Source organism: Epinephelus lanceolatus, chromosome 22 (genome assembly GCF_041903045.1).
Source record: "Epinephelus lanceolatus isolate andai-2023 chromosome 22, ASM4190304v1, whole genome shotgun sequence".
Lineage (NCBI taxonomy): Eukaryota > Metazoa > Chordata > Actinopteri > Perciformes > Serranidae > Epinephelus > Epinephelus lanceolatus.
Window position 1 is genome coordinate 34,373,395 of NC_135755.1, and position 108,613 is coordinate 34,482,007.

The 108,613-nt window shown below is 39.9% G+C and overlaps 3 protein-coding genes across 5 annotated transcripts; all 3 read right to left on the reverse strand.

Annotated features, from left to right (window-relative positions):
• Nucleotides 1-17,562: 17,562 nt before the first annotated feature.
• Nucleotides 17,563-57,535, reverse strand: sstr1b (somatostatin receptor 1b). Its single transcript, XM_033651841.2, has 2 exons — nucleotides 57,297-57,535; nucleotides 17,563-20,485 (listed from the first exon to the last, which is right to left on the reverse strand). The coding sequence occupies exon 2, from the start codon at nucleotides 19,388-19,390 to the stop codon at nucleotides 18,284-18,286; it is 1,107 nt and encodes a 368-aa protein (XP_033507732.1). The 5' UTR covers nucleotides 19,391-20,485; nucleotides 57,297-57,535; the 3' UTR covers nucleotides 17,563-18,283.
• Nucleotides 57,536-77,777: 20,242 nt separating this feature from the next.
• Nucleotides 77,778-90,380, reverse strand: znf16l (zinc finger protein 16 like). Of its 2 annotated transcripts, none has more exons than XM_033652059.2 (3): nucleotides 88,508-90,380; nucleotides 86,179-86,388; nucleotides 77,778-84,727 (listed from the first exon to the last, which is right to left on the reverse strand). In XM_033652059.2, exons 1-3 carry the CDS (start codon nucleotides 89,256-89,258, stop codon nucleotides 84,027-84,029), a joined length of 1,662 nt encoding a protein of 553 aa, XP_033507950.1. In that variant the 5' UTR covers nucleotides 89,259-90,380; the 3' UTR covers nucleotides 77,778-84,026. The 2 variants fall into 2 exon arrangements, with proteins under 2 accessions (XP_033507950.1, XP_078020264.1); XM_078164138.1 differs by having other exon boundaries at nucleotides 88,496-90,380.
• A 153-nt stretch (nucleotides 90,381-90,533) lies between these two features.
• On the reverse strand, nucleotides 90,534-105,504 carry LOC117272831 (uncharacterized). Of its 2 annotated transcripts, none has more exons than XM_033651914.2 (13): nucleotides 104,944-105,504; nucleotides 102,800-103,063; nucleotides 102,474-102,671; nucleotides 99,594-99,823; nucleotides 98,659-98,719; nucleotides 98,025-98,163; nucleotides 96,815-97,005; nucleotides 96,588-96,714; nucleotides 95,429-95,562; nucleotides 94,065-94,242; nucleotides 93,566-93,756; nucleotides 93,339-93,465; nucleotides 90,534-91,752 (listed from the first exon to the last, which is right to left on the reverse strand). In XM_033651914.2, the coding sequence occupies exons 1-13, from the start codon at nucleotides 105,350-105,352 to the stop codon at nucleotides 91,608-91,610; spliced, it is 2,394 nt and encodes a 797-aa protein (XP_033507805.2). In that variant the 5' UTR covers nucleotides 105,353-105,504; the 3' UTR covers nucleotides 90,534-91,607. The 2 variants fall into 2 exon arrangements, with proteins under 2 accessions (XP_033507805.2, XP_033507804.2); XM_033651913.2 differs by having other exon boundaries at nucleotides 98,025-98,166.
• Between the last annotated feature and the right edge of the window lie 3,109 nt (nucleotides 105,505-108,613).

A 108,613-nucleotide genomic window follows, 5' to 3' on the forward strand; every position in this document is an offset into this window, starting at 1 on the left:
ACTCTGTCACTGCCTGTATTTATTTGTGATGGAGTATATGCATGAAAAGTGGACAAGGAGAGAAAAAAAAAAAGGCAGCACTGTTTTTTTTTAATTTTTAACATATTTATTACATTTTGCTGATGCTTCTTGTTATGACACTATCCTCTTTGACACCTCTAATTTCCTGCTGTGGGAATAACAGAAGATTATCTTATCAGAAAAGGGGTTGTACAATAACTAACATTGTCATCGCCATCCATAGCCAGTATATCTCCTTGATGTATTGGAAGGACAAGTGTAGGTATAAAATATAATAAAAAATATATCATACGTCGTATAATATTATTAGTATTAATATATATTTTTCCTCTTTGAGCAGAGGGTCACAGCACTCACAGGAACTTCACCCATCTCAAAGCTTCATGGCCTTGCTCATGGTCCTCTCCGCCATCTTTTTCTCCTCTCTGTCCTCGTCCGCTCTTCATCTGTATACTCCAGCTCACATAAGTACAGGCAGCAGTCAAATCCAAAGGCGTCATCCACATCATTGAAATCAGGTAAATAATCATCCGTGGCACTGAATATCTTTCAGATAACACTAAACTATATTTACTGTAAAATACTCTGGTTATCATACTCTCTCCAGATCTCACACATTTCCACTGTTGTTTTCCTGCAACAAGTGACATCTCATGATATCTCCTGATATTTCAGACTGAGACTTCCGTTCAACAAGGTATTAACAAACAGACCGGATCAATTGAAAGGTGAAGAGACACTTCAGACACTTACAACAACAATCTGTGCCACTCTGTGTCAAAAATAACCACTTTTAGTGGACATACAGTGACAATGTTCAGTTGCCCCTTGTGCCTCCGTAGCAGCTCATCCTGTGGCTGCCAGCCACTGCTTGCTCCCTCAATACTGGACCAATTTCAAAAATTGTGTTCACATCGGTCTCTCAACCAATTTACACTGGGAAATAGGGTCCAGGTTGAAAAATGCCTAAGTTACTTTTTAGCATTTTGTCTGAGAGCTAGGGATTGATATCACTTGCACATATGCGAAAACAGAAATGTAAAAACAAAGATTTCTGGTTTTGGGGAGAGTTACATGCTGGAAATATTTCTTGATGTTTAAGTAAGGTTGCCAGGTTTATGTTAAAGAAGTATTTCACCTCTGGAAAGATAAAACTAAAACTAGGCTTACTATATAGTAACAACACACAAATACTTTAAAACAGACACAACATGATCAGAGAAAACAAAGGAAAAGGCCTGCTTTTGCTCAAGAGGTAGAAGACCTACTACTACCAGAATGCACTGCACCACACTGGATTGATAAATGCTCCTGCTGAAGGGTGACGTAAGCTCGTCCATTTAACACAATAGTGGCCGGCTGGCAACACACCATCTTGTATTATAGTTAAACAGGAAGCTAAAACATGTTTCTAAAAACATTTGTGGTGAGAATCAGGCAACTCAGTAACAGAATCTTGGTTTATATTTGATAAACGCTGCCTAGTTTTTCTGTTTAAAGGGGAACTAATGTTTCTTTCAACCTGGACCCTATTTTCCTATCTACTTTTGTCTAACTGAGTGATAGGATGTTCAATATTTGACATTTCTCCAGTATGAAGCTAGGGCTGACCTGCCTGCTGTCTGTGAACGCGCACTATATTAAATAATAGGGCACTGGGACAGCGTCAAAATACAAAATATGTCCACTAAAAGTGTTTTTTTCACACAGATAGGCTTGGATTGTTAGTATAATTATCCGACAACATAACAGAAAGGAGAAATGAACGTCTGTGTTTACCTTTAGCTGGATTCGGACATGTTCCTCTGCCTGTTGCTGCTCCCTCTCTCTCCTTATCCGCTCTTCAATTTCAGTGAGCTCTGCGTCCGTGTCAGTGTACTCCGTGTTCAAATAAATACGGGCGGTCATCAAATTCAAATAGCTTAGACATGTTTGTTGTGGTGTACAACTAAAACCATGCCTTTTTTGTTGCCAGCAGGCTGTAATATTCATGATGTTTACTAGAATTTCAACCTGTCTTTTTGATAACCTACTAGTGGGACAAGAGCAGATTAATTAAAGCTATGTAAAGGTTAGTGCAGATTATGTTTGCACATAGTTTAATAGGCCATCACAGTGAAATTGTAAGTCATTCACTTTTTCTGGCTCTGCTGTGACTGCAGATTTGAATCGTGAGCTTGTAATCAGTGGCAGTGTATTCTCTGTAGATACTGCATCATTTATGTGCCAGAGGAACTTCCTGTTCTGTTTGTGCTCCTCTGTCATTTAGCTCGACAGGGTGCTTCCTCGTGTGGACATGAGGCATGTTCCTGTCTGCTGTGCTGTTGCTTTAAAGAGAGTGTGCAGAACTGGATTTCAGAGTAATGAGGAACAACTGTATCCTGCTCAAAATGAAGCTAAATCAAAGTGAGAAACTTATTGTTAGTCATGACTTCTGTTGACAAGCATTCAAAACTTAAATAAAAATGTGCAAGCAGGGAAATGTGGATCCAGTCCCCCTGCAACACTGAAGAGCACTGGCAGGAACAGAAAATGGATGGATGGATTTCTACTGGACTTTATTTTCTATACAACAAAAGAGCACACATTATTGCAGAAGACAGCAGTTACTTTTGGGAGCTGCCAAATTGTTGTTTGATAATGTAATGTAATGTAATCTTTACCCGTCTGCCTGCCTGCACCCTTTTCCCTGACTCATTTCTCTAACCCATTAATCTTCTGTTACTTTTGTTTTGACTGTCTATCCATGCCAGTTAACATAGCTTCATTTTATTGATAAATCTCTGAACTGTTCCTGTCTGCCCGATTGTCTGCATTTGGGACCTATACTTAGTTGCCTCGTCCTCATCTGTCGTGTCAGTACAATCTGGCCAAAAATGGACTCAGCAGATGATTAGTTTTTTTGTGCCTGAACTACAGGAGGTGACTCATGCCATTCACTGCCTAAATACCTACTGCCAAAACGCCTCCAGCATTGAGCAGAAGGACATTCTGTCACTGGCCCTCCAGCAAGTTGTAAGCCTTGATTGGTAAAGTTGCTGCCTGGATTTTCAAAGATCTGTAATTTCTATCCAGTCAGCGCCCCAGCCTGTTAGCCTCAGGATCCTTAGCCCACTGCCTGCCTGCCTTGATCCCATATCTCCTGAACCCTATGGGCTATCAGTGACCCATTAAGGAGTCACCCTGATATCCAGCAGCCATCAGTCATCAGATGAAGGCATAATGCCCGTGGCTCCTGAGGCCATTGGCTTTCTTTGTTGCCCAGCTTGCTGGCCAGATCATCATCAATCGGCCGTATCTGCCTTCCAGAATGGTCTTGCCTATGCCACTGGCTCCTGGCCACCCTTCAGAGCGGCTCTGCACAGCTGCCAGGCCATTCATCTGAGATTTTCTGTCTCGCTGATGTCCATTGTCGAGAGAGAGAGAGAGAGAGAGAGAGAGAGCTTGGAACGTGTAGGCTGCACACTCTACAATTGTATATTTATTCTTGAGTGGTGTTATGGCTTTATGTTTTGTTTTGTGTGTAGTTCCTTCTATGTTGGAGAACTACAATTGAAATAAGTCTTTAAGGCTTGATGATTGTACCTATGGCTTTGCAGAGTAAGGCTCTGATCAAAGAGAGCACATTCTGGAGGTGCGCTGCCTTTTTTGTTGAAGCCTGTACTTCAATCAGACTACTTTTTTAAATTGTTGCTTGGCAACCACCGAATCACCTATCTTTATCTTTAACCACTATTTTGCTGTGAAGTTAACAGTGGAGCCCCAAAGGGTGTTCTGGGGGGAACATGGCCCCTCTGGTACAAGTGCTGGCCCCCTCACTGGCAAAAATTATTGGAGGCCAACACTACTGTCATAAAGAGGCTCATTTTTTAAGGTAACGTGAAGATGGGTGTATAATATGAAACTAGACAGCCTAATGCATCCATTAGCACCAACCATGTCCACAGAGCTTGTTGGGAAGGGGACCAAATAATGCTTCAAATTTAAGCCAAATTTTGGTAAGGGATCTACGAGCACGGCCATGTCTAAAGGGGTCCCCTGAACTCTAACCTCAAGATATCTGAATAAAATGTGTTCTATTGGTACCCAAAAGTCTCTTCTACCCGTGAGAAGGCTTTTTCCCATGAAAGGTTTGGCTCCTTACAATCAATGTTCTCCTTTAAATTAGTGCTGCACGATTTGATAAAAATGTGCGATTGCAATTTGAGTGGACAATATCGCGATTTGCGATTGCGATTACAATGTAACACATTAATGGTATCATGAGTCTTCTTGCTTGATTCAGTGTTTCCCCTACATTATATCAAGGGGGCACTGACCTGACCTGACATAGTTGTTATGGACAGTGTGTAAATGACCATCAACAGACTGAGCACAGTCAAACACGCTGCTCACACAGCAGCGCAGCACGGCACTGTACACACAGCGGAGCGAGCCTGTGTTGCGTTCAGGCGTTGTCACATAAATGACAAATTCCAGCACGTGAACAGGCCATTGCACAACAGCAGCATGTCAAGTGGGCCGAGCCCGAGCAAAATTTTGCTCAGTTTTTAATTTATTATTATATAGTTTGTTATGGAGTCCGTGATTTCCCGGTGACACTTACAAATATTTGTGTAACTGTGCTTGGATGTTGTTTTATGAGGCTCTGGCAGCTTTCAGTTGTCTGTTTGTCTTTAACGTTACTTGGCTTGGCCTTCTCTTGCATGTATGCTTCATACTTTTCTCTGAGCTGTCTCAAGTGTTGATATAGATTGGTCGTGTTGCCGCGGGACGTGGTGACTTTAACTTTTAAACTTTTACACAGCACGTCTTTCTGTTAAACGTCGCCGTACCTGAATCCAAAGTATCGCTCTATAATAGACGTTGCATTTTTTTCGCCACCAACTCAGCCTGTTCATGGATTTTCAGCTGAAAAGAAATGCTTTGGTGGACACACACTCTAATTGAAGTAACACAAGCGTTTGTCCGACCAATAAGAATTTGGTTATACAGGAGCATGTTGAACAATCAATCAACTAATCAGAAGATGACAGCCCTAACGGTAAGTAACATTACCTGTAAGTTATGAAGCCAAAGTATATCAGTATGCTTCTATTTAACTATCTCTGTATTGACATGGTGTAAACTATACAGACTACTACAACTGTATAATCAAATTCCTGAAATTCAGTTATAAGTGGCTCCATCAGGCCACCCGTATGAGAAATTCTGAGTTAGGGACAGTTTGACCTGTCAATCATTGGGCCTAATTACGGTTTAGATATGTCTTGTAGCTTGCCAAGGGCAACGTTCAAAGTGAGCTAACAAAACCATGTGGCTACCACTTGTAGTCAGGAGGCACACCTCTTGATTCATCTGTTTGGGCAATGGAAAAAATGGAAAAAAACAGCCTCTCCAAATATCATACAATATATTATCGCATACCATTATAAGAAAACCTTTATAGGAAACCTGGTACAGTATATGTTCTGATTTTGATGCAGAGCTATTCTGCTATAGTGCTTTTGTCATTTGATGTAGGTTACTGTTGTCTAAGTGTGCACCATGCCATTATGTAAAATGGAAAAGGGGCCTAGGCTCTCTGAAGATCCATTAAGCATTGTTAAAGGAAAACAATTTTGACCAGAAGATTGTTAAAACAAATAGTTGGAGGAACAGCAGGGACCTGAGGCCTTAATTGATTAAAGTGAATGAATCAGACTGGGACTTACATGGTCCCAGGTCTCTGTGTGTTATTAAAAACCATTACTGAGGCACCTTTTAGCAAGACATTTAGAAAATGAAGTGGCAGAAAACATGAAAGATGTGAAACCAAGACAGAACCCTGGAGGGACTTTGTTAATGTCATGGAAACATAGCTCCCAGTTCAAAAGATATGTGTAATTTCGGAGTTTCTAAAAGCTGCAGTTTGTTACTTTTTACAGCACATTAGAGGTTTGACCAGTGTAACACACGGGCTATTATCATAAGGCAGCACATGGACTGCTGCCTCTCTCAGCCTCACAGTGATGTAAGATATCTGAATATTTCAAGCTGCAATGTGCCTTTTAATGGATTTATGTCAACAACAGAATGTGAACTGGACCAAATAGTACAGTGTTTGTGTGTGTGTGTGTGTGTGTGTGTGTGTGTGTCTCCTGTGATATCTGCCTTTTGCCTGCAGGCAGATTTCATATCAAGTCATGGATTTGATTTGTCAATCTTGAACATGTCAATACTCTGCCTGTCAAACCAATGACAATACATAAACACAGACAGGTCTCCACTTCCTTCCACTGTATGAAAATGAAGCCAAAATATCCAGGATACAGGCTCTGCCATTTTGCGCTGGTGATGTCATTTGTAGCCAGAATCTGCACAGTATCTATAAGCTGGCAGACTCACGGTATCAAGTTCCTGCCCAAATACCTTGCTGACCAATTGTGAGCACACTAACTGACACACAAAGCTGTCAATCATGACATCATAGCCAATTTAACAGTGTCAAATTACTCAACATATCCTCATACAATGGCTCATGCATCTTCCCAAAATGCACATGCAGCAGCTCGACTGGCAAATTAGCACTCCATGAACAGCATCGTCATGTCACTTACTAATGTAAATCATGTACTTAATGTAATGTAACATTAGATTTAGTGAAAGAAACATGGTTGAGTGTTGTCACGCTATGGACTTAACATAGTCAGGTACTTAATGTAAGACACATAATGTAAAATTACGTAGGTTAGGTTTAGGCAAGTTAAGTTACGTAGGTTAGGTTAAGGAAAAAAACATGGTTTTGTGTTGTCACGTTATGTACTTAATGTAAAGATACATGCTTGATGTAGTGTTCCTATTGTAAAGTTACATACTTAATGTAATGTACTTACCATAAAGTTACAGATGATAGGTTAAGGAAAGGAAACATGATACATACTTAACATGAAGTTACACACTTAATGTAAATTACGTAGGTTATCAGGCGTTAAAGCAAGAAAAAATTTTGTGCCTGAAATGTGGAACAAGGAAGATTTGTGTGCCTGAAATCTGAAATCTTTTCCGGAGCAGGGGGCTTGGTGTTGCGGTCACAAAATGAAGAAATAGAATAGAATAATAAAATGCTGCTTTTATGCACTGACTTACCAATATTAATAATGTACTTTGTACTGAGTTATTTAACATATCAGTCACCACCCGATTTTCTACAAAAAAGTACTTTTTTAATACCTTAAGTAAATTTAGCTTGCAGTAGGATTTTAATTAGGGCTGCATGATTTTGAATAAATATCTAATTGTTGATTATTTTGACTGACACTTCAACTCAACACAAACTCCAACACAAATCTCACTTGAAATGCCTTTACTAAATATGTTAAATTATCTATAAACCAAAAGCATCTGATCCAGCCTGATTAAGAGATAAAGAGAGTGGCAGGAACCTTGGTCACTACATTAATAGCTTCAGTAGTTACTTTTCAGATTAAACTTTTATAGCATAATGAGTGTATAAATAAAGATTAAACTTTCAGTGGTTACCAGACTTTTTGACTTATAGCTCCTACATCTCTTTTTTGCCTTGGTGCTATTTATTTTTAGAAGCTAAATCATTTAGGCTGTTTGCAAAATTGTATCGCGCTTGATGTGAGTTAAACAGGCAGTTACGTCGAAATGTCGCCTCTGGGCAAGCATGTCATCATTGAAATGGATCATATAATGTTGTGGTGGTGACTTTAAAACTTCAGCATAGAGGACTTTTATTGCAACTTTCGTTTCTGTCTGGTTTCTGTTACCTTACCTTCAAAATTACCGCTGGCTTACCCGAGCCTCTCCTGCTCCATCTGTGCTCTGTGTCTCAATGTGACATGATGTGAAAGCATGCACAGGCCTCAGTGTTGATTGGCTATCACTTGTGCCGTGTAACCAATCAGAGGGGATTGTAGGCGGGACATTGTTACAAAGCTCAGTGCAGTAGGGACTGCATGCAGGGAGAGAGACGGCTGTATCGGAGCCAAAGGAGATAGTTTTAAAATACATTTTGTTGGAGCTATTTATTTGTTGTTAGTATTTAGTTGTTTTGCTAATAATTAATATTATTTGATTATTCTAGATATTTGATTTCGTTATGATTATGTTTGCTAGTATTTTGTTTTGTTAATTATTCATTTAGTTTAGTTGTTTCTTGTTTAGTATTTGTTCACTATTTCATTTAATTTTGGGTATACTGTGGGCACCAAAGTTTATATATGTAGGAAAGCAGGTAGGCGACCAGAATGCACCTGGGTGGGCATATGGTTTTTTACCAGAGCGGGAGAGGCACGCAGGGATTTCTTTGTTCTTTGTTTGCTTGCTTGTTTTTGGTTGAATAAACCACTGGAAACGCAGAAACTTTGCATGGACAATGACTTTCTTTTGCCTGTGTACACGACATGCCCATGGTGCGGCAGTGGTCTTTTGTTATTGTTTGACACGAGTTTGATTTGGATTACTCTTTTGAACAAATGGCCACTACACATTTATTTGATCGATTACCGATGAAAAAACGTCCGATGCCAATTATGGTAAACAGCAGGTTGTGTTTACTCGCACACTGTGCACCTAAATCATTTTCCCAGTTTGCACATATATATATATATACAGTACAGGCCAAAAGTTTGGACACACCTTCTCATTCAATGCGTTTTCTTTATTTTCATGACTATTTACATTGTAGATTCTCACTGAAGGCATCAAAACTATGAATGAACACATGTGGAGTTATGTACTTAACAAAAAAAGGTGAAATAACTGAAAACATGTTTTATATTCTAGTTTCTTCAAAATAGCCACCCTTTGCTCTGATTACTGCTTTGCACACTCTTGGCATTCTCTCCATGAGCTTCAAGAGGTAGTCACCTGAAATGGTTTTCCAACAGTCTTGAAGGAGTTCCCAGAGGTGTTTAGCACTTGTTGGCCCCTTTGCCTTCACTCTGCGGTCCAGCTCACCCCAAACCATCTCGATTGGGTTCAGGTCCGGTGACTGTGGAGGCCAGGTCATCTGCCGCAGCACTCCATCCCTCTCCTTCTTGGTCAAATAGCCCTTACACAGCCTGGAGGTGTGTTTGGGGTCATTGTCCTGTTGAAAAATAAATGATCGTCCAACTAAACGCAAACCGGATGGGATGGCATGTCGCTGCAGGATGCTGTGGTAGCCATGCTGGTTCAGTGTGCCTTCAATTTTGAATAAATCCCCAACAGTGTCACCAGCAAAACACCCCCACACCATCACACCTCCTCCTCCATGCTTCACAGTGGGAACCAGGCATGTGGAATCCATCCGTTCACCTTTTCTGCGTCTCACAAAGACACGGCGGTTGGAACCAAAGATCTCAAATTTGGACTCATCAGACCAAAGCACAGATTTCCACTGGTCTAATGTCCATTCCTTGTGTTTCTTGGCCCAAACAAATCTCTTCTGCTTGTTGCCTCTCCTTAGCAGTGGTTTCCTAGCAGCTATTTGACCATGAAGGCCTGATTGGCGCAGTCTCCTCTTAACAGTTGTTCTAGAGATGGGTCTGCTGCTAGAACTCTGTGTGGTATTCATCTGGTCTCTGATCTGAGCTGCTGTTAACTTGCGATTTCTGAGGCTGGTGACTCGGATGAACTTATCCTCAGAAGCAGAGGTGACTCTTGGTCTTCCTTTCCTGGGTCGGTCCTCATGTGTGCCAGTTTCGTTGTAGCGCTTGATGGTTTTTGCGACTCCACTTGGGGACACATTTAAAGTTTTTGCAATTTTCCGGACTGACTGACCTTCATTTCTTAAAGTAATGATGGCCACTCGTTTTTCTTTAGTTAGCTGATTGGTTCTTGCCATAATATGAATTTTAACAGTTGTCCAATAGGGCTGTCGGCTGTGTATTAACCTGACTTCTGCACAACACAACTGATGGTCCCAACCCCATTGATAAAGCAAGAAATTCCACTAATTAACCCTGATAAGGCACACCTGTGAAGTGGAAACCATTTCAGGTGACTACCTCTTGAAGCTCATGGAGAGAATGCCAAGAGTGTGCAAAGCAGTAATCAGAGCAAAGGGTGGCTATTTTGAAGAAACTAGAATATAAAACATGTTTTCAGTTATTTCACCTTTTTTTGTTAAGTACATAACTCCACATGTGTTCATTCATAGTTTTGATGCCTTCAGTGAGAATCTACAATGTAAATAGTCATGAAAATAAAGAAAACGCATTGAATGAGAAGGTGTGTCCAAACTTTTGGCCTGTACTGTATATATATATATATATGTGCATATATATATATATATATATATATATATATATATATATATTATATATATATATATATATATATATATATTATATTTTTATATATATATATATATATATATATATTTTTAGGGGCAAATGCGTGTGAAATGCTTGCACTGCAGAGCACTTCTGCCCGTGCCGGACAGAAACTTCGCCACGCCGGAAATCCAGAGAACTTTAACCCCTGGGTTATGTTAAGTTATGCAAGTTAGATCAAGGAAAAGAAGCATGGTTGGTGTTGTCACAGGCCTGGAATTTTTTAGGGGCAAGGCCACTTGGCCTTTCGTGTTGTCAATTTTTTGAGGGCACAAAGGCCAAAAGCCAGGGCAGCAAGGCCATAAAATAAAACAATGATTTTAAGTCCACGTCCATAATGAATTTAATTTAAGGACTAAGGATGTATAACTATCGGTGAAATGAATAAATAAAACGAACTCAAGTAATAATAATGAGTATAATAAATAATAATGTGATTTATTTAATAGTACTAATAAACCCAGTGTGTTGAACAACCAGGTTTATGTATTTATAAGCAAACAATCTTAAATATTAGGTCTAAATATTTTTTGAGTGTACATGATAAACTGATTCACTGAACAAGACTGGCTAAAATTATTTCTGATGTGTTGTTAGATAGCTAACAAGCAAACTACAGCAGGGCTATTCAATTACTATTTCAACTGGGCCGCATTTCAAAACCAGATCATGTCAGTGGGCCACATTTCTAGCAGCGAGCAACCGATCCACTTTTTTTTTTTGCATACATATATATATTTATATATATACAGGCATGGCCCTCCTCAAAATGATGCAGAAACAGAATAAAAGAGAGCTATCAATGCACAGAAGCATAATAAGTCACATTAACAGTATCTAACAACACACACTATCTCTCTACCAGCATCTCCCTCTCCCCTCTCCTCCACACACACACATGCACACACCTCACCTCCTGACGTTTTCCTTTTCGGTCAGTTACACAGGATATAGTTTTATATAGTCCATGGCAGCAACAGTCATGTTTACAACAACAGAGTCACTATTTAAAACCCAATAATATCTCACTGGAATATAAATATTCCTCCTGACATCACAATACTGAGTGAAAAAAGTAACGTTATCTAAGCATGAAGACAAACATCAGTATCACTCATTCATCCTGCTCTCTGTCCCCCCTCTACTGAGGACACTCACTGTCTGCAGGTTGACTGTGTCAGGTACATGTTCAGATAAAGTGCTAGCCTACATACAGACAGCTTTCATTTTAGTTTGTCTTTAACAGTTTGCTGTTAGCACCGCGAGCGCGATGTGTTTGTGTCGACCGCGATCATAAATCATAATAGCGGTGAATGAGAGACTGTGGACAGAGCAGATTGAAATATGGCTTTCTACATGCTGATCACATGTATTGATAAAGTATTGGCTTGCCTGGTAGAGGTTTTATCGCACTTACTTACAGTAACAACAAGCGTAGCTGTCGTCAACTAGAGTAATCTTGAAGTTATATTCCCTTCATCTGCACCGCGGCCTCTCTGCTGTTGCCTGTGTGTGTGTGTGTGTGTGTGTGTGTGTGTGTGTGTGTGTAGGTACCATACCTTGTAGATATCTACAACGTCATTTTCACTAGTCAAAATGACATTGTAGATATCCGCAACTGAATTATGACTAGTCAAAATGACGTTGTAGATATCTCAAACTGAAATTATAGATAGTCATAATGTAATTGTAGATATCTATAATGACAAACCCCATACACATGAATGGCAAAAATAGTTTGAATCTTACTAGTCAAAACTGAATTACAGATATCTGTAACTGTAGTTTTGACTAGTCAGAATGACATTATAGATATCTGTAATTCAGTTTTGACTAGTCAGAATGACGTCATAGATATCTGTAATTCAGTTTTGACTAGTCAAAATGACGTCATAGGTATCTGTAATTCAGTTTTGACTAGTCAGAATGACGTTATAGATATCTGTAATTCAGTTTTGACTAGTCAGAATGACGTCATAGATATCTGTAATTCAGTTTTGACTAGTCAGAATGACGTTATAGATATCTGTAATTCAGTTTTGACTAGTCAGAATGACGTCATAGATATCTGTAATTCAGTTTTGACTAGTCAGAATGACGTTATAGATATCTGTAATTCAGTTTTGACTAGTCAGAATGACGTCATAGATATCTGTAATTCAGTTTTGACTAGTCAAAATGACATTACAGATATCTGTAATTCAGTTTTGACTAGTCAGAATGACGTTACAGATATCTTAAATTAAAATTCATACTAGTCACATTGACATTACTACTAGTCAAAATGACATTATAGATATCTATAATGGTAATTCCGGATAGTTGGACTTAGTGATTAAATGTTAAAACGGCTTGCCATACGCGCTCGCTGGGAGGAGGAGGTCACCCCTGACATGCAGGCAGAAGAGAGGCTGCAGAATGACGATGAAACCGAAACTTAAAAAAGTAACGCCGATAATGGCGGAGCTTACTATTATTACGGTGTTGATTAAACTTGCCTTGGGTTGTTTAATACTGGGTCTCGGTACCGATCCCTGCCCAGGCGTTTGATGAAGGCTCCTGGTTGGCCGGTGATAGATTGGTATCAAACTGTCATTATAGCCCGTCCGTGCGATTCATGCCAGGCTCGAATCAAACCCCCCCACTGGTGGTCCGCATCGTCTCATTTGATGTTGCCCAATAAGAATCCAGACTGTCATAAAAAAGACGCATTTTTTTCTCAAAAGATGGAGGTGTCAAAGCCGTGATGACAGGAAAGAGGCCGAGGAGAAAACCGCAAAATCACCTGAGGCAGTGCGGGCGGGGCATCAGGGCCAAATTAGGAGCGCACATGGCCATGGCCCTCATGGCCCTTGTGAAATTCCTGCCCTGGCTGTCACTTTACATAGTTGAAGTAATTTAATGTTCTTAACATTACGTTACATACTTAATGTACAGTAATATACTTAACGTAAAGTTACACAGGTTATGTTTAAGCAAGTTAAGTTACGAAGGTTAGGTTAAGGAAAAGAAACACGGTTGGTGTTGTCACGTTATGTACTTGATGTAAATTATTAACATACCTAACATAAAGTTACTTACTTAACGTTAAGTTTCATACTTAATGCAACATATTTAAGTGAAGTCGCATAGGTTATGTTAAGTTACACAGGCCAGGTTAAGGAACAGAACCTGTTGTGTGTCCTCATGTTATGTACCTAATGTAAAGTTACATGCTTTATGTAGTGTACCTAATATTAAGTTACATACTTAATGTAATATATTTAACATAAAGTTGCGTAGGTTAGGTTTAGGGAAAGAAACATGGTTGAGTGCCATTACACTACTTACTTAATAAAATGTTCTTTATGTAACATACCAAATTTAAAGTTATGGTGGTTATGATTAGGCAAGTTAAGTAACAAAGGTTACATCAAGAAAAAGAAACATGGTTATGTGTTGTCACGCTATGTTCTTGATGTAAAATATCAGCCATAATGTAATGTACTTAATGTAAAGAAATGCAGGTTAGGTGCAGAAAAAGAAACATTGTTGTGCATCCTCCCCTGATGTATGTAACTACTTTACATGACAGAACCCATTTTGGGGAAAAAAATTATTTGACCTGTGCTTTGATTTTTTAGTTTGGTGAGAGCTTAAAATTGATGGATGTCTTTTCAACTCCCCCCCTCCATTTCCAAGTAGTATAATTTTTGGTGCTGCTGTCATAAAGACAAATAGCTCAATGTCCAATACCACAGTTTCTACGGTTACTTTGGCCATTTCAGCTACAGGAGATAGTTCCTGCAAAGAAATTGCATTGATACTCTTTGGTAACTGCGGATAGCTACCGGGCATAACAAATGCGCTATCCTCTTCCTGTTTTGGTTCTGCAATGGTCTATGCACTTCCTATGTGCAGTGAATGGAGCCTTCATTTTCCCAGAGATTGTACCCGGTGGTGGGCAGAACTGCACAGTGGAAGCAAATCTAAATGCTGATAGTGTCATTATTCTATCCCCATTACATTGTGCAATCAACATTAACTTCATAATGATAAGTTAAAGCAAAAATCGTGTGTATTTCCACTTAAACAGGTGTTCCATTCCAGCTGTCACTGACGCCAGATATTCCTTTGTGTGTCTATACCTGGCTCATGAGGAGGTGAACCATTCAGGGAAGTCAGATACTGTAAAATAAGCTCCTGTTATTGTTCCCATGCTGCAGTTTCTGCAGTTGCCATGGTCACATTGCCGAGCCGTGGTGGAAAGTTGATAAAGTTAAACCATCATAAACTACAAATGCAAGTGGCTGTGCACGGACATGAGAGAAGAAGCTGCCCTTTCTCTCCTCGCCACTGTGCTGACATTTAAAACATTAAGGCCGCTGCAGTAACCACTCACTGTCTGAAAGCACCATTATAAAGCTTTTAGTAGAGAGTGAGTTGTCTTACAACACCTTACAAGTACAGGTAATAATAGAAGTTATTACGATTATGTATGCACAAATATGATGTTGAAATCAATACATGATTGAAATATGATGATATCACTTATAATCCATTTGCATTAGGCTGTAAGTGAACGCTGGCAAGCCACTTGATGAATTGAACAATACATTTACATATAATTGAAGACCAAAACCTGCTAAACTAAGACTTGCTCTATATTGTAACTTTACTTTCATAGACTTTGGAGCCTCTACAAGTCACTATAGACAAGACATTTGGACTGTCACAGCAATGAAAAGCTCTTCAAGCCAACAAGGGGAGTGAGCAGATCTAAAGTCAGCTATAGAAGCCTTAAACACTTAAACCAAATATTATATATGTTAGAACTAAAAGAGTGCAGTATGGGGTTTTGTTTCTAATGTGATAAATTTAAAAAGAGCTCACTGAATTGAAATTTTATTAGTACCAGAGGTGCTGCTAAAGCTCTACAAGGTAAAATAAATTTCGCAATCCTTAGGAGAGGCTGACTTCTTTTCTTTTTTTTTTAGATATTTTTTGAGGCATTTTTAGCCTTTATTTGATAGGACAGACACGCGTGAAAGGGGGAGAGAGAGAGAGAGAGGGAGTAACATGCAGCAAGGGGCCACAGGCTTGAGTCAAACCCGGGCCGCTGCGGCAACAGCCCTGTACATGGGGCGCCTGCTCTACCATTAAGCCACTGACACCCCAGAGAGGCTCACTTCTACGGAGCTAGAACAGTGACATTAAGTTTAGACATCTAAGACAAATGTGGCTCTGATAAAGGTAGAATTGGCACTGAAGAAGGTTTCACCAAAAAAAACACAGATGTTAAAAATTATTTTGTTACACTAACAGTTTTTATGCCTCCGCCACCAGAAATGTCCGTCCCTCAATCGTTTTATCCATTCCATGCAATGTCTCAGGAACGCATAAAGGGAATTTCTTCAAATTTGGCACAAGGGTTGACTTGAACTCAAGGATCAACTGATTCATTTTATGGTGGTCAAGGATGAGGTTGAGTCAAGGATAAACTAATTAGAATTTGGTCGTCAAAGGTCAAGGGTCCCTATGGAGGACTGGCACAACATAGAGCATTTGATAAGGCTGAACATTTTTGTTAGATATGTAGAGTCTGTATTGATAACAAAACACTGCCCATGTTATGTTGAGGCCTACCCCTCCCCACAATCTGTAAAACACAAAATGACAAAGTGAAATCACAGGTGAAAATATCACTTTTGTGAGCCTTTGTAATTTAGAAACATGAACTCAACATATACATCTTTTTTTTCCAGCCATTTCTGTCATGTTGTGCAACTCAAGCAAAACAGCTGTGGCTCAATTTGCAAAGACAAATCTCAAATTTAAACAGTTCCACTAACAAATAATTAACAAATACAGATACAGCAAATACAGAAAGGCACACAGAAAGAATCAAACAACATTAAAAAACAACACTGTTACTTAACCTTTCTCTTTTGTGGGTGATATCCAGGGCCAACACAAGCCTTTTTGGGGCCCAATACAACACGCCCCCCCCCCCCCCCCAAAAAAAAAAAAAAAGTAAAACCAGCACATTAGCATATTATGACATTAAGCTTGGTGACACTTGTTGTCAGCCCCAAAAAATTTCAGTTCATCAAAAATTTTGAATCGAACTTTGTGGTGAAGAAATCTGCAGAACAACTACGTAAAAGTTAGACTAGATCAATTACATTTAAAAGTTTGACAGATCTGAACAATATGTGGTAAAATTGAATCAAAATCAGTTTTCATTTTATGGATAGTGCTATTATAATTGATATAAAGACAAATAAATATTTAGTTAAAAATATACCTCCTGATTTTCTATAATGCCCAATAGCACTCATTAATTTCCAGATGTCCTCCAGGCTCCTAGCTTATGTTTGGTCCATTACTGTTAATTCTTCACAGAATTGGTTAGGAAAGTTTTCACCAGACAGTAATTTTTTTCTTTTTTTTTTCTTTTTTGAAGGTTCATTTTGCCATGGCAAACTTTTGTGAACTGTGGGAATTAAGTGAAACTTTTTCAAATGGGATTTTAACCACAGTTGTGTAGAATTTGTTGATTTTGTGGGTGCCATGAGAAGCTTTACTGTGGTGTATCTGTTAATAAACAATTACTTTATGAGAAATGAAAATACATTTTCACATTTCTAATTACACTGTAAACCCCAATTCGCTCACTCAACTTAAATTTAAACAGCTTGCACTCAGAACCTTTAGTTTAGTACAATACAGTAACATAAAAGTTTTGAGTATACCAGGCACAAAAATAAATGCGTCACATGACCCTTATCTAACAGGAATTTTATGTCAGTTGTTGCTTGAGCATTGAATTCTATGTCATATTAACATAAAAACATTTGGTACACATTTTACAACATTTTTTTTCTAAAATAAGGCAAAGAGATGAAGGCTGAACCTGGAAGTGCTCTTTATTTTGCCTTGCCTAAACTTTTTAAAAGACACTCTTATATCCACACAGGCAGGAGGTCACTAACTGTGTATACGACATAACTCGTGGTGGAAAATGTTTTTTACCACAACATTAACTGTAACCCATTAGAAGCATTGTAAAACACATAAACATTAATCACTGTGTAATGGGTAACGTGAGTGATTTAAAACACATTTAAACACAGTTTTCTTCAGCTTATGGCCTTAAACACATTGTCTCATGGCATGCTGGAAAACTCCACCCATCTAGCCCCAACACATCACAATATGTTGTCACAATAAGAGCACAATGATAGTGTTATTTATTGACCTTCAACTTATTAGGTGAAATCAGCTTCATACATTTTAGTCAACTTAGCTCAAAACTCAAAAATTGTTGACTTACCATTAACAAAATTATGTCAAGAGAGATGAGTTTTTGTGTCGAGTGAACATAAAGTTTTTGTGTCATTTTGACAATCCTGGGCATTTATGTAGACTTTACATTAGAATTTTATGTCATGGATGGATTGGGGTTAACAGTTTAACTCATGGGCTTCCCAGGCAGCCTCTTATGCCTATCAATCAAAATGTTAAGCATTACCATTTTGTGCTTACATTCACCTGTGCTTTACATCCTTGTCCACTTGATAACAGAATTAGTGGTATCCTTACAGTTATATACATCTTTTTCATTGTCAGTTTTTATCCCAACATGTCAGCCAGCTGGGGTTGGCTGCTGAACTGTACACTTTCTTTCTTCCATTAACTGTTCTTCGGGTTTTCTCAACTTTGTGGCCGATGTCCCAAAATCCTCCTGACACCTGACATTAACAAGTTTACGTGTGGTCAATTATATTTTTGTTTGGCACACTTGTGTTTTCCACAAACTTATATTTGGAACTTCTGAGTATGAGTTTTTATAACAAACATATGACTCACAATTAAATATCAAACTCCCCTGTGTAAGCCAAAGGTTGAAAAAGTCCATCTTGGGTTGTGGCTACTTGTTTTAGGTCCTGTTCTGCTTACACTGTGGTTGTACGGGAGGTAAATGTCCCATTGCGAAACACCATATCAGAAGCCATACAGTCCTTAGGAAAATCCAGAGGGCTACATGTTGCTTGTCTCTTCAAAGCGACAGCACAGTAATCCACCTGTTCCGCGTCCAGTCCAGTCTCCAGCCACCGGAAACACACAATGCGTTGAAAGGAACGCCGGAAATTGTCGGACACAAAGCCATACAGAATAGGATTGGCGCCACTGTTGGCGTAGCTGAGGATGACAAAAAGCTGAGTGACCATTGGGTCTGGGGGCCGGTGGAAAACGCTTACCAGCTGGACAATGTAGAAGGGCATCCAGCAGAGGACAAACACCGCCACAACTAGCAGCACCATGCGTGTGATCTTCTTCTCCGAGCGCCGTCTTTGAAGCCAGCCTGCTTTTAGTCCCACTGCTCGCATCCTGGCCACCATTAAACAGTAGCATAAGCAGATGGCTCCGACCGGCAGCAGAAACCCTAACAGGAAGGTATAGACCACAAATGCTTCTGACCACGCCGATTCAGGCCACAAGAAATTACAATCCACACCACCGTCCTGTGCAGGGACAGTGTCTGCAAAGATAATGATGGGCAGGATGACTATGAGTGATAGCCCCCAAACACAGACATTGACTACTTTGGCTACAGTGGGTCTGCGGTAGCGGGCAGCCTTGATAGGATGGACCACTGCTATGTAACGATCCACACTTAGCACAGTCAGGCAAAAGATTGATGTAAACATATTGATGCCATCTACGCTCAGCACCAGTCTACACATCAGTGACCCAAAGGGCCAGTGACGGACAGCAGCTGATGTGGCCAGAAAAGGAACACTTAACATGAACAGCTCATCAGCAATTGCTAAGTTGAGGATGTAAATGTTAGTGGCTGTTTTCATTTTGGCGTATTTCAGAATGACATAGATGACCATGGCATTGCCAATAAGGCCTACACAGCAGACAAGAGCATAAATGGATGGAATGATGATTTTACTGGCGTCAGGCTCCGGGTAGTAGTCCTCATAGTCCATACTTGTGTTATAGGGCAGTCCTGTTGGATAGGACCCATAGTCCTGGCTCCCATTGAAATCCATGGTCCCTTTTGGTGGGTATGTGATGCTAACTTTAAGTTTGAATTATGTTAGCTAATAAAGAGATTAAGTTGAACATTGGGATTCTTGGAATTTGTAATACCTCAGATTACCAACCTTGATCAACAGTAGTTTGTGCACCCCCCCCCCTACATTTGCCTAGACAGGGATGGTAATACTTTATTATTTATTCAATAAAGCTGTTTTAGCAACCTTGCGGGAGCAACATTTTCCATAGGCCCATGCCTGCCAAGTGGCTGCAGCTATAGGAGTGGACAGAGACCACTGGATAGTGTAGATATCTAAAAACCTTCTACACTCGCTGACACTTTGGAAAGACCTCATAGGAGCTATGGTTTTTTGAATGAATCTTAGAGGATTCAAATTATAGTGAGTTCTGTAGTAGCAGACTATTTAGTAGAATATAGTGAGATACTGAGGGATTCCTTGAGCTGCTGGAATGACAGCCAGCCTGGAAGTAGTGTCAGGAATCCCTATTGTTCTTTTGTTTTTTATGACAATCTGCAGATGATGTTCATATAACAAAAGCATTTATATATGTAGCTTCTTTGTTAATATCGCCCAAAAAAGATGTCCTTAATTTCCTCTTCTCACAGTCAATGTGTCCTTGATTCTCCTGGGTTTCTTGTGCTTGTCAGTGAATTCTCATTGTAAGGTCCACACAACCTTTATCATTCTTTCCATTAAGCAATAGAAAAACAGGGTATGTGGCAACTGCTCTCAAGGCACTACTGTCCACTGTGGGCAATCATGTAGCATTAAATTGTCTCTTACAACTAAACACCTTATTGCCCATCTGTTCCAGTATATAGTAGGTGCAGAGTTCTGATCAGAAGCAAGGCACTTGGACACACAGTACGTGGAAAACACTCCATCTGGTGATTGAAGAGGGTGTTCCAGCAGGTCAAATCAAATTCAGAGTTCACTTAAAGGTGGTGCTGCTTGGCTCCTGCACTCAGGTTCTCTGGTTGCATCTCACAGCCATTGCAGATTGTAAAGAAATAATAAGGTTTCTGCTGAAGCTTCCCTTCAGGATACATTGTGCTCCCATTTTCTGTGACCTGAATTGTAAAAAACCTGTGAGAAAACAAAGAAGTGTCACTTAGTTTGCCTCTGACAGACACCAAGTACAACATCAAAGTACAAATGAGTCTTACCTCAGAGGACCTGACACTGCATTAGTTTCTTTTCATCATTTAGAGGAATGTAAGACATTTCTGTGTCTGTGTCAGTATGTATTGTTTCACAGGCTCCAAATCTTCTAGACTCTGTCATATTCCCATGTAGGCTGACTTCTGTCATACTGATTCCCTATCGGCCATGAGTAATAATTGAGAGGTACTGTTTAAGCGCAACCCAATCACCAGAATAGGCATTGGCATTGTGCGTCTCTGCAAACTACATATACATTTTGTACATTATTATGTGGTGGATGTGTTGAAACTATGCGTCTTTATGTTTTAACTGTACAGTGGTGATGTTAAGGAACAAAAACACACTTGAAAAGATAATGTTTTGGCCCAAAACATCCAGTTTTTGTGGCACAGTCCTCACTGGAAACACAGCGATGTCTCATAAAAAAAAAAAGTCAGTGCGGTGTGTCCCTCACCATTGGCCCTCATCGGTGCTAGTTGACTTTTTTTCTTGATGATGCAGCATGTGGAATCGTTGACGTTGATCAGTTTAGTAGAAACGTTTCCTGATGGTTTATGTTATCATTTACTGGCATACAGTAAATATGCTCTGTTCTTTCCACATTGGCTAACTGGCTAACTAGCGCCAAGATGGTCCCCTGGTTTCCCTTTCTGAATGACAAACAGACTACTGCCATCTACTGATATGGAGGGGGATTTCTTCTCATTTTGGCGCAGTACATATGTGCTTGTTGGCTAGCTTGTTGCCGTTAGTTCTCTGAAGTCAGTTTGGTGTGTGTGGACCTTAAAGTCAAGAATACACTGTGCAATTTTGGGCTGTCCCAGACAAAAGATAACCAACACTGCTCTAAAATGGTGGTCCTACATCACACAATGAGAGAGGTTCAAGGGCGGCCGTTGGCATGGTCTTGTGATCAAACGCAGAGAGTCAGAAATTTGGCATGACCATTTCACTGTGTGACTGCTGATGAGACCTACATCTACTAACCAGCCAATAGAAATGCAGCATGAAATGACACGCTGACGCTAAACCCAAACAAACAGACGGATAGCAGCTCGCCATGGAGGCAAAACACGCTAAAAGAAATATGTGGGATTCCAGCAAAGAGGAAAACCTTGTAGAGTTGTGGCAGCAGAAGCCTTACCTGTATGATGTGTCCTCCAGCTCCTACCATGATAAACCATGATTACCATGGTAAAGAAGAACAAAGCATGGACGGAAATAGTGGCAGAGTTACAGCTTCCAGGTGAGCAACCTAGCAGCTAGCAAACACACTGCAGTATATAGTGCCCACAAAACTTTAGGTTATTTAATAATGTGACCACAGTTGGAGAAGTAATAACCTGTGCAGCATCCTTGCGCACTCAGTATGGGAAGCTATTGCATCGTACATCCTACCCTGTGATTCAGTAGGTGCTGTCACTGTACTGTCTGCATACATCAAACTTGATGTTGTACCCAAGTTTATTAGATCCATGTCCAGTGTAGCTGCACTAAACTTATAAGACTGCTGAAATCTCACAGTCTGTAGGAGGCTTTAGACCACCTTCTTAGGGTCGGAAGAACTCCTGCCTTCCAGACTAGGACTAGTGTTGCTGATTTGTGGTTGTCAAAGTACAATACCAACATGGTGTCTGTGACAGGAATATGAATTATGTAACCTTTAGACATTAAACATTAGCCACATCAATTTCAAAAAGGTACAAATTATGACTTGAAACTTGAACATGTGAGCTTACCACGAGTGTCATTTTCAGTTGCTAGCAACAGTTAATGATCTTCATGATGAATATGTCAAATAAAGGGCTCTAGTTTAGTTGTGCAAGTGCAACAACAACCACAAGATAGTAGTTTTTTTTCTTGAGCGCACAGTGATGTTAAAAACAAAGAATAAAGGTGTATTTTGGCATTAATGGCTCATGCTGTGTCATTGTTTTACAGCTGTTTCTGTTGCAGTGAGTGAGTGACTTTATTGCTATTTTCTGGCCTCACTATTGATAAATGTGGCAGAATAGATATTAAATTAACTGACACAAAAAGAATATGAGTATAAGGCATGATGAATATCAGCACCATCACTCACTGTTCATGATGTCTCATCTGTGTTGTTTTGTCTTTTACCTCTTTATGGACCCATAGTGATGATTCATCTGAGTTTAATTTTTTTCTGTATTGAGTGACTGAGTAAATGTAATGGTTTCTCTAACTATAAACATTAAGTCCTCTATCAGACCCCCTATAAGATGATTTACAACATCTCTACTTCCCACAGACTAAGAAAATTAAACTTATTATTTGATTTACAAGATAAGGGGCAGCAGTTAACTTAGTCCATGGGAAGTGGAGGGTCACCGGTCCAGACAAGGACCAAGTATGGTATTGCCTCCTGGGCACTACCAAGGTATCCTTGAGCAAGGCATTGAACCCCCAACTGCTCAAGGCACCTGTCCAAAGCAGCCCCCTCACTCTGACAGCTCTCAGTTTAATGCATGTATAGGTCCTCTTCGTGCATATGTGTGTACTTTGAGCCTGTGTGTATATGACAACAGAGTGAAAAAAACTGAAATTTCCCTTTGGGGACTGATAAAGTATATCTTCTTTAATCCAAAACAAATGTGGGTCTCTTCAGTCTACATCAGATCTCTGTGTTTGCTATCTCCATCAAAATGGGTGGTGTAGGAAGCTGGTAATCCATGCTGGTTGTAATTTCTTTGCTTTTACCTAACCCTACATCCTCCTCTGTGTGGTTGCACTCTTTTGTAAAATGCATTCAACAATGATTTTAAACAGAGAAAAATCAATAATTGGGTATTAAAGTGTAACAATTCAAATCTTAACTCACTAAAGTGATCGTTTAGCCTTCACCCTATATATTTTTTTTTCACTAATATGCAATGCTAGATAGTAGGAAAGAATTGCTATTGCCAATCTTTAATATTAGTGGGAGTATGAAGGACATTTCACAGTGATGCATAATGATGGATTACAACTACAGCTTTACTGACTTCCCCTAGAAGACGTGGGCTGTGTCTTCAGGACTTCAGAGTTGCAGTGTCTGATGCTGTCTTATCATTTTGCGGTACAGATATGTTAATATGTACATATTTTAATACATGACAAGAATGATAGCAGACAAGCAGAGATAGCAGTTTAACAGTCTTGACAACTGACAGCCCAATCTCATTCTGGGGATGTCAAATACTGACATTTTGTCATGCCCCTTGGCGTGCGATATCGACATCTATGGCATCCTTTAGCATCCTTTAGCATCTTTATAAGATGCACCAGGCTTTCAGCTAACTTCAATGTAAAAACCCATCCGTAGCCATACTTGATGTTGAGAGCACCTGAAGTACTATAAAGAACAAATGTACAAACAAACAAAATACAAGTTTCACCCAGGAGACCACAGTTTGTGTCCTGTGTGAAACAAAAGTCAATCTTTTTTTTTTTTTTTAAGTAATGTAACTTACGTACCTATGCCCTGCATGACACCAAAAGTTGCTGTTGTATTAAAATCACATTGCACGATTTATTGTAGTTGCACACTTCTGTCACTCATGTGATGCCTTTAAGTCACTGTTATAGTTACTGTTACATAATAAACATACTTATTTTAACCCAAAACATGATCTCTTTTCTAATAGCCAAGAATTTTTGGTGCCTTAACCTAACGGTAACTGTTTCACAACATTAACCATGTGTTACAATGTGTTTCAGCTGTGCTCCACAGAATTACTAAAATGTGCCATTTGGTTGCTATGAGGGAGAGACAAGCTACATGTAGTGTTAATTTTTTTGACAAAAACTATGACAAAAAATGTTCATCAACAACCTTTTTTGAATGATGAAAACAAGATGATGACAAGGTAAAAACAGATCTTGATAATAAAAACTCAGACAAAATCTATGTTTCATTTTCGTTGACAAGACTAGACGTGACAAAAATGTTAATGATGGAACAGCTGTGGTTGTAATTATCCTCAGATGCTGCATGAGCAACAAACTCCAGTGAATACTCTGCACCAGGATGTTACGCTAGCCAGCAAAAACACTCTGGGGCAGTATCAGCCATTAGTACGAGTTATGAGCTGTAATTCAGAAGCATATAATCAGGTGTGTGTCTCTGACTGTGGATGGTGGAGCTGCTGAATGGCTTGTGGAGTTTGTTAGCAGTTAGCTCCACTAGTTAGCCACTGAATGGCAGTGGAGAAAGCAGCCACCAACTGCCAGATTTCACATCTGTTGATCCCCTCAGGTATAGTGTATTTACAGATTTTATGCTTACATAGAAAAAGCCTATAGTTTTGTTGTAGATAGCTTCCGACTATTAAAAAAATAAGAATAGAGAACCATAACAGACGGGTTTGCCTTGTTGAGGACATTTATAGCAAATGGCACTGTTTTTAAATAAATAATATTCTTTTTGTTATCATATATCTTTTAAGACAGGTATATTTTCAACTAGGCAATCTGAATCACTTGCAACGGCCCGCTCTCTCTACAGGCCCCTCCATCCAAGGAGCCGCAGTGCAGTTGCACTCCCACATCCAATCAACATCGGCTACATCCATATTACAGCCCACACATGGGATCCAATTAGAACCAGAGACGGTGTTACTGTTGAAACTGCTGACATCATATGAACTCTGTTTTTAGCCTCACTGTAGCCTTTAGCTCTGACTGTTTCTCTGTGCTCCGCGCTCATTGTGTGCGCGCTCAGGGTGATCGGTGATGCACAGTCTCTGAAGAGCAGCAGTCTCGTCAGTACTGATGTCCAGATTCTCAAGTGCAGGCATCACCAATTCCCAGACTGAGCAGCAAAGACTTTCCTCATCTGTTGGCATTGCTTTGCATTTGAAACAACTACACCACCAGGTTTCCAGTGCTCGACTCCAGTATTCTGCGGCTGGCTGAGGGTTAGGCTCATGAACTGCGGCGGCTGCTTCATCCAGTAGCCTGAGTTCCGTGTCCGTATACTCGGGCTCAAACAAATACGGCTCAACAAAGAAATGCTGTTCCTCCTCAGATTCAAAGTCTTCAGACATGTTGGGCTGTCCTTTGCTAAAAGACTGTAGTGCAAATTATCTTTTAGCTCTGTGGTTGCTGTTGTCTCCCCCTGCGGTGCATGTGTCACGTGATGTAAACATGGGTAAGCAAAGCTCATGCTTTCGTTGGTCTCCCGCAAGTGCGCACACGTGAGCGCGGAGCACAGAGAAGCGGTCAGAGCTACAGGCTACAGTGAGGCTAAAAACAGAGTTCAAATGACATTTTTCGAAACAACTTTTTATGTCTGGGCTTCAGGACAGTTGGATCACTACAGATGAGCATCTTGGAGATATTTTGTGGTTTCAATTTTGTGTTCTTGGACGTTAGTCTGGGGCGCCGTCAGCCATTAGGTGTGCTAGCCGCTCCCCCTGCCGATCTCCGCAAGGGATGTGAGGACTCTAAAACTTCACCAGAGCGTTTCTCAGCATGAGGGTCAGTAGATAATGGCTGAATTTTCATTTTTGGGTGCACTATCCTTTTAAGTCTACCAGTGGCAATACTCAACACTGAGAGCACCTGAGGTGGTTTAAAGAGTGAGAAAGTCCATGAAACCAGACTTTCACCCAGGAGAGCACAGTTTGTGTCCCGCATGACACTAAGAGTCAATGTTTTAGCGTAAAATTACGTGACTTACATTCCTATGTCACATGTGAAACAACAGAGGTCCCTGTTTTTTTAACATAACACAATGTAATGTACGTACCATTGACACGCACTGTCATATGTAAAAAAAAAAACTAAAAAAAAAGTACTTGTTTTAACCCAAAACACAATTTTCTTTTCAAAACCTAACCAAATAGTTTTGTTGCCTAAACCTAAAAAGAAGCATTTCACAACATTAACTGTTGTGAAATGCAAAGTCTTCTTCGGCCCCAGGGCCTAATGGAGTCCCCTACCGGGTTCCCCTACCGGGTTTATAAAAGTGCGCCTGATACCCTTAAATTTTTATGGAAACGGCTAAGAATAGTTTGGGAGAAGCAAATTATACCAAGAGCATGGCATAGGGCAGGGGATGTCCTCATTCCTAAGGAGAAGGAGTCTGTGGACCTTAGCCAGTTCCAGATGATTTCTCTCTTGAATGTAGAGGGGAAGATTTTCTTTAGTGTAGTTGCGCAGAGATTAGCTAGCTACTTAGAAAGGAATAGCTTAATAGATACCATGGTGCAGAAGGCAGGAATACCAGGTTTTTCAGGGTGTTTAGAGCATACTAGCATGATCTGGCACCAGATTCAGGCAGCGAAGATTAAGAAAAGGGACCTGCATGTAGTATTTTTAGATCTTGCAAATGCATTTGGTTCAGTACCGCATAGCCTCATTTGGAGTGCATTTGACTACTTCAGAGTGCCACAGGTAGTTGTTAACTTAGTGAAAGCATATTTTCAGGATATTAGGTTGTGTCTAAGTACGGCAGGCTTCACAACAGGTTGGCAGAGGCTAGAAATAGGCATCATGGCAGGGTGTACAATTTGTCCATTAGCATTTACTATGGCAATGGAAGTAATCATCAGGGCTTCTAAGTGGGTAGTAGGTGGAGAGAGACAGCAGGATGGGTTGCATTTTCCACCAGTTAGGGCTTACATGGATGACATGACACTGGTGACCACAACAATGCCATGTACAAAGAGGCTATTAGAGAAGGTAAATAAGAACCTCAAGTGGGCCAGCATGAAGATCAAGCCTAGTAAATCTAGAAGCATCTCGATACGTAGAGGGAAGTTAAGTGATAGGAAGTTTGTCATAGATGATGAGGAAATCCCAACAATTAGGGAAAAGTCAGTAAAGAGCTTAGGTAGGTGGTACAATGTGGAGCTGAATGATGAGGAACAGGTGGTGAAATTTAGGAAAGATGTGGCAGAAGGATTGGATAAAAGAGATAAATCCGAACTTCCAGGAAAGTTGAAGTTGTGGTGTTTGCAATTTGGGCTATATCCTAGGTTAATGTGACCATTGTCAATTTATGAAATTCCAATATCCGTAGTGGAGAGAATTGAAAGGTCGGTTAGCTCCTATATTAGGAAGTGGTTGGGTGCTCCTAGGTGCCTAAGTAGTGTTGCATTGTATGGAAAAGGGATACTTCAGCTGCCAGTATCTAGTTTAACAGAGGAATTTAAATGTACCAAGGTCAGGACAGAGCTGTTGTTATCTGGGAGTAAGGACGTGGTAGTTAGGAGTGTGGTTCCAAATCCAACCAAGGGGAGGAAGTGGAACCCAAGATCGGCAGTTTCAGGAGGCAGAGGCAGCTCTTAGGCATGCAGAGATTGTAGGTAATGTTCAGTTTGGCCGGCGAGGCCTGGGGCTTGGCTCAGGCAAACCGGTATGGAATAAAGCAGGTCTCAAAGATAAAAGAAAGCTGGTTGTAGAACAGATACGTAGACAGGAAGAGATGCTAAGGGGTGCAAAGGTAGTGGCCCAGGCTAAACAGGGACAGTGGTTGAATTGGGAAAGTGTAGAGAAGAGCAAGCTTAGTTGTAGGGACCTGTGGAGTATGGAGGAGAATCGTATTAGATTCCTGGTAGGGGCTACATACGACGTGTTACCAACCCCCCAGAACCTAAAACTGTGGGTAAATGAGGACCCATAGTGCCCATTGTGTTCATGTACCGCAACCTTAAAGCATATTTTGTCAGGCTGTAAAGTTAGCTTGTCACAAGGCCGATATACATGGCGACATTACCAGGTGTTGACATGTTTAGCTGCAGGCATTGAAGGGAAACGAAGACAGGTGAATTCAGAAGGTGTTAAGGATAGGAGTTTAGTAATTCAGTTTGTCCGTGAGGGAGAGAAACACAGAAGAGATAAGTTAGTGAAGAGGCAAGGGTGTGGCCGCCTAGAAGGTGCTTGTGATTGGGAAATGCAAGTAGATTTAGGGGGAAAGCTTGTTGTTCCCCAGGAAATAGTTTGTACCAGGCAGAGGCCTGACTTAGTGTTGTGGTCAGTGAGTCAACGGATAGTTTATTTCATTGAGCTGACAGTTCCTTGGGAAGACTCAGTGGAAGAAGCCTATGAAAGAAAAAAGCTTAGATATGCAGACTTAGGAGCAGAAGCTGAGCAGCGAGGATGGAAGACTAGGATTTGTCCAGTGGAAGTGGGGTGTAGGGGATTCATAGCAAGATCAGCTGTCTCGCTCCTGGGGGAACTCGGAGTGCGGGGACAGAGTTTGAGGAAGACAGTGAGGGAAATGTCAGATGACGCAATTAAATGTAGCCAGTTTATCTATAAGAGAAGAAGTAATGTCAGTTGGGGGCCAGCAGGGGGAACTACTAAACAGGGCACATAACTCCTTGAGATCAGGTGGAGAGATCCACTTCCTCTCAGGAGGAAATCCAGGAAGAGGAAGTATTTAAGTGTGGGAGTGGCCTATTTGAATCCATTTTGTTTGAGGCCATGCGGCAAGGTGAGTGTGTTTGCTGATCCTGTAAGTTCATTTCGCTCCTTTAACTTTAGCTTATATTAACTTTAGCTTGTATTGTAGTGTGGTGAATGTGCTAGGAAAGGTAGTATCAGCCCTGCTTCTACCTAGAGCTCGCATGTACGGAGCCTGGGTTTGTTGAAGGTGGCAGTGCTTTTTTGGGCTGAGAAAGCCATGTGTAAGTAAGGTAAAGGAGGTTATTGGGTTGGTGCAGGGAGGGGAGCAGTGAGACCTGGCATTAGGGGAGTGTCTCTGGGACGCTAGAGATCACTGTCTAGCTTCCTGGAGGTGTCGTGGGACCAACTAGACGAAACACTGGTGAAAGGAGGTTCCCACCCGATGACCCCAAAGACATGCTAGTTATCACTGCTCATTGGTTTGTATAGTTAAGCCTTGCCATATTAGCTTATCATAGGGCTTAGGTTTGTCACTGAGTGTTGATCCTTTCTCTAGAGCACAAACTTCTTGTGTTTATTTGAACTGTGTGTTACAATGTCTTTCAGCAGTGCGTCTCAAAGAGATACTTACGGATGTCTGGTGTGTAACAATGAGGCACCACAGGGCATGACAAGGCATCAGTATTTGACAACCTGGTAATGAGTTGTGTCCATATAAAGGTCCTGGCTGTGTCAATTACCACCACATCCTGTCTATATCCATCCATCCATCCATCCATCCATTTTTAACCAGTTGTCCGAAGCTGACTCCCGGGCACAGCAGGCTGAGCAAAGTATTCCAGAAGTCCCTCTCCCCAGCAACGTTTTCCAGCTCCTCCTGAGGGACCCCAAGGCGTTCCCAGGCCAGACAAGATATATAATCTCTACAGCATGATCTGGGTCTGCCCTGGGGTCTCCCACCAGTTGGACATGCCCAGAACACCTCCAATAGGAGGGGCCCAGGAGGACTCTTGATCAGATGCCTTAACCACCTCAGCTGGCCCCTTTCAACACAAAGGAGCAGTGGCTCTACTCGAAGCTTCCTCCTGATGTCCAAGGTCCGTACCCTATCTCAAAGGCTGATCCCAGCCACCCTTCAGAGGAAACTAATTTGGGTTGCTTGTATCTGCGATCTCATTCTTTCGGTCATTACCCATAGCTCTTGACCATAGGTTAGGGTTGGGACGTAGATGGACCAGTAAACTGAAAACTTTGCCTTCAGGCTCAGCTTCCTTTTCACCACGACAGTTCTGCACAGCGCCCGCATCACTGCAGACACCACGCCAAACAACAAATCCATCTCATGCTCCATTTTACCCTCACTCATGAATGTAACCCCAAGATACTTTAACTCCCTCACTTGGGGCAGTAACTCAATCCCAACTGGGAGGAGGTAATCCACCATTTTACGGCAGAGAACCTCTCTATGTCCAATGCTTTTTATGAGTGTTTGGCCAAATACTATGAGAAACAAAAGAAGTGATGGGCTGCATGTCAGAAGAGAAGTTTACAATATTGCTCAATGATGATGTTGCTATATATAGTAACCTCACTGAACTTAAAAGATATCACAGTGCTGCCTGCAGTGAAAGCAAAGTGTGCATCCGTTATAAGCAAATGACCTCCATGCAAACACAGCTATGTTCAGGGCTGTTGTATATAGATTTTCCTTAACAGTCTTTTAACAGGCAAAGGTCAGAATGGTGCTGCTGCAAATGACTGATTTCCTGTTGTCTAGACATGACAGTTGGACAGCGTGAAAGCTGCTTTGCTCATTTACATAAAAATATCTGTGTCAAACTACAGCACATTCATCTCTACATTTATCAGTGTATGCAATTTTGCACGTAATAATCTGATGATATGGGCACTAGTCATTGTCTTCAATTATCCGTTCTTGTTTCATTCCTAAATACCAAGGGTTTGTAGGCCTCTTTTGTTGTGAGCAACTGCAAAGAAGTCTTATCTATGAGAGACACAATGGGGAAACACAATGGTATACAGTACATTCAGATTGCCTAATGGGAATGATTGTTTAAGAGCTACAACAAAGACTGAAAAACATATTAGAAAGTTGTTGCCAGTCTTTGAAGTCTTTTAAGACTTAGGTAGCCTTAGATTTTAAGCTCTAACCTGGTCTTTGTTGGTTTTAACATATCTTTTGATGACCCAGTATATTCTGTGAAGTCTACACTAGTCATTAAATGGTCTAGGGTGGTGTTTGTTGATCAGTCTTGGATGGTCTACACTGGTTTTGTAAAGGTGTCAAATCTGATCTTGCTTGTTTATATTAGTTTTTGATTGTCTGGTCTTGTGACTAAATGTAGGCTACACACTGGTCCTTTACTTGTGTATCCTGCTAGGGGTTAACTGGGAGACAAATTCAGCCCTGGATTTACCCACTGGAAATGGGCAAGTCCTTTGATGAGATAGTCTTTGATGGTCTAAGATGGTCTTTGGAAGGCAACACTTGCTTTAGTTAGTCTAAGAATTCTGTATTGATAGTCTTGCTTAGTTTTGATAGGTGATCTTTTGATTGTCCAAACAATCTCTCCTGGTCTAAGTTGGTCTTTAGATTGCCCGACCAATCTCTCCTGGTCTAATTTGGCTTTTTGATTGTCTGACCAATCTCTCATGGTCTAAGATACATTTTGGATTGTTCAACATGGTCTAAGGTGGTCTTTTGATTGTCTGACCAGTCTCTCATGGTCTAAGTTGGGCTTTAGATTGTCCGACTAATCTCTCATGGTCTAATTTGGCTTTTTGATTGTCTGACCAATCTTTCAGGGTCTATGGTGCACTTTTGATTGTCCGACATGGTCTAAGGTGGTCGTTTGATTGTCCGACCAGCCTCTCCCATTGTAAGAAGGTCCTTTGATTGGTTGGACAATCAAAAGATCACCTATCAAAACTTTTCTCTCATGGTCTAAGTTGGTCTTCAGATTGTCCGACCAATCTCTCATGGTCTAATTTGGCTTTTTGATTATCTAACCAATCTTTCATGGTCTATGGTGCACTTTTGATTGTCTGACATGGTCTAAGGTGTAAGTTGGTCTTTGATTTTCCGACCAATCCCTCATGGTCTAAAGTGGTCTTTTGATGATCCAGTACGCTGAATGAAATAGCTTGGTATTCATGATGTTGTACTGAAAATGCTTTGACTTGCTCAACATAGATTTGGAGCACATTACGATTTTGCAAAGTAAAAAGTGACATAGTTGTTTCATGTGATGGTGGTAGGGGTATATGTATTTTTCTGTCTCTTCAGGCAGGAAGCAAGCTCATCTTAATGGTTTGATGTCACCAACCTCAGCCCCACAGGATATAAGTTGTCCATGAATGTCCTTCCTTCATTTATACACTGCATGTTCTGTTGAATTCATGAAGAAAACTTTTTTTTCCCCACTAGCCTCAATGGTAAACAGAGTTTACAAAAAAGAGAATATTTTTCATGAATTTAAGTTCATAGTGACCTTGTTTAACAACAGCAAAACTATATCAAAACACGCATTTACAAAGTCCAATGCAAGTGTCATTCATCCAGTCATTTGCTCAGTACTTAACAAACACATGTATTTTCCACTAAAATGTTATGACTTAAAACACTTCTGCACACGAGCATCATATGAGCTCTGCATGGATAAAGTTAAAACGCCTAGGCACTACTCAGCAAAAAGAGATTGTTTGGATTAATGCTGCACAAGTTGTGTGCATAGAGTCGTTTTCCTGTCCAGTCAACTACTGAAAAAAGGTCAGACAAAATGGAGGAAAAGTTGATCACTGTGGTCAACAGCTTCCCAGTTCTCTAAAGCTTTGACTACCATGACTTAAACTGACTGAAGACATCACTCCAGGTACAGTGACAATACCAGAAAATAACTGCCAAACTGTATGGTGTGGTGGTTGAGGCAAGATGATATGGTTATTTGGTGATAAAATTGCCAAACGATTAGTTTGAAATTACTAGATCTATTTTGATAGAGCTGGTGTGCATCAAAAAGTGCAAAAGGCCACTCCGCCTTTGTTCATGCATCCAAAAGTCATGTCAGTACAGAGACTCAGCTCTGCTCTTTGGAGGCCAACAGTAGAATTCCACTGAGCTTAGACAGCCTGTCTATGTATATAAGCAGTCCAGATGTAACAGTCGCTAAAGTTCAGTATAAACGGTACCCCTCGAGAAACATCAATGATGGATGAGGAAGAACAGAGAGTCCGAAGTCTTAATTAGTCTTCCACTCCTCGACAGGCTGTAAGTTCCACACCAACCTTCCCTTCTGCCAGCGTTAATGACAGGCAATCATCCTTTTGAAGTTGCATTAGTACTGCTTGATATACGGAATATATCAGTGTGTGTGTGTGTGTGTGTGTGTGTGTTAAAAAAGTAAAAAAAAAAAAAAAAAAAGAAATGCATACCCATTGCTTTACATTAATATACAACCAAGGCTGCTGTTGTCACTACTGCTTTAATGTCATAGCAATCCTATGTTTGACAAACATATTGCTAAGACTGAACCACGGATACAAAAGACATCCATATTGCTGAATAGATAAAAGCCTTAAAACCTTTGAATTGTTGTCAGTCCATTAGTGGAAGGGCACTCAGGATGGTCACATTGGTCTGTTATTAAGTCCGTCTGTCCACCACTTTGGTTCAGAATTAGGATGCACCAGCTATTAGTAAATCCATCAATAAATGTGTGTGTCTAGGCTGTAGCCATGGAATCAGCATTGCCCAGGACCAAATCTGCAAAATTAGAAACTACTAAACTACTGTTCTATTATGTTACACTATTTATCATAAACAAATACAGCTAGCCTGTACAGTATAGCCTATATGCAATAAATGAGAGCTACTGTCTACATAAATGTAGATATATTATATATTATAATGACTGCCTTGTTGTGTGTTAAGTCCTTTCAAAGTTGTGACTAGCTAGTTTTAAACTATTGATTAAATAAGGGCCCAGCATTTAAAATTAAAGGGTGAGTCTGATGATATAATTCTGTTATTGTCAACAAATCTCATGTGCAGACCCTAACCACCAATGAATGCATCCTACTAACAAGTTTTGTGTGCGTCTCTAGACTCTGTGCCAGTGTGTTTAATAGTTTTTGTTTTCCAAAGCTAGGGATGCATGATTATATCGGCATGTCATTGGTATCAGCCAATATCAGCTTTAAAATAACTATCAGAATCAGCCAACATGCTTTTTCTTATTTTGCACAATAAAATTAATATTACATGCATTGAAAAGTATTGTATTTCATGTCTCCATCTGCTGGTGGGCCATCAGGATAAGAGTATGCATGCATAATATGATGTTAATTCCACTACAGAAGAGATCTGATGATCACTAAAATTAGGTGGGGACATATCAGATATATCGTATATCGGTATCAGGTATCGGCCAAATTAGCATATAAAATATTGGCAAGAAGAATCCATATTGTGCATCCTTACAGTGAGCCACACTGTTGCACTGGGTGACATCTTCCTGCTTTACTATGAACACACTGTAGTTTATTTGGGTTCCTACTGCCATAAATATTCACTACAGCATCAAATGTGGATTGATGTGCCGCTGAAAGCAGTCGTAACCATACGGACCATTTCCTCCTGTTTGAGTAGGCCTAATGTTCAATAAAAACTGCAGTGTTTGGCTGTTTTAATCAATCAATCAATCAATCAATCAAGCAAGCAATCAAGCAATCAAGCAAGCAATCAATTTTATTTATAAAGCCCAATGTCACAAATCACAATTTGCCTCAGAGGGCTTTACAGCAGACGACATCCCTCTGTCCTTAGGACCCTCATGAACATGTTTTAGGAAATTATTTAGCAATGGAAACAATTGTGCTTGGAGCTGAAAGCTACAGGGTAGGGAAGTCACAAAGTATCAAGTGATGGACTAACACGTTGGTTTTAGTGTTTTCATGGGTATCAACAATAACATAATAACAAAAGCCTCATCCTGTAAGTAATGTCTTAGCTAGTAAAGACCTTAGCAATGCATGGAGCCATTGCTAGGAGACATCTGCAGTGTTGTCCAATCAAAGAAGATAATTTTTTGTCATATGGACATATACAAGGTACAGCTCCAGTGAAATGTGACCCATCAGCTTCTTTAACTTGTACACTGTAACTTAGTCCTTTTTGCATTTACTTACATTGTTGACTGTTGCTTTATAATTGTCTATGTTTCTCAATGGTTCTGGTAATCCATAGTTTCTGGTTATGGAATGATTTAACTACACACATTCTGACCCCAACAAGATGACCATATGGTCGCTTCTCCCGAACACAGCACTACACTGCAGCCGCCTCTGAACGGTGTATAGCATTGATTCACAGCAGGAACAGGACAGCACCTCATATTCCCACCAACACACCAGTCCTTATTTACTGTTAAAGTGCATGCCTCCTCTCTAACTCTCCCAGAGTCCTCTGCTCTGTCAGATTGGCATATAGAAAAAGAGTCACCTGGTTGAATGGTGCTGTCTAGTATTTTGCCGAGTTTTGGTGAAACAAAGGATATTACAGTTCCTGTTGGAAGCTGATGCGGCACACAGTCAACTATGAAAAGATTAATTCTGTAATGGTTTATAAATTGATACACTGTCTATGCAATACATACTAAACACAGCTTTGGTCTTATTTCTTTTTAATATTCTATCAAGCAAGCACTGTCACTGCACTGTGTCACCCTGCTCTGTCAATACTTTGTGTAACTTTGAGTGCCAATACAAAATCAGTGAAAATAATTGCCTTCGGATCGCTACAAAACTTTTCTGTTCTGTTCTGACTCACAGTCTGGCTGCTGTTTTATCCCACAGTTATGGTGCTGTCTCTTCATTATCTGTCATTCCTTTCTGCCTTTCTTCTCACCAGCAGAATAAACCCCCACCTCCATCCTCCTAATGCGTCTGATGATATCCTCTCTCCATAACAGTGGCATTGCTGGATGAAATTTACCAACTTAGGTAATGTGTCCATGTTAAATGTTTAACCATGTCAGATTCACAGAGTTTCTTTGATTGGATGTCACTAAAGATGTCTCCTGGCTCCACACATTACTAGGGTCTTTACTAGTTAAGACAATAGCTGTAGGATAAGGCTTGATGAAGCTTGAGTTTTTCTACATTTAACTTATAGAGAGCTGTGTGAGTCCTAAAACCCTCAACTGAGTCAGCATTTTAGCACTCTCATTTCTCCTTGTCTCAAAGTCAATGGGTTTTTGAATGGGTTTCTGGTTAGATGGCTGACATAAGGTCTGTGGTTAACACAAGCTTAAAAGACCCCATGTTTGTTAACTACGTTTGAAATCAGTAATACACAACTCGTGAATTTTGAAACCTTTACATGTTTATAAAAAAAGGTTGCGAACAAATGGCTAAAGGAGACAGGACGTCATGCTTTACAACCTTGATGTAGTGGTGATGATGAAGTCATGCAACTGTGGTGTTGTTTATTTATAGCTTAATGTCAGTTTTTTTACTTCTGGCGATTGCATTAAGCTTCAAAAACATAAAATCAACATTCATTTGTGAAGATTATCTTGCTGAGCAAAACATGTAAGTATCATAAACGTTTGTTTGCCACAGAGCTTATTTTCTGCAGTAATCCAAAACCTACAAATAAAAGCCATCCCTGCAGCACTCTATCATCAGTTAGTTGTTTGGGCCCCAAGTGCTCAAAAAAAAATCTGATCTTGCTAATAAAATGATCTCTCTAATTATTTATAACCTTCCTTTGAGTATATGGATTTTAATCTCATTTTGTTATTTGATTGTATGGTACCTCACTGATTATCACTTTTTATTAGAACAGTAACCACATTTTTGTGTCATGTGCTTCACTCCGTCTGCTAATGTTAACATGTAATTTAAAACCTTATCAAAAAACAGACATAACCTGCTCTGTGACCTTTTTTGTGTGCAGTTAAAATTTCATGTGGTTCAATTTATGCATAATGATCATTATCATTGGCACTTGGTGCCCTACACACAGCATGTGATACACATGTACATCATTAGCTGTTGCCATGTTACAAAAAAGAAGTAGTCTTTAGCTGAACATTTTTAACAGCAAAATGAGGAGAGAGAGCTGGTGGGGACAGAAAGAAGACAAGAGGTTCCCACTCAGACGTCACTGATGATAAAAGTGCAGGCAGGGAGAGACAAATTAGAAATTGTATAATAATTATTGAATTATAATAATCAAATTATATAATACAAGATGATGTATAATGTCAGCTACTACTTGTGGCAGAGAAACTGAATACTCAGATTAAAATATTTTGCAAATATCAAGTCTTGAGTAACTGTCAATCTTAACATCAATGTAGGTTGTGCAAATTAAGTCACCTTTTTGTCAGCATGCAAGGCCATTGATTAATACTATGCTGTACCAAAGAAAGGGTGCAACCATATCATGTGCTGGTGCCACCAGTGGAAAAGTTAGTCTGGAGCCCTGTGATACAGTAAAATCAGTGTTAATCAGGATTTATAATCGACACCATACCTACGGCGTAGGCTCTGTGCACCTTCCCAGAAATGTCACTACATGTCATGGCGACACAGACCCTCTGTCTATTTTTTAAGCTAAAAACCAAAGCTTTTATTTACTTTTATTTCACAGATTAGAAAATATAAATTGTGAAGACAACAAAGCCCACACAAAATAACATTTTAAGTCTTGTGTGTGATTTATTCTGGCTTCATATGAGTAGAGAAATCTCCCGTAGTTGCAAAGCTAATAACATTAGCATATTGTATTTGTTTGGAAAACGTGTTTAGTATTAGACAATTGTTTTGTCTGTGAACCTTATGAGCTGTAATGGAGCCGAATTTTGAATTCCAAATTTCCGTTCTTAAATGTTGCTGTTGTCCCTGGCTTCATATGAGTAGAGGAAGTCTCCACTAGCTGTTAGGCTGATTTATACAATGTAAAATGCCATAGGCTCATGCTAACAACATTAGCATGTTGTATTTGTGGGGAAAATGTGTCCAGATAAAGACAAGTGTTTTGTCTGTGAATTCTGCGAGTTATAGTGAAGCCGATTTGTGTACTTGTGTTTGAAATTGTCGATATTGAGTCATGTTTAATATGTGTTTTGAATCAGCTAAACTTTACAGCATAACTTGCCACAATAATCGCATTTTTCTGCAGCCAGGAGGCAAGTTTGTGTGTTTCTCATGACATGAGGCTTCAGCTCAGAGCGGCTGCCGCAGCTTTTCTTAGCCATTGCAAGGCAGCTCAGGGCAGGCTGCAGTTTACTGATGCTTGGTGTGTTTCTGGCATTAGGATGTGACTAGCTGAGCATGAAAATTGAAAAAGGGAAACAACTAGCATGGATTACATCTATTAACCACTGTATAACAAGATGGACAACATGACAGCTCCTCTAAAGTTAAGCCAAAACATCTCGATCGCCCCCTGGTGGCGGGCTGCAGTATAGGTCAAAAACCCCACCCCCTCCATGTTAAGACGTGGGTCAAAGTAAGGCCCTGATATTTTTTAACAGATATTTTTTTTCTCCATTTAAAAAAATAAAATCCATCCGCACGGCCTCATTTTATAAAATATCTTCATTAGTGTTCGCATAGACAGTGGCGCTGCTGCAGAGCTGCCTGCAGCTGTAACTAACTTACTGTATTTCAACAACTGAACGCCAGTACTCCATATATTATGGAGTCGTACAAGCCACTGCATTATCAGCAACATGGTCCTGCAAATATTTCACAATAAAAACCCTGGTGTCAACAAATGAAGAGATTCTGTTCACAGACAAGTTGTCAGGGAACTTTAATTTTGAAGCAGAAACAGGAAGTGTTCCAAAAATAAATACTTCGTATCTGGGACCGTAGTGAAAGGCGATCTGATGTCAATATGATTATAAAAAGACAATTTTCCATGCCTGTGTGTTGCTGAAAACACGTGTGCAAGCCCAAAAGTAGGCAGGCGACAAGACGTAGATGGACCCACCTGTGGTCCAGGCTTTAGCTGTCTGTCTGTGAAGTGTACAGGCTAACATTTTCTCAAAATACTAATGGAGACCTCATCACTGCTGATTCCCATTTAATATAAGGACAAAAAAGCACACTTAAACATTCGAGTGATGCTTTGGACATGCGATAGTTTTCCTTCCACTCCTCGTCAACAACAGTTCCACTCTGGAAAGTGTCCAACCATAAACACCGGACGCTAAGGCGGAGCAAAAACTTTGGGTGCAGCAGTGTCTCCATTTATCCATGAAGTGGTGAGTTTAAGTTTAAGAAGTCATTAGGCCAAGCAGTGCTAATAAAACATTAGCAAACCAGTCGTCTGCCATTGTTATTGTTATTTCCAGTGTTTGCTCATAGCACAAATCATCAATAGGAATGTGCAATTTCAGAAGATTACGTCATTGTTTTCCAAATGCTCTGTTTTACATGTGTACACAGATAGTCAACAGAGTTTTGATAAATCTTCATCTTAGAGGGCATTTTAAAAAATATCCATTTTAGATCCCTAAACTTAAACGTAGAGAAAAAAAAATGTTTACAAAAGTAATTGCAAATGCATGTAGACAGGGCCTAAAGAACCAAAGTAAAAGTCAAATACATTTTCCCAAAGATGTTTTTTTTTTAAATTTTTTTGTCAGCCCTAGTTCTTTTCACGCTGCTATATGTACAAGTGTTCGTTTTTCTGATAGGTTTGGTTTTTATCGGTTATTTGATGCTATAAAAGAGGGGTGTGATGTCATGATTGACAGCTGTGTGTGCCAATAAGTGTGCTCACAATCTGTGGCGCTGCTTGCAATCTGATGGCAGAGTACAAAGTCACCAGCTCAAGATAGCAGTGTGAGCACATCCATGATATTTTGGCTTCATTTTTGTTTTTGTTTTTTGGAGGAGGTGGAGAGGCTTGTCCGTCCTTGTGTACAGTCATTGTTCGCAACACCTAATTTGTTTGTTTAATCTGTACACAAATAGTAATGATATTTGTGGTTTAGAGAAAACTATTGGTTGAATTATTTCTTGATGTAAGATTTTTGGCAGCGTATTTAAACTACTGTGGTGCTTTTTTTTGCTCAGGTTGTTTTTATAAACTGTACATTTTCCTACAAAAAGTAATGCACCCAAAGTCATACATATCCCACACATTTTGAAAGGCTGCAATCGCATGACCGCTGAAGGGAGTAAACAAGGAAGCAGTCCCGAGCGGTCTTGGAAGGACGCAGGGTGGGGAGATGGATGGGTCACAAAAAACATGAACTTAACCCTGGGACTTTAACCCGGAGATGCGTGTTTGGTACCTTGTGAGCTTTGAGTGAACTTGAACGTGTCACTTGAGTGAAGGTGCATTCTGTTCTTGCCTAAACCATAATCAACCATAGCTTGTGTTAATTATGCAACTATATGTTGAATGTCATTCATGTGGCGCTTATTTGCAGAATATCATACGAACTGTTATATGAGGATACATTGTTTTGCTGTACTTTTCCTCTCAAAGGAGGAAATACTTTTAAGTTTGCAGGTTGCTTGTAAAAGAGCAAAGAGATGAAGGGGAGAGTTGTTCTTACAGTATCAATACTTAATGTCTCAAGGCACATTCACCTCAGTTCCATTACCTTCACATGTTATTTGATTGTCCTTTCTTTCTGAGACATCAGTTCCTCCCAGAAGGCTGCCACTGCTGCCCTAATGATGGGCTGACAAATCTAAAGGAGCATTTTGTCAGACTCAAACACTAAATTGAGCCCCAGAGCAGAGTTGAAATTGCCCCCTTCGAAAATGTTCACCCTATTTTCATAATCATGTAGCTGGTGGCACAGAGCAGGAAAAATGAACTGTGAGGGAGAGTGTGCTTTGAAAAGCTCTTTTTCTCTTTCATTTGCATTCCCATCACTCTCTGCTGTGGTGGCTACCGTTCACATGCTGGGGCCTATTTCATCTCATTTCATATGACAGATCTGCAGCTCATAGACTGGAATGCAGCCTGTGATTAAATATGGAGAAGGCTTCAGCTCTGCTTTCCAGCTACTTTGCTGTTAGCTGAGGTGAGAGAGGAGCAGCTAATAGTGAATTGAGAACACTATTGTCACGTATGTATCAGTAATATGTAATGAGTTCACTCTAACAAATATTTTGTTAGTGTATTAAAGACTGATTTCAGTATTTGTAGATTCTGCTCATGCAATAACATTTTTACAGTTCTCTTTGCTTGCACAAGTTCACTAAACTTAACTGGATAAACTTGTTAATTGCTCTTTTCAGCCCGATGAATGCCACCCGTTCATATGGAGCTTGTCTTGTTAACTTATAGTAAAACACGCTTTATTCAAACCCCACAGAAACAAAATAAAACTCACTGAAATTGTTTTTAGCAAGTCTTGTTAGTTGTATAGTTAGTAATTCATTGTTCCAGCAATCACCAACTCTGATTTAGTCGAAATAATCCCTTAATTCACCACTTTGATGTGAAAATGTGTTGTTTTTCCTCGCGGTGTCTCTCTGTTTTTGTTTTTTGGACAGCTGTTTACAGTCCTGTAACATCCCCATCACACGCAGTCAATGTCCCTCACCTCAGCTGTCTGTTCCACCAGTGGGGACTGACCTCTGGTGGCACATGATGTGCACTACATACAATACAATCATACCCTCAGAATTTCTTTATACCCTGGTATACCATAATACCGCCCAAGCCAGGGCCGGCTCTGTGGGCTGCGGCGCTGCTAAGAAAGAAACAAACTAAAAAGAATCCAGATATTGTTTTATAATTATGAGGGTAATAGTTTTAAATTCAAATATAAGATATTATAAAAATGCGTTTGGCATAAATACCTAGCCAGGCTCTTGTATTTGGAACTGAAATACATTCAGGTTTCGCCAACATGTTCATCATCATCCCTCATCTCAACTTATCAAATATCACCAATTTGCCAGTGAACTTTCATTTCTAAACATGATGCACTAGGTAACCCCCTGCATTTGCTGTTGACATTCTGGGATGGCGTGTCAATTTATGTGTGTTACATACTGTGTGTTGCCGAAATCACTAATAGATTGGCAATATTTTACGAGCTAGGACAGAGAATGAGCTGATTTTGCAGAGTGTTTGTGGTGTGATTTAGACCAGTGATCAAAATAAAAAGTGTCTTGTTTGCACCCTGGTGAGAGTAGTCACGGTGGTGCAGGGGCTAGCATTGTTGCCTCACAGCAAGAGGCTTCTTGGTTTGAATCCACCGACTGACTGGGGCCCTTCTGTATGGAGTTTGCATGTTCTCTCCGTGTTTAAATGGGTTTTCTCAGGCTTCCTCCACAAGTCAGGTTAACAGGTAACTCTAAATTGGCTGAAGGTGTGAATGTAAGCATGAATGGATATCTGTCTTTAAGTGTCAACCCTGTGATAGTCTGGCAACCTGTCCAGGGTGTACCCTGCCTTTTGCCCAGTGACAGTTGCAATAGGCTCCGGCACACCCACAACCCTTTACCAGGACAAGCAGTTACGGAAAATGATTGAATGAACAACCAGCCTTGGGACATGTTATTATGGGAAATGGACTTGCACTTGTATAGCCCCTTTCTGGTCTTCCAACCACTCAAAGCACTTTTACACTACTTGTCATATTCACCCATTCACCATTATGAATCCCACTGCATGCTGTGATTGGCCAATATTCATTACGCATCAAGGTTGGAAGCGGTTAGAATTAGGGAAAAGAGGTCATAGTTATGGCTAGTACTAGTAGTATAAAGCTGCTGAATGCAAACTGTGTACAGAAACTTTAGCAGAATGGTTGAATAGACCTGTTAGTGTTAATGTCATTTTTTGACATTTCTCGAATGCCCAGAGTTTTATACAAATCCATAAATGTATATGCATGCATTATAGTAGCATAAATACCTTGACCTTATGCTACTCCAGCATTGCCTGCAGGAGGTGAGCTTAGTCAAGATAATTAGTTTATTGTGAAATTGAGTTATTACTATTGCAAAATTACAGTTGCATACTTAGCAGTATTTATTACCAATAATGTGCTTTATATTTGAGCAGACTACACAATGGGTATGTAACTATGTGCACACACATCTATCTTTTCAGGTCTCAAATTATACCACCAGCCCCATGCTGACCCACTACAATAGCTCCCTATGGAGAGACATCCACCTCTGCATCATGTACAGCTAGAACACAGCGTGCAGCAAGTGGGTCCACTAAGGCAGCACCTACTGACCCTGCTGCCAGCCCTGTCAGATGAGAACAGAGTTAGTCTGCAGAGGTCCCTGTGAGTTTAAGGAGGGTTTTACTTTGCTCAAACAGAGGATGGATGAAGGTGCCACCACGTAATCTTTCACAGGAAATCAAAATAAAATAAATAAATGAAATAAAAAACAACCAGCCACCCTCCTCCCCTGACAAGTAAAGAACAGTCCCTTCACAAGTAAAGAACAGTCCCTTAAGTGCGGTGAGGTTTGTGGGCCGTTACCTGCCACAAAAGGAGAAATGTGAATGGCTCGTTTCTTCTCTGACACGTCACATACCTGTGTGCCGCCACGGCTCGGCTGTTCAGGTATTTCTGGGCAGTCATGACACCAACAAAGAGGAAATTATTGGACCTGGAGCCGGACTTCTCTGTCACCAGTAAGCCCTTATCTTGCGCCGTATTTGACAGGAATATGGCGTCTGTGACCCCTGTTCAACCCACAACTAGCAGGATTTGCCTTTCGCTTCTGCTGCTGGTTGAAATCTGTACTCGCACAGCGTGCTCCTGAATGATTTGTTTTGCTTGCACAAAACTATTTTTAGTCGCAAATGCGAGTAAAATGCTCGCACCGTAGAGCCCTGTGGAAAACAAATCACTGTAGCATATATAGACAAATCTAACCTACAAGTAAAAAGAAATAAATAATAACTTTCACTGCTTAAAGATACTCAATAGCTCAGCTAATACCTGAAATGTCACTGGATACAAACCACTGCAGCAGCATATTGAGTGCCAGATGGCCAGCACGCGCCGTTATTGGACGGCGCATGGACACTCACCCTCTTGCGATTGCACTTTGCACTTATCCCACAATAGTGGTACCATGAGGTACCGTAGTACTACAGTACTTCAACAATGCTAGCGCGGGTGGCAACCAATCATGCGGGACATGGTCTCAATTTGCGTGACGCGTGAAAAGAGACAGAGATGCTGTTTAGTCCCGCACAATGCGGGACATCTGGTCACCCTACTTAGCCACTTGCAAGCAGCAGCTAGTAGGGGGCCCCATTTGGGGGGATTCCAACGTGTTGTCGTTGTTGCAGTGTCTATAGGGGTTCCATCATATTGTCATTGATATGCACCAATGTCAGCTGTCTCTGGGGGCCCCCTTCCAGCTCGGGGCCAATTGCCAATTGCAATTGCCTAGTTTGCCTGTCCGGTTGCAATGGCCCTGGCGGGGACACAGATCTGCATAAAGACCCTGAGGCAGCTGTCAGAGTTGGACTGCAGCTTATAAATTGTCAAAATTAACCAAATAAAATGGAAAAAAAAGGAGGGAAAAGTAATTACGTTCTGTATTGTTTTGTGTTTTTGGTTCTCTGGATTTCCCCCCAGAACTGTATTCCTGGCAGTGCAGAGAGGGATTTGAATCAACATTTGTTAATACCCTGTTGAGTTTAAATGTGACTTTAAAATTTTAAAATGACGGGAAACCTCTCAAAGCAGGGAAAATTGTTACACAGACTTTTAAAGCAGTTACACAGAGTTAGGCATGTTGTAGATGATACAACAAATGCTTCCATCAGAAAAACACATAACCAAATCTAAGATGTTTATTCTGCATCTCATTTAAAATTTGGCCAAAAATAAACTATTTGCATGACAAGAGTCAAAAAAAAGGTTTTTATTTTCAGCTCCTTTTAATTTCAAGCATCAACAGGTATTTCAAACATCAACGGGTAAGTTTTACAGTCCCTAAACGACAGTAATAGTAAAGCATTAAAATAATAATTTCATGCTTTTGCATTCCAGGAGTCATCCGAAAGGCAATTCTTTTGTTTTCTTATTTTGAAAATCTGTTGCATCATCTAGCTGTGTGATGACTTTACCTTTTCAAATATAACCTTAATTAATCCTTAACATATAAGCTTATCAGCGTGCACAAAATCAATTTTTCACACGTCAAGTTTCTCTTGTGAAAAAAAAAATCAAGAATAAGGAAAGATGAGTTTCCTTTAAACATGCTGACTTAATTAGCTTGCCACGGTTGCAGTGAATTCAATAAAATACTGTGGGAGGCTGAGTCCCGCTTAAGTCTCCTGAGTCAATTTTAGAGAGAGCAATGGATGTGTAATTTATTTCATGTTGACTCAGTTGACACCTTCACACCTCCCCCATCATCTCCCTCAAATTAGGCCTGGAAGTGCCCGACATGAAAGACACAGTTTAAAAATGCACACCATAAGTAACAACGCACGTCTGTCCTCCAGAGGCCTCGAAAACATTCCACATACAGCTCCTTCAGAGTTGGAAGGGAGAGGAAAGAACCAGTCACTAATTTTCACTGTGTTATGCTCTCAGAGTGTCCTAAAACCTTTTCTTGGCTGTCAAAGCTGTCATACAGGTACAGGTACCATTTGCCCTATCACTCAACACCACTCTTCTGCTCGCTCTGTTTCCTGGAAAACAACAGTCCTAAGTCTCTGTGATGGATGGAAGCCCTCGGAAAAACAATCATACAAAGAAGCTGGTGAATAAGGCTTGTGACACAAATGTTGGTCCAAATATCTGCGGAGTAAATGTGAGAGGCCTGAATGTGTCACACTTCTGCAGAGTTTAATTGATGGCAAAACTACAGTGCGAGCACAAAGTCGATTCAAGCTGCAATCCAAGATTCCAGCATGAGCAATTTGTTAAACACAAAATGATTAAATTAAGAAAAATATAACCACACAGTTTCGTGATGATGTTCTGGAAGATTCTGTGTATTTGAGAATGCCAGGGGTGCATGTTAACAATTTTTGGTCTAATTTGTTTCAAAGGACGGCCTCTGAATCCTACAGATTGGGTCTGACAACAGATGGGAAAGCTACTAGGAACTGCCTGGAGTCCTGTCTTTGGTATAAGATCATGATTTAGTTTTATTCTTTTGACAAAAATGAATATTCGTTTTATTCAAATTTTAGTTTATGTCCATAGCCATCCAAATGAAAAACAAATTCCCAAGAAACTGGCAAAAGAAAATGCAATCTAATACACATTTACATCTACTACAGTTATGCATCCATTATGAATATTAGGAGTTGGCTCACCGAGATAAAATTCTGGTGGCGCTAATTTCCCAGTCAGAAGAGGACACAATAAATGATGAAGTCACTACATCTGTCCCCATTGACATTTTTTCACGGCAGACATTTTGAATTGTCATACTAGTAAAAGCACAGGTGAAACTGATCATTTTAACAATGGCTCCATTAAGTGTCCCAGTGAGCTATTCCAGTGAGCCGGCATGCACAATGCCAGGACCTCCTGTAAGTGGAATGCAGCTATCATTAATGTTAATAAATACACCCCTGCTTTTTCTAGTATGACAAGTCAAAATGTCTGCTGTCAAAAAGGTCTACTGCACTTTGTCACATTTTTTATATCAACTTTTAAATATTTCAGTTTTTTTTTCTTTTTTAGTTTTTTTTTTTTTCAACCCAAGTCTTTAAATGCATAAAGTGCAAATGCACATAAAAACAGGTAGACTTAGTATAAGAACTGGATCAATTCCATTTGCGCTGGATTGTGTGAGGGTTTTTTTTTTTTAATAGCTATAAAATGGTCTGGAAAAAGGGGTTTTGTCAAATTTTAGTCTGGTTTTGGTCAACCATAACAGCAAATATTTTGTCTTGTTTTGGTTCTGAAACTTGCAGGTGTCTTTCTTGTTTATTGTGAGGTTTGTTTAAAAAAATTCACAGATTACTGGTTCATAGAGTGATTTATAGCGGACTCACTCTTCTTCTTTTGTTCACTAAAATTGTCTGGGTTTAGCTTAAGAGGAGTATTTAAACAGTTATATTCCTTTAGTAAAAATCTGGAGCTGCAAACATTCTTACCATCTACAAACATGACAGATAGCCAACTGAAAGTAGCATTACATTATCACCAGTGTTGTGCAGGTTACAGAAAATTTGTTATTTGTTAATGCCCAGATGGAACTGTTGACAGGAGCACTGTTCTCTGCAATTTCTGCAGTCAGGAATTCTGAAATATCACCTCAACACAAAGCATTTAGCAGCAAACGCAGAGGTCCAAGCTAGCGCAGCCTCTAAGCCAGTGCTAGCAGCCAGCCTCGTCAAGCCACTGTGACCGACTAACTAACTCAGAGCAGTTTCGGTGGTAGAGGACAGGGGGACAATTGTGTCCAAAATCCAGCAGCTTTACTACAACACATCTGCCAAAATTCATTTGAATTTAAATTTTTTATACTTTCACACTAAAAGTTGATGTATGTACAGTGTCGGCATGGATCGTGAACGATAATGAGTGTCATACGGAATAATCCATCGTGTCTTCTCGCGTAGTGTGTCATAGTAGATGACAACCAATGCCACGTCTGGGACGCCTAACTATGTTCCAACAGGAAGTCTAATGCCTGGTTTACACTACACAACAATTCTGTCCGTTCTGACAGTCAACATGTCACATTACGTGTTTGTGGAGTCATAAAATCGTGCTGTGACTTGGCCAACAGACATGACCCACTACACGATGCTCCACACCAATAATCCCCAGTCATCTCTCACGACATGTGTGATGTCATTGGGTTATTCTTGTCCTATTTTTATCACTTTTACTATTATTTCAGTCACTGTGTCTGTTCATGTGCCAGCCGAAATGTTATTGTACTAGTGAGTACTGCCATTAGCATCAAGCTAGCAAACAATGTTACTTCTTCATAATGGAGACAGACAAAAAGTAAGGAAAAATAGTGGCGGGGCTGCAGTGCCTACCAGTTTCATTTGAAACAGACTACATTACAATCTAATGCTGATTGATTGATTGATTAATTGATTGATTCATGCCATTTATTGTGCTGAAGTAAGTTACTAATAATTTACAGAAACATTGCATGCAATAGTCCTATATGTCCCACGTCAGAACACAGAAGGATGGAAGACATGTGAGGAGGACAAGCCGCAGGGTTGCCAGGTCCGCTTATTAGCAACGGCTTTGGGCTTGTTTTTTTGTAAAGTCACTTACAAATATTGGTAGTCAGGTTGCATTTTTTTGGTCTTGTTTCTAAAGTGGAGTTGCTTATTTGGGTTTGCTCTCTAAACGTCGCCTCTCTCTATATATATCCGTCTAATAAGTTATTTAAAGGCATGATAGTATGTCGGACTGCAGGATGTTTCCTCAGCTCCGCTGAGTCGCTTCTTTTGGGCTTGTTTCCAAAGCCAAGATCTGGCAACACTGACAAGCCGGCAAGCAGCAACAATAATGGGATCCACAGGATCATGGGGAGCGCATTGTGTTTGGACCCAGGCCCTGGAGGCAGATCGGATTCAACACTGGGAAGAATATCCATGCCTTTACAATGTGTCGTTACCAAGTTAAAAAAATGTAGTTTGGTGATGTCACCGCATTATCTGGGGCTCTGTCGGCGAGGGCTTGGTGGAGAAATTTTGTGGTGTGCACACACAGGTCGTAACGTAGTTGGTGAGACTCCCGCTGTCAGAAACACAAGTCACCAGGTATGAACATTCAAAAGATTACGATAGTCTCCACAACACAAAATCAGGGTGAAAATGGTGTAATGTGAACTAGGCGTCAATCAAGTTCTCAATGGTTTGGTCACAGTTTAACTTCCTTACATCCCCCAACAGCAGCTGGTGTAAGTTTTAGAGTGCATCATAGCACTGAGACAGCTCTAGTTAAAATTACAAATGACCTTCTGATTGCTTCAGACAAAGGACTCGTCTCTGTTCTTGTTTTATTAGATCTTAGTGCGGCATTTGACACAATTGACCATCAAATTCTACTGCAGAGACTGGATCACTTAATTGGCCTAAAAGGTTCAGCACTAAGCTGGTTTAAATCTTATTTATCTGATCGTTTTCAATTTGTTGACGTTCGTAATGAATCATCCTTACGTACCAAAGTTTGTTTTGGAGTTCCGCAAGGTTCTGTGCTCGGACCAATCCTATTTACTCTATATATGCTTCCTTTAGGTAACATCATTAGAAATCACTCTATAAATTTCCATTGTTATGCGGATGATACACAGTTGTATTTATCGATGAAGCCAGAAGAAAGTAATCAATTAACTAAACTCCATAACTGCCTTAAAGACATAAAAAATTGGATGAGCACCAATTTCCTGATGTTAAATTCAGACAAAACTGAAGTTATTGTTCTTGGCCCCAAACAACTCAGAGACTCTTTATCTGATGACATAGTTTCTCTAGATGGCATTGCTCTGGCCTCTAGCACTACCGTAAGAAACCTCGGAGTAATATTTGATCAAGATTTGTCTTTTAATTCTCATTTAAAGCAAACCTCATGGACTGCATTTTTTCATCTGCGTAATATTGCGAAAATTAGGCCTATCCTGACCCGAAAAGATGCAGAAAAATTGGTCCACGCTTTTGTTACCTCAAGGCTGGATTACTGTAACTCTCTATTATCAGGTAGCTCTAGTAAGTCCTTAAAAACTCTCCAGCTAATTCAGAATGCAGCAGCAGGTGTACTAACAGGAACTAAGAAACGAGATCATATTTCTCCTGTTTTAGCTTCTCTGCACTGGCTCCCTGTAAAATCCAGAATTGAATTTAAAATCCTACTGTTAACTTATAAAGCTCTAAATGGTCAGGCTCCGTCATATCTTAGTGAGCTCATAGTGCCATATTATCCCACCAGAACACTGCGCTCTGAGAACGCAGGGTTACTCGTGGTCCCTAAAGTCTCCAAAAGTAGATCAGGAGCCAGAGCCTTCAGCTATCAGGCTCCTCTCCTGTGGAATCATCTTCCTGTTACGGTCCGGGAGGCAGACACCGTCTCCACATTTAAGACTAGACTTAAGACTTTCCTCTTTGATAAAGCTTATAGTTAGGGCTGGCTCAGGCTTGCCCTGTACCAGCCCCTAGTTAGGCTGACTTAGGCCTAGTCTGCCGGAGGACCCCCTATAATACACCGGGCTCCCTCTCTCTCTCTCTCTCTCTCTCTCTCTCTCTCTCTCTCTCATCCTATTACTGCATCTTGCTAACTCAGCCATTCTGGATGTCACTAACTCGGCTTCTTCTCCGGAGCCTTTGTGCTCCACTGTCTCTCAGATTAACTCATATCGCAGCGGTGCCTGGACAGCGTGACGTGTGTGGTTGTGCTGCTGCCGTGGTCCTGCCAGATGCCTCCTGCTGCTGCTGCCGTCATTAGTCATACTTCTACTGTTATTATACACATATGACTATTGTCACACAAGTATACTGTCAGATATTAATATATACTTTCAACATATTGTACCACAGTAGCCAGAACTATAACTATAATATTATTACTTTCATTAATGTTGTTGTAAGCTACTGTCATTACCTGCATCTCTCTCTCTCTCTCTCTCTCTCTCTCTCTGTCTGTCTCATTGTGTCATATGGATTACTGTTAATTTATTATGCTGATCTGTTCTGTACGACATCTATTGCACGTCTGTCCGTCCTGGAAGAGGGATCCCTCCTCAGTTGCTCTTCCTGAGGTTTCTACCGTTTTTTTTCCCCGTTAAAGGGTTTTTTTGGGGAGTTTTTCCTTATCCGCTGTGAGGGTCTTAAGGACAGAGGGATGTCGTATGCTGTAAAGCCCTGTGAGGCAAATTGTGATTTGTGATATTGGGCTTTATAAATAAAATTGAATTGAATTGAATTGAAAGTTGCTAAATGTTTACATATTCCAATAAATGTTGCTCCTTAGTGAAACTGAGCAAATTCTATTTGTATAGTTCTTCCAAATAACTATTTCCCAGAGAGAGAAAACAACAAAAAACTGTAGTGTAAGCAAAAAAAGTGTGAATGCTCTATGGGTGAGAAGTAGGTTAATGCTGTGGGGTAAATGCAAAATACACAAAACATAATTCCCTTCAAGTACCCATCAAGGACAGTGCACACAGCAGATTGCAGACTCCAAATGGCAGCCTCTTTATGTGTTGCTCAGAGCCTCAGAAAGCAAACAATACCCCTGTCTGAAATAATAATCCGTTTTCCATCCATTGGTCTAATTCGATTTTCGTCATTGCACTTTGTAAGCACAGTCTAATTCATCACGTCAGTATTCGTCACTGAATGCTTCAGTGGGGCATTTCAACAAACAACTTCAAATTGAATTCAAATGTTACAAACCAACTAAAACAATGGCAAACATGAGCCTGTCAGAGCCCTGAGGGTCTCTGTGCAGCTTTTCACTTTACACTGTCAGCAGGTCAGCCTTGATTTTAGCAATATGATTAAAACTTGATAAACCTATTTGTACCCCTACTTTGTTAGTGCGCACCCACATCTCCAAGTTTTCCCATGATTCAGGTTTGGTGTTGTGTGGAATGGTGTTGTTATAAGGTTTTACACTAGGCTGTATCATTAAAACAAAAAGGAACTCAAGCCTTGACTAAAATTGACATTTATGGGGTGGACATGTCACCCTCTACTACCTTAGTATTCCTTCAGCACTGTGTCCCAGGGACATGGATATGGAAGTAAAATCTTAGCAGAACACATTGAATATTTAAAGGGCTATTTATACTGTCATTGGCAGGCCCAGTCCAGTCAGCCAATACAAGTGATCACCTAATCAGTATGCTTATTGACATGCATGGTGTTGAGTCCATCAGTGAGCAGCATGTTAGTGTTGACCCTGACTAAGGGCAGTCTTTTTTTATCCTCTGTCTCTCCAACAATCACAGGAGCTGAAGATTTCAGAAGATGATCTTGACATCTGACCCGCATGGTTTTTCCCTCTACCTGCCTGCAGGGCAGAACACATGTCATTCTGAAAATGACACAGTGCTGCAGCTCAGGACTAACCAGCTGCTGCAAAACCCTGCTGTAGATGCTGAATGGTGCTGTTGTACTGAATTTCTACCACAACTCCTAAAAACAACTGTCTGGTATTAATATGTCTGAGAATTAATATTAGGATTGTGTATTTTCTAGGCATGGTACATCAGCGTTGCAAATATTTAGTGGGGATAGACATTGCTAGAGAAGTAAGCAACGTGATTTCACAGAAATATCTGAAACGGCCACGACCCCTGAACACAGCATTAAGGTTCATATATACTCTCTTTACGAATAAAAACACTCACACTTCCATGTGTCATTTATGTTGGCATAGATACAGCCAATAGATGGCACGAGAGGGCGGAGTCGGAGTTTCACAACAACAAACAAGGTGACAGTGGAGAAGGTCATAATATTGTACTTTGAACAGAGGCAGTGTTGTTGATGGCAGTGGTCTGTGAGGCCATTATATTCTGCCCAACATGTGGACAGAGAATTATTTTAACTACAGACCGTTTTACTGTTAGTAAACAATATGACGTGTTTTGGTGGGTGGGGCTTAGCTTGAGGCAAAACAGACATTAGCTAGTGCTAACTAGCAAGTTCTGTTGGCTTGTTTTAGACAATGACGGAAGACGATACAAGTGGTGCATCCAAAACTCAACCGTTCATTATTTATATAAAAATAGAAGGCTTTGTTTCTTCGACCAACAGAGCTCTCATTTTAGTGTAAAAGCATTAGACTAGATCTATGAACACACCATGTCAGGTCACTCACTCTCTGGGACCACGAGTGTTACTTGAATAAGTAAACACTGACCAGCAGGACTAGACTGGCCGACCCATATGCTCTCTCTCAGTGGATGGATGATTTGACAGGATTGCTGAAGGTGGGATGGCCAGCTTTGTGGTTGATTACTACTCCAATCTTACAAAGGAGGACGACACTTGAACGGTATCCTCCAGTTTGTTTTGCTATTGAGGCTAACGTTAGCTAATGCACGTAAAAGTTACCTTATGGAGAAATCCAATATTCCTCTTAATACCTCCCCAATTTCTCATTAGTTGGACATGATAACCCTTAATACACATAACGCTAATCATTCCTACAACAGTAAATACTTTTTCCCTAACCTGATATGAAGCGTGCACTGCACATGTGAGTATTTTTGATGATCACCTCCGTCCAGTCATAGACACCCTGACCTTCTCCCCACGCGGGCTTTCTCACTCTTTATACTATCTATGGGGTTGTACCATTGACCAGAACCCATCGCCTGGCATCATTGATCCAGAGAATTCATGTGTCCAACAGAACAAAGGATCATGGTTGATTTACCATTGGCACTGTTTCCATGGGGCCAATATGTTAACACGATATGTGCCGCCACCACCTAATGTGGTGTTAAAAGGTGGTGGTCATTTCATGTACTTCTGTGAGACTAGGTTGGAAATAACTGATGACTATTTTGATAATCAATTTGTTGTTTGATTTAGGGCTGCAGCTAATGATTATTTTCATTTGTTATGATAACCTGACTTTTTTTTTATAATCTAAATTAAACTGAAAATTATTTGGCTAATTAAATGCCAGAAAATTTTATAAAATTCCCATTGTCTTGTAGCAAATCATCACAAAAGAGAAGCAGGAGCTGGGGGATATTTGGCATTTTTGCTGAACACAATGTATTTTCCTGTTATTCAACCTCATTAATGAAAAAAAAAATTCAGCTCTAGTTTGATTAGTTATCAAATGAATGGCCCAAACATTTGTTTCAGCTGTCAGGATTTGTTGGATCATAAACTGTGTAAATAATGGACATAGCTTCTATGAGGTTATCCATAGGTGTGGGGACTACCATTTTGAAGCAGTTCAACATTTCGACTGTTTCTATCTTGTTTTTTTTGGAGCCAGAAGTGACCAAATTTGGACGAGAGGACTGAGGGGTGAATCTGACTAACAGACTGTAGCGACACCTCACACACAGCCTGTCACTCAGGCGGCCCTTGCCTTAAATATGCGTAGCTTTGAGTTTTAATAAGACGTAAATGGGTGAGTTATAAAAAAAATATATAAATCACCCCCTGTACAGTTGTCATGAACCATGTACCATACCATAAACATGTTTCTTTCTGCTATGAGGTTGAGCATTTTAACATGGGGGTCTGTGGGGATTTACTCTGTACTGAAGCCTGCTTCAAGTGGCCATTAAAGGAACTGCAGGTTTTGGCACTTCTGCATTGGCTTCATTTTTCAGTCTCAGAGATTACCGCTTAATATTTGTTCCATATAGAGCAGTAAGCTTCAGGTACAAATAAGCATGAACCTCCAAGTCTGAAAAATGAAGCCAACATGGAAGTGCCAAAAACTGTAGTTCATCGAATGACCACTTGAGGCTAGTTCCAGAAGCCAGTCATTAGACCCTCATGTCAAAATGCCCAACTTTACAGCAGAAATAAACATGTAAACATGTTTATTTCTGCTGTAAAGTACAAAAAAAGGTACAAAAAAAGGTTTTGGTGTCTATAGCTGATTTCAACATTAATGACAACTGTACAGGGTATGGATTTTAAATAGCTCACCTGTTTACATACTGGCTTCAAAAACCAAAGAGTTACGGCCAAAATGCCAAAACAAAAGTCCATGAACCAATGAGTCACCTACAGGTGTCTACATCCATTATCTTATACAGTCTCTGGGTACAAGATAGAATGGTGCAGCGGTGCTTTGTAAAAAACAACAACAAAAAAAATCACCTCTGAGACTACATACAGTCTGGAAGTTGTCAACAGTCCTGCAGTAAGCTCTAGTCTTTCTATTAGAGCCCAGCTGATATATCAGTCGACAGATAAATTTGGCCAATTTTGGCTTATCACTGATGTATGGGCATTGGCGTATATGTTGTCCGATATGCACCAATGTGAAAACTTTTTTTTTCTTATAAAACATAATGCAGGAAATGATGCTTCGGATAATTACTAGTTTTTAAATCTCCAATGAAGTTTGCTGTTTCAGTCCACTGATGTCATTTTTAACAGTAAAGTTTGTTAAACTGAAACATTTCCTGCCTCCATTACACATCTTTGTCTATGAAGGAGGATTAAGGCCACGTTCAAGAAAAAAAAAAAGAACTGTAAAAAAAAATTGTAAATCTATGAGAATAAAGTCGTAAATGTGAATGGAAACACATCCAACATACGAACACACATACAATGGCATAACCAGATGTGTTGATCACCAGGATGAGGCCAGCTCCTTTTTCCTGCTGCTTTCAGGCAGCCTTAGGATGCAAAGCAGAACGGGATACGTTGTAGATTTATGAATGGAAACACACTGAACATGATAATGCACAGTGTGGCATCACCATCATGTGCAATCATTGGCGGCACCCTTCTATAATGTAGTCTGTAAAATGACAAAACCTTCAGGGGATTTTTTTTCTTCTGGTGGCACACTGGTGTAAGTGAATCCAGGTGAATCAGTGTGGATAAATGAAAAATGAAAACAATAAAGAGTTTTCAGGGGGCAGTGCGTTACGTGACGTAAATGTAAAAATATCACCTGAAATCTTGTTGGTAATTACTTTTGTACCGCTAAAACATATTTTACTGTCACCCCCAACACTGTTTGTACACACTTTTTTGTTTTTTCGTCATGTTACCCATCTTTCTGGTCTTAATCTGTGACTTATTCTCGTAGATTTCTCAAAATCTCTCTAACCCACTCCCACTGCTTCCACCAATCAGATGATTATGGGTGTTCCCTCTCCTAGTTAGCCAATCAAACTTTGCCATGATCTCCTTCAGCCATTCATGTTGCTGCTGCCACACTTTAACTCTGTTCTCTGTTCTCCTTTCTGCTCCTGTCCGCTGTCATTTTAGGTGGAATCGTCACGCCCTCCTCCACCCCATTCACCTCCAGTCACTTTATCCAGAGCCCAGGACGAGCTCATCAAAAGCCCACTCTTCTTCACATCCAGATCCTAAGCTCCCCCTTCATCTCATCTCATCACTACATTCACAGTTAAATAAATATTATTTTCTCTAAATGTCTCTTCTGATTTAAATAATTTATGTGTAATGCCAGCCGATATATCAATATTTTACAGAAATATTACAAAATTTTTTACTCTCAAATATTGTTATTGGCATCAGCCCTAAAAATCCAGTATCGGCTGAGCTCTAGTTTCTATTTTGTCCACCCGATTTATATCAGTGAGGGTTGGCTAAATAACAAAAACACTTCTTAGTATAATGCAATACATTTCAGCTGAACTGTATCCTCCAAAATGACCATACAGTTGAATCAACACCAGTTTTATTCAAAATCAAGCATTAGAACCTTCATGAAACAAGTTTTTTTTGCAGTTTTGTTTATTAGATTGCATTAGTTTTAGCCAACTAATAAACTAGCAACTCAGTGTATAACTCTGTTCTCACTTTGTCTCCCTCCCCCAGTGCCATCTGGTTGCCTTCTCACTATCCATTAGGTGTAATTGATGTTATTGTACACTGTACAGTTATGGTTACAGACTCTCCCTCCAGCTGCCTACACTCATATTTTAGGTGTAAATCATTCGCCAAAAAAAGGGAGGAAACACACAATACACAGAGTTAAAGATGAATTTGACTGATGTTTTTTTTTACCTTCATATATATACATATATATATATATGTATGTGTATATATATATATATATATATATATATATATATATATATACATATATGATAGCATTGTTATTGTGAACTCCTCTGGCCACCATAATCGTGTAGTGAAAATCCGACATGATACACCTGATGTAAACATATATACATACTGTTCATATAGATATAGATATGACTTACAGCTGTAACATTCAGATCAATTTAAATACATATACACAGACTTTTTAAGTGCATGCTTCCACCTCCATGCCTGAAACCTACACCCCTTTGTAAGTGTGATTAATAATTTAGTCAGTTAGGACAGTAGTCATTATTAGCTGTCCTTCAAAGAACACAGCAGTCTTACATGGAGCATGTCTGATTGATGAGTGTAAACAGCCGAGCACATCATTATAGCCTTTGGACAGCAGGTGCAAAAATACAGCAGATTGTTGCAAACGAAAGACAAATAGATTTTTAAAAGCTGCAAAGAATCTTTTTCCTTCATTTTGATTATGAGTTTAGGCTGGTGTTTTCAGGGTGTGTGACAACCTCAAAAATGCATTAAATCTAATTCAAACAGGTTAGATTAACAAGGACACAAAAATCACCTGAACCTGTTCATACACACATGATGCTCTTGTTTGCATCGACCCTCAGTGAATCTGATGATTAACTTTGATTCATGCAGGTGGTAACTTACCGTCTGTGTGTAGCTGCAGAGACGCTGCTGTCCTCCCGTCCTAATCAGCCTGATGATGAACATGGACAGTGTACCCGCTCTCCTCCTCTGGAGTGTGAGAGTCTTGTCTTCTCTGTCTCCCTCTTCCCATCAGCAGCTGTGCGTCTGTCAGCATCCGCTGATCTCGGAGCTGCTTAATGCCGCTACACTCTCCTCTACCTCTCCACACGCTCTCAGCCCACTCTCTCTCTCTCTCCCTCTGTGCTGTTAGACACTTGTTTTTGTTGCATGCTGACATGTTCTCCCTCTCTCTCTCTCTCTCTCTCTCTCTCTCTCAGACACACACACACTGTTGCCTGTACCACCTATCTGTCCACTGTTTCAAGTGTCACCTCCACCGCTGCCTGGTATATTCTCTGAAGGAGATACAACCTACTCATTTCCCTGAAAAATACATCTTAAGGTGAGATGAGAGGAAAATGATTAAAGTTTGATGGGCTTAAAATAGCTTGTTGCACCGAGTTAGAGGAAGAAAGAGAGATGGAAGATAAATAAGAATGCAGAGTGAGGGTCTCACATAGACACATACCATTAATAGCTTATTAATAAGGTAAGAAAAATCAAAAAGCACCGCAAATTATACACAGAACATACACAAAGACACAAAAACAACTCAGATCTAAGCTACTAAAAGAATGCATTACCCGAATCCTGTCATTCTCAGATGGCAGGCAGTTAAATACCCATCTAACCACCCATCCATCCATCATCTGCTTATCCTATTCAGGGTTGCAGGGGGGCTGGAGCCCATCCCAGCTGACAATGGGCACACCCTGGACAGGGGGCCAGGACTATTCCAGCACTGATACATAGACCTGCATGTGTTTGGACTATGCAGAAAGCTGCAGAGAGAACATGGAAACTAGCCAGGAATAAAATATCTCACATTAAAATGTGCCTCTGGTACCGCAGGTTATTAGGGCTGAAAATAGATGCATCTGAGATTTAGGGATTTCACTTGTAATTCAAAACTGCAATATTCTGAGAATAGAGTTGTCATTTATTTCTTCATTTTCAAAATAGAAAAAAAAAAAGTCACTGTCATAATAATGAAGCTGTGACTTCAGGGAAAAGTCAACATTTTCTTGATAAAGCAGGCTGTTCTCATGCATATATACCTATGAAAAGTAATGCACCATAATTTGCACATAATCTGCGTAATCATAAGCCAGTAATTAGTGTTTAACCCATGTAATTATGAAGGTGGCGCTAACAGTAGTAAAGAAGAAGTTAGTAAAAAGAGCAAAAGGTCGCAAAAGGCCTCAGACAAACTGATTAAGCAGTATAACATATTAGATTTTGACTCTTAAAGGCTTATTTAAACTCACTGTAAAGTATGGTACTCACTCTGCATTCATTTCATACATGTGCAGGTTTTCCATTGTCTAAAGCCCCATTTCTACCAAACACTTTCAATATACTACCTTTGGGACCAAAAGTACCCTTCAGACATGGTACCTAGACCCTGGGTCCATTTAACTTTTCCACCACAAACAGTACCCTTAAATGTGGACGGGGCTATTGTCACTCACTGCTCCATCTAGCTTTCGCTGTATTTCCTCATCACCAACAAAGATGGAAGTCTGCACCTCATTTATTGTCCTCAGAACGGGGTTGCATGCTGACATTTTCAGAACAAAATAAAACAGGCTGCAGTAAGAGTCTCTCTCAATGGGATATTTAAAAATAGTGAGTTTGTGCATTTAGTCCTTCCCAGGCAAGTGCAGGGGTTTAGTATTACTGTAGCCCACAGGAACGATGCTCTGTGACGCTGTTTTTTTTCTCCCAGTGAGGATTAGAATATATGCAGTACACATAATCCAGTCAAAATGAATATGCATGTTTAAACACATGACGTCCCACTAATTACTAAAACTGTATGTCATCCAAGAGAGACAATAAAAACTAATGGAATGTTCAAAATGGTCATATCGAAATTTAAGGTGTGGTGATAGATTCACGTCATCAACTCATGCATTGAGTAACATTACAAGTAAACGTTCCACCTTAAAAAAATGCCAGCAGTCAGTCAGAAATAAGTAATTTTTTTCTCAGTATACAGCTGCTGCTAGAGACAGAAAACATCCTGTCATTTTATAGTTCTAGTTTACTGATACATGTAAGACTTGCCACGGTATGAACAGTGGTTACATAAGCTTAAAAACCAGCCACAACTTAGTCCTGAACAACAGTGACTGTCCACTATTGACCAATCAACATACTGCAGTGTTTCCAGCTCCACCTTTTAGTACCCGATCTGTGTGCTGGGTACCCCAACAGAGGGGTGACCAAAAATAGGGACAGTAAGGAACAGTTCCATTGGTACAGTCCACAACCGGAAACGGAAAAAATGCATACCAAACTGAACTAAACCATACCGGACTGTTTGATGGAAAAGTGGCTTTAGAGTACCTCCATTAAAAGGTTCATTATCACACCTCCTTTACTATCACTTTAGTTTTGCTGTCAGAAACTTTTGACTCTCCCCTCTAGTGCCATCTAGTAGATGTATCCATGCTAACGTAAAGGATGCATGGAAGTATGAGGGCAGTGACGTTTGAAATGAATGTATCTATTTTCATCTATTTCTATTTACACTTGAGAGGAAGTGGATTACATTTAAAAACCACAGCAGAGTCGCAGGTAGGTGGTCAGGGGGGTGGCGGGCATACAAAGGCCAGCTCTTGACACAAGAGACTGGGATTTGCATTCACAATCCCTTCTGTGATTAGGTTTGGGCAACAAAAGCCCTTTGATTAAGGTTGGAGGAAATGTTAATGCATGCCTTGCCTCTTGTACAAAGCAGATCATGCCCTTTGTCTAATCTAACGTACCTGATGTTACAAATTAACTCTATGTAAACAGAATTTCTAGGAAATAGGGTTGGATGAAGATCATAAAATGCAATTAAAACATCCAGAAAAAGGCCAACAAGTGGATCTTATTTTATAAAACTACGATCCTCATTCTTGTTATTAATGGGCCAACCTTATCTCTGTAGAGAAACAGGCATGAGCATAGACTGGTAATGTAAAACATTGCATTTATTTTCATGTACTAGCGTTGCATAGACTGATCTGACATCAGTCACCATCTGTCATCCGATGGAACAATTCCTTTTTGGACACCATCTTGTGCTTGTTTACAGCCTCCACTGTAAATGACCTTCTGCTCTCTCATATGAATATCATGCATTAATAACAGCCATGTTACTGATGAGTGATTCATATTGAACACTAAATGAAACCTCCAGTGTCAGATGCTGTCTGCGCTGTGGGAGGTATGAATGGCTATTAATGTTGTATTAATGTGCTCATGGCTCTGCTCTGAACAGGTTTACTCTAACAGTGTGGCCAATATGTGGTGGCATTATTGCACTTTTTCACTCTGTAACAGGTGATAAATGTGATGTGAAATTTTACTTTCGTCATTTTTATTTTAAAGATGTGTGTGTGTGTGTGTGTGTGTGTGTGCGTGTGCGTGTGCGTGTGTGTGAGACAATACGTCATGGATTACAATTGCCTCTTGCTGTTACCATGGCAATCATTGCCAACAGTACAGAGAGACGCACCTGGTACCTTCAGGTTAATGATACATGTGTATGGAAGTTTGTTCAGTCCCTTCCTCAGACCTCCGTTGTGTCTTGACCTTTACTGGTTTCCTGCAGCTGTGCTTCATGCTCAGTTCACCTCCACAGCAAAGCTATGATGAGAGGCAGTGGATGATACTGATGTCACAATGCACAAAGTTGGCCACAGAAAAGTCAGATCCAGTGAGGCGGACCTACAGAGGCAACGTCAGGTGATTGATGTTCATGGACTGCAGATCTCGATGGGAATAATTTCAAATTAGTGGCATTAAAAGTATATCTCACTTTGAAAATACACTTATTTGCTCTCATTTTAAATGTAGGATTACACTGATATCAGTACAGAGCTGGGTGCCTTGGTTTAGCATAAAGGCTGACAGCAGGGGTGAGTTACATGCTGGAACTATTTCTTGGTTAACAGCAGCCAGGTGCAGTTACTGTGTGCAGCTCCTTGTCTTGTTGTTAGCAGGGTTTATATTTCTACGTCCAATCAATGCTGCGCTGAGGGTGGAGGCTCTGCTTAGACGCGTTACTACCCTGCGCCATAGCTTGCTGTGCACCTCCTCAGAAATGTAACTAAATGCAACACAGACTTTCTGTTTATTTTTATAAAATGAAAACAAGTTCCCTCCATGGAAATGCAGCGTTCACTTACTTAGAAACACTAATGGCAAGGGCAATAAAGCCTCCACAAAATAGCATTTTGTGACTTGTGTGTCATTAATCTTGGCTTCACATGAGTCAGGACTGCTCTCATGCACTGTTTGTACGAATACCTACAAAAAGTAATGCACCACAATTCATATAAAACCCACATAATCATGAACCAGTTATTTGTGTATAACCCACTTGGGAAGGTTGCGATTACTTGAACAAAGCACTGACAGGGGTGAAGAAGGAATAAGTCCATGTAAGGCGTCAGGTTGGGTTATGACTGTATTAAGAGAACTGGATACAGCATTGAACGCGGGGCCCTGGTCTCTCCTAAGAAACCTGCTCAGTAGTGCATGAAGCCAAAATGGTTTAACTTCCTCATATAAAATTACCCAGATGATCTGGGGATTATCAGCACTAATTCCACACTGTACAGCCCATAGAGCAAGCACTATAGAGACTTAGGGCAGCCAAGCTCTGCCGAGTGTGGCTGAGCAGCTAATTTCAACCAGCCAAATGGCTAACTTCAGGTTTAGTGCTTTGCTAACTAGATTGGGGATAAAATGATTTTATCTCGCAGCTCTTCTAGACTTTCAGAATGTTATCGGACCTAATGGATCAAATCCTGATGGTGAAACAATTAATTTTGCGGGGGTTGTGATGTTAAAAAAAATGTATCCACTAATTTACAGATGTCTCATTACCAGTGTAAGTCTATGGGGAAAAAGTCTTTTTGGGCCTCGGGGCATCATGCCATGGACCCCAGAAATTGAAGTACCACTGTTTGGCCACTACAAAAATTGGCTGTAAAGCCCAGCATGATTCCTGGGTGCCTGGGTTGGGTTGGTGGATTGCTAACAAAACGCACGACTTTTCAATAGAGTCCTCCCCCAGAAGACCAGTGTTTGGAACCGTGTAAAACCAAAAAGGTGTACTGGTAAAGTAAGTCCTTTTAAATTCTGTCATCACCATTTTTCTTTTCCTACACCTAATCTATTTAACTTAATGTTAAGTACGTATAACTTAACATTAGGCACATACTGTCATTAATTACATACTGTGCTAATTATTTAGATATTATGAGAACTGTTGCATGAGGGCTTGTTGTATAAGTACAGGAAAAGGCCGCTAGCTGCTAGGCTAATTTATGCAATGAGTCATGTCATAAGCTTTTGCTAATAATGTTAGCATGTTGTATATGTGGGGAAAACATGTCTAGTTTAAGACAACTGTTTTTCTGTGAATCTTGAGTTGTAATGGAGCCAAATTTTGTATCGTTACCTTGATTGAATGTTGGTGTTCCTGGTTTCATACAAGTAGTTGTTATAGGCTTATACTAATAATGGTTGCATGTATATACCAGGGGCAATTGCTCTGAGACAACAAGGGAGGCTGAACTTCCCCTAAAATTTCATAGAAGAAATGGTCAAATATGCACTATTGAATTTACATTAAAATAAGAATTTACATTGCATTATAAGTGCGCTAGGATGCGTTTAACATCATGACTGTGATGTTCAAACATCAGCTGTTTATCACCAGTTTTCAAACGCGTCCTCCCTGTCATACATTCTCGTGTCAGCATGGTGGACGTGGAGCCTCCAAGCATTCCTATGAGACAGTGCTGAGCAGGTTTTTTTCATGCAGCAAAGTGAGACGGTCATTGGATAAATGCGACAAAATCGTCACTTCCAGGGAGGCTCAGCTTCCCTGGGACCTAAAGGAGTGGTAGGCAGGAGAGGACGCTCGGTGTATGCATGATCATTAGAGGAATTGTCTAAAAGGCTGAACCTCTTTGTGATTGACAGTGCTTTGGAAATACACACCGGCATCGGCGAATGGAGTCTTCTGGCAGAGTGCCGTCTGGAGTTCCTTATTTCCATAAGCAGTATAGCTCATTTTCACCGTTTGTACACAGTTCAGGTGTTTAAACCCATCTGAAGACCTTTGAGGTGTGTTTTGCTGTGGTTCTATGGCATGAGTGAGCTTCCCCTGTTTGAAAGACCAGCAGTCGCCACTGATGTATACATCTTAAAAACAGAACTAGTATAAGACAGCCATCTCATTGGTGAACCTTGTGAGTTAAAATGGAGCAGAATTTTGTAAAGTTGTGTTCGTTAAATGTTGCTGTTGTTCCTTGTTTCGCATGAGTAAAAGAAAAGTCTGCTAGCCAATGAGACATGTCATAAGTTTTTGCGAATAACATTTGCATGTTGTATATGCGGGATTGTATGTGTCAGTTGAATCAATCAAACTTTACTGCACTTCACAGAAACTCCACCTCCAACCAGTGTTTTAGAGATGTAATTGCAGAGCAACTTAGACATTCCACTGCAGTATAAATGCTCAGGTCACTTGCGTAGGCTGCAGCAGAGCCTATGTATAACTACAAATCAGCCTTCACAGTGAAGTTTCACGTTTGGTACCACTGTGCCTGTACAGGACAGAAATCTGTCATACTCTCATTATACTTACAATGCACAAACTGGGCACATAAGGACACTGGCCATGGTTGCAATTGTTTTTTTAATCATTTTATCTGAAGAGCATTAATTTTGTCATCAAACCTGTTGTTTTCCTTCTGCTTTGTAGCAGAACAAGATAATTAACCTATTCCGGGGGAAAACAACTTACTGATTAATTAACTGGGGCTCCCCAGATGACAGGATTAATAATATTCACAATCACAGCTGCTCAGTGATTCCATAGAACACAGTGCAGCCTTTAAATGCTGTTGGGCTTGAGTTTGGATCTGACAGCCACAGGCAGGGCGGAAAAGTCAGAAAGTATCGAGAGACAGACTCACACGTTGTTGGCTTGGTTTTGCATGTAGGAACAAAAATACAGAATAACACCAGACTAATCCTTTAATCTTGTGTGTATGAGGTGAGCACATTACCTGTACTACAGGTTACTTAAAGGGACAAATACATATTTTTCCTCCTACCTGTAGTGCTTTTTGTCAGTCTAGATTGTTTTGGTGTGAGTTGTCGAGTGTTGGTGATACCGGCCATAGATATGTCTTGTCACAAATCTTTTGAAGTAGTGTAGTTATTATGATGGTATCAGCAGGTGAGCAAATCTATACATGGCAGAAATCAACCACATGAAAACAAATTGGCTCAAGCTCTGCTGGTTTACCCTCAGCCTGTGGAGAATACAGTAGCTCAGTAACTGTTGTAAACTGTTATACATGGTAATGGCTGGATGGAAAGATGAGAAAACTACTATACCTATGTTACAGTGGAACACCAATGGGTGGATATTAAAACACATACGGCCTCTTGGATGATTGGGGAAATCCCAATATGCAAACAGCAAGTGATACTGCTTTTGATTTACTATCTCTAGATTACTCCCATGCAAAGCTACTGATACATGTTGACACCCACAGTCCATGAGAAGGACCACAGCTTCAGAGAATTTGGCTTTTCTCCGCTTAAAAAAGGTCACTGTCCAGCAGCCGACTCTTAACGCTCAAATGTCAGAGTGTTCTTGAATGCACCAATAGCTTTTGAATCAGTCCCTGCTCCCTATTGTATAACCATGCAATGAAAAGGTCACCGTGATAGATTACCTATCTGAAGAAAGTCTCTGCAAGCGGATTTTAATAGTGCACTGAGATGAGTGGAAAGCAAAGGCTGCCTGGAAGGCAGGAAATCAATCGAAAAAGATATGGAAAATAGGTCTGGCATATGCGCAGCAGTAATGTGAGGTATACTGTAATGATTTGTGGTTAATGCAGTAAATATATAATATCAATGTTCTGTCACAAGAAGGTATTTCAAGAGGGGGTGTTTTGCTATTTCTGTTTTGGCGGGACAGAAATATTTTCTGTAACAAAGTAGATAGTTCAATAGTTCAAAAATACATCTGAGATTTCAGAGAATAAATTCCAGGGGCGTAAATATAGACAGTACAGGCAGGGTGGTTGAACTAGGGCCCATGGGGTGAAGGGGGCCCATAGGGAGAGTGGGCCCTCCAACTATATGTTGGACAGAAAACAGGTCCCAGTGAGTAATTTAGATTGCTACCTTAGAAATATCCCTGTGTTCAAAGAAAAACTCCATTTGCTATATATGCCCTTTTTCTATCTATCTTTTACATTGAAAAGCTATACAGGTGAGATTAATGCTTGATGGGGGCATTTTCAAATATGTTTTGATTAAACAAGAGAGAAGGCTTCAAGGATGGGAACTCAGAAGTTAGTTTGGCAGATCTGCATCTTGTTAACTTTTCCTTCAATAAAGTACAGCATTAAAACCCAGCTTGTGAAGGGAAAGGTAAGCAACATAAAACCAGGTGTAAAAGAAAACAAGGTCCCACACTGTAAACCCAATTCACTAACAAAGACCACACTAATAGAGTAATAGATTGCAATTAGTTTATTACATATAATGGATGAGGGTTGAGAGATGGAGGAATGAGGGTCAAAGGAAGAACCGAAGAGGAACGAGGGATGTGGGACGAAGAGATGAAGGTCAAGGGATTTGGGATGAGGGTTGAGGGATGTGGGATTAAGGGACAAGGGTCATGGGATGGAGGAATGGGGAAGGAAGGAAGGTGGGGGGGTAGTGATGGGAGAAATAAGGGTCGCAGACAGGTGGAGGGTGGAGTCTGATGGCGGTCAAGTGGCGGCTGAAGAGGAAGGGTGTAATAGAACCAGGGAAGTTGAGACAGAGTTGGGGAGTTGTCTGTTCGCCTACTCTACAATAGAGTCCCCTGGTGATTCCTATATTCCTGTCTGTATTCCTGTATTCCTGAGAAAAAGGAGAGATAACAGCAAAAAGAAAAAACAAAGAAAATGGGTTTTGGTGGGGAGGGATGTGAGAACAGAGTCATATCGGAAGGAAACAGATAAGGTGCACTTAAATCCGTTTAGTGTGGAAATGGATGAGATCAAGGTGTGGACTTTTTTCCCGAACATAGTTATTAAATTTCACTGGGTCACAAACGGGTAGCAGAGAGATGTCTGGAGGGTACAACGTCCCTTGGACACAGGAGTTTGTGGATCTTTGTTGAACAGATTGCCATCACAGGGAGTGAGAGTGAGTATCTAGTCTATAGTTGAAGATGAGCTATATTTTTTTGTTTTTTCTTTTTCTTGTACATGTCTGACAAGGGTCATGTGAGAACAGAGTCAAGGGCGAGGGAAACGGATAAGGTGAGCTAAAAATACTTTTAGTGCAAAAATGGTGAGATCGAGGCGTAGTCTTTGTTCCTGAACTTGGTCATAAAACTTCATTTTGCTCTATCAACTTAAATCTTTTGTTAAAACAGCTTGCACAACTTTTAGTTTAGTACATTACAATAACATAAATGTTTTAAGTACACCAGACACAAAATAAATGTGTCACATGACCCTTGTCTGACACAAATTTTCCAGTCAGTTAACATGACTTTGTTTTGTTGTTGTTTAATTCTACATTTTATTACATTTTTTTTTTAATTTCATTGAACTATAAAAACACATTGAGGCACACATGAGTTTTTCAATTGCTAGAATATAGATTAATTCTGAACCAGGAAGTGCTCTTAATTGCATCTCAGCACAACTTTATGCTAGAGGCTTTAATACATACACAGGTGGAAGGTCACTAACTGTGTATACCACTTAACTCATGGTGCAAAATGTCTTTAACTACAACATGAAGTGTAACCCATTACCCAACACATATTGTCTCAGGGCATGCTAGGAAATTCAACCCATTTAGCCCCAACACGCCACAATCTGTTAAGTACACAATGATAGTGTTGTATATTGGCCTTAAACTGATTAGTTGAAATTGACATCATACTATAGTCATATTTTAAGTGCAACCCTTCACCATAACATACCACTAGCGTTTTTATCAGTAAAAATAGAATATTTTTCACACATAAAAAGCACAAAGATGTTGAAATCTAGGCATGTTCTGCCATCATAACTTGGCTCTCAGAATTCACCAGATTGATGCCTTAAAATGAATTATATACAAAATTTTCTGCCAGGGGGACCATGCCCCCAGACCCCCCTACAGGGTTTGGCCCTTAGTAAAGTATTTCTAGCAGTGGGTTTTCTAATGGGTGTGTATACAAGTGGTTATTTTTAAACATGTTTGATATATGTGACTGACAGTGAGGTTTGTGGGCATCACTAGCATGCGCTATAAGAGACGTATTGGTGAATAGACAGCTTTATGAAGTTAGTTTCCTCACCTCCAGTTGACTCTGTAGATCTCACTCAAACTCTGAGCTTTTTTTAAGGACAAATGTCACTGCACATAAGCAGTATAAGCTGCTGGTTGTAATCCATGTTTGTTTTGATACAAGAAGTCTTCCATCACAACTTGTGCTTCTTCCTGACTGTCAAAGCCTGAAAAACTCTGTGCAAGTTGTTGAAAACAATCCAGTCTTTGTAGCAAGTCTTCAGGTTTGTCCTGGCATTTGTATCATCGCCGTTCACAATGTCTTTGCTCTATTCAGTGTTCATTAGCTGGAGCGAGCCCGTTGTTTATTCTGCATAGATATAGGTATTAACAAAGACATTCATAAACATGACACACACAAGTACATGCATGCAGGCATGAGGAGGAGAGCTGCTGATTAGTATTCTGTTCAAGATGGCGTCAGTTGTTCCAGGAGCTCTCATGAGTCACTGTACTTGCTCCTGGTCCTTGTGGTGATGAGTGCAGACTCGATCTGTATCTTTCTTATCTCTGGGTCCATAAGGCAGCTCATCAGGTTTCTGTGGGTGTAGTTTATACTGTGCCTCAGTGCTCGATAAAAGAAAAGATGGCAGACAGACTGGCTGCTGAAAGCAAAAAGATGAAAACAGCTGCTTTTTGCTCTTTTTAGCTGATATGTGGTTAATGTAGATCTATGTACATATATAAATACAGTACAGGCCAAAAGTTTGGACACACCTTCTCATTCAATGCGTTTTCTTTATTTTCATTACTATTTACATTGTAGATTCTCACTGAAGGCATCAAAACTATGAATGAACACATGTGGAGTTATGTACTTAACAAAAAAAGGTGAAATAACTGAAAACATGTTTTATATTCTAGTTTCTTCAAAATAGCCACCCTTTGCTCTGATTACTGCTTTGCACACTCTTGGCATTCTCTCCATGAGCTTCAAGAGGTAGTCACCTGAAATGGTTTTCACTTCACAGGTGTGCCTTATCAGGGTTAATTAGTGGAATTTCTTGCTTTATCAGTGGGGTTGGGACCATCAGTTGTGTTGTGCAGAAGTCAGGTTAATACACAGCCGACAGCCCTATTGGACAACTGTTAAAATTCATATTATGGCAAGAACCAATCAGCTAACTAAAGAAAAACGAGTGGCCATCATTACTTTAAGAAATGAAGGTCAGTCAGTCCGGAAAATTGCAAAAACTTTAAATGTGTCCCCAAGTGGAGTCGCAAAAACCATCAAGCGCTACAACGAAACTGGCACACATGAGGACGACCCAGGAAAGGAAGACCAAGAGTCACCTCTGCTTCTGAGGATAAGTTCATCCGAGTCACCAGCCTCAGAAATCGCAAGTTAACAGCAGCTCAGATCGGAGACCAGATGAATGCCACACAGAGTTCTAGCAGCAGACCCATCTCTAGAACAACTGTTAAGAGGAGACTGCGCGAATCAGGCCTTCATGGTCAAATAGCTGCTAGGAAACCACTGCTAAGGAGAGGCAACAAGCAGAAGAGATTTGTTTGGGCCAAGAAACACAAGGAATGGACATTAGACCAGTGGAAATCTGTGCTTTGGTCTGATGAGTCCAAATTTGAGATCTTTGGTTCCAACCGCCGTGTCTTTGTGAGATGCAGAAAAGGTGAACGGATGGATTCCACATGCCTGGTTCCCACTGTGAAGCATGGAGGAGGAGGTGTGATGGTGTGGGGGTGTTTTGCTGGTGACACTGTTGGGGATTTATTCAAAATTGAAGGCACACTGAACCAGCATGGCTACCACAGCATCCTGCAGCGACATGCCATCCCATCCGGTTTGCGTTTAGTTGGACGATCATTTATTTTTCAACAGGACAATGACCCCAAACACACCTCCAGGCTGTGTAAGGGCTATTTGACCAAGAAGGAGAGTGATGGAGTGCTGCGGCAGATGACCTGGCCTCCACAGTCACCGGACCTGAACCCAATCCAGATGGTTTGGGGTGAGCTGGACCGCAGAGTGAAGGCAAAGGGGCCAACAAGTGCTAAACACCTCTGGGAACTCCTTCAAGACTGTTGGAAAACCATTTCAGGTGACTACCTCTTGAAGCTCATGGAGAGAATGCCAAGAGTGTGCAAAGCAGTAATCAGAGCAAAGGGTGGCTATTTTGAAGAAACTAGAATATAAAACATGTTTTCAGTTATTTCACCTTTTTTTGTTAAGTACATAACTCCACATGTGTTCATTCATAGTTTTGATGCCTTCAGTGAGAATCTACAATGTAAATAGTCATGAAAATAAAGAAAACGCATTGAATGAGAAGGTGTGTCCAAACTTTTGGCCTGTACTGTATATAATATGTAATTTCATGATTCAATACACATGCCTCTTGTATATAGCCCCTGAAATCTGATTGATCACCTCAGGGGCCACCCCATTATCCTGAACTCTGACTGGCTAATTGCCCAGTCAAAGGTGGGGTTTAGTTTGAACCAACTGTTTGATAAATAAACCGCAGTTTCGTTTATAGGTTTAATCCAGTCTTAAACCTGAGAGACAGTAATGCACCAGAGCGGCGCTGAGCCTGTCAAAGACCCAAAATAAGATTTTGGTTTGATTTGAAGAAGAACGGTCTCTCGGGAGTCTGCTGCTCACCTGCTACTCGTGTTGCCCTCATCTTGTCTTGCTACTTGTCACTCCTGAAAGATGTGAAAGCACTTTTTATACACAAAAGGTGTCAGTTGTTCTTTTGCATAAAACTTTTGGGGGTATAGTTTCTTTTCGAGGACTTGAAGAGTCTGGAAGTATGGAAGCTTTATATCACACTTTTCACTCTGCTGTGCTGTGATTAATAGGTCATTTATCTTTGAAAGGAAGAAAGACAGTAAGAAACTGTAGGCCACTAAAATGTTAGTAATTAAAGTACATATGAGTAGTAGTACTTCATGCCACCCCTGCATAAGTCAGTGCTCCACATGGGTCACCCTACTCCAAAAAGTCTGAAACTTTTGACTTTTGTGTTGGTGCTAATTTGTTGAGTTATTTTTCATGTAATCAAAACAACCCAATAACAGTCAGAGGTTTGACTGATGTTACCTGGAGTGGACAATAAAAAAACATGATTAAGCACAAAGACAAGATACTTAATGTTTTATATAATGTATTTTTAAATGTTTTCAATATCCTCTGAGATAGACTGACCCAAATGGAAAAGTGTGTTGTGGTCTGACTAGTCCACATTTCAAATTGTTTTTTGAAATCATGGATGTCGTGTCCTCCAGCCTGAAGAGGAAAAGGACAATCTGGATTGTTACCATCACAAAGTTCAAAGCCAGCATCTGTGATGGTATGGAGTTGTGTTAGTGCCCATGGCACAATGGGTAACTGTCACATCTGTGAAGGCACCATGAATACCATGAATCCTATTGTTTAAATTTCTTATATTTCCATGTATCTTTCCTCTCTTGCAAGGAGCACCTGTAACATAAATAATTTCCCCTCGGGGATCAATAAAGTATTTCTGATTCTGATTCTGATTCTGAATACTGAAAGTTACGTACAGGTTTTGGAGCAACATATGCTGCCATCCAGACATCTTTTTCAGGGACATCCGCGCTTATTCCAGGAAGACAATGAGACACATTCTGCATGTGTTCCAACAGTGTGGCTTCATAGTAAAGAGTGCAGGTACTAGACTGACCTGCCTGCAGCTCAGACCTGTCACCCATTGAACATGTAAGGCCCATTATGAAGTGTAAAATACAACGGTGACCCTGGACCGCTGAGTAACTTAAGTTGTATATCAAGCGAGAATGGGGAAAAAGAGGCTTGTCATCATTGGAGGCAATCTCGATGTAGGGAGATATCGAGATGAAATTCTGCAACCAGTGGCAATCCCATATCTCCACAGTCTTGGACCGAACTCTATCCTCCAAGATGAGACCGCTTGCACCCACAGAGCGGGGATTATCAGAGACTACCTCCAAAATTTGGGAGTGGAGAGGATGGAATGGCCTGCCAGCAGTCCTGACCTCAACCCCATTGAACACTTGTGGGATCAGCTTGGGCGTGCTATTTGTGCAGGAGTGACCAACACAACCACGTTGGCTGACTTGCGACAAATGCTGGTTGAAGAATGGGATGCCATCCACAGCAGTGTGTGACCAGGCTGGTCACCAGCATGAGGAGGAGGTGCCAGGCTGTTGTGGCTGTGTATGATTCTTCCACACACTACTGAGGCTCCTATTCATTAAATGAATGAATTGTTAAATTGCCAATATATCCTGTTTCTTCAGACTTCAATCATCCAATCCACCAAACAACACCAAACAAGAGTCAACAGCAAAAAAAAGAGCTGTTTGGCATTGGCAGAGAAGATCTGGCAATTTTTCATGGGTGCAACCCACATACTTAGCTCTGCTGCTCATCCCACAAATGCATGTTCCTTACAAATGTGGCACCATTTAAAAGGGAAATAAACATGCTTTCTAACAGTATAAGATCTACTGCCAAGAAGCATTGTTACAACAAAGAAACACACACAAACACACACACACACACACACATATATATATATATATATATATATATATATATACACTGTATGACTATGGTATTCTATATATTAACATATCTATTCATCTTGAGTGATTTTCATGTAATATTGGTTTAAAGAGGACACTCTGGATCAAAGTAAATCCATGCTGATCGTGGTTAAACTAATTTGTTCCCGTTTTCAGTGAAGGATGTATTTTCATGAATTCTCTTTTCACACAGTAGTATGACATAATGATGGATCACCCTGCCTCAGTTTCCTGGCTGTGTTTTAGGCCATTAAGCCACACGAAGTCACAGCAAGCTCATTTGCTCCTGTTCAGTTCCAACTGTGCATTTATTTGTACAGTTGCTGCCCACCCTGTGGATTCTGTAATGATTCAAAATGAGGATCACATGATCCTCCCACATCCCTCTGCTCCCTGAATAAAACATTTCATTATTGTTCATTTTGTGTCAGTAAGCTACAATAAGGTTTAATTAGATGTTCAGTTATGTCTCCTGGCACCCATCATTATCAACTGTCCGTTTTTCACAATTTGTCTTCATAAAATAATCCAAATGTCACATTCACTTTCTTTCTGTCCTTGTTAATCAGAGAGCCTTCATGTGGGTCTGATAGGACTTTATTCTCTGTCTTATTAAGCTTTTGTTTTCACATGAAGCCCCAGAATCAAGTTATGTTACATACCAGCTCTATAAATCTGTATAACAGTAAATGACTGTATGTGTTGTGGTACTGTGCTGACGTACTTTCAGGCTGCTGTGCAGAGGACCAGTGCCTCCCACAGGCAGAAAGTAGAAAGTATTAGAGAGGCTGTGATTCCTCCTCCTGTAGTCCACAAAATACAAAACACACAACAATAAAACCCCTGAGATAATATTCAATGCTGTTTTTTTTTTTTTAAATGAGAATAAATGGAGCTTAGTGTGTATTCAGACTCTGTTGTCGACTTCTCCCACAGCATGTCAGGAATCAAGAATATTCTGAATATTCCCCCTAACCTCAAGGTTGTGTGAGGATTACTTTCAAATTACAAGCAATTCAAAGCGTGTGCATGAAGTGCAACTCTGCTTTAAATGATATAAATTACAAACATAGTAACATATGATCTTAAAAGAAATAAATGAGAAAGAAAACAATGAATTATGTAAACTAAACTGTACAAGACCGGTGCATCTGGGTGTAAGGACGAAGCAGTGGGAAATTATGGGCCCAAAAGTTAAAGTGCCACCTTCAGGATTGGATTAGCTCTCTAGGGTAGGGAAACCCAACTTCTGTTACCCAGGGGACACTTTTGCAGAATGACAGGAGGCCAGGGGCTAGTTCATTTATAATATTTATCAGTATATATAATAAATGAATTGCCTGTTTTCAACTTCTCAACATTTGCTGTCCTCACTCATTTTTGCCAAGAGGCGCATCCAGTTGCAGCAGCCCTGCACAGGTCAGGGGCATTTCAAGGATTTCGGAACATTCTTGTCTTAGTCTGGGCCTCTGTCAGGGGGTCTGGGGCCCTTTTTCGGAAAACAGACTCTGTTTTTATGCTTTTTTATGCACTGTGGCACTTTATTTATATTCAAAGTACAACATAAAAATTCCCAGTGTGAATCAATTTATTTTCATTGTGAATTAGAAGATGGTCTGTTGGCCACCCTGTATCCTATCTGCGGGCCCCTATTGAAGTTTTATGGAGGTATTTTATAATCTCATGACCAGACGTTAAACCCACAGGAGCTCCATCTATTTTAGTATCACACTATTGCCAATTCTTACACTTTTAGCTTGAAACATTTCAAACTCTGACTCACGCTGACCAAACAAATGTGGAATGTAAGCTCCTTTTCCTTGACTGCATTAAAAAGCCGTGGTCCTCAAGTTAAGAGACACAAGGGCTGTACACAATTTGTGCATGTTGCACAATGGCAGTAACTTCAGTGATAGAGCTGTTGCACAGAAGTTTATACAGTGAAATCATTGGGAACAAAGCAGCTGTGCTCAGGATGAAGTCAGTCAGGGTGGTTATCACCTAATTAACACAGGGGGGGAACTTTTTTAAACAACACCGTCTGCGAGCTGATCCTCCTGGGAGAATTCCCCCCAGCAGAACTTTTTAGAAACTTCATAACTAAATGGACCATTTTAGAGCATTCTGAAACAATGATCTTAGATCAGAGATTCTTAAAGTCTTCCTGATTGGGTGCCATTTTGTGGAGGCAACTTTTGACTGAGGACTGCATGGGAAAAATGCATTCTATACAATGAGTTTTTTTTTTAATCATTTTCATGTATTTTGACATATTGCACTATATTTTAAATGGCATTCTATACACTTTTTAATGACATACTATACTAAGACTTTTAATGACTATGTGTATGACAAACTATACTATACATTTTTAATATCATTTTTATGACATTTTTAATGACAAACTATACTATGATTTTTTTTTTATATCATAATCATTACTTTTTTGTGACATATTACAGGCTACTATAATATTTTATATGACTTTTGTAATGACATACTATTCTACGACATTTCATTATAGAGTATACTGTTACATTTTTAACCATGACATTTTTAATTACTTTTAATGAAATACTTTACGGTGACTTTTTCATAACTTTTTATATGACATGCTGTACTATGAGTTTTATATCATTTTTATGACTTCTATGAATGACACAGGAAACTATTGACATTTTAAATGATTTCTTTTAAATGACATATCATAGTATGAGTTTTAATGCCATACTATACTATGTCATTTTTAACTATGACAGTTTTAATTGCTTTTAATGGCATACTATACTATGTCATTTTTAACTATGACAGTTTTAATTGCTTTTAATGGCATACTATACTATGTCATTTTTAACCATTACATTTTTAATTACTTTTTATTGACAAACTTAACTTAGACTTTTTATACAACATATACTATGAGTTTGTGATATCATTTATGTGACTGTTTTATGGTATATTATACTACCACTTTTAATGACATACAATGGCATTTTTAAACATGACATGTTTAATTATTTCAATGACATGACTTTTCATACAACACAGCATACTCTGAGTTTTTTATATTATTTTCATGAGTTTTTTCTTTTCTTTTTTTTTTAAATTAATACTATATTTTTACTTTATTAATGACATTTTTGATTACTTTTTTAAATGAAATACCATCTATGAAGTAAGATACCAAGAAATATACATACCAAGTAATGAGAGAGTACAGTGTTTGACATTGGAGTTTGGCAACACCACTTGCATAAACCACAGGCACAACTGCCGAAAAACCATATTAATAGAACCTGTAGTAATAACAATGGCAGTTTGTTACATTTATTCATATTTTTTATGACAATTGCTAATGATTACTTCAGAAGGTGGTCCTTGGTTGAATTTTGGGCATTGAAGTTGTTTTTCTTTTTTTTCTTCTGAGAACTTTGCTGTTTAAATTCAGTGACTGCAGTAGTGACATTGCTGCAAGCATGGAACTTGTCTAATCCTTCTATCATTAGTTATACCCACTTATTCTTTAAGAGGGTCTTGGCAGCTGGAGCTGATCCCAACTGCTGTTTGGCATCTCTTTCCAGAAACCACTATTATTACTCTGGGCAGTCCACATCCACAGAACACAGTGTCTAGAGTTTTCTTTTGACATATGTTTTTACTGGGAAATTTGTCTGTATGAAAACAGTGGACAGTGTCATCTGTGGAGGCCACCCTATCCTTAACCAACCACATTAGGCAAGCGGTCCCCCTCCTCACAAATCTTAACCCCTGCCCACGAGAGATGGGTTGCAGGATAATATGGCACTCAAATAAACTAAAGACACTGATTAATGATATCTGATCACCCTGAACGGTAGTGTACATTGATGCACATGTCTTTCAGTTTGGATGTGCATGAAAAATGCCCGTTGATTTGATCTAAAGCTTTCTCCTAGTTAGTGCATTTCAAAGCAATGGTCACACAGACATACACACTTTCTCTAAGAACTGGAGATACCAATTAAAAAACTGCCATCACAGTGAAGGGAGCAATTAATCAAAAAGAACAGCTATAATAGGATAACCACATGAATTATGACTTGTGTCTCTCTTTTTCTATAGTATCTGCCACAACACTCTGGATCCAAACACAAATGCTTGGGAGAGAATATATTTTCTGCCGTGTATAGATACTCCTCAGCCTCCAGTCATCCATCTTGATTCTTAACTCTGTGCATGGATAATGTCACTATGCGCCTGAGGAGTCAGGTTGATAATTATTCCATATGGTTTGACATAGGAGATGTAGCAGGACCAGGCTGTAACTCTAAACAAATACAGGTTTAACTGATGGGACTGTGGAAGTCTATGGCTGCCAATATCAAAATACAAACTTTATTTTAAAAAAAGAAAGACAGAAATTTAAAACCTACTTTTAAATTCTATGGTTTAAAATGCCTTAACAATTGAAAATAGCACTGACGAATGATTTGTACTAAACTCAAATTTACTTTTCATTTGCATTTTTAAAAACTGTCAATGTGAAAACTTAACTAAAAATATTAGTTATACAAATAATACACACACAGACATTTTCATCTGGGTAATAAGATAATGGAAGTGTTTAGATATATTACACATAACATTATCAAAAGGTTAGAAAATTATTTTTTTAGAAAATAGAAAAAACTAAAATTAAATACTTCAGATTTTTTTATGTTAACTTGAGACTTTCGGAATTTCAAAATGAACTCCGTACAGCAACCTGAGCCAGCACCAGTGTCTGCACATGTGTCCAGTATACATAGTGTAATGGATGTTACATGTATGTATATTGTTCATAGCTATCTGAAAGAAGCAACATGAGCATGTAAAAATATTTCATATATGTCTGATCAACAGTTTTAGATTTCTGGATGTTTGTCACCATTTCAGGCATCCATTGGCTTCCATACATTTGTCAAAGTATTTTTTTTTTTTTTTTATGTGGCAATGCAGTTAAAGTGCAGACTAATCTCATAATTATAGCTGCTGTGCAGCAACAGTCAGGACCAGGCAATTTTAGGCAAAATTAGGCAATTCTGAGCAACACACACACTAAAACAAAGCATATCACAACATAGAAGATACATCATATAATTATGGCATGCCTTTAAAATGAAAATTCTTATATGAAGATTAAGTTTTGTACTTAAATACTGAACATAAGTTACATTCCACCACCTGTATGTGTTAAATAAACACAATAATTCATGACACTGAGACAACCATTTATTAGAAAGCAGATTGTCAGTGGTTAGTGTTTCAATTTCACAGGTTTGCATCAGTTGTGTTGTCGTTTTTTAGTCTTCCACACAGTGCCAAGACCTAAAGCTCTTTTTACAGACAAGCTTGAAGTCAATTTTTGTAATACTTTTTGCACTGGATTGGATCAATTGAGTCAACACACCAGACACTTGATGTTATTTTCCTTCAAGGTTATTTTTCTGTCATCACACAATGTTTAGTTGTCATACAAGCAAATGTATAAAATAACCAATATATAGTCTGTAACATACATTACACTGGTTAAAAATTAAATGATAAATTTCCTACACATGATAAAAGACAGTACCACAAACATCTTTTTTTGTTGTAGTTACACAGTCAGTCCACATGTGGGTGGTGGTGTTCCACTACCCCATCTGTCACCACAGAGTGAGGTGATAACAGGGTGTTCTGGAGGATCAGCAAGTTAAGGCCAAATTAATAAATGGATTCATACTGCAAAGACTTTGATCTTTTGTCATTGTTGTATTTCACAAATAAAAGTCTCTCCCTAAGATTAATGTTAATCTTATTTCCTCTCTGTGTAGGAATTCCTGTTGTGCTTAAACCATGTGTATTAGTATGAAAGTTGTGACATGAATTCATAGTATATTTTTTTTAATTATATCTATCAGCATGTCAACTCAAAACTCAAGGCTCACTCCTGACCATCTTCCATTCGTACCACAGTTAAGTCCTGTTTTTCCTGGCAGCCATTCATTAAATACTGCAGAGAACTGAAATGTATTTGAGACAAGTAATTCAGTCAGCATCATGTTTGACTTTAAGTTACTGTGCCATGATGGATTTTTAACCCATATAAAAGTTGTTACATAGTGCTGCATCATTGGATACATGTGAACAGCACTCTGTCACACACCTCAGTAGATGACACTAAATGTTAGATTTTATGTGGTTGTATAATCAAACATCCACCCCTGTAGGCTTTAATGGCCGCTAAAATATGAATTTTGCTCTATCACATATAGCAGGTATACATGCAGGTGTGACTCATGTCAGTTACAGTAAATTTATAAAGGTGCTACCATTTTGTTGTAGCTTTGAAGCAGGACTGGGCTGCTGTAGAATTTTTTCAACCTGGTTTGATATGAAGCCAAACACTGAACTGGACAGGTATACCAAATATTATCACCAGCTGTCACATTGACTTGGCAGCCACTACCAAGTGGAACCCATCCTAACAGCAAACGAGCATCCGACTATCATGTGGAGCTGAGAGAAGTTTTCCTACAGGGTTTTCTACCAGAAACCCCTTTCTGGTAGAAACAGAAAACACATGTTTGACATTGTGATATGTACTGTAAATGACACTGGGTCTCATTTATGAAAAGTTAGTAAATCTGTGATAGGTCTGCACATAAAAAACCTTGGTACTAAAAACCTAAATCAGACTCATGAATGTTGCGGGAAACTCAGATTTGATCGTAGTTATGTGTGTATGTTCATAAATGCCAGCCAATCGTAAATTGGCAGCCCACCAGTCAGCAATAAGCATATATCACCACCCATGAACAGCCAGTGACCACCATATATGGGGGTGATAATTACTATGGATAGGTGCATCCTGTCAACCTGTGAACATGGAGCAAACAATAAAAGAGAGAGAGAGAGAGAGAGAGAGAGAGAGAGAGAGAGACAGAAAGAGAAACTTCTGACTCTAGGATTGAAGTTATTTTAGGTGAAGTGGGGCTGAGAAAAGATATTTTATTTTCTTCTGTTAGTAGTGGTGTGACAGGGACAGGTAAATCAAAGGCCTGGAAGGAGGTAAAAGGTGCTATTAACTCTGTGTCCATAAACGCATACAAAAATACCACAACAGAAACAGGAGGCTCTTCCCAGTCTCTTTTAGAAATTATTCCTGATGGAGACAGCAACATGCCTCCACTAGACCAGCCAACAGCAAACTCAGAAGGTCAGGTCATGTACGTGTTATATTAAGTGTTAAATCACTTTACATTCTGACAGCCATCACTGATAGTTTAGTGTTTGGTCAGTAAGGTGGGTCTCACAGTCTCGCCATTCAAACAGAAGACACATTTGTGTAATTCTCTCTCTTGATTGTATCAAGTGGGAACAGGATGCCAGAAATGTAGAAAACACATGTATTAAATCAATTTAAATAACTCATTCACATTTTTAAGAAACCTACTCTGAAGCTTGTATCTGCTAACTGCCAACTAATTTAGCTAAATGTTATATTTCTAAACTTTTGTCATGTTTAACTTATGTGTTTCAAAAGTGTCTATGTATTGTGAACATAACAGAGCACAATACAAATTAAACTTGTAATTTCTAATAATGACAAGCAATATTTATGTGTATTCCTTATTTACACAGGCACTTCAGAAGGTGCAGATTTTGTTAGTACCTACTTTAGTTACTAAAATATTGATGAATGCTGAAATAGACGTATATTTCCTGCTGTAAACAGTTTACATACAAATTTGTTCTGCTAACGTTTCATGAATGAGACCCATAGACTACAGCCAACAGCAAGTAGATTGTTAACAGCAATGGTCGTTTACCAAAAATTTATAGCTCCCTGGCAATCTCCCTCCAGCAAGCTGCCCCCTTATTTTGTTTTTTGTAGTGAAATAAGAAGTTACTGTACAGATAATTACTTATTTCAACATACCAAGGTGGTGCTTTCAAAGTGAGCAATGGAAACAACTAGAAGCAAGGCGTCCAACAAAGGTTCAGCTCAAAATGGCACAACGTGTTGTTTGCAGCCAGCTAGAACACCTCTTTCGTCAGCTTCAAATCCAAAATGCTGCCATATTGGTGCAGTTTTAGTTTTCTTTAGACAAACTCTGCTGTATCTCATCTCACCCCCCCCCCCCCCCCCCCCCGAAAATACATGAACTTTCTTATAAACAAACAGAACACTCTTCTCCCTCCTACCTCTAGCCATGTTTGCTTTGATTGATTACCACCTTTCAAGTCTGATCAATGTGATTTTCATGCTGAAATATGCTGCCATATGCTTCCGAAAACATGTTACAGGATAATTACGGTTATTTACACCTTGAGTAAGTAGCCAACAGTATATCCACATTATCTAAAACACTTTATTTGGAGGTCAAATGAAGGTGAGTGAGCACTAATAATTCACTGCATTGAAATACTGTGTACACAACTACAGTAAGTACAGCAGGTCAAAGTTGAAGCAGGAGTGTCTCTGTAACCTGTGACAGATTTTTACCGATGTTTACCATCCTCTTTTAGTCTAAATAAATGTGACTGATCAGGGGGTTTGTCTCCAGCCTGTCTGGTCATCTGCTGTGCTTCTTGCCCCATTGGACTTGAGCACAGTGAGTCAATTAGTGCAAAATCATTACTGAGAGAAATGATGGACAATACTACAAACCCATGTTGTATAAACAGGAATGATCCTTTAAAGCAGTGTTTTTCAAATAAAAGAGTATAGGTACCCTTAGGGGTACTCTGGAGTTCTGCAAGGGGTAGGTAAGATTTTTTTAATATGTTAATTTCAAAAGTATCAGTCATGCTTAATTCCTAAAACAATTATACCATAATAAAGTTCAATTTAAAAGGGTAAAAGTTTGATACTTTATATTCAATATTCCTGTTTTCAATGCAATCTTTGCACTGGTCAGGGAGTACTGAGCTGTACAAATATTTCAAAAAGGGAGCATTATTAAAAAAGTTTAAGAGCCACTGCTTTAAAGAACATACAAATTATAGTAAATGGGCTAAAACATGCTAAACTACTGATAGTCCTTTCATGAGCCTCTGCACTGATGCCATCCAGTACAATGTCACCTCTTAACATGCTCCATGTGGTGCCTGATGGCTTTTTAACTGAACAATCTAAGCCCAAGGTTACTAGCAGAGCAGTCTCCATCAGTGGATGGAGGTTGCTCTGTTGTCATGGATGTTTCTGTACTCGTTTTTAGGTCAAGAATAAACTTGCTAATTTTCTACTACAACAAACAAGAAGTTTTAAAGTCCTCAGAAAATGAAAGAATTTGAACTACTACAGTTTGACAAAAATTTAGCAAATTCCACTTGGTGATGAGGAGTCAGTTGCTGCGTCCTAAATCACATGCTATGCTCTACATGTTTGTATACTACACCATGTGTTGTATACAACATTGACCATCATTGTTCATACTTTTGTGTACATAAACAGTAGTATATTTTCGGATGCACTGAGGTGTAATTACCATGCCACTCCCTAAGAGCCTTCCTGTCAGTTGGAGACAAGTGTAACCATGGTAACCTGTGTACACCTCAGCTCTATTGCCATTTGCAAGTCTGATGAACTTCCTGAGCTTTTGGTTTTTCATCACATCTGTAGGGACAACATTACTTGTGCTGTTAGCAAATGCAAGCAACAGGCAAACAGACATCTGCATAGCCAGATGATGCGTACATTAGCACGCTAACATCAGAATGCTATAATGTAGGGGTTTAAAAAAAGGTTTGATATTATGTTTTGTGATAATGTATCATTTTTTTAAAAACACTACTGATTTTTAATTGTTTACATTTTTTTTTTCTTAATTTGTTTACCTGAAGGACCCTGACAGCACTCTTATTCTTTTTTGACAGATAGAGGCTAATGTTAATTCCTTTTCTCAGATTGCCTTAAATGTAGTGCTATGATGTTGGATGTTAAGGGACTGTGATAACTACAAATATACATGCCTCTGTTGTAGTTGGATATAGTTGTGTGTTGTTTTTACTCTAAAAGTTTTCCTAAAATTAGATTTTAAAACTAGAATTTAGCCTTGGGGTTGTATGCCCACAAGGCAGTGATGCTGCCGTAATTTTTGTGAAATTTTGTCATAATCAGCATATGCATTCTTATTTAATGGCAAAAAACATGTTTTTTATGAGGTCACAGTGACCTTGACCTTGGACCACCAAATTCTAATCAGTTCATTCTTGGGTCCAAGTGCTAAATTGTGGAAGTTCGCTCGAGGACATCTTGAAATATTGTGTTTATGAGAATAACACGGACATAAGGTTACAGTGACCTTGACCTTTGACTACCAAATTTTAATCAGTTCCTTCATCATCTCTAAAGCCAAGCAGACTTTAAAATATCGCATACACAAGAATGACACAGGTCACAGTAACCTTGACCAAAATCAAACCAGTTTATCGTTTAGTCCAAATAGACATTTAAGTCATATGTGAAGAAATTTCCTGAAGGCATTCTTGAGAAAACCTAACTTAATCTAATCCAACCTAGTTTAGGTTGATGGATGACTCTAAATTGGCTGTGGGTGTGAATGTGAGCGTGAATGGTTATCTGTCCCTATGTATCAGCTCTGTGATAGTCTGGCCACCTGTCCAGGGTGTACCCTGCCTCTCACCCAATGTCGGCTGGAATAGGCTCCAGCCCCCCTGCGACCCCTAACAAGATAAGTGGTTATGGAAAATGAATTAATAAATGAATTCTTGAGATATCGTGTTCACGAGAATAGGACGGACGGACTTACAAACAACCCGAAAACATAATGAGGCATAAAAATAGCAATATATTCAATCGTAACTTCTGTATCATAATACATATTGGATTCCTGCCGATACAAAGCCCCACTACAAGCAGATGTTTAGCAAGTACAGCTAATGTTAATGCACGTAACGAATTTTATGGCACATCATCCAAACAGTTTGAGATATTTCAGTCTGGATTCAAGGGGTGGATTGAACGATCAACATCCATGAAGCCACGCCACACGCCAAAGCCCAAACCATAACAAAGCTCAATTATCAAGTAATATGTCTTTCATTTGTAGTGGTATCCCTACCACAATACTTCATATGGTGTTTCCTAAATTGCACATCAGGCACCGGTCTCATGACCAAAGTTATAGGTTAGAGGTATTTATTATTTGTTACAGAGCTGCCTTGGTGGCTGTCTGCTGTTATGTATGTTGATATCAATATCGCATTGTACTGTGGGATACTTATGCCGGCTTAGTTTCCAGTGTTTAGATACTGCAATGTTTCACTGGAAATAGTATGCAATTCACATACTACTGGTTTCATACTAAGGTTTCAGACATACTAAAAAAAACCTCACATACATACTAAACAGCATGTTAATATGGAATTTCAGATGCAGTCTATGTGATGCAATCGATGTAGACGATGAGTTTACATTTTATCAAACTACTGTTTCCGAGGTCAAGAATGAACTTAAACTCAATGATGCAGCTTTTCTTGATGCCTGATGCAGATGTGAAATGTCATGAATGTGACATAACACGAAAGCTTGGGCAGCATCTCAGGATACCAGCCCCGTTCTCCACATGACCAGCACCTCCCTCAGTGTCAACAGACACACACTTTAGAGTCAGCACCATGTCCTGTCTTTGACATACACTTGAAATTTCTAGGTATTAGAAAGCGTAGCAGCCGGGCAGGTTACTGTGCGGGGGTGCAGCGGTGGCTCTTGTAAGTTCCCAGGTGGCGGAAGCTGCGCCCACACTGCTGGCAGCAGTAGGGCGTGGCCCCACTGTGGATCCTCTGGTGGGTGTACAGGTTCCCCAGCTCTTTAAAGCGCCTGCCGCATTGTGGACAGGCATACGGGCTTTCGCCAGTGTGCACCCGCTGGTGTCTCTTGAGTCCTGATAGCACTGAGAAACCTTTACCACACTGAGGGCAGGGGAAGGGGCTCTGGGCCCCGCTGTGCACCAGCCTGTGGCTTTTTAAACGGGCCGCGTGGCGGAACCTCTCCCCGCACTCTGGACACATGAAGGGCTTCTCTCCAGTGTGGATACGCTGGTGCTGTCGCAGATTGCCAAGGTAGTTAAAATGGCGGCCACAGTCCCCGCACTCGTACCCCCCCTCGATTTTAATCTCCTTTTTCACATGCCCCCCTCCCCGCCCCGAACCAGCCCCTACTCCTGTGCCATCTTCGTTCTGCACCCCTCCGCCCCTCCTGGAGTCACTGCTGCCATCACCCATGGCAGGTGCAGTTGAGCAGGTGGACTGCAGAGCCTGGAGAGCCTGGGCACCAGCAGAGTCTGAGTGTATCAGTTTGACATGTTCCTCTAGGAACACAGAGTCAGGGCAGAAGGTTCCACACAGAGAGCAGATGTAGGTGTGGCCGGGAAACTGCTGGCCTGAAACCACAAACACACTTCATTTCATTAATGCCTAAATGATAGCAAACTGTCCAACCGGTATCAGACAACTGTTGGCCAGTCCACCATGCTTTATTCAACATACACTGTCAGCCATCTTGCTTTCATCAGGGCCGTGTCTGAGGTTGTTTTTGGTACTTGTATATACAGTTAATCAGTCAGTCATGTGACTTAAAGGTCACAATAGATACAAATTAAAGAAATCATCATCATCTGCTGCTGAATGAATGCTGTGTAATAAAAAAGAACATAATTTTATATTTTAAGTAATTTTTGTCATCAGAACTGTCTTCTGTAAAATTACAGAATTTCTTTCCAAAGACAAAGTTAGATTTTTAAAGACAGAACTGCTGACACTTATTCACAAATTATGCTTGTTCTAGTTTTCTAAAGTTGTTATTTCATATTCATTAAATTATAAGATGAGATAGAACTGAATCCCTGAAAAAAAATGCTTGTGCCAAAGAAGTACAGTAAACTAGGTAAATAAATAAACCGTATACATAATATTAAGTTGAAAAGTATTTCAAGGTTACTATTAGAGATGTTAACCAGTAATCACTTAACGGTCAAGAATATTTACCTGGTGCACAGTGCAGAGCGGCCAAGGCTAACCTTATCTAACCAATGGGGACCAAAGGGTGGACAGTGGGCACTATGTTTTCCGAATGTTTACACAGCTAGCTGGCTGTCGTTTAGCAAAGCCAACAGAAAACAAAATAAAAGGCAAAACATTTACATCACAAAACATTGAAATTTCAGCACCTCTAAGTGGATAGCGCTTTTAAATGCGGTACTAAAGCTCACTAAGTCAATAGAGTGCTGGCCTAACAGGAATGACCTCTTGTATTTCACACCATTTTGCCTTTTTTTCTGAAAAGATTAACCAGTGAGTGGGTGCTTCATGGGTGTTGGGCTATCAAAAGCAAAATAATCTGAAACTGACGACACCCTTAGTTACTATCCATGCTGATGCTGAACATGATTTGTGGAACAAACAAAAATCAATAAAACAACCAATCAGAACCACAGAACATACAATAGTCCTGCGCTCTCATTCTACAGTCTTGCTAATCTAAATTGAAACTGGGAAAAAATATATGCATGTAGAATAAAGGGAGGTGCAAGTTGAAAATGATGGCACAATACATGAATAAAAGTGCAGGGTAATGGTTACTGTGTTGTAAAAAAGGATATAGTTTTCAGCATATCCAAACAGTGTTGATATTAATATTAGGGTGAGCCTTAGTGCAGCTTTGAAGCTTACAGCTGATACATGACACTGGCTTCATGACCTGTTGTGACCATCACTGAACCTGTTCCAGCTTACACCAACATTTATCAATTTATCTTTAAAGTTTATTGCACAGTCTGTCCTGTGTTTGTAATTCTCCCAATCATTCCTTTTCCTTCTCCCCAGTCTTACCCACCTGCCACAGGCCTGTCTGTGCTGCCCTCCAGTGGACTCCCTCCCTCCCCTGGAGAGCTCTGGGGCTCCATGGAGAACTCAGAGGGCTGGACGTGTGAGAGCGGGGCCTGGGCCTGCTCCAGTCCACCTCCCTCCCTCCTCGACAACTCATCCTCATCATCATCCTCTGTCTCACCGGTCAGGTTGCTCTCACAATCGGGATCCTTCATGACTGGGAAAAAAAAAGACAAACTGACCAACACCATCATAAAATCTATGTATCTATGTACCTGCTGTACTCAAAGATTCCTCAACTTTATTCTTCCGTTCTTTGTAGAGCTTGGGTACAGCTGTGTCGGTTAAAAAATGTCGGGGCAGAGTAACATACCTGGGTTCCTGTGTTTTAGCATGTAACAAAAGACTTTGTTTTCAACAACACTGTATGGACGCAGATCTTTGCACATGAAGTAGGTGATGGACTGTGTTGTTTTCTGAGCTCTCTCAGAGTTGGATGGTAGTTTTTTTAAGCTAAGTGTGTCCAGTGTTGATTGATTTTTCTGCAAAGCGGGCTTAGCATTAGCAGCTAAACGCTATGTCTGGATGAAGCGTGACGTGAGCCCCCATGTACATTTGTATTTTATTGTCATATATCACTACTTGAAAATCGCATGTGTCATATCCAAGTCCTCCTTTCCTTCAGTGTTAAAAACCCCAAAATAAGTCCAGAAGTTTGATCTAAACATTGACAGTGCATTTCTGATTTCTTTCTCCGGTCCCTCTATCTATTCTTTTTTTTAATTTCCTGCCAAATGCCACTAACATCAGCACCATCTAGTGGACTGAAAAAGCAATTAATTTTATTATTCTAGTACCAAAAGTTGTATTTACAAAAAAATAATAATGTATATAATAGAAGTTCGATACTTGGCATCTGTGTATCAATACAATATTGCTACACAAAATGTCACGATACAACGCTGTATAATTTTTTTACCCTGTCCATAGTTCCCAGCTAAAACTTAATACAGCAGGTTTTGCTCAACGTGAAGTGCAAGCTGTGACAATTTCAGTGGCCATGTCCTATTCTACAAGTTGGAAAGAGAAGATGGAGAAGGCAACAACAGAGACAGTAAGTGAGAAATCATCAGAAAAAGAGAGCGTGCAGTGGTTTCACTAATTGTTGGTCCATGATTGGATAAAACCAAATATCTGTATTAACAGAACAAAAATACGCAGGTAGGCTAATGCAAGATGTCATCTTGCTACTAGGGTTGCATTAGTACCTGTTTTGAGGTATATCATGGTATGAAAATTGATGGTTATCATTTCTTGTACATTTGCTCATCTATGGTAATTCAAAAATAAAATGCAACCAGACAAAACAATCTCAACTAGCCTATATTTTATTTATTTTAAAAAGGGAGACACATACTTCAATGAAAAAATGGCTTCAGTTTAAGTTATAATAATAAAGTCTTTGTTCAACCAAAAAAAACAACTTTGTTTTCATTCCTTTAACTGTTTTTTTATTTGATAATAATTATTATAATTGTGTAATACCGTATATTGCTATACCATGAAACCACGATACTTTCTGATACAGTTAATCGTACGATGAATATCGAATACCGTTGCAACCCTAGTTTCTACTACTGTTTACTTCCACTGTGCAATGTGCAATGCCCTCAGTTTATGATGCATTTATTTTGCGTGTGCGTTATTTTACTATCTTTGTCCGGAATTATTGACATTTTCCTCCTCTGAACAATTTTCTTTTCTTATCTTCTTTTCTTCACTATTTATAGACCTACCCTGTGAGACAATAACAGGTGAGGCGATAACAGGTATCACTAGAACGTGTGCAAGCAAACAGTCTCCATGGAAACTGTACAGTATTTCTTTTAATGGCATAAATAACTTAGGAAACTTTTTTAAGGAATTCTGTGCAATACCCTCAAGTAAGTCCCTCAGCTGAGACAAAATTAAGCCTAAAAAGTGTAATACTTAGGGGAAAAACTTGGGGCATTTTGTGCAACTGGCCAGACATAATTTGGTTGAAAAGGGGAACCAGAAAGGTTGCAGCTGGCAAGTTCAAATCCAGAACCAAGCACTGTGGGGTGACAGTGCTAACCAGTGCACCAACATTCCCCCTTTTTTGACTTACTCAAAATTTTATCTTAGAATGTCAAACTTTTGACTTATTATCTACAATACCACTTGGCAAAAGTATTTCTATTTGTTATCATTCTTACTTATTATCAGTTTTGCTGGCAGTAATGAACCCCATAGCTTTACACAGTGCATGTCACTCACACACGCACACACACACACACACACACCTGTGTGGTTACCTTTCAGGTCTGAAGAATACTCCATTGGTGCTATCCATTCGTAGTCATACATCCGTTTACTGCCAGAGGGGAGCATACTGAAAAGGTCATCTGTGGTAGACTCGGAGTCTCCGTGCCCGGGCCCGGAGCCAGCCATGCCGCTGTCTGACCACAGGTTGAGGGATTGCGGGTCCGGATCTTGGCGAGCCTCCCTGTCGCCGCTGGCTTGGCTACTCTGGTCTCCGTCCATTTCAGCACACCCTCTCGAGTTCTTGTCTTTCATCAGATAGTCGCAAATAGCATCTATATTCTCCTTCTTCACACCAGGCATGACAGCCTTGGCTCTCCTGGGATCGATACTATTGTGTTTGTTGCCGGAGCTGAAGTCATGTTTCTTGAAGCCAGCATCTGCAGACGGCTCCATGGTGGGAACGCCGGGGAAAGGGTCCCTACCATCCCTCTGAACTGTCTCTAGTCTCGCCTTTAGCACCTCTATTTCCTCGCTTTTCTCGCGTAGCTCCATTTTCAGGACTCTTATCCTGATGCTGACCATTTTGCGGATCTCAGAAAGCGCTGTCTCCAGCACCACGGTGATGTTTCTGCCGAGGTGCTCGGTGATGTCGCTGACCGAGCAGAGCAGCTCCTCGTCGGGCTCCAGCTCCAGGAAATCACCGTCGGCTCGGTTCGCTGACCCGGGAGGCTCCATGAACGCGCCGTGGAGTTCAGGAGACAGGCTCGTTTCAGCGAAGCTATGGTTTCTTTTGCGACTCATAGATTAGCTTAGCGAAGGGCTCTATTTTCCCGAAGAGTTTGGCTAACGTTAGCTAAATGCTACCCAACAAGCTAATGTTTGGATGATGCCGAAAGACAGTAGTTAAGTTTGTCACAATTAGAGACAGGATACCGGATGTAACAAGAATCTGTCTTCAAAATAAAAAGCATTAATGGCTCAAACAGGCAACTGGACGTAGCCTTGGCCGAATATACCTTTGTTTTCAAAGGAGTAAACGGAAGTAGTCATTTTTACAGTAGTTTACTTGACAGATACACACAACAGAGTTGCAGTAATGGCTGAATTTGGCAGAGTTTAGATCGGTTTTATTAAGTAGCGCCCTCTACAGTATACAGTAGGAAACAACTTAAATGAGTGGGAATGACATCTTGCAGAAAATCTACTTTAGTGCTGAGCCATCATGTATTTTGTGATCCCTTCTGTGACTGTCTGTTAAGTGCTGCTAAATTGCTGAGTGTTGCTCCAGTTTTAGAACAACACTGCTCCTGCTGCTCGGCTGTTATTCTGAGCTGACAGAGGAACTGGCTGGAAGAAAGGACATGCTGAGTCTGTTCCTGGGATGTCTGATGAAAAATATGCACTCTAGATTAAAGGAATACTTCAACCCCCACATGACCATTTCTACATTAATTGCCACTTACACTGAGTTCATAAAGAAAACTTTTTCTCACACACCTCCATAAATGAAGAATCCAAAAACACAGACAATTCTTGATCAATTTAAGTCAGGGGAGTCCACATTTCACAACAAAACTATATCAAAACATCTGTTTACAAACTCTCACACAGCTCCAGCAGTATAATCCAGGTCTCATTTATCTAATCATATGCTCAGTACTTTCTAGGGATGCAACAGTATGAGATTTTCATGGTACAATAAATGTCTCAGTATTATGGTTTTACAGAATTATTAATATCAGTCAGAATGACCCTTAAAGAAAAAAATAGAAGGCTTATCTTTGAGTGAACAAACATTTTATTACTGTTATTGAGACTTGAAACGATTTTTTAATGTAAGTATGTGTAAAAGGTCTCCCTTGTGAAAATGACAATGGATGCATAATAATGGATTTTTTGTTGATATCTGATATGCTGATAAATAACAACTCATCTGGCTGATAACAAATACTGATATCGATATATTCACTTTTTCTCGACCTAAGTTTAGTGATCATCAATCACTTCTGTAGTGGAATTAACATCATATTATACATGCATACCCTTGTCGTGATGGCCCATCAGCAGATGGAGACATGAAACACAATACTCTTTAATGTATGATATATTCATTCATTGTGCAAAATTAAAAAAGGGCAGATTGTGATAGTTCATTTTAAAGCCAATATCAGCTGATACCAATGACATGCATCCCAAAAAATAACTAAAATATAGTTGAGATTCTTCTTCCAGTTGCATTTTTTTTCCCAATATCGTAGATGAATGCACACAGTATGATAATCAATTTTCATATTACAGTATACCTTAAAACTGATATATCGTGGGAAACTCTTGTACTTTCCAAACAGACAGCTCGTTTTGACAGGGAGCTGAACAACAAGTAAAACTTATGCTCTCTTCAAAACCAGACTACACTGACAAAATGGTAATTTTACCTTGCTGAACATGGGAGCTGCTGGTTTACCACTGCACCGTTTGCAGTTTGTTTGTGTTATTGTGTGACTGTTGTGTTTAGGGTTAGTTTGGCTTGAAAAGGTTAGCTTGGCTTCACCCTCTGCAAAAAAAATTTGTCTAAGTTTCCCTTTAACGGCTATAGCGACTTGAATTAAGCCACCAACTGAAAAACAGACGAGATGCATACATAAACAAGACACGATACATAAAGAGAGTAATCAAAAATCAACATCCTGCCTCTAAGAGAGGGAAGAGAGGAGGTAGAGTTCCTACTTTGTTTTTGGTTATAGTCACTCCACGTTCTGCATGTCACAGCCATACCAAACAATAATAAAATTTTAAAAAAAAATGACCATCACATTTTTACACCCTTGGTATTTTTTATTTTATTTTACTGCATAATACAGTAATAACAATGACTATGGCAGTTAAAAAACATTGGAGTGTAAAGTTTTTCCATCAGATTGCTATGTTACACCACATGGGTTTGGTTTGGTAGTTAATTACCAGGCCCACAGTGAATTTGCAATGACTCATTTGCACATTTAAAAAATATATATATTATCTTTCACATTACAAGCAAAAAAAAGAAAAACGTAAATCCCACAGATTTTCATTCTGGGTCACCACTGAAAACTAACAAATTCCACTTGGGTCCGCTAATCATAAACTATATTTCCCCCAAAATTTGCATTTTCAATACGTACTGCTTTGGTTGTCCAAACATTTTTCGAATATGGACAGCATGATGTCCAACATTTTGGACATGAATCCATGTGAGGCCAGGTCCACAGCTTCAACTCTTTCCTTGATGGCTGCCGTGGCTCTCCTTAGATGGGACCTGTAATACATACATATTAACTTTTAGAAGCACTGTACACCACACACTATGACTTTGCATAAAGTTAGGACAAGGATTTCAGTGTTTTGTGCACATTGTACAATTGTGTGTGTGTGTGTGTGTGTCAGGAATTGGATTTGAATGCTATCCACCACTGAAGCATTTATTCCATGTGATGAGGTGGCACACCTGACAGGTGTGGCATACCAAGATGCTGATCATTACTACACAGGTGTGCCTTGGGATGGTAACAATAAAAGGACTAGACAGTCTAAGCTTGTCATTAGCATGCTGACTGCAGGAACGTCCACCAATGTTCATTTCACTACCATATGCTGTCTCCAATACTGATTCCATTAATTTGGCAGTACACCAAACCAGCCTCACAACCACAGACAACATAACTACACCCGCCCAGGACCTCCAAATTCAGCATCTTCAACTGCAAGATTATCTGAGACCAGCCACATTTGGACATTAGGACTGTTTCAGAAGGAGGGAGTCATCACCTTGTTTCTTCTTTCTCATTACCTTGCCTATAAATATGAATGAATTGTATTTTAGTGCTCATGGTTTCAGTAAAATGAACTGAATGATTAAGTTGTAGAAATTAAATTGTGTACCATCTTCATATTCACAAAATTTTAAACATTTAAATTTGTATGTGTGATTTAAGCAGCTAACTAACGTTAGCTCAAGCGCGTAGCGGACAACACCGTGGGCTTTAAGAGGTTTTATATCAAAGAACTTCTATGAATTCAGATTCACATTCAGATTCAGAATACTTTATTAATCCCCGGGGGGGAATTGTTTTTGTTCCAATGCTCCGTGCAAAGTAGAAATAGAAATACAGCATGAATGGAAACAAGAGATAAAGATAAATAGACAATGAAATAAATAAAATAAAATATTAAAGTAGACATTTAAATAAAATAAAATAAAATAAAATATTAAAGTAGACAATAAAATAAAATAAATAATAAAACAGTAAAGCAGACAATCTGAAATATATACAATATACAATGAAATGGTTGTAGCGTTACAAATGAAATAAGAATGAGTAATTATATTGTGTGTTTTGTTTTATAAATAGCCAAATGAGTCCGATCATCAGAGGGAGGAGTTGTACAGTTTAATGGCCACAGGTAAGAATGACTTCCTGTGGTGCTCAGTGGTGCATTTAGGAGCAATCAGTCTCTGGCTGAAGGTGCTCCTCTGTTCGACCAGAGCGTTGTGGAGAGGGTGAGAGCCATGCTGAAATATCGCCCGCACCTTCGACAGCATCCTCCTGTCTGACACTGCTGTCAAAGGGTCCAGCTCCACCCCCACAACGTCACTGGCCTTTCTGATCAGCTTGTTGAGTCAAATGAAATGAAAATGAACTGCTTGGCAGCATCAGTGGTTAGACTGGCATTTATCTGTCAAAATGCGTTGCCACGCCTGGCTATTAAACCGAGTTCAGACCAAAGACCCGCAACAAGAGTAAACCGTTTTAGAATGTTCATAATGCTATGCATAATGCTATGCACTATGAGGGTAAAACTTTAAAACGAGTGTACATAATGTATACTGAGTGTGAAACATACCGGAACTCAGACAAACTCCTCAGAGTCACCATCTCATCCTCTGCCTCAGGAATGACATGGAGACCTTCAAAGGGAAGATGGTCTCTCACCAGGACAGCAAGGCTCTCACATAATGCATCTACCTCTTCTGATGAAAGAAAATAGTAAAGAAAAACAGTAAGTTGTTGCCTCAATAAGGTATGTGTTAGTAATTTATGAAAATTTTAAGACAAAATGACACAGCTTGCCTTCACAAAGCCGAGAAAACAGGGACACCTTGGCTGTAACCTGGGTGGGCTTAATCCCAGCATCCTCCAGCTGGGCTTGCAGTTCTTTCCTTGCGTTATTATCTGTCCTTAAGTATGTCGCTATGGACGAAAATGACATGTATTCCGGAGGACCTACCCTGCGACCCAGTTCATCCACTGTGACTTTAATTCTGTGTAGACACATATGATCACATTACAACACAGCAAAGACAATGCAGTATGTCAAATGAGAAACATGAACACTCTGGGTGCACTGTCAGTACTGTGGGGTTTATACAAACTGGAGCTCCATTGACTTTGCATTAGTTTTATGGCTTACTACCTGGAGCTGCTGGTATCCAGTAAGAAAAACAGCATGGATTGTGCAGAGAAAGGACTCAACTGATTGACAATGTCATTGGTAAGTAGGAAATAGTGCTAGAGGTCCAGAATTCTGGAATTAACGTTTTATATCAAAATACTATTAGACAAATCATACCTTTTCTTTTTCCCACCGGATGATAAAGGGAGTATGCTGTAAATTTCTTTGAAAATTTTTGGTGTAGAGGGGGCAGGAGTTGCTGTTGGAGTGTGCTGGGTGGAGAAAGTAGAGGGCTTGATGGGTGCAGGCTGTTGCTGGGTGCTGGTAGATGGGAAGACAGTTTGTACCGGTGAGTCTATTGAAAATGAAAAGCCTCAATCATTAATTCATCCTAAAATAACCAAATCATTTGATTAAAAAAAACTATCATGACACAACTTTTACCACTAAACCAGCCTCCTTTCCAATTAACCATCTAAAGCCCGATATACACTGTGCAATTTTAGGCTGTCCCAGACTAAAGATGGTGGGCCTAAGTCGCACAGTGAGAGAGGTTCAATTATGGCCATTGTCATGGTCTTGCGATCAAAGACAGCCTGGGATAAACTTCTAACGGAGTCAAAAATTTGGGATGACCATCTCACATTGTGACTGCTGTTACAACCTACATCTATTAATCAACCAATAGAAATGTAGCATGAAATGACACACTGGTGCTACACCCAAACAAACAGATGGATAGCAGCTTGCCATGGAGGCAAAATGCCCAAAAAGAAATGTGTAAGAATCCAGCAAAGAGGAAAACCTTGTAGAGTTGTGGCAGCAGAAGCCTTGCCTGGACAAAGCATGGAAGAAAATAGCAGTGGAGTTGCAGCTGTCAGGTGAGCAACCTAGCAGCTAGCAAACACACACAGAAACATCGTAGTATTTCTGCCCACAAAACTTTAGTTAACTTAATAATGTGACCCTCTATGTTGTGCTTCACAGTTGGAGAAGTAATAATCCGTGCAGTATCCTTGTGCACTCAGTATAGGAAGCTATTGCATCGTATTCGTAGCCTGTGATTCAGTAGGTGTACATCAAACTTGATGTTGTACCCAAGTTTATTAGATCCATGTCACACAGTGTAGCTTGCACCAGACTTAGGATACGACATACGATTGAAGTCTCACAGTCTGTAGGAGGCTGAAGAGCAAAGTACAGAAAGATGCAACTTCTATTACTTTTTCTCTCCAGTTTTACTATGGAGGTCAATGGTGGAATCTGACAGAGAAAAGTCACTGTATTGGCACCTATCTGTACTTTTTCATACATATAAAACTGGCAGGTGGGGAGCAGGAAATTAAAGGTCTGCATACAAAAAGTAGGCCTAATTTTGTTTAAACTTTTTTATGTTGTGTCAAAGAGGTTGATGTCAATGACTGTACTTGCTTCCCAAAGTTAGATGCCAGCAGTTAGCTACGTTAGATAAAATAGTTTGGCAGTTAATAACATATAACATATAAGTTAATAACCCCCAAAATTGCATTTTCAATACATACTGCTTTGGTTATCCAGACATTTTTCAAATATGGACAATGCGATGTCCAACATTTTGGACATGAAGCCATGGGAGGCCAGGTCCACAGCTTCCACTCTTTCCATGATGGCTGCTACGGCTCTCCTTAGATGGGACCTGTAATGAATATAGTATATATTATAGTACACACACACACACATTATATAGATATATATATATATATATATATATATATATATATATATATATATATACATATATATATAGAGAGAGAGAGAGAGAGAGAGATAGAGATATAGATATAGATATATATTTGTCATGGCAAGAGGTCAAACACTCATCTCAGACGGAATGCCCTGGCATCATAACAGGAATGTGCAATTATTAACCCCATGAAACCCACCATAGACCCATGTCTGTCTGTTTAGGCGGGGCAGGGGATCTTTATGGGGAGATACAAGGTCAACAGTCTGTGCCGCATAGAAGTGTTCCATAACTGGAAGCTGGGAAACTGAAGATTAATTTTAGATGAATAGCACTGTGTGATTTTTTACTAAATCATAACTCTGTAACAAACACTGTGTTTTGATTGGGCACCTTCCCAAGCTCAATTTTTGTAATGGATTGCTGCAGCAAGGTTTGAATTTGGACCACGAGTTAAACTAATCTAATGCAAAACTAAACCATTTTTGACCATTGAGAAATGTAAAGAAATTGACAAAAATCCCTACAAATACCACATTAAGACACCTTGAAGGAAACTTAAAGTAAAGTTTGATCCAATTTATACAATTCCAAGACTACTTATGAATCACAGTATGCAGAAATAGGAAAATAAAACATCTTTTAAACAGGTGAAAATGGCATTTGTGCTGCATGGTTTTGACCCTCAAATACATGGAACTAGCATAAATTGGACATGGCTGTTAAGGTAAGGCTCATGTGATCCCATTCAGCCCTATATCATTAAGATGTCTTAAGGTGAAAGGTCAACCTCTTCACCAGTAAGCTAGCATGTAGAATCTGCGGATTACTCAAGGTCCCCAATTTAAAACTGACCATGCAACATCCTCTGAAGGGCAGTAATGTTGGCCAATATTACGAAAGAAATAGTGAGTCATGAATAGTGAAAGAAATTTTTTTCGCAGGTGTACATAATGTATACTAAGTTTGAAACATACCGGAACTCCAACAAGCTCCCCAGAGTCACCATCTCGTTGTCAGCCTCTTGAATGACATGGAGACCTTCAAAGGGAAGATGGTCTCTCACCAGGCCAGCAAGGCTCTCACATAATGCATCTACCTCTTCTGATGAAAGAAAATAGTAAAGAAAAACAGTAAGTTGTTGCCTCAGTAAGGTATGTGTTAGTAATTTATGAAAATTTTAAGACAAAATGACACAGCTTGCCTTCACAAAGCCGAGAAAACAGGGACACCTTGGCTGTAACCTGGGTGGGCTTAATCCCAGCATCCTCCAGCTGGGCTTGCAGTTCTTTCCTTGCGTTATTATCTGTCCTTAAGTATGTCGCTATGGACGAAAATGACATGTATTCCGGAGGACCTACCCTGCGACCCAGTTCATCCACTGTGACTTTAATTCTGTGTGGACACATATGATCACATTACAACACAGCAAAGACAATGCAGTATGTCAAATAAGAAACATGAACACTAGTCTACAATGATCACAATGGCACCGGTAGTGAACCACATTTCAGTCTGAAAATAAATGCTGAAACCTACGTTGGGTGCACTGTCAGTACTGTGGGGTTTGTACTAGGAATGTCAATAGTTGGCAGTTAATCGTTTAACCTCTGAGACTATTTTGGACTGGCAACATATGTTGGTCTATAGGTTAATTTTGCTATTCTTAAGTTTACTGCACTGCACACCATCCAGGTCTGGTGGGAGCAAGCTAGCAGAGCGTCTCATTTCACAATTACCACGTCCCAACCCACAGCACTGCTATGGCAACATTGTGCCCGCCCTACGATCCCAGGTCACCTTGGTGAGTAAGTGGCTCAATTTTGAGTGTAATTACCCCTTTAACATCGTTAACTACTGCTCTGTTAGCACCAATAGCAGTGTCAGCATGGCTAGTTGTGCTAACATAGTTAACAATGCTACAAGTGGTTTTGCAAAATCAAAAATGAAGCTGCTTAATGACAGGGGATACCTGGGGGTAGTCTAGAGGGTGGCTACCCTATTTCTGCATCAATACCTTCCCGCCACTGGGACAGCATTACCAGTGGTAAAGGCTGAATGAGTGGCATCACTAGCCAGCTCCGACCTAACCAAGGTGGTTCACAGTGCAGAGTAGCCAAGACTAGAAAACCAACTGAGACTAGAGGTTGGGCAGTGGGTACTATGTTTTTTTTTCTCAGAAATACACCAATTAGTTACTGTTTAATGGGTGTCCAAACATGACATTTCTAATTTGTACAGACTGGAGCCCAACTGACTTTGCATTAATTTTATGGCTTTCTACCTGGAGCTGCAGCTATCCAGTAGAAAGGACTCAATTGATCGGCAATGTCATTGCTAAGTAGGAAATAGTGCTTGAGTCCAAAATTCTGAACTTAGCCTTTAATATCAAAATACTATTAAATAAATCATACCTTTTCTTTTTCCCACCCGATGACAGATGGAGTATGCTGCAAATTTCTTTAAAAATCTTTGGTATGGAGGGGGCAGGAGTTGCTGTCGGAGTGTGGCAGTCGGAGCTGGTGTTTGGGGAGGCAATTTGCTCCAGTAGGTCTACTGAAAATAACAAGCCCCAATCATAAATTCATCCTAAAATAATTTATTAAAAGCTATCATGAAACAAGTTTTACCACAAAAATACATCATTTCTCTAAGAGCAAAGTACAGAAAGGTGCAATTTCTTTAATATTTTCCTGTCCAGTTTTAGTATGGCATTCGATGGAGTAATCTGGCAGGGGTAAGTCACTGTAATGGCACCTATCTGTGCTTTCACATACATTAAAAATACATTGGTGGGCATCAGAAGAGGAGATTAAAGCTGTTAAAAAATAGGCCTAATTTTTTTTTTAATAATGTTTAGGTTTTGCAGAGGAGGTCAGTGTCAAAATGATGCTGATGTTGATGAAAATTCTACAAGGAACACTCATTCTTCAGCCACAAAAACATCTGTATGGCCAAACCACATTATACCAAAGGAACACTCCAACATTTTGAGAAACATTTATTTAACATCTCCCCAAGGCATATCAGTTTATCAGCAAGACTTACATGAATTCCCTTGAGTATTAGGCCCAATGGTCCTCTTTCGCTTTATTCCTCTTGGCCCTTTCTGTAAGGAATGAGAGGCAGTATGTCAGTCTAACAGTGGGAAAAACGGCTCAACAGAGAGGCAATGAAAAAGTGTTAAACTGTATTAAAGAGCGATGTAACCCATTTTAATAAGTATTTGAGAACATGCACCTCTCTCTCCTAGATGTTGTAACTAAGATGAAAAAACTGGGGCTGCTCCATAGACAATAATTGGGGTACTTACTTTATGAGGCATAGAAAATGTTTATATGAACTCTTGCACCACAATTAATACTGGTTCTGACCCTCAAACAATGCTACAACACAAACCTAATTTTGGTGTAAGAGTTCACAAACATTTCATGGCCTCATAAAGTCAGAACCCCATTCATGTCTATGGAGTCCCGAGGGCATGCAACTGCCCAGTGGATGAAAAAAAAATATATATATACTGCTTGATGCCCTTGAAGTTGCCACAATAGTATAATAAAATGACAGATTTCTTTTTCTTTGTCACAAAAATAAAGTAGATGTTATTTACTACCAATGATAAATGCAATAGCCATTCTGACAGAAAAAAAATGGTATATTTACTACCAATGACGAATGCATTTAGCCTCTCTTTACTAGCTGCCGGTGATTAAACGCTTTCATTACAGCAGACTAGTCGAAATTTTCCAACTAAAGGGGCCAACATTAATTTTAACTTAGAATTTTCTGCAAAAATAGCTAGTTAGCTGGAAAGCTAACATGAGCTAGTTAGCGTGTTAACTGTAATCCTTAGATTTAAGTTTCTTTTAAGTGATAACGGATAAAGTGGCTTAGCTACACAGTAACAAATAATTATTTTGCATTTACTTAAACATTACAAGATTAATAACTTTAATAATAACGTCAATAACTTTAATACGTACCAGTGAAGCACAGTCGACATGGTTGGTCTGGGGCGGCATATGTGGCAAAACTAAAAACGTAATGTCATTGGCTGAAGACTTGCTTGATTGAAGGAAAACTTCTCCCATGTGTCCTGGGGCACCAGCAGAGTCAGGGTGTATCATTCTGACGTGTTCCTCTAAGAACAGAGTGTCAGGGCAGAAGGTTCCACACAGAGAGCAGATATAGGTGCGGACAGGGAACTGCTGGCCTGAAACCACAAACAAAACAAAAACATTATTTTATCAGCTGATAATAGCCAAGTAATGCCTAACTTGTGACAAACTGCTCTCCAGTCCACCATGCTTTATTCTACCAACACTGTCAGCTATCTCACTTTTATCAGACTGGTGTCTGAGGATCAGTCAGTCACGTGACTCACAGATTATCATACATTAAAATGACACAAAATATAGCATTCATTTCTTTAATTCTATTTATTTATTTAAAAAAAAATTAAACAGTCACTCCTAATAATAAACACAGGTGTAAATAAAGTGCTAGTAAAGAGTTCTGTGATGTGTTTTAAAACTGGAACATTTATCATCAGAACTGTCTCTCATAAAATTACAGAATTTCTTGCCATAAACAATTAGATTTTTGTGCACAGAATTGCCATCACTTAATCACAGAATTACCATAATTGAAGGTGTATACAGATAGTAGCCCTCATTTATCAATCTAATGTAGTCTAATGTACAAACCAGCACAGATCTGAGCACAGAAATCATCCAACAAGTAGGCTCACGTGTGATTCATGAAACGCTCTCATCTTGCCAATCACAGTGTAGAAATGATTGGGCATTGATGAATACTGGTTTAGAGGCCTCACTCTTAGAGTTTACGACATGGAGAGGTGTAACACAGCCAAGAAGAGGAGCTTCTCTAAGCTAGTAATGGAAATGGTGACGTCCCAGGTCCAATTTAACCAACTGGTTTTATTTTGAAGCCTGAAAAGTGGCATCAAAGGAAGTCAGAAAAATGCAGTATGGAAAGAAATCACTGCTGCCATCAAAGTTTCTGATAAATTAGAGCCAGGAAAAAATGGTGTCCATCTTTTAGACTGGTGCCAGCCCCACAGAGCCAGGCAACTGCCAGCTGTGATAGAGAGCACACATCCATGTGGCCACTATACATTTTAAGTAATTATTATGTGGCTGCAAATACTAAAATGCTAGTCAGAATATGGTCAAACAAAGATTCCTCACCTCAGTCAGATTTACTGTGCTGCACCGCAAGTCCACGCCAACACAAACACAAATCTGTGCACACAAGTTGAGACCTGGGGCTGTATTCACAAAGCTTCTTTGTACTAAGAGTTGCTTCTATGACTTCTTATGACATTTTTTTAAGAATTTCCCCTTTAAGTAAAGACTAGATCCTGGAAAAGATGAAAGTTATTCACAAAGCATCTCAGCCCTTTACAGAGTCCTTATGGTGAACTAGAATTACTGCCCCATGGTTGTATGCTTCAGTGCACCAGTCAAGTTTCTCTTATAGTTTACATCCATGTCTGTGAAAACATGGATGCTTCACAGACATCTTCCCCCCAACAGCACAGAAAATCTATTCAATCAGGACCAAGATTAGTCTCACCCATTCAGTATCTGACCAAATGTCTCCACTTCTGTTCCTGAGTTATGACACTGAATAATGTCCAGAAAAATGTTTTATGCAGAACATTATGATGTCACAGTGAAGTTGACCTTTGACCTTTTGGATAAGAAATCACTTTATTATTTTAGCCTATTAGACATTTGTGTGAAGTTTTGTCATAAATAGCATCTGAATACTTGGGTTTAGGCCAAAAACATATTTTTTGAGTTAGCAATGATCTTGATCTTTGATCTTCAACCACAAACTTCTAATCAGTTTACTGTTCAGTCCAAGTGGACATTTGTGCCAAATTTGAAGAAATTCCCACAAAGTCTTCTTGAGATATTGCTTTCTCAAAAAGGAGACAGAGAAGGTCACAGTGACCTTGACCTATGACCACCAAAATCTAATCAGTTCATCACTGGATCCAAGTGAACATTTGTGCTAAATTTGAAGAAATTCCCACAGTATTCTTGAGATTTCACATTTACAAGAATGAGACAAAGGAGGTCACATAGACCTTGACCTTTGAACTCTGACCACCAAAATCTCATCAGTTCATCATTGAGTCCAAGTGAATGTTTGTGTCAAATTTGAAGAAATACCTCAAGCTGTTCTTGAAATATCGCGTACACAAGAATGATATCAATTCAAGGTTATGGCGCCCTTGACCTTTGACCGTTGACCACCAAAATCAAATCAGTTTACCGTCGAATCAGAGTAAACCTTTGTGCCAAATTCCCTCAAGGCAATCTTAAGATATCATGTTCATGAGAATGAGACAGACAAGGTCATAGTGACCTTGACCCTAAACCTATAACCATCAAAAACGAATTACTTCTTTAATGAGTGCAAGTAAACATTTGTACCAAATTTGAAGAAATTCCGTTTAAGTGTTCTTGAGATATTGTGTTCACAAGGACGGAATGGATGGATGGGCATCCCAAAAACGTACTGCAAAGGTGCAAAGGTATAAAAAGTGCAGACACATACTGATTTCAAAATGTTAACTGGCTGAGATCTAAACCATAAAATAAGTATGTTAAAAAAGTATGTTTCAAAACAGTGAAAGGAGAGGACAGTCTCAGTGCAGCATTTGAGCTTATAGCTGATACAAGACTGGAATACTGGCTTCACTGACATCTCATGTCCTGCTCCTGCTTACACAAACAATTATCAACCTATTTTTGAAATTTATTACACTTGCAGTTTTGTTCTTGTAATACTCCACATCATTCCTTTCCTTTCTTCCCAGTCTTACCCACCTGCCACAGGCCTGTCTGTGCTGCCCTCCAGTGGACTCCCTCCCTCCCCTGGAGAACTCTGGGGCTCCATGGAGAACTCAGAGGGCTGGACGTGTGGGGCCTGGGCCTGCTCCAGTCCACCTCCCTCCCTCCTCGGCAACTCATCTTCACCACCATCCTCACCAGTTGGGGTGCTCTTACTCTCGGGCTCCTTCATGACTGGGAAAAATATGATCACATAAAACTTTATCTCTAAAAGACAGATGTGCTGTGGGAATTTACTGTTCATGTTATTCCAATACTCTCAGATACTCTTTCCTTATTAGCATATCAAGGAGTGTGTTTACCTTTCAGGTCTGAAGAATATTCCACTGGTACTACTAATTCATAGACATACATCCGTTTGCTGCCAGAGGGGAGGACACTGAAGAGGTCATCTGTGGTAGACTTGGAGTCTACAGCCATGACACTGTTTGGCTGCAGGCTGAGGGAGTGCAGGTCCTGATCTTGGCGAGGCTTCCTGCCGCCACTGACTTGGCTACTCTGGTCTCCGTCCATTTCAGGATATCCCCTCGAGTTCTTGTCTTTCATTAGATAGTGGCAAACAGCATCTATAGAGGGGTGAGAACCAGAGGGGTGTAAGTGAAATATGACGTTAACCTATATATAGAAAGTCACCTGCGCCTTTCATAAACAAAATATGAAAATGTTTTACATTAATGAGTTACAAAGAAAAAGTAATTCTTTGATTTAATAGAAAAAATATCCTTATACCGTTTACATTTGTTAAAAAATTAACCATAACCACTTGGCCTCGCCTTGCTCAAGGGCATCTCGGCAGTGCCCAGGAGGTTAACTGGCACCTCTCCAGCTAGCAGTTTGGATAGGGACTTGACCCAGCTACCCTTCATTTCACAACCCAAATCCCTATGGACTATATAAGTAATTGTTTAGCCATTTCCCCAAATAAGTTGAAAATAAACTACAGAGTCCATTGTGATAATATAAAAAATACCTATCAATATCATCAATTCACTGAATAACAATGAATTATATTAATACTGGTAAAATATAGTAATAATATAATAATATACAGCAAGAAAGGTACATTTCATACAAGTTATGTAAGTTTCACATTGATTTGAAAAAAGATACTAGCCTACTTTGATTGACCAACTTGATGCGACATATTTTCCAACGCCCACTCTCTGTCAGCTGGGGGAAGTGTGCTCACCTGTGTGTGCGTGCACGTGCCCATGTCTGTGTGTGTGTGTGTGTGTGTGTGTGTGTGCGCATCGGGGTAGAACTCTGCCGTGCGCGTCACAGAGAGCAATTGTGCGCGACCATGTGGAATGAAATGACATGCCGTCGTGTACATAAGATAAATAACATAAGGCTATTTAGTTTGTTTAATAAAAGGACAAGGTATAGACCTGTTCTGTAGGAAAGGTAACCTTAAATGACTTCTGTTGTTGTCATCTGGCGCTGTACTGAAAGTAAAATTAAATAAAATTAACTTGACCTTCAAGGGGGTTCTTGATTAGTTTCCTTGTGCCTTTAGATCTATATGCTCTGTATCCTGTGTCTGGTTTCCTATATTCTCAGTAGCTCAATCCATAGGGACTTGGGTTGGGAACCGGAGGGTCGCCTGTTCAAGTCCCCGTCCGGACCAAAAATATGGAGCGTGGACTGGTAGCTGGAAAGGTGCCAGTTCACCTCCTGGGCACTGCCGAGGTGCCCCTGAGCAAGGCACTGAACCCCCCAACTGCTCAGAGCGCCTGTCATGGGCAGCCCACTCTGACATCTCTCCACTTAGTGCATGTATAGGTCCTGTTTGTGCATGTGTGTGTTCGGACCTGTGTGTAATTGACAACAGAGTGAAAAATTTAATTTCCCCTCGGGGATTAATAAAGTATATAAAATTAAAATTAAATTAAAAAAAAAATTCTCTGTGTCCTCGGTTACCTTTATTCTCTGTGTCATTTGTCTGGTTCCCTACATGCTCTGTGTCCTGTGTCTGGTTCCCTTTCTTCTCTGTATCATGTGTAATGATCCTTGCATTCTCTGTGTCCTTTGTGTGGTTCCAAGTGTCCCCCTGTCCTGTGTCTGGTTCCCAATATTCTCTGTGTCTGGTTCCCTAATTTATGTGTCATGTGTCTGGTTTCCTATATTCTCTGTGTCCTGTGCCTGGTTCCCTACATTCTCTGTGTCCTGTGTCTGGTTCCCTATATTCTCTGTGTCTGGTTTCCTATATCATCTGTGGTCTGTGTCTGGTTCCCTATATCCTCTGTGACCTGTGTGTGGTTCCCTATATCTCTGTATCCTGTGTGTGGTTCCCTTGCCCATCACAACACAGTCAAATCACAGTAGGACGCGGCTTGGTGAAACACTCAGATAGGGCAGTACATTCTAGCATTTGCCCATGTGTCAGTCAGTTTGACTTCTGTGCCATCTTCGCCTAAAATGTCACTTACGGCCCTCTGGTACTCACCCTCCGCTATAACCTCCTTCTTCACACCAGGCATGACAGCCTTGGCTCTCCTGGGGTCGATACTATTGTGTTTGTTGCCGGAGCTGAAGTCATGTTTCTTGAAGCCAGCATCTGCAGACGGCTCCATGGTGGGAACGCCGGGGAAAGGGTCCCTACCATCCCTCTGAACTGTCTCTAGTCTCGCCTTTAGCACTTCTATTTCCTCGCTTTTCTCGCGTAGCTCCATTTTCAGGACTCTTATCCGGATGCTGACCATTTTGCGGATCTCAGAAAGCGCTGTCTCCAGCACCACGGTGATGTTTCTGCCGAGGTGCTCGGTGATGTCGCTGACCGAGCAGAGCAGCTCCTCGTCGGGCTCCAGCTCCAGGAAATCACCGTCGGCTCGGTTCGCTGAACCGGGAGGCTCCATGAACGCGCCGTGAAGTTCAGGAGACAGGCTCGTTTCAGCGAAGCTATGGTTTCTTTTGGTTTCCAAGAGTTCTCAAGTATGTTTGGGTTTTCCCTTCTTCTTCTTCTTCTTTTTGATTATTCGTCTTGTTCTTCTTCATGACGTATTATGGCAGTTAGCAAACAATGTAATGGCGCATTACCGCCCCCAACTGGTATGGAGTGCCGGATCAGGACTCCAGTTGCAGGTGCGGTCATCGCTGTCCTCAAACTGTCTGACCAATCAACTTGGCACCCCAAACGTTTACTTTTTAATGGCGTAACTAATCTATAAAGCAATTCATGTAGGTTACTATTAAGCATTAATGAAGCCATTAGTCACAACTAACAATATAAACCCTTATGTAAAGGGTTACGGTTCTGGTTTCAATTAAATTTAAAAACACACTTGATTATTTTTGTACAACTCTCATGAACAAGCCTATGATGCAAAATCGCGCTACTCGCATCATTCGTGCTGCTTACTTCGCATATTTCACGTCATTTGTGTTGTGTCCATTGCATCTATTGCACCACCCAGCTTCATGTCTAATCACATTTTTACACTGACTTTACATGTAATTCACTTGTTTTGGTGTTTTATTGATGCTTGCTGTGAACACAACATGAGACAGGTGTTGCTGATAGTGACAAGCCCATTGGCAATCATCACCAACTCTTAACTTTACTTCACTTTTAAAGAGCTTTTTAGCCGCTTTTAGATTGTTGCTCTGGCTTTACTGTACTGCCCACAAACTCCACTCTTATCTTAGCCTTTTGCCAGCACATGCAAACAGGTAGTTATTTGCATTGAGAAGACTTTGATAAACCCACATTACACTACCTGCACATTGTGCCTGCCAAGTCTGAACAAAAGAGTCAGAAACTAAAATAACTGATGCCCACAAAGCAGAGAAGGATTATAAGAAGATAGCAAAGTGTTTTCAGATAGCTAGTTTCCTCAGTTCATAATGTAATCAAGAAATGACAGTTAACAAGACCTGTGGAGGTGAAGTTGAGGTCTGGACGACCAAGGAAACTTTCTGAGAGAGCTGCTGATAGGATTGTTAGAAAGGCAAATTAAACCCCATTTGGCCGCAAAAGACCTGCAGGAAGATTTATCAGACTCAGGAGTGGTGGTGCACTGTTCTACTGTGCAGTGACACCTGCACAAATATGACCTTCATGGAAAAGTCATCAGAAGAAAACCTTTTCTGTGTCCTCGCCACAAAGTTCAGGATCAGAAGTTTGCAAAGGAACATCTGTACAAGCCTGATGCTTTTTGGAAACAAGTCCTGTGGACTGCTGAAGTTAAAATACTTTTTTTTTCTGATGCAATGAGCAAAGGTGTGTTTGGAGAAAAAAGGATTCAGAATTTTATGAAAAGAACACCTGTCAGGCTGTTAAGCATGGGGGTGTACTGATCATGCTTTGGGTTTGTGTTGCAGCCAGCGGCACGGGGAACATCCAACAACAAATTCCAGCAAATTCTGGAAGCTGCTTTCAGGGTTTCACACTCACTCTTATAAGTCTAAAGACTCTTGTACTTTACACCACCTGGTCATCTGACAGCTACTGTGTGTGGAGTAAAAATGTAATAAAATGAGTATATGACACCAGACTTGCAGAATGTGTATAACTAAGTGCTGAGTCATCACGTATCTTGTGATTCTCACTGTTATAAATTCCTGAGTGTTTCTCCGTTAAAGAACAACACTGCACGGCTGTGATTCTGAGCTGACAGAGGAACTGACTGGAGAAAAGGAAATGCTGAGTCTGTTCCTGGGATGTTTGAGGGAAAACACACACTCTGGATCAAATACTCACCCACACCCACACAACCAAACACAGGGAGAAACTTTGGGGAAACATTTAGGATAGAAGGAGTGTATGTCTGTGAGAAAGTACCAGAGTTCTTTGGTTATATTTGGGAAACAAGTCTAGCTGGCCTTTATGTAACAGCATGAATGAAATGTTGGCCTCCCCCCCCCCCTGTCCCATTAGTGATTTGGTAATGGAAGGAGCTTTATTTGTTCAGTGAGTGATTATTAACTTGAAAAGTGCACACTTGAATTTTGAGGAGAGATTGTAAGAACTTTTCATACTTGAACCTCACAAAAAGTAAAGACAGGATCTTGTTATTTGAAAGATACAACCTGCAGCATGAATGTAAAGTAAACCAGCAATAACAAACAGAATAAATGTGATAAGGGTTCAGGCCTGTCATTACCATAAAGAGTTTGAGTCAAACTCACCGGAGTACTACAGGAAATTAATTTAGTGTAATTTCAAAATAAGAGCACCATCTTTGTAATTGTAATTGACTAACACTTTTGTATATTTTCTATATTCTGTATAAATAAATAAATAAATAAACAAACAGATATGAATAAACAAATAAAAATCAAATTAAAAAATAATTAACACCATAAAGGAGACTTCCACCAGTGCAACCCCCAAATAAAAAAGTAACAATATAATACAATCACAAATAACAATAATATATACAACAATATGTTAACAATTAAAATATGATAAAATGTGAATAAATTAATGAACAAATAAATAAATATTAATCAACTTCAAGAACAAATAATAATATTAATTGAATCGAGCTGTTTCTCAATTACGACTCCACATCTTCCTCCAAATGAATAATACAAATAGTAATTTTACATACACAGATTCATGAACATGATAAGCTTAGATAAATCAAATAAAAGTGATATAAACAAGAGACCATATTGTGATGGGATCACTCCAGCCACAATACAACAATTTGCAACTTAAAACCATTGTGGGCCAGGCTGTCAGTACATGATATGAGTCATGATTTTTTATCACATTAGTGTTTATTGGCTATTCTGTATATTTGTGGTAGTGTTTTTCCAGAATGAATGCTCAAGCAGATACTTAAAGTTTGTAAATTTTTATATTTTTAACACTACTCTTATAATTTTTGAACATGAACCAAAAAATTTTCTGTAGTAACTCATGCTGTGAAAAATTGCGTAACTCACGTCCATGGTTGAAACTCAGATCGTGACATGTGGTTTGTCCAAGCAGTGTAACCATAGGTAGCTGTTCAAGATGGCGGACCTTTTTGTGCAAGTGCGACTCACATTGACACACGACGTGTGACACAGGTGCTTAAAGAGAGGGGTCCAGAATCTAGAACAGAGGTAGTAACAGAAAAAAATCTAATCTAATAATAACATTCATAAAAATATATTTTTTTTAAATA

What these genes read in the sequence shown, in the direction of transcription:
- LOC117272831 (XM_033651913.2), bottom strand. Translation starts at nt 105,352, where the DNA reads ATGGAGCCTCCCGGTTCAGCGAACCGAGCCGACGGTGATTTCCTGGAG. An exon ending in GAAGGAGGTTATAGCGGAGG is followed by an intron (nt 103,064 to 104,943) that starts GTGAGTACCAGA and finishes ACCCCTCTATAG; the next exon opens with ATGCTGTTTGCCACTATCTA. An exon ending in GTTTTCTCGGCTTTGTGAAG is followed by an intron (nt 96,715 to 96,814) that starts GCAAGCTGTGTC and finishes TTCTTTCATCAG; the next exon opens with AAGAGGTAGATGCATTATGT.
- sstr1b (XM_033651841.2), bottom strand. Translation starts at nt 19,390, where the DNA reads ATGGATTTCAATGGGAGCCAGGACTATGGGTCCTATCCAACAGGACTG.
- znf16l (XM_078164138.1), bottom strand. Translation starts at nt 89,258, where the DNA reads ATGAGTCGCAAAAGAAACCATAGCTTCGCTGAAACGAGCCTGTCTCCT. An exon ending in CCTGAAAGGTAACCACACAG is followed by an intron (nt 86,389 to 88,495) that starts GTGTGTGTGTGT and finishes TTTTTTTCCCAG; the next exon opens with TCATGAAGGATCCCGATTGT. An exon ending in CACAGACAGGCCTGTGGCAG is followed by an intron (nt 84,728 to 86,178) that starts GTGGGTAAGACT and finishes TTGTGGTTTCAG; the next exon opens with GCCAGCAGTTTCCCGGCCAC.